At 49.4% G+C, this 140,318-nt stretch overlaps 6 protein-coding genes and 2 long non-coding RNA genes across 16 annotated transcripts in view; 3 read left to right on the top strand and 5 right to left on the bottom strand.

The window, feature by feature from the left end:
- Nucleotides 1-2,032, bottom strand: part of LOC138414203 (uncharacterized) — an 8,773-nt gene extending 6,741 nt beyond the window's left edge. Inside the window, exon 1 of the long non-coding RNA XR_011246653.1 lies at nt 1,601-2,032. This is a non-coding gene — a long non-coding RNA (uncharacterized lncRNA). The remainder of the gene's footprint in view (nt 1-1,600) is intronic.
- Nucleotides 2,033-20,821: 18,789 nt separating this feature from the next.
- PEX5 (peroxisomal biogenesis factor 5) lies at nt 20,822-38,961 on the bottom strand. 5 transcript variants are annotated; one of them, XM_060024252.1, is made up of 16 exons: nt 38,855-38,961; nt 37,208-37,370; nt 36,856-36,891; nt 36,459-36,591; nt 36,108-36,239; nt 30,312-30,417; nt 29,710-29,800; nt 29,198-29,308; nt 28,843-28,935; nt 28,358-28,477; nt 24,230-24,373; nt 23,957-24,027; nt 23,350-23,562; nt 22,938-23,103; nt 22,426-22,583; nt 20,822-22,233 (listed from the first exon to the last, which is right to left on the bottom strand). In XM_060024252.1, exons 2-16 carry the CDS (start codon nt 37,352-37,354, stop codon nt 22,032-22,034), a joined length of 1,923 nt encoding a protein of 640 aa, XP_059880235.1. In that variant the 5' UTR covers nt 37,355-37,370; nt 38,855-38,961; the 3' UTR covers nt 20,822-22,031. The 5 variants fall into 5 exon arrangements, with proteins under 5 accessions (XP_059880235.1, XP_059880234.1, XP_059880237.1 ...); XM_060024251.1 differs by lacking the exon at nt 38,855-38,961 and adding an exon at nt 37,964-38,099; XM_060024254.1 differs by lacking the exon at nt 38,855-38,961 and adding an exon at nt 37,964-38,099 and having other exon boundaries at nt 36,459-36,570.
- Nucleotides 38,962-55,639: 16,678 nt separating this feature from the next.
- CLSTN3 (calsyntenin 3) lies at nt 55,640-82,208 on the bottom strand. Its single transcript, XM_060024250.1, has 18 exons — nt 81,907-82,208; nt 79,496-79,618; nt 78,860-79,055; nt 77,056-77,264; nt 76,653-76,802; nt 76,210-76,395; nt 75,345-75,626; nt 74,476-74,588; nt 71,137-71,299; nt 70,286-70,342; nt 69,417-69,574; nt 69,137-69,285; nt 63,520-63,746; nt 63,047-63,217; nt 61,727-61,872; nt 61,373-61,508; nt 56,129-56,331; nt 55,640-56,019 (listed from the first exon to the last, which is right to left on the bottom strand). The coding sequence occupies exons 1-18, from the start codon at nt 81,968-81,970 to the stop codon at nt 55,879-55,881; spliced, it is 2,874 nt and encodes a 957-aa protein (XP_059880233.1). The 5' UTR covers nt 81,971-82,208; the 3' UTR covers nt 55,640-55,878.
- Nucleotides 82,209-83,938: 1,730 nt separating this feature from the next.
- On the top strand, nt 83,939-87,552 carry RBP5 (retinol binding protein 5). Its single transcript, XM_060026066.1, is given in 4 exon segments — nt 83,939-84,011; nt 84,298-84,476; nt 86,957-87,058; nt 87,499-87,552. Coding segments are annotated over 4 exon segments (408 nt in total).
- A 10,347-nt stretch (nt 87,553-97,899) lies between these two features.
- Nucleotides 97,900-104,148, bottom strand: LOC132433471 (uncharacterized). The gene is made up of 3 exons (XR_009521147.1): nt 103,987-104,148; nt 102,274-102,453; nt 97,900-101,524 (listed from the first exon to the last, which is right to left on the bottom strand). It is a non-coding gene; the product is annotated as an uncharacterized lncRNA (long non-coding RNA).
- Nucleotides 103,450-114,310, top strand: C1RL (complement C1r subcomponent like). The gene is made up of 6 exons (XM_060024249.2): nt 103,450-103,574; nt 104,155-104,431; nt 109,375-109,561; nt 110,989-111,114; nt 111,240-111,314; nt 113,472-114,310. The coding sequence occupies exons 1-6, from the start codon at nt 103,507-103,509 to the stop codon at nt 114,308-114,310; spliced, it is 1,572 nt and encodes a 523-aa protein (XP_059880232.1). The 5' UTR covers nt 103,450-103,506.
- Nucleotides 114,311-117,809: 3,499 nt separating this feature from the next.
- On the top strand, nt 117,810-127,221 carry C1R (complement C1r). Of its 2 annotated transcripts, none has more exons than XM_060024248.1 (11): nt 117,810-117,921; nt 118,653-118,881; nt 120,133-120,325; nt 120,641-120,787; nt 120,883-121,079; nt 121,369-121,516; nt 121,624-121,745; nt 123,530-123,608; nt 123,955-124,110; nt 125,603-125,677; nt 126,335-127,221. In XM_060024248.1, coding segments are annotated over exons 1-11 (2,118 nt in total). In that variant the 5' UTR covers nt 117,810-117,919; the 3' UTR covers nt 127,105-127,221. The 2 variants fall into 2 exon arrangements, with proteins under 2 accessions (XP_059880231.1, XP_059880230.1); XM_060024247.2 differs by lacking the exon at nt 117,810-117,921 and adding an exon at nt 118,430-118,557.
- Nucleotides 127,222-130,488: 3,267 nt separating this feature from the next.
- Nucleotides 130,489-140,040, bottom strand: C1S (complement C1s). Of its 4 annotated transcripts, none has more exons than XM_060024245.1 (12): nt 139,876-140,040; nt 138,856-139,013; nt 138,412-138,619; nt 138,037-138,214; nt 137,049-137,174; nt 136,047-136,246; nt 135,480-135,633; nt 134,862-134,977; nt 134,373-134,451; nt 133,719-133,847; nt 133,080-133,154; nt 130,489-131,718 (listed from the first exon to the last, which is right to left on the bottom strand). In XM_060024245.1, the coding sequence occupies exons 2-12, from the start codon at nt 138,876-138,878 to the stop codon at nt 130,919-130,921; spliced, it is 2,088 nt and encodes a 695-aa protein (XP_059880228.1). In that variant the 5' UTR covers nt 138,879-139,013; nt 139,876-140,040; the 3' UTR covers nt 130,489-130,918. The 4 variants fall into 4 exon arrangements, with proteins under 4 accessions (XP_059880228.1, XP_059880226.1, XP_059880227.1 ...); XM_060024243.1 differs by having other exon boundaries at nt 138,856-138,987; XM_060024244.1 differs by having other exon boundaries at nt 138,856-138,984.
- Nucleotides 140,041-140,318: the final 278 nt, after the last annotated feature.

Here is a 140,318-nt window from a genome sequence, read left to right as displayed (position 1 = left end):
CTAACACCTCTTGGCCAGTTGTATGTCTTCTTTGGAAAAATGACAATTCAACTCCTTTGCCCATTTTTTAATTGGATTTTTTTTTGGCTATTAAATTGTACGAGTTTTTAGTATAATTTAGATTCTAACCCCTTATCAGATAGATGATTTGCAAATATTTTCTCCCACTCCATAGGTTGCCTTTTCAAGACCAGAGTCTATGAACATTTTCACTATGTTTTCCTCAAGGATTTTTACAGTTTCAGGTCTTATATGTAAGCCTTTAATCCATTTGTAGTTAATTTTAGTATAACGATATAATATAGGGGTCCTGTTTTATTCATTTGCTTGTGAATATCAAGTTTTACCAACAGCATTTATCGAAGAGACAATTGCTTCCTAATTGAGTGTTCATGGCACCCTTGTCAAAAATTAGTTGGACACTTGTAAGAGAACAATTTCCAATAGAATGAACATAAATGACCCAACAATAGCATGCCAGTGGCTGTAGAAATTGGTAAGCCACTTAAAAAAAAATCATTTGTTGAAACCTACAAAATATACACATATTATACCCTATAACCCAGAATATTCCAAAGAGTATACTCCTAAGAAAAACTTTCATCAATTTTGGGTAATAGTGGCTGATATGAATATCTTTTTATATGTATATCGGTAGATAAACTCATTTTTTCTTTCCTATTATATAGCTCTGACACCAGTTCTACTTATAACAGCAAAAAACTAGAAATAATTCAATGTCCAAAATGCAAATAAGTAGCGATAGAGACTTGCATTAGAATACTAGATAGCAATTTTTTAAAAAACTGCTACATGTAGTAACTTATTTGAATTTCACAGACATACTATTTTGTAAAAGAAGCCAGGCCAAAAGAAATTCTCACTGTTCAAACTGCTCAACCACAGGAAGAGCTAATCTATGTTGATAAAAGGTCGGTACATATAGTGGTAGGCAGGGAAAGCAGGCATGAGAGTGCCTTCTCTGGCGTAGAAAATATTCTTTATCTAGCAAATACATATATGGGTATATAGTTATGTATCCGTTCTTTAGTTGTACACTTAACATTTGTGAAATTTACTCTATGCAAGTTTATAACTCCATTAAAAAGTAAAATTAATATTGTACTAGGCTTTTTAAATGAGCTGGGGATTTTTTCCCTCTATTTTCTGCTGCTTCTCTTTTTTAAATTTAGGGGGGAGTTGAGGAAGATGGCGGAAGAGTAAGACACGGAGATCACCTTCTTCCCCACAGATACATCAGAAATACATCTACACGTGGAACTGCTCCTATAGAACACCTACTGAACGCTGGCAGAAGACCTCAGCCCTCCCAAAAGGCAAGAAACTCCCCATGTACCTGGGTAGGGCAAAAGAAAAAAGGAAAAACAGAGACAAAAGGATAGGGACGGTACCTGCACCTCTGGGAGGGAGCTGTGAAGGAGGAAAAGTTTCCACACACTAGGAAGCCCCTTCGCGGGCGGAGACTGCGGGTGGCGGAGGGAGGAACCTTCGGAGCCGCGGAGGAGAGCACAGCAACAGGGGTGCGGAGGGCAAAGCGGGGAGATTCCCGCACAGAGAATCAGGGCCGAGAGGCACTCACCTGCCCGAGAGGCTTGTCTGCTCCCCCGCCGGGGCGGGCGGGGCTGGGAGCTGAGGCTCGGGCTTCGGTCGGAGCGCAGGGAGAGGACTGGGGTTGGCTGCATGAACACAGCCTGCAGGGGGTTAGTGCGCCACGGCTGGCCGGGAGGGAGTCCGGGGAAAAGTCTGGACCTGCCGAAGAGGCAAGAGACTTTGTCTTGCCTCTTTGTTTCCTGGTGCACGAGGAGAGGGGATTCAGGGCGCCGCTTAAAGGAGCTCCAGAGACGGGCGCGAGCCGCGGCTACAAGCGCGGACCCCAGAGACAGGCATGAGAGGCTAAGGCTGCTGCCGCCGCCACCAAGAAGCCTGTGTGCGAGCACAGGTCACTCTCCACACCCCCCTTCCGGGGACCCTGTGCAGCCCGCCACTGCCAGGGTCCCGGGATCCAGGGACAACTTACCCGGATGAACGCGGCGCGCCTCAGGCTGGTGCAACGTCACGCCTGCGCAACGTCACGCCGGCCTCTGCCGCCGCAGGCTCGCCCCGCCCTCCATGCCCCTCCCTCCCCGCCGGCCTCAGTGAGCCAGAGCCCCCGAATCAGCCGCTCCTTTAACCCCGTCTTGTCTGAGCAAAGAACAGACACTCTCCGGCGACCCACACGCAGAGGCGGGTCCAGATCCAAAGCTAACCCCGGGAGCTGTGCTAACAAAGAAAAGAAAGGGAAATCTCTCCCAGCAGCCTCAGGAGCAGAGGATTAAATCTCCACAATCAACTTGATGTACCTGCATCTGTGGAATACCTGAATGAATAGACAAGGAATCATCCCAAATTGAGGAGGTGGGCTTTGAGAGCAAGATATATTATTTTTTCCCCTTTTCCTCTTTTTGTGAGTATGTGTATGCTTCTGTGTGAGATTTTCTCTGTATAGTTTTGCTTTCGCCATTTGTCCTAGGGTTCTGTCTGTCCGTTTTTGTTTGTTTGTTGTTGTTTTTTACTTTTTAAAAAAACTTTTTTCTTAATAATTATTTTTTATAATAACTTTATTCTACTTTATCTTACTTTATTTTATTTTATACTCTTTCTTTCTTTCTTTCTACTTTCTCCCTTTTATTCTGAGCGGTGTGGATGAAAGGCTCTTGGTGCTGCAGCCAGGCGTCAGTGCTGTGCCTCTGACGTGGGAGAGCCAACTTCAGGACATTGGTCCACCAGAGATCTCCCAGCTCCACCGTAATACCAAACGGCGAAAATTTCCCAGAGATCTCCATCTCAACACCAACACCCAGCTTCACTCACCGACCAGCAAGCTACAGTGCTGGACACCCTATGCCAAACAACTAGCAAGACAGGAACACAACCCCACCCATTAGCAGAGAGGCTCCCTAAAATCATAATAAGGCCACAGACACCCCAAAACACACCACCAGACTTGGACCTGCCCACTAGAGAGACAAGATCCAGCCTCAACCACCAGAACACAGGCATTAGTCCCCTCCACCAGGAAGCCTACACAACTCACTGAACCAACTTTAGCCACTGGGGACAGACACCAAAAACAATGGTAACTATGAACCTGCAGCCTGCGAAAAAGAGACCCCAAACACAGTAAGATAAGCAAAATGAGAAGACAGAAAAACACACAGCAGATGAAGGAGCAAGGTAAAAACCCACCAGACCTAACAAATGAAGAGGAAAAGGAATTCAGAATAATGATAGTAAAGATGATCCAAAATCTTGGAAGTAGAATAGAGAAAATGCAAGAAACATTTAACAAGGACCTAGAAGAACTAAAGAGGAAACAAGCAACGATGAACAACACAATAAATGAAATTAAAAATTCTCTAGAAGGGATCAATAGCAGAATAACTGAGGCAGAAGAACGGATAAGTGACCTGGAAGATAAAATAGTGGAAATAACTACTGCAGAGCAGAATAAAGAAAAAAGAATGAAAAGAACTGAGGACAGTCTCAGAGACCACTGGGACAACATTAAATGCACCAACATTCGAATTATAGGGGTCCCAGAAGAAGAAGAGAGAAAAAAAGGGACTGAGAAAATATTTGAAGAGATTATAGTTGAAAACTTCCCTAATATGGGAAAGTAAATAGTTAATCAAGTCCAGGAAGCACAGAGTCCCATACAGGATAAATCTTTATGTATTTTGGATGTTAACCCTTATCAGAAAGATAGTTTGTAAATATTTTCTCCAATTCCATAGGCTGACTTTTCATATTGTTGATGGTTTCCTTTACTGTGCAGAGGCTTTTTAGTTTTATGTAGCCCTACCTGCTTATTTTTGCTCTTGTTGCCTTTGCTTTTGGCATCAAATCCAAAAAATCATCACGAAGACTGATGTCAAGGCCTTTTTTTTTTTCTATTTTTTCTTCTAGGATTTTTATGGCTTCAGAACTTATGATCAAGTCTTTTATCTATTTTGAGTTAATTTTTGTGAATAGTGTAAGATAGTAGTCCAGTTTCATTCTTTTGCATGTAACTGTCCAGTTTTCTCAACACCATTAATTGAAAAGACTGTCCTTTCCCCATTGTATATTCTTGGCTCCTTTGTCAAAAACTAATTGACCATACAAATTTAGGTTTATTTCTGGGTTGTCTATTCTGTTCCATTGATCTCTGTGTCCATTTTTATATTAATACCATACTGTTTTTATTAATATGGCTCTGTAATATAGTTTGAAATCAGGAAGCATGACACCTCCAGCTTTGTTATTCTTCCTCAAGATTGCTTTGGTTATTCAGGGTCTTTTGTGGTTCCGTGCAAATTTTAGGATTGTTTGTTCTGTATCTGTGAAAATTTCCATTGGAGTTTTCATAAGGATTGCAGTGAATCTGCAACTGCTTTGGGTAGTATTGACATGTTAATAATATTAGATCTTCCAATCCATGAGCACCAAATATCTTTCCATTTATTTGTGTTTTCTTCAATATCTTAGAGTTTTCAATGTACAGGTCTTTCATCTCCTTGGTTAAATTTATTCCTAGATATTTTATTCTTTTGGTGCAATTGTAAATAGATTTGTTTTCTTAATTTCTCCTTATGGCAGTTTGTTGTCAGTGTATAGAAATGCAACTGATTTTTGTATATAGATTTTACGTCCTGCAACTTTACTGAGTTTATTATTCTAACAATTTTTTGGTAAAGTCTTTAGGGTTTTATGTAGTGTCAGTTTTGCCTCTTCCTTTCACATTTGGATGCCCTTATTTTCTTTCCCATCGCAAACCATCCTCACACGTTTACTGGAGTTGAATCAAAAGAGAGAGACAGCTGGGGAGACAGGGGCAGGTAAGCCAAACAATGCCATTCTCCTGCATAAAAAACATTACTGGTTCATAATTAGCTATAGTAAAATTTCCAAAATTCAGTTATTTGCATTACTGCATAATGAACATCTCCACACCTGTATTCTAACTGTATAATCATTTAACCAATATTTTCTTTACATTTACTACCTTTTTAACTTATTTTGTTCAAAAATAAAACATACATTGCTACCAAAGATATCCATGAAAAAATGGAAAATTTTCTAAACAATCTGTACAGTTATTTTTTAAAACTGCCCATGCTCTACCTTAAATCAAAATTTGGGAAACAATAAGCTACATTAGGAAGCTCAAAGCCCTTAACTCAGTTTATGAAGCTCCATGTTTGGAATTTTAAATACTTTCATTTTTAAGCCTCACTAACTATTTCCTTACAGTCTTTTTAGGAACAAGCAATATTGATCTGACCAGCATTCCCTAAACACATCAGATTCTTTTGCAATTTTGTGCTTTATACATGGTTCTTATCTCTGTAATGGCCCTCCTTACTCCCCAGTTCTTACCTTTTCTCCCTCACTTCTCTCAATGTTGAATAAGTTGTAGTATTTCCATTCACATCAATTATCAATTCAATAAGTTAAACTTGGTTGGTGTACTTATCAGATACTTAATGAGGTAGAATCCTACTAATATCTATCCTAATATCTATGTATTATTGACTTTGCACTGCTTAAAATAATTAAATTTAAAAATGAATAAATTTCTTATTTGAAAGAGTATATTTGCTTTTACTACATCTTTCAATAGGTGCATGTCTTGAATGAATGTTATCTGACCTTGCTATCACAATTACTTTTTCCAGAAATGGTAAAACTAGAGTTGATTCTGTCCTTGCGCACCACATATATCAAATACAAGAGAGAGACAGAAGCAACATTCTCTCCAGCTAACCAACACAAAGCTTTTGGAATCTCTAATGTCATTCAACCATCAAATGAGCATTAAGACAAATTCATTAATTGATGAGCCCAGTCTTTTTGCACATCAATTTTTTTTTTTTTTTTTGTGGTACACGGGCCTCTCACTGTTGTGGCCTCTCCCGTTGCAGAGCACAGGCTCCGGACGCGCAGGCTCAGCGGCCACGGCTCACGGGCCCAGCCGCTCCGTGGCATGTGGGATCCTCCCGGACCGGGGCATGAACCCGTGTCCCCTGCATCGGCAGGCGGACTCTCAACCACTGCGCCACCAGGGAAGCCCTTGCACATCAATTTTTACCTTTTTGTGTATCCTGCCAGAAAAGTTTGCCTGGATCTCTCCAAGTGGTAATAATTCTCTGGACCAGATCTAAGTTTTATTCCCTTGGCAGTGGCCCTAATTACATTATATAGAAAAGTTACCCAGGTTAGAGAACACTCAGTTGCCAATGAAAGGCAATAAGATTAAATGAGAAGGAAGACCTATTTACTAAATAAGGATCAGACTCTCTGCAGCATAATAGCAGCATAAAGCAAAGAGAAACCGTTTGATTGTGATCCAGAAGATCCTTTTGCTCTGAAGAGAGTTTGAAAGAATAACTTTGCACCACCTTCTGTGTGAGGACTCTTTTCCTGTCACTATCTCCTCCAACCTAAGTCTAAACCAAACCATTGATCCCATAGTCATCTCTGTGCCACAGTCAGGTAGATCAGTCTAGGACAATGGGAAACATAGAGAAAACCACATCCATTTTCTCTATTTAGATATAAGGTAAAATAGATAATTTGCAAATCTAAATCAATATCCAAACTAAATCAAAGAAAATGAAGTGGAGATCTGTAGGATAAAATTCTTGCCCCTCTACCCTCTATCAGTCAAGAAAAGAACAATGCAGGAATAAACGTCTAGCAGTTTTCACAAGAGGCTATGAAAATTATGTGACAGAACCAGGGTAAAAAGAGTAGAAAGACTAAAGAAATGTACCTTGTTAAACTGAGTGTTGATTTGGGTTTCTTATTGACTACAAATGGGTTAATTATTTGTGGGTGCCCAAAAGTTAGGATAAATAACTCATATCCATTGAGAAATGAGAAAGATTGTGTAAATAGGGTAGAAAGTCTACTCACCACTATGGAATCAGTATGTGGTTGAAGAAACAAGCAAAGAAGAAAGAAATGTTTATGTACATTTCTAGATATAAACAATAGGGAAGTTTAATTTTATGTTTTACTACCAAGTCATCTCCTCTATTAATAAAAGCAAAGTACTGGGCTTCCCTGGTGGCGCAGTGGTTGAGAGTCCGCCTGCCAATGCAGGGGACACGGGTTCGTGCCCCGGTCCGGGAAGATCCCACATACCGCGGAGTGGCTGGGCCCGTGAGCCATGGCCGCTGAGCCTGCGCGTCCGGAGCCTGTGCTCTGCAACGGGAGAGGCCACAACAGTGAGAGGCCCGCGTACCGCAAAAAAAAAAAAAGCAAATTACCCTGCCTTTTCCAGATTTCCCAACAATGATTTAAAATTGATGATCCTGAAGATTAAATTGCTCTCTCAAAACTTCAACACCAAACGATTAAAAGCGTTAGCATTCAGTAAAGTCTGGAGGTTCCCACTTACTTATATCCTGAACATTTAAATAAAGGTGACAACAGTTGCGTCCTTCAGCTTCACAAAAACTGGATTCATCCTTCTAAAAAACTGAGAGGAAAAATTATGCAAAACTGAGATTCCCAATTCTGGACACACTAAAGAGATCAATCTGTTAAATCAAAACCCTCTACTTAATGACCATTAACATTGCTGCACAGAGAACACTAAGACCCACTGAGAATCACTGAACAGTTAAATGAAGACTATGGTTAACAGTAACTCATCAGCCACATACCAATGTCTATACTGAGAACATGACTCTTCTTCTAAAGACAAGTTTTAAACAAATTTTACACTTTCTGATAAAAGACTATGCTTATTAAACTCAATATATTCCATCCTTCATATAAGAAGGGGGTCTTATGTCCAGATAGACACGCTAGTTGAGCCAGACCACAAAGGTTACTCCAAATTTAAATATGACCCTCACTCTATTGCATTAAAAACTCAGAAACTAAGAGTATTAAGGGTATAGATCAGATCAAGGACATTGGATGAACAAGCATAAAAGAATCCCAGAATGACAGCTGTGCATGATATTATAGTAGGGTCTGGGAAAGATTTCTTAAAGATCAAATTGATAGAACATATAAGTGTCTGAATAGCTTGTAAAGTAACTTAAAGAATTAACACAGATTTGGGGGTAAAATCAGTGTTTAAGGTATCAAATCAAATAGAAAACAAAATAATATTTAAAAGGAAATTAAAACTGCAGGAAAAGAATTCATTATATACTACTTGAAAACTGGAAATAGAGTGTATAATCATAATAATGTAAATGATGAATATGAATCCACCAAAATTATAACTATTTTGGAGACTGGGAATATGGGAAGGGTTTAATGTGCAGGTAGAGAAGGTATTGGGAGTTAGAGAAGGTGAAAGTTGAAAGAAAGTGTGTTAAATCCTCATTTTCCGTAGTGGAAAGGCAAAAAATAAACGGACTAAAATAGAAAAAAAAAAGATATCATATAAATACATTGAGGAACATAACAAAAAACCAACAAAATGTGTTTTAAAGTGTTTGACATTCTTGGTGAGTGTTCAGAGAAGGCAGAAGAGAATACTAGCGATTTTGGCAAGAAGCCGTATTCAGCTTTTGACTCCTTAATAAAATTAACATATAAATATGATAAAAATACAAAACAATAAATGAAAAACCACGATTGTGTGCTTCAGCTCCATAGTATATCCGTTATTTCTTTAGGCATCATTGACCTAAATCCATATGCCTCTGGCAAGGAAAGAGTTAATGACAGGTCTGTAAATTGTCTGATTCCCTGTTCCAGGACATCAGGGCAGTGTTAACCTCAAATAGACCTCCTTAAAAATTTTCTGATGGGATTCGCTAGCTGGAAAATACACAAGGAAATTTTTATCTAAAAATATTTTAACAGCCTATAAACACTCAATTAAGATCAGTGATAAAAAATAAGCCTGGATTGATTTATGGAATATGGCTGACCAGACAATGGAAGTTAATCACTCTAACTGCCTACTAATTAACAATGTGTAAAAACTAAGAAACCTCAAATCTAAATGAATTCTTTTGACCTAATTTGTACCACCCACATAAAGTTCATCTGAATCCCAACGTGAGAAAGGGTTATAAGGGAGCTATATCTACCTGTTTGACGTCCCTCTAAAGACAGATTCTCCATTTGTGCCTGCCTTTTCAGTAAATCTTGGTGTTGTTAAGTTCTATGATTCATTTGATTCATTTGACCCTTGTTTAATACTTCAAGCTCTGTGGTACTACTGTCTTAGAAGTTCACATGAAGTCAGGAATGCACTAAGCCTGAAGACTCAACAACTGCAGATTTACCACTTTGGGTCAAGAAATCATTCCCAGGAGACTCAGTGACCCAAGAAGTCTGGTCCTCCCTGATTTGTAACTTATAGCTGCTGTCCCAAAGTAGAAAGAAATTAGTCATTAAAAATGACATTAAATTGTCATCCACAAACATGTTACTACATTAGCTCAGGTAGTGTAGCAGGATGTAGCCTTAACTGTGAGAAGGGAAGAAATCAGAAGAAAGTATGAAAGAGGACCAAGAAACAGGGGCTTTTAGGCATCCATCCAAGTAAGACTGCAGAGACAAAGGCAACCTTATAGAAAAGTTAATAATTGATTTTCTCCATCCTCTGGATTTCACAGATGCTTATGATCAAATATAGGAAGTTTGGGTTCTTTTTGACAATGAATTTGCATGGCTTTCCAAATTTTAGAATGCAGAGCGGCTTTTAACTCTTTTCTATATAGACTTTTCCAAGATTGGTAAACTGTAATATATATATATAGTAACAAGAAACCAGCTTAGCCTAGCCAAAGCATTCAGTAAAAATTACCAAGAATATACCACCATGCTGTCCACACTGTTAGCAGAATGGTACTTGAGAGGGTTGGGGAGGGCAGTCAGAAAGATGCAGCACAAAAAATTATGGTGCTAAATATAACGTCTCAGAGTGAAGGAATGCATGGAGGAAGAAAGGATTAAGATACTGAAACCCAGAGAAGAGTCGTTTGTAGAATCCAACTAGAAATCCAGAACCATTCTTTATTATATGAATTTACCAGAACGATTCCTTCAAGAACTTTTCCCATAAGAGACAGTGGAGGAGAAAGCCCGTGGAAATCCTCGCATCACAAAACATACATTTTTTTTAAAGAAAGTGGTATTCTTCAAGTAGAAGGAAGGCAGATCCATGAATGGGATGGTTAATATCGTGGATAGACTATAGCTAAAACTGAATCTTCTCCTTCCTACCATAGGCTGCAGCCTGGGTAAACAACACAACCAATGAAACACCTGTACCAAATGGCACCAATACCAAAAGCTCGAGATGTTTTAGAAGAGGGTAGAAAAAGTGTCAAGTGAGAAATAAGAAGAATATAAACTGTGTGTTACAGAAATGGGGTGTTTCCATCCCTGCAACACAAGTTAATTGTGAAGAATAGAGAGCTCTGCCCTAAGAGTACTTCACTGGATGAAAGTGAGGAAGTTTGGGGGAGGCTAGGGTGAGGAATCTAGGCTGTAGCTTTCTGAAACCGACATGGCTTTGGACCAAATCCATTTCCTGATGCCCCAAGGATTTCTGAATATTTTTCGGTGAAATTTCCAGGATGCAGTCCACCCTGGTCCCCATGCTAAGAAGATTTACAATTTTAATACCTTTAAGGAGAAGGCCAACACCTCACCTTACAGTTCTTCAATGACTTTGTCTCACCCACGAAGAGAGGGTCTCTGACCCTACATGTCCCTTCAGCCACTGTCTCTATCCCCTGATTCTTTTATTTTAATTGAAATACAATTGGCATATAACATTATATGAGTTTCAGGTGTACAACATAATAATTCAGTATACAGTAGTCTCCTCTTATTCTCAGGAGATACATTCTAAGACCCCCAGAGAATACCTGACACCATGGATAGTACCAAATCCTAAATAAACTGTTTTTTCCTATACATACGTACCTATGATAAAGTTTAATTTACAAACTAGGCACAGTAAGAGAATATCTGAATTGCAAGCATCATTACTCTTGTGTTTGGAGCCATTATTAAGTAACATAAGCATTACTTAAACACATGCACGGTAATGCCAGGACAGTCCATTTGATACCTGAGATGGCTACTAAGTGACTAATGGGTGGGTAGCACATACCGCTGGATACACTGCACACAGGGTTGATTCACATCCCGGGGTTGGATGAAGCAGGAAGGTGCAAGATTTCATCACCCTACTCAGGATGGTACACAATTTGGGAATTCCCTGGAGGTCCAGCGGTTGAGGCTCCACGCTTCCACTGCAGGGGGCGTAGGTTCCATCCTTGGTAGGGGTACTAAGGATCCCACAAACCATGTAGCATGGCCAAAAAAAAAAAAAAAAAAAAAGAATAGCACACAATTTAAAACTTAAGAATTATTTATTTATGGAATTTTCCATTTAGTATTTTCAGACCAAAGCTGACCATGGGTAACTGAAACTCGGGAAAGCAAGACTGCAGATAACAGGGGACTACTGAATGTATATGTTGCAAAAGGATCACCATGAGTCTAGTTAACATCCATCACACTGTAGTTACAATTTTTTTTTCTTGTTTGTTTATTTAATTCGTTGGCCGAACTGCGAGGCATGTGGGATCTTAGTTCCCCTACCAGGGATTGAACCATTGTCCCCTGCATTGGAAGCGCAGAGTCCTAAACACTGGACTGCCAGGGAAGTCCCCAGTTTTTTTTCTTGTGATGAGAACTTTTAAGATCTACTCTCTTAGCAACTGTCCAAATACACAATACAGTATCATTAACTATAGTCACCGAATCCATGGGGTCCTCAGCCCTCTTGAGCAGCCTGACTTAGCCCAGCGAAGCCTCAATACCCAGGCTCTCCATACCCAGAAGCTTCTGCTCCTCCCAATATAACATTTCCCCATCCTAAAAAAAACCAGGAACTCTTTTTTTCCAGCTTTTTAGACATATAATTGACATACTTGTAAGTTTAAGGTATAAAATATGATAACTTGAAACATGTAAATATTGCAAAACGATTAGTACAATAACTACCATTTTTCATTTTGTGGTTATAACTTTCAAGATCTACTCTATTAGAGCAGCTTTCAAGTGTATAATACAGTATTGTTACTATAGTCACCATACTGTCCGCTGGATTCCCAGAACTTATTCATCTTATAAAGGGAAGCTTCTATCCTTTTACCAACATCTCCACATTTCCCCCAACCCCAGCTCCTGTCAGCTAATATTCTCCTCTCTGTTTCTACAAGTTTGGCTTTTTCAGATTCCACATATAAGTGAGATCGTACAGTATTTGTCTTTCTCTATCTGACTTATTGCATTAGCACAACGCCCTCAAAGTCCCACCATGTTGTCTCAAATAGCAGGATTTCCTTTTTTATGGCTGAGTAATATTCCACTCTGTGTGTATACACATATACATATACATATATATATATATATACACACATATGTGTATATATAGTCCTTACAATCCTTCCAACGATGGACACTCAGGTTGTTTCCATGTCTTGGCTATTATGAATTATGCTGCAATGAACATGGAGTTACAGATGTCGCTGCAAAATAATAATTTCGTTTCCTTTGAACATATACCCAGAAGTGAGATTACTGGATATGATCATTCTATTTTTATTTTTTTGAGGAACCGCCATACCGTTTTCCACAGTGACTGCAACAGATTACTTTCCCACCAAAAGTGCTTAAGGGTTCCCTGTCTCCAAATCCTCAACAACACTTATCTCTTACCTTTTTTTCCTGTGTTTTTGATGATAGCTATTCTAACAATGTGAGATGATATCTCATTGTGATTTAACGTACATTTCCCTGATGATTAGTGATGTTGAGCATCTTTTCATGTACCTGTTGGTTATTTGTATGTCTTTTTCTGGAAAAATGTCTATTCAGGTCCTCTGACTCAGTTTTTTTATTTTTTGGTGTTTTTTTTTTTTTTTTTTTTTTTGACTATGTTGGGTCTTCGTTGCTGCGCACAGGCTTTCTCTAGTTGTGGTGAGCGGGGGCTACTCTTCGTTGCGGTGCGCGGGCTTCCCATTGTGGTGGCTTTTCTTGTTGCGGAGCACAGGCTCTAGGTGCACAGGCTTCAGTAGTTGTGGCTCGCAGGTTCTAGAGTGCAGGCTCAGTAGTTGTGGTGCACGGGCTTAGTTGCTCTGTGGCATGTGTGATCTTCCAGGACCAGGGCTCGAACCTGTGTCCCCTGTATTGGCAGGCGGATTCCCAACCACTGTGCCACCAGGGAGGCCATTTGCCTGTTTTTTTTTTTTTTTTTTCCTCCGGTACGCGGGCCTCTCACTGTTGTGGCCTCTCCCGTTGCGGAGCACAGGCTCCGGACGCTCAGGCTCAGCCGCCATGGCTCACGGGCCCAGCCGCTCCGCGGCATGTGGGATCCTCCCGGACCGGGGCACGAACCCGTGTCCCCTGCATCGGCAGGCGGACTCTCAACCACTGCGCCACCAGGGAAGCCCCCTTTGCCTATTTTTTAATCAGGTTTTTTGTTTTTGCCATTCAGTTGTATTAGCTCCTTATATATTTTGGATATTTACCTGTTGTCAGATATATGGTCTGAAAATATACTCCTCCATCACAGAAGTTGCCTTTTCATTTTGTTAATAGCTCTTTTGCTGTGCAGAAGCTTTTTAGTTGGATGCAGTCCCACTTGATTTATGCTTTTGTGCTTCTGCTTTTGTATCACTTCCAGAAAATCATTGCCAAGACCAATGCTATAGCGTTTTCCCGTTTTCTTTTAGGATTTTACAGTTTCAGGCCTTACATTTAAGTCTTTAATACATTTCAAGTCAATGTGTGTGGATTAAGATAGGGGTACAATTTCATTCTTTTACATGTGATTATCCAGTTTTCCCAACGACATTTGTTGAAGAGACTATCCTTTCCCCATTGACAATTCTTGGCCTCCTGATTATAGTGTAGTCTATTTCTCCCTTTAGAGGTGCGAGTACTTGCTTTTATATTTACGTGCTCTGATGTTGGGTGCATATATATTGATTATTGTTACATCCTCTTGATAAACTGAACCCTTTATCATTATACAATGACCATCTCTGTCTCTTTTTACAGCTTTTGAAATAAAGCCTATTTTGTCTGATATAAATATAAGACCCCTGCTCTCTTTTGGTTTCTATTTCCACGGAATATCATTTTCCATCTATTTAATGAGCCTATATGTATCCTTAAAGCTGAAATGAATCTCTTGTAGCCAACATATAGCTGGGTTTTATTTTTTTTATTCATTCAGCCGCTCTGCTTTTTTTGTTATAGAATTGAATCCATTCACATTTAAAATAATTATTGACAGGTAAGGAATTACTAACGCCGTCCTATTGGTTTCTTGCCTTTTTCTTTCTTTTTAGTTCCCTTGTTTCTTTCTTCCTCTCTTGTGATCTTCCTTTGTGAATTGATAATTCTGGATAATGGTGTGCTTTGATTTCCTCATTACCTTTTGTGTATCTACTGTAGGTTGTTACTTTTTGGTTATCATGAGGCTTACAAAAGACACTTATAACAGTCAATTTTATTCTGATAACAACTTAATTTCAATCCTATAAAAAGCTTAACCTTTTGCTCTCCCTCCTAAATATTATGCTTTTGATGTCACAGCAGTACTTCTTTTTATATTATGTATTCACTAACAAATAACACTCTGAAAGATTATTATGTACAAGAAACTATTGCCTGTGATTACATGTAAGAATTCATGTAATCTTCACAACAATCCTGTGAGATAAGAGTCTTTATTAACATCCTTATTCTACAAAGAGGAAAACCAAGTTCAAAACTCATTCAAGGGGGCTTCCCTGGTGGCGCAGTGGTTGAGGGTCCGCCTGCCGGTGCAGGGGACACGGGTTCGTGCCCTGGTCCGGGAAGATCCCACATGCCGCGGAGCGCCTGGGCCCGTGAGCCATGGCTGCTGAGCCTGCGCGTCCGGAGCCTGTGCTCCGCAGGGGGAGAGGCTGCAACAGTGAGAGGCCCGCATACCGCAAAAAAAAAAAAAAACTCATTCAAGGTCACCCAGCGAGCAAATGCAGTATTGTGAAGACAGGCAGTCTGACTCTGGAGTCTGTGCTCTTAACCTCCACTCCTTAGCAATCCTGGGTGAATGGTGTGGGAAGCAGAAGGCAACCTTGGAGCTGGTAGCAGAGCTGTTACTAAGGTTCTTTGGCGCCATCTGCTGTTGATCCAGGGTTGGCAGTAGCAAATGGTCTGGATTCTCTCTAGCAGTTTTTTATTCCTCTTACTGGATTATCTGCATATGATGTTTTCTTCTTCTGTTGGATCATTTATTCAAACAAAGAGACTGAGATTAATTGGTTCTCACTTAAACTATCATCCCTTGAACTGGCTGATTAAACTGGGAAGAATAAAAAGGCAGAGGATGATGACTCCAAAATGAGTTCACCTTTGAGTTTTGGAGCTGGTCTGACATGTGCTTACCTTTAACCTGATCCAAAAAATTTGGAATTACTTTGGCTTTGACAACCATCAGCAAGTAAGAGAACTTCAAATATATAACAGTGGTGGTAGTCATAGTTTCTTCTGCACAGTGGCGGTTCCCAGATGTTGTCAGTGGCATCAGCACATGTATTTTTTGAACCGATGAAGACTGTGTAGTCAAATTTAGAGGAAAAGTGATCTAAGCTCTGTCCTCTTCAAATTTTTCAAAATTATTTGAAGATGTTATCAAGTTAGATACACATTAATTCAACTTGAAACAAACAGTTTCTTTCTTTGTGACATTTGAGATTAAGCCAGCCAGCAGGCATCAGGCGTAGGTGTTCTCAAACTGCTAGGAAACTTTTACTAGAATAGAACTTAGAGGAGAACAAAACATACAGCCCTACGTGGCAGCCTTTCCTCAAGACAAGGGGCCCACTGCCTTAAGGTGTAGGATAAATGTGTGATTTGCTAGAAATCCTAGGACAAGCTGTTTAAGTGTTTTATCCTGAGATTGTGGGTGGGGATTTTCCCCCTGACTGAACTATTTCTTTTCTTTTCTTTGAAACACAAGGCTGCCTGTAATGGCTAATGTGACCAAACTTTAATTATTTTCATCTATTGTTTGAACAACTGGGATTTTGTTTCCCTATATGAGGGCCCAAGAACATTGAAAGAAATGAGTGAGTAGAGAATCTATGATTTCAGGACCCCAAGGGAACTCCAGCCTTTGGATTCAGAAGCAGCATCTGCAGCGACTATATATTTCTGGAGAAAAGAAATGGGTAAATTGAAAATAGAAACTGAATCACAGGTATCAAAAACAAGATAAGGGTACCAGATTAAGAGATAAAACTACTAGGTATAAAATAGATAAGCAACAAGGATATATTGTACAACACAGGGAAATATAGCTATTATTTTGTAATAACTTTAAATGGAGTATAATCTATAAAAATATTGAATCACTATGTTGTACACCTGAAACTGATATTGTAAAGCAACTACACTTCAATTTAAATTTTGTTTCTAATTTTAAAAAAAGAAATGATAAATTGAACAAAACCCATTTGTGCAATTACCACTAGAGGAAACTTTGATCTAGGTTAGTTTGCCTGTCTCTAGAATATTCTTAAATTTAAAGGCCGGAAACTGTCTCAATTGCTATGGATTCCTATTTAAGTTGATGTAAGAAAGACCATTAAGCAGTCTACATAAATCCTGGAAGAAATCTCAAAGGCTACTGTGGTAGATCACTGTAATATTGTCCTCAAAGAAATCATACTTCCTATATCCACATCTCTGTAATGTGTCACTTCTTCTCATCAAGAGACAAAGTCTATTTCTTCACACGCTTGAATGTGCATTTTCACTTATAAGTTTGTAAAATAAATGATTTGCCTTGACCAATAAAATGTGGCAAAAGTGAGATTGTGTGAGCCCCAGAGACTGGGTCATAAAAGGTCCTATAACTCCTGTTGGTTCTCTTTTGACACCCTGACACCACCAAGCTGTGAAGCCCAGTCTAGTCTACTGGAGAACACGAAACCACCTGGAGGAGAATTGAGGACGTGTAGCCAACAGCCAGACATGTTATGCAGACATCTGGGACACTGCAGTCCTAGATGGACCATCAGATGACAGCTGGCAGTCCCAAGAGGGGGCCCAGGTAAGTACAGCAGAATCACTCAGACTGCCAACTCCCAGAACCATGAGAAAGAATCAAGCATTGTTGTTGTTTTAAGCCACTGAGTTTTGGGGTGTTTTTTTTGCAGCCAAAGAAAATTAATACATCTCCCAAGAAAATCCAAATATCCAACCAAACTCTGAATGCTTTAAGTACACTAGCTCTTTAAGAAAAACTTTCCTATTTGGAAAACAAAAGTATAATCTTCATTGTCACCACTCTAATTTGCCCAAATATATTAAATATATTAATATCTCCTATGAACTAATAGTTCATAGGACTAGATCTTAAAATGATGAGATTTTCTACTTGCAAAGGATTTTTCAAATGAAACATTGAATTGCTTTGAATTACAAATCCCTTGGTTTAAAGTAAATGCCACACTGACAAAAGGGAAAAAAAATTAAATACATATGGATGAGTGTGTATAAAATAATAAATTCTTAATAAAAAATTAAACATTCTTATTCTCTAAAAAAAATTTTATCTAAAGTTTTTTGGATGAGAATAAAAGAAATATTCCTTTGGTTTAATAACCTCAGGGTCCCTGCACTGTTACCAGAAAAACTACAAAAGAAATGCAAATGGACAATAAGCTAATGATTAGGGATCATGAAAAGGTTGAAGAGAAACTAAAAATAAATACAAAAGATTCCAGGTCTAAATTCCTTTCAAATATATTGTTGCAAATTGAAAGATATTTTAAAACCTTCTTGTCCTAAAATTTAAAAACCAAAAAAATAGAAGTTATGATGGTAAAAATAAATATGAGAATTAAATTTTAATCCAAGTTCACTCTAATCAAAGTAAATTGATATGTGAATTTTAGACATACAGGATTTCTACATAGGTCTTTTTTTTTTTTTTTTTTTTTTGCGGTACACGGGCCTCTCCCGTTGCAGAGCACAGGCTCCGGACGCGCAGGCTCAGCGGCCATGGCTCACGGGCCCAGCCGCTCCGCAGCATGTGGGATCTTCCCAGACTGGGGCACGAACCCGTGTCCCCTGCATCGGCAGGTGGACTCTCAACCACTGCGCCACCAGGGAAGCCCTGTTTTTTATGTATTATTTGTGTGAAAACTATTAAAACCTATTACAGTACAGTACTATATAGCCAACTGTGTTAGTTGGGTACCTAGGCTAACTTTGTTGGACTTAACGAACAAATTGGACTTATGAACACACTCTCAGAATGGGACTCATTCATATGCAGGGGACTTACAGTATTTGGTTCATTCAACAGGCATTGATTGAACTTTCATCTATTGTGCAAACTGTGAGAAGTCAGAGGGAAGAGACAGCATGTCATGTCTAAGGAAGTGTATCAGTTTCATGATGAGGAGTTGGGGGTAAATGAAATGAGAAAAAAACAAGAAGCTATCGCAGTAATTCACGAGAGGATAAACCCCTAAACAGAAGTAATAGCAAAAGTACAAAAACCAGAAGATACTTGTGGGCTTTACTGAGGGGGCAGACCCTGAAGAACTGGGTGACTAAGGAGTGTTACAGGAAAATGAGGAGGAGGAATCCAGACCCACTCACAGCTTTCTCCTAGTAAGTCTCCAGGAGCGCACAAAATGAGAAGCCATGTTGGGGATGAAGTTCCTGTTTTGAATTTGTTGAATTTAGGGTAGCAGGGAAACATCCAAGCAGAGGAGAAAGAAGATAAGTGTGCGATGTATCCAAAGCTGGGGCAGAGATCTAGGCTGGTCTGTTATCACCATTTAAATGGTAGTTACAGCCACAGGTGTGGATCAGGTCGTCAAAGAACCATGCAAAGCAAGGAAAGGCCAAGAACAGAGCCTCAGGAACATCAGCACCTCAGGAGCAGGTAGACAGAGAGACACTTAAAGGAGACTGGGAAGCAGCTTAGGAGAGAAAATATCACAGAAGCAGGGGAGAGGATTTAAAGAAGAGAGTGGGAGACTTCTCTGGTGACGCAGTGGTTAAGAATCTGCCTGCCAATTCAGGGGACATGGGTTCGAGCCCTGCTCCGGGAAGATGCCACCTGCCGCAGAGCAACTAAGCCCGCGAGCCACAACTACCGAGCCTGCGCTCTAGAGCCCGCGAGCCACAACTACCGAGCCTGCGCTCTAGAGCCCGCGAGCCACAACTACCGAGCCTGCGCTCTAGAGCCCGCGAGCCACAACTACCGAGCCTGCGCTCTAGAGCCCACGAGCCACAACTACTGAGCCTGCGCTCTAGAGCCCGCGAGCCACAACTACTGAACCCACATGCCACAACCACTGACGCCCATGCGCCTAGAGCCCATGCTCTGCAACGAGAAGCCACCGCACCACAACGAAAAGTAGCCCCCGCTGGCCCCTCCCACTCTGACCAGCTCAGGACAAAGGCCTTTCCTGACCACACTAACTGAAGGTGCTTATTTACTTATTTATTCCGTTGTTCCTTCAACTAGTACATCAACCGTGAGAGCAGGGACCTTGTCTGCCTTCTGAACTGCATCCCTGGTACCCAACAGCACCTGGCACGTGATAGGGGCTCAGTAAATACTGGCTGAATTTGATGTGGATTCAAGAGGCACTTGGACCTGACCATGCAAGGAAAGCATCCTCCTGGAACCTTGACGCCACCAAACACAGACAAAGCAGATCAACCTGGAGATTTTGCTTAAACCAGAAGTTAGCTCAACTCCTAAGCCATTTACCCAGCCAGACTTTTTTCCTTCTTGTATCTCCACTCCAGAAACTGCTGCATCAGCCTGCCCAGCCCACTCCCAGGCCCGCGGGCCCCGCACCACTGGCCTTCAGAGCCCCAGGTGGTGGCAACGGATGCCCTCCTCCCCGTGACGTTTTCTTTTCTCTTCTTTTCTATGAAAGTATTACACACAAAGAAAATTTGTAAATTACAGAGAAGTATGACAAAGAAGGGGGGACATAATCCTGATACATTTAACATACTGGGAATTTCCTTATTCTCTTTTCAAGGCACTTTCTTCTTGAGATAAAAACTGTAAAAAGTTTGCTAAACTTTTCTTCTCATTATATTGTTAGCATTCATTGTCATTGGAAATTGTTCCATAAATATAATTAAATAGCTTAATAATATTTCACTGTCTGGGTAATTACTGAACCAGTTCTCCTTTAGACATTTTAAATTCTAACATGACCATGGACATTTATCTCCAAACATAAATATTCATATTTTAAAATTTTTCCCCAGGGTAGAGACCCATCTTGATATGTCTCTCGAGAGCTCCTGATAGAAACCAGGTAGAGCCAGCACTGAAATGCTGGCATCTCAATGCCCTAAGCATTGAAGAAACTACAAAAGTCCTCCCATGTAATAATTCGTAATAAAAAATAGCAAACAATTACATCACACCCCATAGTTTCCTGTATAGAAGTAACACAAATGTAAAAAATGCATGATTGTCAAACACCCATCTCCTGCTAAACCATCAGTCCCATGAACACAGGGACCTTGACCACCTTATTCATGTACCTCGCATATAGTAGGTGCTGAGTAATTACTTGGGAGACAGATAGGTAATCAATGTACCAATGAGAATGTGAAAGATAAATCGAGAAAAACTGTTGAACACCAACCTCCAAACAGCAATTCCCCTCCCACCATCCCAACTGCACACCCAGTAGCAGGACTCAAAGCCATGTCTGTTCCATTTATTCCTCATACAAATATTTTACAGTTTTATTTTTTAAATCATTTACACATATTCATACAAAGAAAAATAAATTTTAGGATGGAAACTTGGGACCACGGTAGTTTTAAAAAAAATCTGACCATTAGCTACCTAAGACAAGGCAAGAGGCTTCCCGGCCGCTTCAGTCGTTTCTGGGCTCGGGGCATCTCCCCGGCAGAACCCAAGCTGCTCACTCACTTCCTCTCAGCCTTCGCCTTGTGGAGGTGATATGGGGGAAGGGGATTTTCCGACCCTCCCCGCTACAAACATTTCAAGGACAGCAAAGGCTCAAGGTAACACTGAACCCTCTCTCTGCCAGGAATTTGGCAAGACTGCAATTTCTGAACCAACTTTCCAGAAGAGCTAGCTCAATTCCTACTCGCAGGTCTTTCTAAGAGGAGGGGGATGGCTGCACTCAGGACATTCCTCGTCCCACCTGCTCTGTCCTCCCTCCACAGGCCCCCAAGCCAGAGCCCTTGACCTGAGCCTACGTGGTCCCTTCGAGGCTCATTCCACAATGAGGTTTCCTCTCCCCACACCCAAACACTCTGTAGCAACTTAACCCCGGCAGCCCCTGAGGACCCCTATGGTAATGACGCCCATTACTGCGCACAGCATTATCCAGGGACTCTGAGCTATAGCCAGGAGAGGTCCAAGAATGACAGAACTACGAGCACCCCTAAAACCTCAGCTCTGCTGAGCCAAATCAACATTCAAATCACACAGGCCAACTCCTAACACGTCCCACCCTACAGTCATCACAGAGGCGCTTGACAGAACCTGCCACACACCACTGCGCGAGGAGGCTGGACTATCATCAAGTCCCAGTAAAAGGAGAAAGGAGGGGGAGGACAGACGCTACAAATGTGGTAGACCCAATCAGAAATGGCAGCAGATGACAACCTGTATCCTTGGGTCCTTCCCAAAAAGCAGCACCAAGAAAGGGCGTGATGAGCAGAGAGATCTGGAGCTGCACGGACAGCCCTTGAATTACCAAGGGACTCCGACAACACAGCTCATCTTCCTACAATTATGCAGGAACTAGAACCCAGACTACCCACCCCTACACTGAGGCAGCTCCTGAGAGGCAGTACCGCTTGTGGCCATCAGCCCACCCCCTTGGTAGGCCCGTTTGGGGAGAGGGGATCACATCCAGAGCAGGCACCCCTCCAGGCAAACACTCGCAGGGCAGCCCATCCCACTGTCATTGGGGCAGGCCGAACATCGCTAGGAGGGTGGACAGATCCCGGGCATCAGCCGCCCCGTAGGCGTTGCTCTGGCCTAACATAGACAAGGCTAAACGCAGGGTGCTCCAGATGTTCTCCGACATGGCACCCCCTTCGCCCCGAGGGCCCCGGCTTTTCCTCTGCATGTTCAGGGCCTCCAAAAAGTGTTCCACCGCCTCACTGCAAGGGAGAAGAATGAGAGCTGGTGAGCAGAACCAGTGGAAGGAGGTAGGTCAGCTGGCATGGGGAGAAAGAAAGCTGGAGCTCGAGGTCAAATAACAGGATCAGAGAATGAGGAGCCAGGGCCAAAGGCAGGGAGTTCGTTCATTCATTCATTCATTCATTCATTCACTCCTCAGTAGATACTCTCACCGGTGGGCCCCAAGGTTGATGCAGCTGATGCCCAGGTTGTAGCGGGACCGTATATAGCCAGGCTGGAGCTCGAGGGCCCGACGGTACGCAGCTACTGCTTCTTCACTCTGGTTTCCATTGGCCAGGGTGGCCCCTAGCTTATTCCACAGCAAATAGTCCTAAGATAGGGATGGACAAGGGTTAGAAACAGGGGCCAGGCTCAGATCAAATTCTGCCCGATCTCCCCCTGGCTCCCCACTCTGTTTCTCTAACGCATGTTACGATTCCACTCCTGTCTCCACAGGTCACTGTGTGGCCACGACGTTGTGACCACGACGTAACCACTCACCCCCTGCAGACTCCCCTAAGTCCAGACGACCCTAGACTCCCGCTCTTCTTTTCCCAATTCTCCCAAGGCAACCAGTACATGGAACACTGGAATGAAATATCCCATGACTCCGAAGGTCCCAACAAACGATTCCTCCGTAAGGTATAGAGTCCTGTCCTATCTCCCTTCCTCCCCTGAGGCTCACATTGGGACGAACGCTGAGGGCGGCTGTGAAACAGTCCACCGCCTTGTCATACTCCCCACTCAGGTTGAAGAGGACTCCCAAGCCACACTGCACATCAGGGTCAATGGATGTCGGGTCCAGGCGCACAGCTGCCAGGAAGAGCTCTTTCACTTCGAGAAACAGGGAACTGGACATGGAAGAAAAAAAAATGCAAAAAAGCAGGTGGATGAATACGTCTATATTCCTACCCCTCCCAAATAATCCTTTCACTAACCAATCATACCCCCAAGATGCGTCTATCTATCCTCCTTCCAATCCTTTGTCTTCCATCCCACTCTCAGACCCTGAGCCTCAATCTATCCAAAATTCCACAAGCCAGGTCCTCCTTCTACTCGGGTTGCCACTCGTCATCCCAGGAGGTCCCCACACTCACTCGGACAACAGAGAGCCCAGGATGCGCTTGCTGGGGCCCAGTCCTGCCCCGCTGGCCCCTTCTTCCCCGGCTGCCACCAGGTGGGCATAGGCTGGCGTGTAGCGCAGCCAGTCTCGCAGGGTCTCGCAGGCCTGCCGCTGCAGGGACTCGTTGGTGAAGCTTACAGCCAGCGCCATCAGTGCCGTCCGGTTGTCTGGCTTTAGCTCTAGGCACCTGTTTGGACAGAGATGGACAGAGCTGGGCTCTGAGGCTGACACTGCACCTATCAGCACCCTGGGAGCCGAGCCAAGCTTCAGAACGCAGCGGTACCTGCCAACTCCCGCAGTTAAGGTACAGAGGAATCCTCTACGGGTGGGTTATTAATAAAGTTAAAGTCCTGAGAAACGGAACATTTCAGCAGCCAAGGAACCAGCCAGGGTCCCACAAATAAAACCAAAAGCCGAGGAACAAATGGAGCCAGTCATCTCCAGACTCCCCAAACCTTAGAGTTTCATCATGAGAAAACACTCGTGTTAGTAGCCAGAAAGAAGAGTAGGCTCTGTCATTCTAAAGGTTATTTGTAGAGCCCTGGGACCACCCTGCCCCCCCACCCTTTCAGTGTACTCACCTCCGCAGCGCGCTGATGGCTAAGAGTTCTTGCTCATTCTCCGCCTGGGTGGTCCCCAGGTACTGCCAGGCCTAGAGGGAAGTTGCCAGATTTCATCACCCCGGTATTCACCTTCCCACCACTGCTTCCTCTGCTCGCCCCACCCACCACCTCACTCTCAGAACCCGACCAGGCTGTCGCCCGGGCCCTAATCCATCGGCACCACCCTCAGGGGCCTCCCTCAAAACTGGAGGGAGCGTCTCTCATCTGAAGTCAGAAGAACGAGCTGCTCACTTCCATGTGCTTGGGGTCCTGCTGCACAGCCGCCTCGAAGAGCAGGACAGCGTTCGGCAGGTCACCCTCCTCAAGTCGCCGCAGCCCTTCCTCAAAAGGCTGGGGGTGGTCACGCAGGGGGTTCTCCTCCTCAAAGTGGTACCCCTACGAGGAAGGGAAGCCAAGTGAGACCCCATCCCGGAGGGGGCCATCACAGAGCAGCAGGAATGGGAGCTGACAACCAAGACTGACGTGGAAAAGAAGCTGAAGGCCTCCAAAAAGGTATCCGGATAAATGCTGGCAAGTTCTCCATGTCATAAAGGAGATCACCTACGACCACAGTGAAGAAATTCCGGGTCATGCCCACAGCAACTGGAAAGCCAGGCAAACTCTGATCCTAAAATGAGCTGGGATTAAGCTCATTTTAGGAAGTTTTTATTAGCCGGTGTTTCCACATCCTTGATCTCTCATTACTGGACAGAGCACATTTCTTAACAGGATCTGCTTACAGTAATGAGATGAGTTCTCTTCAGCTATTCAAGGGGCATTTCTTGTTATCCTGCAATAGTGTGATAATCTATAAAGGAAATGCAATTTGGAGTCAGAGGCCCTGCTATTCAAATGCAACTCTTACCCAGCTCACGGAGTCCTGTGCACACTGACTGGACAGCATGTGTTCAAGCACTTTGAAAATTTTAATTTATTCCCCAATTTCATTCTTAAAAGTTATTAATATTAATCTGTATCTGATAGTAAATTAAAGCTAGATTCCAAAATCCTGAGGGCAGAAAACGCTTCAGAAAGACCAGTCCTCTTCTAGCTGAGGCTTTCTCATTTGAGGGAAGTTATGATGCTCTGTGCAGAGCTCTGTCCCCAGGGCTTCCACGAAGGCAGAGACCTAGTAAGCGTGTGACTTGGGACAGGGGAATAAAATGCTCCTTTTTGGAGAGCAGTGGTTATCGTCACAAAACAATACCCCAGAATGAACACAAGATGCAAAATACAGGGCAGGGCCCTTTCTAAACGCAGTTAAGGACAAATCAGAATGAAACTGTACGAAACAAAGACATGAGTGAGGCCCTTCTTCACTGCCATTGTGAAACTGCTCAAGAACCTGAAACGCTTAAATCTTGCCAGCAAAGTTCTAAACCATTATAAGTAATCTGCAAATTATTTGTAACAAATAAAAATTAAATAATTACAATGGGGATTTAAGAAGAGAGACATACAGGAGATGGATTTGGGATAAATGTATAAAAAGTATATTCATGTTGAGAATAGGTAATGTTCCTGGGACACCTCCGTGCAACAGGAAAACTCAGAAGATAGGAAACGACCCTAGAACAAGGATCAGCAAGGGGCAGAGGATAAATATTTTGTCACAACTACTCATCTCCACCAGAGCAGTGAGAAACTAGCCACAGATGATATGTAAACAAGCATGGCTGTGTTCCAATAAAAGTCTATTTATGGACACTGAAGTTTGAATTTTATCAATATATAATTTTCACGTTTCACAAATTATTACTTTTCATTTTTTTAAAACCATTTAAAAATGTTAAAACCATTCTCAGCTCACGGGCCATAAAAAAAAAAGAAAAAGGTGGAAGGATAGATTTCCCATGGGCCACAGTTTGCCAGCCCCACCTAGACTATTAGAGTTCCACAAGATAAAGCCTTCTGCATTCACCCTCCCATGTTTTAAGCCACCCCGTAGGAAACAGATCATTGTCACCGATAACACAATTTCCTAATGAAAGTAATTCCTGCCTCTCAGAGTTACTGAGAGCATCAAATGAGAATATCTGCCACAGCCTTACCAGAAAGGTTAAAATACTATGCTGAATAGGTATTATCCTCAGCAGACAATGCAACAAATCAATTCCATCATGTTGCAACCACAGGGTTCTCTAAGTATGCTCTTGGTCTGTGTTATCTATCCTCCTTGAGATTTTATCAATTGCTGATCAGAGAGGAATTTTTCAAAAGTAGAATATTTGTATAGATGAAAAAAAAAAAAAAGAGTCCTCTGGAGGAACCTTTAACAACCCACAGGATGCAGGATAAGCTTGGGACCACTGTTGCATCTTAAAAAGTCTAATCCAAGCCATTCATCAGGTCTGATCCATCGTCTGGTCTGCTCAAAATTTCATAGGATCATACTGCAAAAATAGGATCACTACTAAGTAGAGTGTGTCCCATCACAGAAATTTCTCCTTCACACTAACAGCATGCAGTATCATATCTGCTCCAGCTGTAGGTGTAGCCTTGAAAATTTAAGGATCATGAATAAAAAATACGACATTCAGATACCCATGAATTTACCTGATAGAGTCAGAAACACTTGAAAAATAAAAAACAAGTACTATTGACATATAATTTATTAACAGTTTAACAAAAGGCAGACAAAATCTGGAACCTTAATGCAAATGTTTCTAATCCTAATTTTGCAATATCCCAAGGTATCAATGATACCAAAATAGGGTTCAAAGATCTAAAAACATAATTATGTTTTTAGGTTTTGAATTAAAGAATTTATTCCAACTATCATGTCATTAATACAGAAGTAAAAAATGCTAAGAGGAGGTGCTGCTCATATGAAGTTAGAGCTATGTCTATACTTATCAAAAACCGGGAAAAATTTTTTTTAATTATTTTTATTTATTTTTTGGCTGTGTTGCATCTTCATTGCTGTGCACGGGCTTTCTCTATTTGTAGCGAGCGGGGCTACTCTTCGTTGCAGTGCACGGGCTTCTCATTGCGGTGGCTTCTCTTTTCGCGGAGCACGGGCTCCAGGTGCATGGGCCTCAGTAGTTGTGGCACATAGGTCAGTAGTTATGGCTCACAGGCTCTAGAGTGCAGGCTCAGTAGTTGTGGTGCACAGGCATAGTTGCTCCATGGCATGTGGGATCTTCCCAGACCAGGGATTGAACCTGTGTCCCCTGCATTGGCAGGCGGAGTCTTAACCACTGCGCCACCAGGGAAGCCCCAGGAAATTTTTATCTAAACTTTATACCTTGCCATTTGTAAGTCGACAGGGCCTGTGCAACTTATCAAGTGTCTATTATAAATTAATAAAAGTATTATCTCCAGGTATTTCCTTCAGTTCTTCCTCATCACAAGTCTATAGAAGAAACTCTTACTATGGAAAAACCAGAGGATGGGGTCCCAAAAGGTAAGCTCCCTTTTCTATTATATCACAGAACAACTCTCAGAAAGTCAGGCTGGGATAATAAACAAAATCATCTTTTTCCTAGTACTAAGATTTTCATTGGCTTTTAAATCCTAGCCTTTTCTAAGTTATCTTGAACTCTGTTCTTCTCTAGCTTCGCAAGATCTACCTCCAGAATCCTGGCCCTCTAGTTCTAGCCCCAACCAGGTCTGAGCTGAGAAAAAGACACCACTGATCACCTCCCCAGTTCCTGTTTTGCCTTTTTCAAAACCAAGCAATCTCTCCCTCCCCAGTCATGCTTCAACTCACAGCTCAATTATTACCCACATGTCCGAATGCCCCGCAACCCGCAAGCAGATTTTTTTCACAGTGATACCCCGATATAACATATGCTTCTAAGGCAACAGTATATACTACATGCAAAATTCAATCATTCTTCACCACCGACTTCTGGGAAATTTTCTTAGCATTTGAATTATTTAATGTAATTCTTTGAAAATACCCTAAACTGGGGGCAAGTGGTTAGTACCTACAGGAAGAGATCAGAATTTAAAATAAACTTGTGAGTTAAAAAAGTAAATAGATACTAAGGTGGAGGGCAGAGAGATGGCCTACCACCTACCACTCTCTACCAAAGGAGCTATGAATCTTCTTAAAATGTTTTCAACCAACCTCCAAAGCAAGGCCCCTTCCTCTGTGCTCTTACTGCATCGTGTGCAAACCTCTACTCTAGGTATTTTGTCGCTTACTGTTGTTATTTGACGAGGGTGGTCCATTATCGTTAACCTCTATATCCCAAGAATAAAGCATACTCTCAATAACTGGAGGAGCGCAGGGGCAAGGGAATAATTCAGGCTGCCTTTCACGGAAAGGGGCTCAAGAAAATAATTACTTAAGAGTGGGTACCCTTCAGATTCAGGATTAAAGGAGAGACAATAAAACAAGGAAATCCTGCAGTCTGAAAAACTAGTTCTTACCTTATCGTAGGAAGCAGCCGTGAGGTCGTCATAGTCAGAAAGCCAGGGGTGGGCCTCAGCATCCCGTTTGGCCATCTCCTCCAACTCCGCCTGCAACTTGTCCCAGAAATCGACCTCAGACTGTAAGGAAGGCCAGGCAGAGAGAAACAGAAGATTCATCATGAGCACCCCGCCCCACCCTTAGTTCCACCAAGATGGGGTCCCTATGGCAGTAGTTGTTTAACGTCAGTGTGTTTAAGATCACCTGAAGAGCTTCTTTTCATGCAGGTTCCTAGATCCTACCCCCAGATTCTGACTCAGTAGTCTGTGATGCCCAGGAATTTGCATTTCTGATAGGCAACCACCCCATCCCAAGCAATTCTGACAGAGAGACTCCAAGAACACTATGAAATACAATGTTCACCCGTCTCTGATGTTAAGACACCCACTCTCTCCAAAGAAGTGTTCTCTCTTGGACTGGTTACACCTGTACTAGCTGCTCTCACCTCTATAGCTGACTTGGCTCGTTCAAACTCCATATCAAGAGCAGATGTGTTTACTGGTCTTGTGAACTGGTCAACCCAGGCCTCTGAAGTACCCTGTGACAAAGAAGGATGGTCATACCACCAACAACAACTTTCCACCCACTAAATGTCAACTAAATACCCATTAGACACCACCAACCTGGGCATTTCTGAGAAGAACGTTCTCAGAATCTCTTTCCCACCCACTCAGGACCTGGATGCTACCAAACAAGCTGGCAATAAGATCCCTTCCCCATCTGGGACCACTGAACACTGAACCCACGGCCGGGGGCACCAGCCGGCTCTGAGGTAGGACTGGGAGGTGACAGTGTCCTACCTGCTGCTGAATAAACTCTGCTGCCCACTGCTCTGCCTGAGCTCGGCCCGACCCTGCGCCGGACTCCAGGGACACCTGCCCCTCGCCAATCTGCCGCACGAATTTCAGGAACTGGGGCACAGAGACACACACAGGCCACTTGGGAGAGGACTTCCGGGTGTGCCCTCTCAACCACGCCCAGAGAAGCCTGCACTTACCCCTCCCCCTGACCATCTCTAGCTACAGACAAGATAGGCTAAAGACGCTGGAAAAAGCAGAGAGCAAAAAGAAAGGGATTTCTGGCTCGAGAGATCTGAGAAGGCACAGAAAAGACAAAGGGTTAGTAGGCAAGGAAATGAGGGCAAGAATACTGGAAGAAGAGGCAGGGTCGTAAGTCTCTGTTCTCCAGACAGGAAGGAGTGGACCTCGGATCTCATCTCTTTCGCCTTAAACTAAACTGGGGTCAGAGAAGCAGGACTCCTGAGTTCTCAGACCAGCTCTGCTGGGCAAAGTAGCAGCGGGACGTGGCTCACCTCAGAGTTAGCCAGCTTTGGGTCATCCACCTTGGCCACAAAGTCGCTGGCCGTGTGCTGCAGGTCCTCCTCAGGCTGGTATTCATCATACCTGGGACAGGTGAGGACTCGCTCATTTTACACGTTAGTCTGCCACATCCTTCCCCACTCCCAGCCCGTGGCAGTTACAGTTCTCATCAGGGTACAGAGAGGGTGACATTACTCCTCTCTCTGGTTGAGGACCTACTAATTTCAATTTACATTAAAGACGGACATTTGGGCAGGAGTGGCAAAGCACTAGCTACATGCTTTCACCTCTCTCTTTCCTAAACGCGTCTTTCCAGAGAGAAGGAATAGACAGTGGCAGGCTCCAAATTAAAAGGGGAACAGGGTGCATAAGATAAAGTTACAAACTTTTGGTAGGACAGTTAGGATTCTCGACTCGATTATACTTGAGATATAAATGAATCGGGGTAATAATACAAGTGGAAACCTTAGAGCAGAAAATGAAGGGATTGCAACTTGGTTTAAGAATGTGGATAGAGGAGCTTGGTGGAGGGGAGCGGGAAAACTGTCCCACTCCTTCCACAGGGAGCCGTCCCGAGCGAAGCGGCTGGACTCACCAGCGAGCAGTGGCGGCCGTCCCCTCTGGTTCTCCCAGCCACAGCTTCTCCTCTGACTGCTCCAGGTACTCCTCAGCCCAGCGGGCCGGGGACACAGACAAAGGGTCTGCAAGGAGCAGACAGGTGGGGAAATCAGTGAGGGATCAGGAAAGGGAGAATATTAACTTAACCAAGTCAAAGCAGAATCCCTGAGACCACTGGTCAAAAGAAAATACTACTAAACTTTCAACATCCAACCTGCTCCCAAGGGGCCTAGGGCAGGTGTTTACTGAACTGGGAACAGAGACCAAATAAGGAGGCTCAGGAGAGAAGTAGGGACCAAACCCTTTTGTTCGAAGTGCAAGAGCCCTCAGTAAGAAATAGTGGGCACTGGGCCTCCACCTTCCTCAAAGGTACTGCAGGGACCCGGCAGGGAACCAGGGTAGAACACAGGAGCTCCCATTCTTTAACCAAACCTTGGTCTGTCCTCCATTTACACAGTTCACACCCTCCCAACAAAAGGAGCCTCATAATTGGGAGACTGGGATCCACATATATACACTATTGATACTATGTGTAAAATAGATAACTAATGAGAACCTACTGTATTGCACAGGGAACTCTACTCAATGCTCTGTGGTGACCTAAATGGGAAGGAAATCCAAAAAAGAGGGGGTATATGTATATGTACTGCTGATCCACTTTGCAGTACAGTAGAAACTAACACAATATTGTAAAGCAACTATACTCCAATGAAAAATTAAAAAAAAAAAAAGGAACCTCATATTTCATCCTAATATACCTACCAAGAGAATCTGAGAAGCAGAATGCTGGGCTAGAACTAAAGATACATGAGTCCACTCTTCCCACTGGATTTTTTTCATTATTCGAGATGTAACATACAAACATGAAGGTACGTAAAGTGGACCAAACTTAGGTGAGCTGCTTCATTAATTTCTACCCATGAGCACACTCAAGCCACCACCACCCGGATCACGACATGGACCGTCTACAGTTCCCTCACAGGCTCCCGCAGGCCCGCACCCCCCGGGTAAACATTATTCTGAATTCTGTCACTTTTGACTGCTTTTGAGGGCTATGTTTTTAAGTCTAATTCCAGAAATTATCTTAGCAGCTCTCATGAAAAAGGGCACTGCTGCAACAACAGAATAAACATATCAAATGAGGGTGCTGAACTTCTCTCAACCTCCAGGACTTTGCTCTTTACTATTCTAGGGCCAGGAAAACAAAAAAGTAATGACACAGATTAGTTAAAGGATTTAAAGGGACCCTAAAGAGTGAGTGCACGCAGAGAAGGATGGGTCGGCGTGTTCTTTCCTTCTGCTCTGCACCCATATCCTCAAAAATGGTCATCCTGCCTCTGTCCCTAATTTGAAGATCTGTTACTGCTTTGAACACCAAGAAGGCAGGTTTACCTCCTCGGGATTCATATGCAACAGAACTTTCTATTCCATTTAACTGAGACTCTGCCTGAATAATTTCAACAAACTCATCTCAACATCTGAGAAAATAATGTTAAAATCTGAAAAAGAAAGGAAAAAAAAGATCAAGACTCACAGATTTCACCTGATCATAAATAATAAGTGATTTATTACTAATAAAATAAAAGATACGGTTGACAATATTTTTGATCACAGACTTGGTCTCTTAATTTCGAGAACTCCTAACATTTATATCAAGATTTCCCTCACTAGCTTTTACAAGCAACATTTCTCTTTCCTTTGCCCCAGCTAGACTGTTAGCTCAAGTCTGGAGACCTAATAAGGAAATGCTTAATACTCCGTCCCATTCTGCTGAAAAATACCCAGCCCCCCTCCTCACTCTCCAGTCACTCCCTCTCAGCTAGAGTGTTTCACAAAAGCATATTCTGGCCAAAGGTACTCCACAAATTGCAGAGAACACCATTTCTGTGAAATGCTCCTCTGAAGGACAAGCAGCAACAGAAAAAGTACAAAGCACCTGGACTTTAAAACAGACAAGAGGTCGTTTAGAGAAAAGAATCGCAGAGATGAGTCATCCTCATACAGCTGTAATTTGGTATTTAGCCATATTGGCCACAAGACTCAGGATTTTCTGGCATTGGGAACCTGCTCCAACAAAGAAGTCAAAATAAAATAACCAAAAGAATACTACCTGGCCTGCAAAATACTTTTTGAGAAATTCTCACAGAAAATCAGATTCATCTGGATCCCTGTGAGATGGAGGCAACTAAGTCCTGCTGAGTGGGAGGGACTGTCCTAGGGCACAGAGATCAGAGAGTGACAACCAACAACCTAGACACCAAACCTCTGATTCACAGTGTTCACCTGGCCTAGGTTCTCACTGTGTGCTCACTTCATCTGGGCACATCTACCCCAAGCTCAACAGTCAAAAACTCAGAACTTCCCACCTTTACCCATGAAAGTTTCCACATCCACTAAGTAACACAGTGATCAAGAATGCAGGTTCTAGGGTCAGGCTACCTGCACTCACATCCCAACTCCACCACTTATTCACTGTGAGTCTCCAGACAAGTTATCAACCCTCTAAGTTTCCAATTCCTTATCTATGAAGTGGATATAATAGCTACCTCACAGGGATGCTTGTGAAGACCAGATGAGATAATGCCTATGCAAAGCACAGAGTAACAAATATTAGCTATTATTATCATTACTGTCTGCTCAAGGAAAATCCATACAAAAGTGGAAAACATCACAATGAGATTATTATTCCTTTTATTCCATAGCCTCTTCCTCTGCCATCCAGGGGAGAGCTACTGCCAATCATCATCTGCTACTGCTGGCCATTGCCCTTCCTATCAAAGTACAGGCTTATCTCTCATAATTGTCATATGAACCCCACACACCATTTTAGCTGAGGCTGTCTAAACTCAAAACCCCTTAAAGATGCGTTTCTTCCCCAGAGCTGAGCAATCACAAGATGGACGCTTATTTGGCGCAGAAGACTGGGGTGAGAGGGAGAAGCGGAATTCCATCAAGAAATATTTTAGACTAAAAAATGAGCTTTATGTGGTAATGGAATAATTCTGTATCTTGATTGCAGTAATGGTTATGCAAATCTACATATGTGATAAAACTATAAACATACAAATAAAAGCATGTAAAACTGGTGAAATCTAATAAGATCTGTGGATTGTACCAGTGGCAATTTTCTGTTGATATTGTACATAACTAACAAATGCAAAATGTCACTACCGGCAAAAACAGAGGGAAAGACACACAGAACCTTTCTGTACATTTTTTTGCAACTTCCAGTGAAACTATATTTCCAAATACAACATTCAAACAAGAAAAAAACTAAGCTTCAAGGTTCCTTTTAAACTAGATTCTAGAATCCTAACAATGGGGAGTTAAAAATAATGAAGATTTAAAGAATATAACCTTCTCTCAACTTGCAGTCTACTTATCCACAAAGAAATAGGTAACCTATATCACTACTGTAGTAATATCAGCCACAAATGCTATGAGGCTAGTATCCACGGGTTCCACATCCACAGATTCAACCAACTGTGGATGGAAAATATTCAGAGGGAGAGGGGCAGGGAAATTCTAGAAAGTTCCAAAAAGCAAAACTTTGAATTTGCCCCATGCTGGCGACTATTTACAAAGCATTTACATTGTATTAGATATTATAATAATCTAGAGATTTAAAGCATACGAGAGGGTAGGTTATATGCAAATATTATGCAATTTTATATAATTTTATATAAAGGACTTGAGCAATTTTATATATAAAATTGCAATTTTATATAAAGGACTTGAGCATCCAGGATTTTGGTAACCACAGGGGTCCTGGAACCAATCCCCTGCAGATACCAAGGGATAACTGTACTAGAAAATCAATCCCCGTTAGCTCTTTCTCCCAGATCTCAATTCTCTCATTCAGTAAATTCTGAAGGGCCGCTACATACAAAGCAATATACTACTGTAATAGGACATTTATATGAAGGCAGATCCCACATAGCTCAATATCCCTTTCCAGCTTTCCATATCCCTGCCTCTGTGAAGCAGGCACAGTTCCACAAAAATGTACAAAACAGAGGAAGCGAGAGATCTCCCAAAGACCATTTAACAGGTCAGACAGGTCCAACATGTTTTTCTAAAGTAGTTTTTCATTTACAGGTTAAGGAAGATTTCAATGGCTCCAAGTATTCATCTAATTTTAACAAAAATCTCATCAATCTCAATGCTTATAGTAGTGATGATTTTTTCCTGAATTATCAAAAATGACTGATGCCCATACATTATAACAGAAGTCTCCCTGCGATAAGAAACAGCACTTAAATCTAAGGTTTGTACAAAAAGCTGACTTTCAGTCTGGTGGCGGGTCTTTATTGCAGCTCAGATTTTCCAATTGGGGCAATTCCACACAGAAGATTCTCCATGATAGGGTAATGATTCTAAGTATGGAGCCTGGAGTCAAACAGACATGAGTTTGCATGTAATCTCTGTTACTGAATGATTTCAGACAAAGTATTAACCCTTCCAAATCTCAGTTTCCTTGTCTATAAAATGGGGAAGGAATACCTACCTTGTGTTTCTGTGAAGTTCAACTGGCTCTGAGAATATAAAGTGCATAGAAACCAAGAACACCCATTGTTCTTCCTTAAACTCCAACTTAAAGGAGGGAAAGGGAGTCATGATAAAAGAGACCAACAGCTTTTATTAAAGGTGAGTTTTAGTTGGTACGATTTGGGGGTTTTTCTCTTGTGTGTGGAGGAAGCCCTGTCTTTAGGAGAATAAAAATGATTGGGGGCAGGGGGTACCAATTAGGTCCCATCAATCATGTCATGAAAATTCAGGAACTATGATGATGTGAGCACTCTGAGAGGCCAGAATCTTTGCAACTTTCTCCCTTTATCTCTTTTGTGATTCTTGATTTCTTAAATTGGAAATAGGCTAACAGTGCTCTCTTTGAGAGCAATCAGGAAGAGCAAAGAGGAAGAGAATGCCCTTGCCCAGGCCTGTAATCAGAAAGGCCTGGGGGAGAAGAATCAGTCCCCCAGGATGCAGTGAGCACAGACAACTCAAAGAGGAAAAATTAGGCTGGGACCCTGAAGAGCTTAAGTTGCAGGCCTGGCAGTATAGCATAACGGGTAAGCCCACAGACTCTGAAATCATTCAAACCCAGAGTCAAATCCCATCTCCACCACTTACAAAGCTATGACTCCTTGGGCAAATTATTTAACCTCTCAGCCTCAGTTTTCTTATCTATATACTAGGAATAATAACTACCTCAAGGGTTCTCAGGGGGATTAAACGGACAATGCATTTAAAGCACTAAAACAAAGCCTAGAACATGGTTAAGTAAACATTAGCTCTTGTTATTAATTTTTATTATTATCATCAAGACCATATACTTCAGGCCTTTGAACTCCAGAATTCCACTTTCCAAGGCTCTAACCCTGTTCAAGATGACTTAATGCCAGAATCCCAAGGGATGTGTTAAACATTTCTCTCTTCCTGGGCAACACTGCCATCCACCCAATCTGCGGATCCTCCCCACCAAACTACAGTACTAAAGTTCCAGATAGCAAAGAAGAAACCCGAACTCCTCGTGTTCTCTCTCTCCTCAAAATCTCTTATCCAGTTCAAACGCACGCCTCTGTTTAATATAAGCTTCAATTCCCTGTTACCACCTAAGAGAAATCAGGCTCAGTGCCCTATAGAAAAGAGTCAAGAGTCCAGAAAGGTCCTAAGCAGTTGAAATCACTCTATATCCTAAAATGAATGAGGGTAACAGCGTAGAACTTTGCATCACAGGCGCCACTGTAGATCTTCCCATAAGAAGCCTCACCCGTAACTTCCGAGATGAACTCTTGGGACCAGTCAGTCTCATTGTAATCCTGAGTTACATCCACAGCGTCTCCAGCTGCAAGGAACTCCTGGGCCCAGTTCTCCGACAGGGCCAAGTCGGCCACACCAGGGGCTTAAGGGGGAGACAGAGAGAGAACTAAGGAAAATACCTATCATTCTATCATGCCTAAGGAACCCTGAGTGCACATGAAGACACTCTGTTCCTTTTGTCTCCTTCTGCATCTCAGTTCCTCAATACCAGCAGCATCTAAATACGGAATCCCCTTGTCCCTACCTGCACAGAAAATGGTGACCCCCGCCCCCCCAACCCAGAACCAGACTCTGGACCCACCTCTCTGGGGTGCCTGGCGGAAGTTTGACTGTTCAATCTCCTGCATCTCTGCCAGGAGGTCATCCATCTTGAAGGTCTGAGGGGCACGGGATACAAGTGGCGCATTCTGGTCCTGGAGGAATTCGGCCACCAACTGTCAGAAGAGAGGTGGTGAAAGGAACCCAGCAAGAGACAGGGGCCCATTGGATGAGGGATACTAACATCAAACACAAGGAAAGGGAAACACAGAAACTATAGATTTGGAAACGCTCGAAGAATACTTAAAAACAAGCAGGAGAGCTGAGGCAAATCTCATTTGATCAGGGAAGTCTACAGACTGAAGTACGGATGAGCCCAGTTTAAAGGAAAAATACAATGGGCGAACGAAAAATGCGACAGAAAAGACGGGCATATTTACCTCATCTTCAGAGGCTACCCCCAAAGGCTTAGAGACCTAAGACAAAAGAAAGGGAGACAATATGGTACAGTGGTGAAGACCACAGCCACACAACTCAGTTAACCCTGGGTTAAAATTTCAGTTCTTCCATCCATAAGGCAAGCCACAAAACTTCTCAAAGCCTCAGTTTCCTCATCTATAAAATGGTTGTCTTCGTCTATATAAAGACGTTCAATGTTTAATATAGTAAACACCTGTTGCGTGGCAACTATTATCATTTCCAACACAATAGAGACAGCAGTTATCCCAAAGTGTGCATCCGGACCCTCCATCCCAGGTCACAACTCGAGCTCTCCGCCTGAAGAACACTCACCGCCTCCGAGGCTGGGGCTCCTGGGGGCCAGGGGCCAGGCCTCAACCCCTCCTGCCGAAAGGCCTTGTCCTGGGTGAAGTGCCCGGCCAGCTTCATGAGCGGGTTGGCACCCCCGCATTCCGCCTCCACCAGCTCCCGCATCGCCATGGTGACCGCCGGCTCTCTGATGGGCAGAGGTTTGGAACTGAGGTCCCGGAGCCAAACCCTTCCCCAACCCACAACTCAGCCCGGACCTGGGGGAGGCGGTTTTTGGCCGCTGGCCACTCTCCACCCCTGCGCCTTCTGCTGCGGCCCCCACCTCTGCCAGGAGTCGGGGGGTCGCTGCCCTCCTGCCGCCCCCCTGGGCCTCTCCAGCGGCCTCCACGACTGCGGTCTCTGGCGGCGGGACAGGCGGCAGCCGCCCCCCACAAACGGGCCTGAACCCCAGGAGAGCGGGAGGACAATTCCGCAACTGAGCTGTACGGGAGCACTGGCCGGGCAAGGGAGAGGGAACACGCCGCGGGACCGTTAAGCCCAGTCCCCTACACCCGCAGTCACCAGGCAAGCACTGCTGGGGGCCATGCCCTCTCCGTAAATCACCTGAGCCCCTCCCCCTGCTCGGCCGGTCCCGGCCCACCCATTCCGCGCTCAGAGCACCCAGTCTCCCCCACCAGGGTCGCTGCTCAAGCTCCGCCCCCCGCGACCCGCGAGGACACCGCAAGGGCTGCTGGAAGACCAGGAAGGTGTCCTCGCGCCCCCTCGGGGCCCGGCACTCACCACCGCGCGCGAAGCCGCACGACCTGCCGGGGTACCTGGTGCGGGCTGGAGGGGGAGCGGAGAAAAGGGGTTGGGGAGCCAGGGGCGGGGCTCAGGCTTAAAGGGGCCGTGACCGCCGCGCGACGGTCGCGGCCCTGCGGAAGCTGTTTGGAGGGGCGGAGCCTTAAGTCTGCGACGCAGCGTGATGGGAGGAGTCGTGGGTCTTAAAGGAGAAGTCTTGGAGCCTCGACTCTGCGAGCACTCGAAAGGATCGCGGACGCTACGACTTGTTTGAGGGAAAGCTCAAAGAAGAATGGAGCTAGGAGGGGCTTCCTGACCTTTGGGGGAAAGCCGAGCACGCAGATCCTGGGCTCAAATCATTCTGCCTCTTCCTGGGGGCGTATTGTGACCCAAGGGGATTCCCTCCCTTTCTGGGCCTCGGTTTTAGAGAAAGGTCCTAATGCGGGAGTGGTGGGGGTCAAATCCGGGGCCTTCCCCAGCCTTCTAGGCCTGCCCGCTTCCAAACTGCCCCTAGCAGGACAGCGTCACGGTCTCCATAGTGACAGAGGCCTGCCCCCAATCCCTCTGCCACATCTGCGTATTGGGGGAAATAGCACTGGATGACGACAAATTCCGGTTACTAAATTAGGGTCCAACGCATCCTGAGACCTCAAGCCGATAACCTACTGGGAAGGTGCACAGTGAGTCACTCCTCTCCCCTCCTTCCTCCCTCACCGCTGGTCAAGGTCACTGTGGTGGCCTTATTCCCACTGCCTCAGACAGGGAATGCACAAATATGATGCAAGAAGTGATCTCTAATCACGAAATAAGCCTCAGGCCCCACCATCTGCTACAGAATTGGCTCTGGTGTCAAACCTCAAGGACACTGGGAAACAAACCCTGAAATCTCACCTGCCTCCAAGTCCAAGGGTGTCCCGATGTCATGAAGAAGGAAGGGCAGGAGGTGCTCAGGGCTGCTGGTAGATGGGCAAGGACAGGTCTGTGCCAAAAGGACAGAAGTACCGTCCCAGCCTAGGATACAGGAGAGGAGGCAGGTAGTCAGCAGGTGGCACCCTGGGCCAGGCTGGCTTCCTGGCTGTCCTGCAGATTTCACAGGTGGAGGCCCCAGGGGACCAGAGGGGCATGGCTGTGTAAGCTCCTCCCTGAAATGGTAGAGAAGCTGTTCTGACACCTCAGGGGAACAGAACAGCAGGGAAAACCTGAGACTGTGCAAAATTTCTCTTTTTCCTTACCTTTTCACCATGGATCCCAGCCCTTGCCTGTTTTCTGGTCTCAGGCTGACATTGTAAAGCAAATACCTAGTACCTAGTAAACTAAACCAAGCCAGTGAGGAAAGGATGCGCTCTGGAAAGTGCATACTTTAAAAAAGAGGATCCCTGGAGAGAGCAATGTTTACCTGAAAGCATATGATACAGCAAAATGTCAGAAAATCAAGGCAACCAGATCCCAGCACCATTCAAACCATAACACACATAGAACCTTCAGCTCTGCTAGGCGTTTAGTAACTTATTAACAATAACTCACTATGTATGCCGCTTGTAGGAGAATCGTAACAATGATAATAACAGATGTTTATTGAATGCTTACTTAAATCCAGGCATTGTACTAAACATTTTATGTGCATTAACACTTTTAATCTTCATAATACCCCTGTGAAATAGGTATTGCTAATCCCAGTTCACAATTAAGACTTAGCCAAAAGTCACACAGCTAGGAAGTCAAAGTTCAATCCAGACATAACTCCAAATACCTATCCATTACAACACTGCCTCCCAGTCTTCCTTATAAGCCCTGGAGAGCTTTGGTCTCCTAGGCCATAGGTCTTCACAGAACCTGGCTCACAAGTCCAAGAGGGACTCTGGCACTGGGAAAGGACCACTAGATTTACTTGGGTATTTAATATTTATTGAAGTTCCAGATTTAAAACCTTAGAGTTTGTTACTCCAGATTCAACTTTAAAGTCTTATTCTATTCATAACAAATATTTTTATTAAATGGATATAATTATTTTTTACCTTTTCTGTAATTAATATTTTATTTTACTTATTCTTTAATTAATGTTTGATAAATTCAAGTTTAAGAAGTTAAATTCCTCCAATTTTTAAACACTTACACTGTATTTACTATGTGCCAGGCATTGTTCTAAAGCATTTTTCAAATACTGATTTATTTAATTCTCACAGTAACTTAATAACAACCATTAGCATCCCCATTTTATAGATGGGGAAACTGACGCACAGAGAGATTAAGTGACTTGCCCAAGCTTATACTAGTAAGTTGCAAAGCTGTGACTTTAACCTACACCAGGGGCATCAAATTTTATCTGTAAATGGCCAAACAGAAAATATTTTTGTCTTTGCAGGCATACGTCTCTGTCACAACCACTCAACTCTGCCGTTGTAGCATGAAAGCAGCCATGGGTGGTATGTAAAGGAATGATTATGTCTGTGATTCGATAAAAATTTTTATGGACACTGAAGTTTGAATTTTATATCTTTTTGTGTGTGTGTGTGTGGTACGCGGGCCTCTCACTGTTGTGGCCTCTCCTGTCGTGGAGCACAGGCTCCAGATGCGCAGGCTCAGCGGCCATGGCTCACGGGCCCAGCCACTCTGCGGCATTTGGGATCTTCCCGGACCAGGGCACGAACCCGTGTCCCCTGCATCGGCAGGCAGACTCTCAACCACTGCGCCACCAGGGAAGCCCCTTATCTAGTTTTTATTATCTCATTTAGGTGCAGCTAATTTCTTTCACAGCTTCACTTGGGTAAATGAATGTCTTTACTTCCTAAGTGTTAAGTTACTTTGTAGCTTTTTGTTGGGAGAAAAGTTGGAAATGAGGAATTGCCTCATCTGATCTGATTCTTTAGGGTTTTTTGATGATGTTAAGATGCAGTGTAATGGAAATATCCATGCTCTGGAAATTGCAAATCAAGGTACAGTCTTCACACATGTACACTTAGGGGGGCTTGTTGGTTATGATTGCCCATCCTCCTTTCACCCTCAGTTGACATCATTGGCAGAGACAGCTTGACAAGGGAGGAAAGCTGTACGTGAAGTGAGACACAGCAAATCCCAAAGCTAGGCTCATCTAAAAACACATGGACAAAACTCACTTTTCTTTAAAAGTGTTCAGAGTAGTGAAATCTAGATTTACCCAGGTGTATCAAGAACTACCAGCGTAGGTTTGGGTAAAACCCAACATACGTTTGGGTACCTAACTCCATCCCCTGGACACATAGCAGGGAATTCCCCCCAGATAGCAACAAGGACCATCATGCATATTGCCTTTATCCCTGCTTGGAGCGGAACCTTACCACTTTTAGCAATACAGGGAAGATTCAGTCTATGTCACCCTTACCAAAATCCAACTGGGAAATCTTTGATCCTTTCTCCCCGCAAAGTATGGACGGAAGGAAGGAAAAAAGAAATCAAGTTTATTGACTTGGGAGTATTTTTCCCAATGAATGGTTTTGCTCCCTTTTCAGGATTTTTCACAAAACATCTATAGCATACACAGCTATACAATGTGTTTGTATGTTGATTTGTTTGTTGGGGGAAGACTTCTGCTTTGGGAAAGATGGCGTAGACTTGATTTTCTCTATTGCTCCCATTAAATACAACTGAAAGCCCTGGACATTATATGTAAAACAAACATAAGAAGATTCTGAAAGGTGGAAAAAAGAAAGTGGACTGGCTAGGACCTTAGGACCCAGGACACAGCATGGTAGTGAGTTCTGTGGGTTTCTTTTTCCCTCATACATCCCAGACTGGATGCTAGAGAGGTCAGCAACCTGGAAATACCAGCATGCACAGACCAAAAAAAACCTCCAACAAAAGTCGGCTCTCTAGGGACTTCCCTGATGGTGCAGTGGTTAAGAATCCACCTGCCAATGCAGGGGACACGGGTTCGAGCCCTGGTCTGGGAAGATCCCGCATGCCACAGAACAACTAAACCCATGCGCCACAACTACTGAGCCTGTGCTCAAGAGCCCACGAGCCACAACTACTGAGCCTGCATGCCACAGCTACTCAAGCCCACACGCCTAGAGCCCGTGCTCCACAGCAAGAGAAGCCACCGCAATGAGAAGCTTGTGCACCGCAACGAAGAGTAGCCCCTGCTCGCCACACCTAGAGAAAGCCCGCACACAGCAACGAAGACCCAACACAACCAAAAATAAATAAAGAATAAATAAATTTATTTTTTTAAAAAGTCTGCTCTTAGCCAAAAGACCAGAAAGGGGTAGCCTACAAAAACAGAAACTTCCAGACAATAACCACTCTTCTCCAGCCAAACACCAACTAAAAAACTGTGGCCCCCCACCAGCAAAGGCCAAGAAGGGAGCCTAGACTACCAACCTCAAGAAGCTATAATGAGACACCCCACCCTGAGGTGGTGTCAGAGAAGGCCAGGTAAGGAGCCCATCCCCACAGACCAGTAATGAGGCTCTCCCCCATTCCTGGCAGTGTTAGTGGAGACCACGTGGGATGCTGAAACTAACCCCCCTGCCCAGCCCAGCAGTAAGGAGAAGTTCCAGCCCCTCAAGTGTCAGTGGAGGCCAAACGGGGAACCTGGACTTCTTCCTCCACATGGTGGTAATGAGGTAGTGCCCCTTCCTTCCCTGCAGGACTGGTGTACAAAATAAGCCATTCAAAACGGAAGGCTTAAATAAGAGCCAGAGTCTATAACAAAATGCAAAAATGTCCAGGTTTCAGTAGGAAATCACTCATCATACCCAGAACCAGGAAGATCTCAAACTGAATAAAAAAATGTCAACCAATAATCTCCAAAATTTACAAACAGTTCATGCAGCTCTATATCAAAAAAACAAACAACCCAATCAAAGAATGGGCAGAAGACCTAAATAGATATCTCTCCAAAGAAGACATACAAATGGCCGAGAGACACATGAAAAGATGCTCAACACTGCTAATTATTAGAGAAATGCAAATCAAAACTACAATGAGGTATCACCTCACACTGTCAGAATGGCCATCATCAAAAAGTCCACAAACAATAAATGCCGGAGAGGGTGTGTAGAAAAGGGAACCCTCCTTCACTGTTGGTGGGAATGTAAATTGGTACAGTCACTAGGGAGAACAGTATGGAGGTTCCTTAAAAAAACTAAAAGTGGAGCTACCATATAATCCAGCAATCCCACTCCTGGGCATATATCAGGAGAAAACCTTGGTTCAAAAGGATACATGTTCACTGCAGCGCTGTTTACAATAGCCAAGAAGTGGAAGCAACCTAAATGTCCATCAACAGATGAATGGATAAAGAAGATGTACATATATACAATGGAATATTACTCAGCCATTAAAAAGAATGAAATAATGCCATTTGCAGCAATAGGGATGGACCTGGAGATTATCATACTAAGTGAAGTAAGTCAGACAGAGAAAGACAAATATCATATGATATTGCTTATATGTGGAATTTAAAAAAAAATGATACCTCTGAACTTATTTACAAAACAAACTCAAAGACTTAGAAAAAATCTTATGGTTACCAAAGGGAAAAGGTGGGGGGATAACCTAGGAGTCTGAGATCGACATGTACACACGGCTATATTTAAAATAGAAAATCCACAAGGACCTACTGTATAGCACAGGGAACTCTGCTCAATATTCTGTAATAACCTAAATGGGAAAAGAATTTTAAAAAGAATAGATACATGTATATGTATAACTGAATCACTTTGCTGTACACCTGAAACTAACACAATGTGAATCAACTCTACTCCAATATAAAATAAAAATATTTTTTAAATGTCAACCAATAGATGCCAACACCAAGATGATAGAGATACTAGAATTATTTCCAGGTAGCCATGATAAATATGCTTCAAGAAGCAATTACAAACCCACTGAAACAAATGACATAGAGAACCTCAGCAAACAGATAGAAGCTATCAAGAAGAACCAAATGAAAACTCTAGAACTGAAAAATGGAATAACTAAATTAAAAGCCCAGTGATGAGCTCAAAGGTAGAATGGATAGGGCAGAGGAAAAACAATCCGTGAACTGGAAGATAGGACAATAGAAATTACCCAATTTGAACAATGGAGAAAAACTAGACCAAAAAAAAAAGGAAGAAGAAGAAGACAGAAGGAAAAACAAAAACAGAGCTTCCCCGGTGGCGCAGTGGTTGAAAGTCCGCCTGCCGATGCAGGGGACACGGGTTCGTGCCCCGGTCCGGGAAGATCCCACATGCCGTGGAGAGGCTGGGCCCGTGAGCCATGGCCGCTGAGCCTGCGCGTCCAGAGCCTGTGCTCCGCAACGAGAGAGGCCACAACAGTGAGAGGCCCACGTACCGAAAAAAAAAAGTGATTGTCCCAAGCAAACTAGTGTTCCCAGAATCTGGAACAACGCATTATACAATCCAAACCCATATTTGCTCAGGTCCGTATTCCCTCATCTTAAACTTTTGGGACCAGTCGTGTTTCAGTATCCAGAACTTGGGGATTTTCCTGAGGTAAATGCAGTACATGCATTAAGCAGCGTATATGATCACACACACCTTCCCCAGCCAGGCCTGCGGCAGCCCCCGAGAATCAAGCACATTAATACTTCTTCTGAAAAAATATGAATACTTACTTTGAGATAAAGTCTATAAACAGTTTCACCTGTTCAGGGCAGGATGAATTTTGGCATCAGACTCATTAAAAACACTTTTGGTTTTCAAAATTTTGTGGACTTCAGAGATGGCTGGTGAGAGATTGTGTGACTATGCAGCCAAAGCCCATAGTAAAGACTTAGAAGTCACTAGAGAAAATGAATAATAGGAGAAATATTGGTTTCAGGGTCCGGCTATGCGAGTGACTATGAAATTAAACTCTGTTGAAGGGATTCTCCAATCAGGAGGCTGATGTGGTGTAATGCTCACGTTCCATTGACTCAGCCTTTCGGCCACCTTAATAGAGAAGGAACCTGAGAAACGTAGTTTAGACTAAGGCCCCGAATGGGCTGGACTAAGGTCTGGTGAGCAGCTGGCGATCTCTGCACCAGTCCACCCTTCTGGTCACCAGTGTCAGGCTATACCAGAGACTATGATATTAAACTCCATAGAAAGGATTTTCCAACACAGAAGTTGGTGTAGCTGTTTCAATCTTCCAGTTTTTAGCTGTTCCCTCATGGACTCTACTGCAGCTGACTCCGGGCTCCATAATTAGAATCTTTACACCATCATTGAGAATCCTCTCTGTGGAATTGCCCCAGTTGGAAAAATCTGAGCTGTAATAAAGACCCGCCACCAGACTGAAACTCAGCTTTCTATACAAACCTTCGATTTAAGTGCTAGCTCTTCTGCAGAGAGACTTCTGTTGTAATGTATGGGTGTTGCCAAATCTGGCTCCCTATGCATCGATGCCGAATAAAAATACGGAGACAGAGAACTGGAAGATAAGAAACAGAGAGGCTTTTTATTTTCTTTGCCAGGCAAAGGGAAGGCACAGTAGGCTAACGCCTCAGGAACTGTGCTACCCTCCTAGGGGGATCAGGGAAGAATTCATACACGGGGCTCTCAGTCCGGGGTATGTGATAAGGATCAAAAGTGGCGAAGGTCTTGCATTTCTTTTCTTCTGCAAACTTATGGCCAAAGCTGGCATCAGGTGGCTCAGCAACCCGGTCTGGTGTCCCTGAAGTTATCAGCCCATGACCTTCTTTCTGAAATGAAGAGTGCTACACGGGAGTGTAGGGGGAGAAGAAATGCCAGGTGCAAAGGGTAATTTGTATGGAGTCAGAGAGTAATCAGCTTGGTGAAGGACAAGTCTAGCCTCGAGTGTTTGTTAGTAGTAACAGCTAAAGAATAACCAAGATTAATTAACTCTTTCAGGCCTGTTTACGTTGCTTCCCCAGACGATTCATTGTTTCCTTATTTTCCTTGTTTATCAGAAAAGTCTCATTTCTATTTTTGCTGCAACATGGGCATCAGTCATTTTTGATAATTCAGGGAAAAAATCATCACTACTATAAGCATTGAGATCGATGAGATTTTTGTTAAAATTACTTGAATACTTGGAGCCATTGAAATCTTCCTTAACCTGTAAATGAAAAACTACTTTAGAAAAACATGTTGGACCTGTCTGACCTGTTAAATGGTCTTTGGGAGATCTCTCTCTTCCTCTCGGTTGTGTCCTGGACAGGAGCTCCCTCTTGGCACCCCCTGTCTTGTCTGGGCCATGCCTTCTCCCTCTCAGGTTTCTTTAGATCCCATCACTCTTTCTGATCCAAAAACTGATACCAGCTCCACAAACACCCCATCATTGTGAGTATTCGCGATGTCTAATGCGTGTAGAAAAGACTATTTCCAGTTACCTGGGGTTTAAATTAATATTTAATTTATTAAAATTGTAAGTATAAAACATGGTTTTGCTTAAACCTTGAAATTCAACTTAAAATCCTGAAATTCTATTTATAAATGTACTACATTTTAAAAAATTACTTCCACTTGTTCTTTGATTGATGTTTAACTCAACTCGAACAGATTTAAATTTCCTTAGCAATTAGTCTCATCTACAAAGTTGGTAAAATTTCCATGACTGTTTTACACCATATTCATACACTTAATATATCTGATTTGTTCCCCCTCATGTACTTCAGTTGCCTGACAAGGTAGTATTTAAAATACTCACAAAATCTTTCTTACAACGTAAGCAACTCTTGTAAGTCTAATTACTTAATTGACCATGTTCTGCTGTTTGATTTCTCTTGAATGTTCTAATACTGTTTATAAGCTTTCGACTAAAAATCATAACTCTAAAATCAACAGATATTTCAAGTTGGAAACAACAAAGTTTAACTTAAATTCATACAGATTTTTAAAAATAAATTTATTTATTTTACTTATTTATTTTTGGCTGTGCTGGGTCTTCGTTGCTGCGCACAGGCTTTCTCTAGTTGTGGCGAGCGGGGGCTACTCTTCGTTGCGGTGCGCAGGCTTCTCCTTGTGGTGGCTTCTCTTGTTGCGGAGCATGGGCTCTAGGCACACGGGCTCAGTAGTTGTGACACACAGGCTCAGTAGCTGTGGCTCACAGGCTCTACAGCACAGGCTCAGTAGTTGTGGCGCTGGGCTTAGTTGCTCTGCAGCATGTGGGATCTTCCCGGACCAGGGCTCGAACATGTGTCCCCTGCATTGGCAGGTGGATTCTCAACCGCTGCGCCACCAGGGAAGCCCCATACAGATTTCTAAACTTAAAGTTAACATCAAAATATTATGATTTACTTCACTGTCTCTATTCTAAATTCTACCCTTTCCCAGAAGAGTCAGTTTGACCATCGGGAAGGCTGAGGTTATTAGGTCAAAAAATTAGTGCCGTAGACCAGTTAGCTGTCAGATTGAAGAGCAGAGTGGGAGAGCTCAGGGCTTCAGGGCTGCATGCTGCAAAGTAATCCTCCTGTGAACTCCCTGAGCGCTCCCCAGGTGGAGTTACCTCTGCTGACCGCAGGGCGGGTTTTCAGCTGGACCGGCTCACAATTCACATGAGCAGGGCATCTTTTGCATTGTACCTTATCCCGCCTTGGGTAGATGATCTGCTGCTGTATCCCCACCTAGATGTCAGCAAATTTCCTTCACTTATTAAGTCCTTTTGTATTTTTCTTTCTTACCTGATCCTCTAGCCCTGTCGATGACCTCTCTTTTCTAAGCCTCTAATTAAGTGTCATCAGACCCACATAAACTTGCTTTTCCCTTTCATATCTGCCTGGCCTCCCAGACCTTGCACTCCTTCCACATGTATCTAGCCTGTCTTCAAAGACCATAGACCTTTCTTCCAGTGGAATCTACCTCTTCCTCCAGCTTAATCAGCCTTGTATTTTTCCTTCAATTTTCACCTCTTTTATTCCAGAAGAAAGACCAAACTTTATGTTGTTATTTTGTTGTTGTTGTTGTTTTTAAGCAGTTCTTTCTTGACTCCTTGAACAAACATGCTTGTTAGAATCAGAATGTTCCAGACACTGACCTTCTGGATTGCCCTGTTGAGCCCTTGGGTTTGCAGTAAGTTCAATTTTTTCTCTATCTTCACAGGAAAATGATACATCCCCTATTAAATAAGGGATCCTCACTCCTTTTGATCTCTTCACTGGAAAAAATATACCATCCTTGGTAGCTAAAACCACAGTCCAAAATTCAAATTCTTGGCCAAGGATTGTATAATTGACTAAAGGATTATAAAGGTGACAATTCCAGAGCCACCTTGAGATGGGTGTTGGTAAGTCCTGGGAGCTTGTGGACTGACACAGTTCACAAGGACAGGTAGAGGCTGGTCACGCATGGCCTACTTGGGCCTACACAAAGTTCACGGACACATGCTCAGGAGTGAACCTCAGCTCCTTTTGAGGTTTGAGGGTCAGCCTAAAACTCTGGCTGAAAACATGGCAGAACAGAAAGTTATTCCATCCACCAGGGCCTTACCTGGAAAGCCTTTGTAGCTAATATTCTGCCCATTTTGAGGTAAGACCAAAAGACCATATATTTGGTGAACTAACCTCTATTTTTGCCTTACCTGTAGTGCCAGGTCACCTTTGCCCATGAAATCGGCACCCGAAAGCCTGTGAGCTCTTGTTACCAAGACCCTGTGGTGCTCCAAGGACAATGGTGCTTTAAGGACAAAGGATGACCCTGCCTGAAAATGTTTCAGCTGTTACACCCCCTACCGGACTCTTACTCGCCCTCCCACCACGTTGCAATGGTTACAAGATTCCTGAGCCCACCTGGGCGATGCCCACCTGGGCAACCGGACCTGTCCCAAGTAAGGAAAAGCATCTGCCCTGTCCCACTCCCACCTATAGAAGGAAGGTATATGTTCCTCGACCAATCAGTAAATGACATTTTCACCTCGGACCATTCCTTTGTTTTCTGGCTGTAAAAACTGATCAATAGCACATGTTCAGGCCCGACTCTCCCAGACGACTAGGAAGTCAGCCCGCTGTTCTGGCAGCGACCCTTTCCTCTAATAAATTCTATCTTCTTTACATTCTGCCTTATATCTGGAAATTCTTTTCCAACCCACGTTCAGAGCACGACAGACCCTAGCAGCTCCTGTTGGTAAGGCCCCGACTTATTAAAAAAATAACCTGGGGCTTCCCTGGTGGCGCAGTGGTTGAGAGTCCGCCTGCCGATGCAGGGGACGCGGGTTCGTGCCCCGGTCTGGGAAGATCCCACATGCCGCGGAGCGGCTGGGCCCGTGAGCCATGGCCGCTGAGCCTGCGCGTCCGGAGCCTATGCTCCGCAACGCGAGAGGCCACAGCAGTGAGAGGCCCGCGTACCGCAAAAAAAAAAAAAAAGCCTGGTGCTTAAAAATAACCTGTGCTTGTCTAAATCAGCCTGGTAACTATAAAAATAGCCAATCTCCTATGGACATGAGCCACGGTAAGCTTCCGTAAGCTGCCAAAAGGTAAAGAAAAACCCAGGCATGTCTGGCTCCAAAGCGTGTGTTCAAAACCACAAGCCCGCGCTGCCTGGGCTTCAGGGGGAAGGAGCTTTAGGGATCCTGCCATCCCCGAGTCTCTGTGCTTTTCAAGACCCCATTGTCACCAGGCTAGGGATGGCTCTGTGCATCTCCCAATAATTAATGATAATGATAGCTCACGTGTAGTAAGCCGATTCTGAGTTGCTTCAGAAAACGTGATCTTACTGAAGCCTCACCCAAGCCTTGGAGTAAACAATTCCTTCTGATACCCGGCGAGCCAACACTTAGAGGAGCTAAAGACCACAGCCGAACACTGAGTGCTGGGATTTGAACGCAGGCGGAACTGATAGCAAAGGCCTCCTGAACCCCTCCTCCCTCCTCCCCACCACCTCACAGTAGGAGGTGCCCTCTGTGCTTTGGGATTTCCTCCAAGCAGCAAGATGGTATATGAAGAGTAGGGCCCCGAGGTGGCCTGGTGGCCTGTGGGGGGACAAGGCAGCGGAGCAGCTAAGTCACCTGGGCCTGGTACCCTGGGGCTTCGCTCTGTGGTCGTCTGCAAATTGTATCACCCTCTGTTCACCGTTCTGTGCCCTTTGGACTTATTCTCCCTCTCTGTGGCACCCAGAGCACAGAAAGACTCCTCTCCCTTCAGCAGCCTGACTGAAAATCAGGGCTTTTCTCAACTGCTGCTTTTTCCCTTTGACAGCCTCTCCGCAGCCAATGGAGAGAAAGGGCAGGATAATCCCAACTCACCTGTTTAAGGGAAAAGACCACATCTCATGGGGATAGGGGAGGGGCTGCAGAGTGGGGATGAGAACTTCAGCCATTTGGGTCAGGTCTTTGAGAATGGATATTCGGGGCGGACGTTCCTTTATCCTGTGGATCAGAATCCTCCTCGAGGTGATAAATGGAATATTTATAAGTGGAACGGAATATGTACAAATGGAATATTTCCTGCCATATCAACAAACAAAGGATGTCACAGTCACCAATGACTGCAGCCCTCCAGCGTGAGCTGGTGAGCCCTGAGGAAACTCAGGGTGTGAAAATACGGGCCCCAGGGAGCTAAGGTGCCTATCAAAGGAATGATTTCAGTTAGCCCAGACTCTTGCATCTTCCCATCCATAGAAAAGTGCTAAATTCCTTAACTTGAGATGTCTGGTTTTCTTTGTTTAACAATAATCTTTTGACGTTCCCAATCACCGGCTCTTTGTTGCAAAACTCCTATATATCCTGGTTCCCCCCTCGCCTACCCGGAGCAGTTTATCACAGTTACCTGAAACGCTGTCTCCCCGGCTGCAGTCCTCTTTTTGCCCCAAATAAAACTTAACTCGCAACTCTCACGTGTGCCTTTGTTTAAGTCAACTGAGGCATCATGGGGTTCCAATTCCGTTTCTGACAAATCCAGCTCCACCGCATCCCAAAGTCCCCATGCCCCACCCCCTCCCACCCACTGTTGCTAAATTTAAACCCTCATCTGTCCTTTTCCTGTAGGACCGGGGTATTTTAGGGAGCGACAGCGTGGTGCCGCAGTTGATGCCGTGACACCAGCGCTGTGAAAATAAGCGTGCCAGCTCCCCTCGTGGGTCAGAGGCGCCCGCCCGCCCCGGACTCGCAGATCTCCTTCCGCACCGTCTCCCTTCCTCCTGTTCCTCGTCTCTCCGAGAGGGGGCGCCCTTTGAGGGAAGCCTCGGCAGGACGCTGGGTGAGAAGAGGACTCGCAGGGAGGCGAGGTCCAGGACCCCAGAACCCACAGCGCACCGAGGAACACTGTGGATGCAATCTCAGTTCATTCTACAGACACCCGGGAACATCCCAGGGTCTGGGGATTTCACCCATCAACGCAGTCCAGAGGAGCCCTGAGGGGGCCCAGGGGACATGCCTTGGGGGCCAAGGTGGAGATTAAAATCTAAGGGGAATAGGAGATCTTCCCCGCCCCCAGGGCAGGGGCTGGCGGCTGGGGAAATGCGAGTTTCAGGATTGTTGCTGATGGTACATCAGCCTGAAGGTTGCAGGGTGGTATACTCCTGAACCGGGCAGAGACCTGGTGTGTGAGCGCGTCTGTGTGTGTGTGTGTGTGCGTGTCCGCCGACCCGCCCGGAAGACACAAAAGTGAGCTTTCAGGTCTCCGGTCTGGTAACAGGAAGCAGAACGCATTTGGTTCTTGAGCTCTAGGTTACCGTCTCTGCCTCTACAGCCCGGCTTCTCCCAAGGCCTAGTTTCTCCATCGTGCACTTTTCAGGAAGCTCGTTAATTTCCACTGCAGAGAGTGGACTGCAGAGGAAAACAGCCTTTCAGTGCAAAAGAAAAGACTTGAGTGAGGCCAAAGGAGATGTTTGCTGTTTCAAATTAAACGGGAATAGGGAAATTGGAAACCCTGCCCAAGGCCTGGCACCCTGGGCCTTTGGCATCTTCTGTGAGGGATGTTGGGGAAGAACTTTCCAGGAGACCTTGAGCAACAAAATAAAAACCCATTTGGACTCCTGCCTGCTGCCCTTTCTCTGCACGATGGGGGAATGGCATTCCTGTTGCCTATTTCCAGTGTGTGGTGTGCGTGTGTGTGTGTGTGTGTGTGTGTGTGTGTGTGTGTGTGACAGAGACAGTGAGAGAGGAAGGTGGGCCCACAAGCAAGAGCAGTAATTTGGGGCATGTGTGGCTGCAGGGGCACAAGGGCTTCAAAGTCTTCTCCAGGCACCCACACTCCTGCTGACACTGACCCCATCACGACACGACCCCCCAGCTGTCATGCAGGGAGGGGTTGGCAACCATGGGCTGGCCTCTGGAGTGTCAACACTGACGGTGAAAAGGACGGACAGGAGGGACTTCCCTGGTGGTCCAGTGGTAAAGCCTCTGTGCTTCCACTGCAGGAGGCATGGGATCGATCCCTGGTCAGGGAAGTTCTGCATGCCTCACGCTTCAACCAAAAACAAAAGGGGAGGGACAGGAAACGTTACACCTATAAGACACAGTCAGTGCTCGGTGGTTCTGACCCTGGAGAGTGTCTGGAAAATGAATGCAGAACGGCGCATTTCAGAAGAAACCCCCGCGTGGTCCCAGAGACAGATGATCCAGGAAGGCTGGGAGCTGGGCAGATGCTAAGAGATGGACTCTGTGCTGCTGATACGTGTGTACTCAAGAGAGGGACAGAGGGCCCTGCAAGCTCGCCCTCTTCCCCACCCGAAAGCTGGGGCTTGAACTTGAATGGAGACCCCAGCTCCCGAGTCTCAGCTACAGTGTAGGGGCTCCAAGGGCAAACACTTGGCTTTGGCTCCCCTTCATGGGAAGCTGTGGTCCCTGAGGCCAGGGGTGCGTAAGGACTAGAGGGGACGGTAAGGTGGGAGGGTGGTGAGCACCCTGAAATTTAAGACCGTAAATTAAAAGCTCTCTCTCACACCCCATCAGTGCTGAGGCTCCGGATGTCTGAAGGCTTTGCCCGTTGAGCCATCACTCTGAGCCTCTGAGCAACTCCGGGTAGAACAGGCAGGGCTGCCCCCCATGTGTTATTGCCACAGACATGGAAACGTGACCTTGGCATCTGCGGGGGCCCCTCCAGGAGAGGCTGCTGCAGGCATCTGCTGGGCCACCGCTGTCCTCTGTGCACTGGCCCCCGGGCCAGAGGGCCATCAGGGCATCGCCATTCTCCCCTCCTACCAATACGTCTTTTCTCTATTTTTTTTTTTTTTTTTTTTTTTTTTTTTTTTTTTTTTGCGGTACGCGGGCCTCTTACTGTTGTGGCCTCTCCCGTTGCGGAGCACAGGCTCCGGACGCGCAGACTCAGCGGCCACGGCTCACGGGCCCAGCTGCTCCGCAGCATGTGGGATCCTCCCGGACTGGGGCACGAACCCATGTCCCCTGCATCGGCAGGTGGACTCTCAACCACTGCGCCACCAGGGAAGCCCCCGTCTTTTCTATTATAATCAGTCTGAGAGCTACACACGTCACCTCATTCATCATTTATGGAGCCCCTACTGCACGCCAGGCCCTGTGTGAGTTCTGAGAATACAGCGAATCCGGTGGTGGAGACAGACGTGCACCACGACGTAGTAAGGAGGGCTGTGATGGAGGCGTGAACAAGAGGTGCCAGGGCACAGAAGACTTCCTGGAAGAGGCAACGCTGGAACGAGGTCTTCAGTGATAAGGAGAAGATTGCTAGGCACACGGGGGGAAGGGCCATGCTAGACAGAGGGAACGGGACATGCGAAGACAGAGGCGGGAAGGAGTAGGACAAGTTTGGTGAAGGACTAGTGGTTTGTGTGACTAACACCCAGGTGGGCAGGGGTGGTGGCAGAGAGGGGCAGGGAGGGGGTTTGAGGGGCCTCTCAAGGTGTCGGGACTTGACCCTGGCAATGATATGGAAGGTTCTAGAAGGAGAGCTACACTTTATAGAAGTCACTCGGACCCAGAGGCAGGTGGAGTGGAGCAAAACACGGGAGGCAAGGAGAAGAGGTAGCAGGCAGCAGGGAAGCTCCTGCAATAGACCAGGCAGGCATCGAAGACAGTATGATCAAGGCAGTGGCAGCAGTAGGGGAAGAGAAAGAAAAGACACATGTGAGAGATTTTAAGGGGTAAAAATGAGAAGGTTTAGTCATCATTTGGACATGAGGTTAAGGGAGAGGGAGAAATCCAGACTGGCTCCCAGGTTTCTGTTTAGGTAACTGGGAGAAAGGTGAAAGGGACAGGTAACAGAAGAGAGCAGAACCCGGGACAAGGTTGCGTTTAGGCACAGGATGTCCTAGGGGAACTGCCAATAGTAGTTGGGTGGGAGGTCTGGGTGGGAGATTAAGTATGGACATCAATACATGGCTAGTGGCTGAAGCCAGGGGAAAGAATGGGCGCCTGGCAGAAGTAAGACCAGGCACAGGTGGTGCACGCAGCGGGCCAGTAAGCTCCACTTCCACCCCACTGTGTCCATGAGAACCGCAGAGAAGTAGGGGAAACATTCCTGATACTCAAACACCCCATCCCACAGAAAGGAATTAAGACCTGGATCTCTAATCTTTCCTGGGGCCGGGACAGCACAGGAAGGATGCTCCCCTACAGCACACTCTTCTGAAATAACCCCATCTGGTTCCCGCCCCTTACAGCCTGGGGGACATGTCTCAGAGCCCATTCTCTCTTATTACAAACAGCAGGGTTGGGCTTCCCTGGTGGCGCAGTGGTTAAGAAACCACCTGCCAATGCAGGGGACACGGGTTCGAGCCCTGGTCCGGGAAGATCCCACATGCTGCGGAGCAACTAGGCCCATGCGCCACAACTACTGAAGCCCGCGCGCCTAGAGCCCGTGCTCCGCAACAAGAGAAGCCACCGCAATGAGAAGCCCGTGCACCGCAATGAAGAGTAGCCCCCGCTCGCCGCAACTAGAGAAAGCCCGCGCACAGCAACGAAGACCCAACGCAGCCATAAATAAATAAATAAATTTATAAAAAACAAATAGCAGGGCTGCCTGCACTCTCTCCCTAGACTCCGCGGGCAGGGCGCCCCAGCACCCCAGGCTGAAAATTCCAAGAGATGGGGAGCTGCCCCAGCCCCCCAGGCGGAAACTTCCAAGAGATGGGGAGGGGTTGACAATGTCCCCCACAAAGATCCAGAGTCTGCGGCATTCCCTCAGTTGTCTATACTCTTCCCACAGGTGCTGAGGGAAGGAGACAGTGGGAAACAACCAGCCCTGCCCCTTACTTCAGCTCAGAGGCCGAAGGGGCCCGAGACCCCAGAGCTGCCACCCGCACAGCGCCCACCGGGGATCAGCCAGGCCAGAGGCAGCTCACCGAGCTTTTTTCTGGTTGTTTTATTTGAAAACCCTAGGGTGTGTCCCCTTCCTCAGCACACCCATCCCTACCCTAACCCCAAGACGTGACGATGCCACACGCACACGAGGCTGTGAGCTGCACACGGAACACAGGGGCTGCGCTCACGACGACATGAAAAAATATACATTATATATAATACACCCGGGGCCCCTACAAGCCAGCCACAGCTGGGTCCTGTAGGAAGGGCAGGGGCCGTAGGACCTCAGGCAAGGAGAGGAGGGAAGGGGGCCAGGAGGAGAAGCAGGGATCCCCAGAAGGAAATGGAGAGAGGCGGGCTCATAAGAGAAGCAGGGAAGGCCCGGCTGAGGGTCTGGTGGGGGTCTCCGTGGACAGGAGAGTAGGCAAGGGCAGGGTACAGGGTTTCCTTCAGTCCGCCCTACAACCTATACAGCGCGTGGCCGGCATGGGGAGAGACAGACAGCGGTGAGCGAAGGGGCCGGCTGCCTGCCAGTCTCCCACCCCGGGGGTGGGGGGGGGGACGGGGGGGAGGAGCCCAGAGGCTCGTAGGGGGGTGGGCTAGGGGAGAGGGGGAGGGGGTGGGCTCCGGTAGGGCCACGGGGTTCTGAGATTAAAGGATGACTCTTCCAAGAGCTGCTCCCTCTGGGTCTCTCTTCTCTCAGCGTGTCCTCCTCTCTCTTCGGGGGGGTGTCTGTCTCACCAGGGCGGAATCCTCTCTCTGTCTGGGGAGGGGTGGAGGCCTTAGTAGCGGTGAGGGGGGGTCTCGATGATGCGTCTCTCGTCGCTGCTGGGCGAGTCGGCTGCCTCGGAGTCGCTGCTGTCCTCGTCCTCCTGCTGGCTGCCCGCAGCGCCTGCCATGGAGGCCTGCCGGCCCTGGTAGGACTGGGGACGGCAGGGAGAGGGAGAGCTCAGTGGGAGTCCGCATGCTGGCAGTGCGCCCCAGCTGTGCCCCGACGCTGCCGACACGCCCCACCCCCCCGCCCCCGCGCACCTCCATGGGGTTCACGATAATGGTGAGAGCTGAGTCATCCCAGAAGAGGTCGGGATCCTTGGGGTCACTGGAGCCCCCCGGGGGCCCGCCGGCCCCCGAGACGCGGCGGTGCAGCGAGTGGATGCGCACGAGGCCCAGGACGACCATGAGCACCAGGAAGCCCACGCACACCACGATGATGAGGGTCGCAGCACTCGGGACCACTGCGGGGAGAGCCAGGCGCACCTGAGCACACTCCGCTCAGGGGCGGAGTCGGGGGCCTGGGCAGAGGGAGTCCCCGAGCAGAAGGCAGGGTCCATGATGGCCCAGAAGAGGGGTCTGCCCTGCAGAAGCTGGAGGAAAAGTAGAGCTCCCCCGGGGAAGGGCGGAGACGGGGAGGGACAGAGAGCCTGAGGGAGGGAGATCTGCAGAGGAGGCGAGGGCAGGGGGAAGAGAAGGGCTCCCAGCCCAACGCTGTCCTGAGCAGCCCTGTTCTCAGCGCACAGAGGGCAAGGCCTGGGCCCTGCCAGGTCCTTCTGCCTGTGCCTTCCCCAGGGACCACATAGTCCAGGAAGGAGGTCCCCAGAGCCCAGCGGGGAAAGGAGAGAGGCGGCCACACAGGCTTGACAGTGCAAGAGGAGAGAATGTTCTTTCTCCTGCATCGTAATAGGAGGAGCAAGCTCCAAGCGTGGCCTGGCACCCAAGCTGGGCACAGGTCCAGGGCACAGAGAGCAGCCCCTTCACGCGCCCACCTGGACAGAGCTCACCCCTGCTCAGTAACACCTCCCATCTCCCTGTGGGCTCGAGCCTCCTGGACACCTGGGGCCTCTGCTCCCCTTGGGGTACACCCACGTCCCCCTCGGCCCTGTCAAGCCTCTGGGCCCGCAGCCTCACTTTGAAGCCCGGGCTCAGGGGGCCGTGGACTCTGAAGGGCAGTGAGACGCAGAAGGGCGCGTGGACCCTCACTCGGACCTTAGAGCTGATGGCAGCAAAGCAGACGTACAGGCGCAGGTACGCGCCCAGGAAGAGCGTGTGGGCACCCAGCTGGACCGGGCTCACCGTGCCCCACACCTGCACCGGGCCTCTGCCGGCCTGCACAGCTGCCCACACCAGCCACCTGGAGACCTGCTCGCACGGCAGCATCAAAGGGACGCGCCTGAGGGTCTCCACCAAGGCACAGGAGAGCCACACGTGCAGTGCCACCCAGCTCCCCACCAGCTGGGCAGACCAGGAGAACCCCTGCAGGAAGGTGTAAACACCACAGACCTGGGCCCTGAGGGCCACAGAGCCAACAGCCGTGAGCACAGCCTTGCCCACCTCCTGTACACACACACACATGCACACACGCACACGAATTTACCCACAGCCTCTAAGACTCACATGCTGAAAGACAGAGCAGAGCGCAGGGAGCTCCCCACCCCTGCGGCACACCCATCCTCCGGCAGCACACACACGCTGCCACGCGCTCCAGAGCCACCCAGGTGTGGGAGCACCCCCTGCCTGAGTAGCCATACTACCCTCACCCCTCCCTGAGGCCGCCCTGACGGCGCTCCGCCAGGTCGGTCCCCAGCCTGACCTGACCCATAGCCCACCTGGGGCCAACGAGAGCTGACTCTGCTGAGCAGGCCAGGTGGGCTCCCGGGCACTGGCTCCGGGGAGAGACAGGCCTGGCTGGATGAGAATTTCTCAACTGTCTGGGGATGGGGGAAGAGACGGGGGAGGCAGAGTTGCCCTTTCTGCTCCTCTGTAGGCAACAGAACCCTCCCGCGTCTTCGTGTCAGTGGGCAAGATCCGAGGGCAGTGACCCCACCAGCAGAATGCCCCTGTAGCTAAGCCCAGGCTCTAGAAGGAGCAGAAACCCCTCCTCAGAGTGGAGGCCATAGCAGGGGGCACATAGCTCTAGGGGCACAGTGATGACGAGCCAAAGCTGCTGTTTTGTGTCTTAATCAAATGCATTTGCTCCTCTGAGCCCCTGGCCTGGTGAAGGAAGTGACAGGTTGACTGCCTGGAATAAGAAATGACCACAAGAAAGACAAAAGGCAGACCCTCTATCTGCAGGCAGACAAGTATGGCTAGTTTCTAATCAGCCAGGAGGCCAGGGAGATGGGAGGATTTTTAAATTAGTTACAGACAAAAATCAAGAGTTTAGGAAGTACCGTCAACCTTTCTTTCTACATTAGACCCAAGCAGTTGATTCTGGCCTTGAATGACCTCCAAGGACAACACAAAGGGGTGTTTCAGTTTTAGCCGGTGGCCCGTGTGAAACTCCTGGTTCCGTGTGATTGTGAGACAGGGTTGAAGCCCTGTCCACAGCCCCACGTGGAGCCCCCTTTCTGAAGAGCCTAGAGAGAAACGTCCTTCTGCTCTGGGTCCCCGGGCTGCTCCTGAAGCACTGGTTGGTCCCATCATAGGACTTTCCTAACTGCTCAGCTTCCCTTCTGCTTCAGCTACAAGGAAGCTCAGAGTCCAAATGCTGGCCATTCTAGCAACGTCACAGCATCTCACAGCAGGTATTTTATGAACTGACTTATCCCTTGGCTTCATCGTCTTCCTTCCTCATTGTCCTTTCCTCCTCGCTTCCAATTTCATTTTCTATTTGTATCCTATTGCACTGCAGGTCTTTCCGCAAAGTCTCGGATACATGTAGGTAACAAACCGGGAAATGGTTCCAAACTTGGCTGCACGTTGGAATCACCTGCGGATCTTTAAACTCCCCTGATACCTGGCCCCCGACCCCAGACCTTCTGATTGAACTGGTCTGGGTATGGCCTAGGCACCAAGCGTTTTTACTGTTCCCCAGGCGATTGTGATGTGCACCAACATTTGGGAAGACTGGATAAATGTTGTCTTCATCGCTCATCTTACCCTTCTCAGACAGCCTCATTCTCCCTAAACACAGCTCCCCCATACCACCCACCCACCCTCAGTTCTCAAACTCTCATTCTCCCTCACGTCCATCTACGCTTCTACCCTTCAAGGTCCAAGCTCAAGGTCTGAATGCACCACCGGACCTTCCCCGGCTGACTGTCCTGGTTCCCACTGATCTCTCTTTCCTCATGCACTTGGGAGCTTCAGAGAAATGAAGCCCCTGTCTCGTTGGAGGGAATTCTATCTCTTACTCTTTTGCATGGTCAGAGTAATTTGAAATTGCAAAACCACAATCCTGTAACTCCACTCTTGGGGCTGGGAGGGAGGGGAAAGGGAGAGAACACCTTGAAGAGTCAGGAAGGGCACATAGAACAGGTTTGATGAAATGGATCTCCTGATAAGCTCAGGAGATGTCAATCACCAGGGCCCTCAGGTGAACTATGAACTCTGTGTCCTACTCAGGCCAAAGTCAGGGGAAAAGGCAAAAGCAGGCTGCCGCTCTCAGGTGGGATCTCAGAGCAAGCAGAGAAAACAAGGGTGAGAGACTTACCGAGCCCAGCAGCAACGCCAACCTGGACGCGCCTTGAGCCTAATCTGAGTGGCAGAACCCAGTATCCAGCCCCGAAGAGGCTGAGTGGGATGATTCCCAGTGAAAGAACTGGAGGAAGAGCTAGGGAGTTGTGGCCCCAAAAGTCTATTTAACAAAAACAGGTTTAGTTCACTCACACACCTCGAAAGCTTCCTAGAACCTTTGCAACTTGGTTACGCCTTATACTCCCTCCTCACACCTACTTCCATCTGCTTTGCTGTAGGAATCACAGGAAGAACACTTAAAAAGGCGTCTGCAGTTGTTTTCAGAAAGAGCAAGGATGAAGGGAGCCAGCCCCAGGGAAAGGGAAACACAAAGTAACGAGACTTTTTTTTTTAAAGCATCAAACATAAATGGACAGGGTATAGAGGGTGATGGTTAGAGCACGGGCTCTGGAATCCTGCTGCCTGGATTCGAATCCTGGCTCCACCGTGTTTTAGCTGTGTGACCTTGGATAAGGTACTTAACCTCTCTGGGCCTCCATTTCTTTGCCTTCAGAGGGGATAATTCTAGTACCTATTCCATCTTTCGTCTGTAATGATTCACTGGGTTAATAGGTGTAAAGCCCACGGGCAGGGTGCCTGGCACACCGATGTGTTCATTATTCTTCCGATTACATGGTTGATGTGCGAGCCATCCTTTCAGGGTAGGGTTCAGTGACCATGACCTCCCAAGAAAGCATTTTTGGAACTCTTTAGGGAATTGCCTTCAGAGCCTGAGATACGCCTTTTGACTTTTTAAAAAAGTGACAAATCTCTGCCCTTTGAGAGTTGGTTTTATGTGTACAAACACAGAGCCAACTCTGACAAAAGTGGATGCTGAAGTTGGGTAATACTGAACTGGGCCAAAGGCAAGGTGTGTACCAAAAGGAACAAAAAAAATGCATCTCATAAATTGACTTTGAAAGCAATTCTCAAAAGGGATTCCAAAAATCACTTCCAGCAACATCAGAATCCTTGCCGTCTTTAACAATGGGGGAGAAGACTCATTTTATAATATTAGGTGTAAATATTAGGTTACAAAATAGTTTGATCCCAAGTTTGTTAAAAGAAAAAAAAATTACAGGCACAGACAAAAGTTGGCACATAATAATAACACCATATTAACAATGGCCAATTGTGGTGGAATTATGGCTGACTTTTCTCCCTTATACTTACAGTTTCCAGTTTTTCCATAATTAAGTAACTCTTAAATTGTGAATTAAAAACGGCATCACTAGTAAACAATCATGGCCAGGGAATGAGATTGCTTTGAAGGGCAGCGCTCCGGCTGGATGTAACACTTGGCGTGTTTGCATATTTTGTTTTAGAAACAGTCTTACATAGTTAGCACATAATTACACACGCAATAGCACCAACTTTCTCCTTGAGGATAGGAACTGTATCTATCCTATAAATTTTGTATTCTTCATTGTATTGTGGACAGTGCTAGTACACAGTAGGTGCTTAATACATACTTGGTAGCTTCACTATTGAGGATCCCTAGGTCCAGGGCTAACTTGATATTGTTGGGGGAGGGCAGCAGGAACAACAAAGGCTAAACCCACACTGACCATGATCCCAGGCATGAGTGCCCCTGTGATGACCCAAGGCTCGGACTCTCCACTAGGCAAAGTGAATGATCTGGGGGATAAAGGGATTGGATCACAGCCGTCAACTAAGTCAAGTTCCACAGGGAACAGAATCCATGGCTCGACCCCGTTCCTCCTCCCACCCCACCCCCACGGCCCAGTGGTGGAGGGGAGGACGCTCGTGCCCACCCACTCCTTCCACCCACCCGCCCGGCTGGACCCACGCAGCCTTACATACTGGAGTTCCGGTGGGAGCTGGCCAGACTGTGTCCAGCCATCTCAGGTGGGGGCTGGTGACCTCGGTGCAGGAACTGCTGGGAGCTGAGCATGTGGCTGGGGTGAGTGACCCGGTTCACGCTGTGCAGGACGCTGACCTGGAGCGAGGGCAGGCTCAGTGGGCACGCTCGCTTCTCCCCGCCCCTCCTCCAGCCCCCGAGGGCCCAGCTCTCCCCCACTGCCCCCCAGCTTCCCCACCGGGGCCAGGAGTCCCCTGGGCTGCAATTTCCATCCCCACGCACCAGCAGGTTCAGTCCACCCCACCCCGGCTCCTCGCCAGCGGGGTTGGCTGTGGAAGGAAGGGGACTCTGGGTACCTCCACGACGAATTCATTGCTGGAGTAACGCCCATTCATTTCTGAGCAGGAAAGCCGGAACTTCCTGGCATAGAGGGCAGCCCCGCGTCGCAGCCGGTAACGAGCCAGTCTCAGGATCTCTTCGTACACAGTGATGCCCTCCACCCCTGGCGACCAGGAGGCAGCTCAGGGCAGGAGCCAGCAAAGAGGCCTGGAGTCTCTCTCCCAGACTCCCACCAGCTGCCACCCCTCAACAGGGGTGCGACCCGAGTTCTCAGATGGAGAGACGCTCCCCTGCATCCCCACCAGCTCCGACTGACTGGGATAGAGTAACCGAGGCTCCATTTCTGCCTCCGCCCTCCCCTGAGAGCTGGGAGGAGGGATGGAGAGAAGGAAATAGGAACACCCTGCAGGACAGAGGGAGGTGGCAGCAGGGGGGAAACGGAGAGAGGATAACACAGAAGTTCTCGGTGAGGCTCTGGAAGGGAACGGAAACAGGAAGGAACTGACCGCCTCATCTTCTATTCTCCCTGATGGAGCGTCCTTCAGAGAGGATGAGGCTTCCCTGGGAAGCTACCAACAAATCATTACCACCAGACGGTAAGAGATGAGCACTTGACTTAAAGCTGTGCTGTGTCCATGAGATTAGTGAGACGCAAGACAGAGAAGAGGGCGAGTACCAAATGGCTAGAGGATTAGAAAGCTACTCAGAGGACTTCCCTGGTGGCACAGTGGTTAAGAATCCGCCTGCCAATGCCGGGGACACGCTTCGATCCCTGGTCCGGGAAGATGCCACATGCCGCGGAGCAACTAAGCCTGTGCGCCACAACTACTGAGCCTGCGCTCTAGAGCCCGCGAGCCACAGCTACTGAGCCTGTGTGCCACAACTACCAAAGCCCATGTGCCTACAGCCCGTGCTCCACAACAAGAGAAGCCACCGCAGTGAGAAGCCTGCGCACCGCAACAAAGAGTAGCCCCCGCTCGCCGCAACTAGAGAAAGCCCGTGCGCAGCAACGAAGACCCAATGCAGCCAAAAATAAATAAATAACTTTAAAAAAAAAGAAAGCTATTCAGAGACTGAGCCAAAGAAGAGTGGAGACCAAAGTGGAGGTGAGCTGGGATGGAGAGAGAAGCTGGGAAAGAACCATCAGGAGCCGGAACCCCAGCCACCACCTCTAGGGACAATCTGAAAGCCAGAGGACATTCCAGGCAGGGAAGGTGCAAGGGGGCACTTGGCCACATCCCTGAGCCTGGAAGGAGGACCCTCTGAGTTTCCCAGAGACTTGACCATGGGGAGGGGCGCACCCAAGGAAAGAGGACAGGTTCTTGGGCCCCACTGACCGGCAATGGTGAGGTAGGCAGACGTGTTGGTGAGCTCCAAGCCTCGCTGCTGCAAGGACGCCACGTCCAAGAGCAGGCTTTCCCGCTCAGGGTCCAGGTCATCCCCCACCAGAGAAATCTCACAGCCATCCAGGTTGTGCACGATCTCATCCGACATGCGTGTGTCTGTCACTGGACAGGAGGCAGTCAGGATGTGGGTCAGAGCTGAAGGGCCCACCTCATGGCCACGCTTCCTCCCCTTCCGGGCTCATCCCCTGAGAGCTGCCAGCATCATTGTCAAAAACGTCACTACCCATCAACCTTCTGACACCCGGGGGTCTCCCGCTGGCTCTCGTTCCTAACAGTCAGTGGTTCTAGAAAAGTGAATGAGGGATGTTGTCGCTCTCATGGCCAGCCCCAGAGCTTCTCCTTCACTCTGGTTCCAGACACGGACCCCTTCTCTGGACACTATCACTCCTTGAGGTCACCCTTACCTGTGCCCTGCCAACTCTCGTCCTTTTTGGCCTCCACCTGGTGAGAAATGGAGCAAGTGATTTGAAGATCAGGGAACAAAGGGACCCCCTCGGGTCCCTCGAAGTCCACAGCTGGGAGGGCAAAATGAGCAGTGCCACTCAGCAGGATCTGAGGGGCATCAGGCTGGAGCACCACCACGTAGCCCTCCACGTCGGGGATGGAGACACAGGATTCTTCGCTGAAGCACCTATATGAGAAGAGGGAGAGAGGCAGCCTGTGACCCCATCATCCCCTCCCTTATAATCTATATTCTGACCACCACTCTGGGCCTCCACCTCTACAGAGAGCACCCCGTGTCAGGGAGGGAAAGGGGAAGAAAGGGGGGATAGTGTCTCTGCACGACCATCACCCCCATAGCAAAGCTGGAGGGGGAGATACCCTTTCCAGGGAGGATACCACTGCAGGGAAGGGCCAGGGACAGAAGGTTAGGCAGCCCTGACCTATGGGGATGATGACATCACCAATGCCCTACCCCCAAGACCATGGAACATCTATCAAACAGTATTTTACAAACTGAACTTACAGAAATATATATACATACATAGTTCTTCACCCAAGATGTTAAAAAAAAAAAGTGTGTTTCAGTACAATATCTGGTAGATATGTGTCAAAAAATATTCAACAACAGGGCTTCCCTGGTGGCGCAGTGGTTGAGAGTCTGCCTGCCGATGCAGGGGACACGGGTTCGTGTCCTGGTCCGGGAAGATCCCACATGCCACGGAGCAGCTGGGCCCGTGAGCCATGGCCACTGGGCCTGTGCATCCGGAGCCTGTGCTCCGCAATGAGAGAGGCCACAACAGTGAGAAGCCCGCGTACCGAAAAAAAAAGAAAAAAAAAAAAGAAAAAATATCCAACAACAAAAGTGGGGTGGGAGTGGGGAGCATATCAAAGAATGCCCTCCAAACTATAATTCAAAAAGGTACATATATCCCTATGCTCATAGCAGCACTACTCACAATAGCCAAGACATGGAAACAACCTGTCCATTGACAAATGAATGGATAAAGGAGATGTGGTACATATATACGATGGAATATTACTCAGCCATCAAAAAGAACAAAATAATGCCATTTGCAGCAACATGGCTACAACTAGAGATTATCCTACTAAGTGAAATAAGTCAGAAAGAGGAAGACGAATATCATATGATATCACTTATATGTGGACTCTAAAATACGACACGAACCTCTCTATGAAACAGAAACAGAATCACGGACGTAGAGCACAGACTGGTGGTTCCCAAGGGGGAGGGGGTTGGGGGAGGGATGGAGTGGGAGGCTGGGGTGAGCAGATGTAGGCTTTTATACATAGAATGGATAAACAACAAGGTCCTACTGTATAGCACAGGGAACTATATTCAATGTCCTATGATAAGTCATAATGGAAAAGAATATTAAAAAAGCACATATATGTATGTATAACTGAATCATGCTGTACAGCAGAAATTACAACAACACAGTGAACCAACTATACATGAATTAAAAAAAAAAAAAAAAGGATGTCCTCCTGCTTGGAGTGTCTCCAATTCATCCTCTCTAGTATCAGAGAAACACATTTCAGTAGGTGAGCTAATCTGACCATCTTGGACCTGCATCCACCATCCCGTGAAGCCTCGCTGATCCTGGTACCAGACAAACCCTCCCTAGAGGACTGAGCCGGCTCAAACCAACAACAGCACAGCAGCTCGGGGAACACATTCCCAGGATTGCCTCCAGCCAATCAGTAATTCTCAGAGTGCTTGCTGCTCTGTGAAGCATTTTGTCCACATTGTTTCATTTAACCTTCCGTGGCTGCTGTTGCAATAGGGATAAGAAACCAAAGCTCTCGGGTCAAGCATCTTGGCCACATAAGAAATATGTGTCCCGGGCCAGGCTTGAACCCATTCTTCTCATTCCAAGTCCACGATTCTTCCACTAAACCACAGCCACCACGTGGGTTTGCATTAGTCATATTTATTTGTAAACAAGTGCCCCCTTGGAAGTCCCTGCTGGTCCAGTGGTTAGGACGTGGCACTTTCACTGCCCTGGACCCAGGTTCAAACCCTGGTCAAGGAACTAAGATCCTGCGAGGTGCACGGCATGGCCGAAAAAAAAAGGAAGTGGCCCTTGAACAAGCAGTCTTCACAGGGGAGGTGGTAATTCCAGAGCAGGGCCTGTGGTCCATACACCCGGGCTAACAGAAATGATTCTGTTGAAAGGACTATCACACACACTACCGAGCAGGCCCAGCTTGACTACTGTAGCCAGAGGGAGAAGGTGTAACCTCAGCGGATACCATGAACGCAGAGCCCCTGAAGGTACCAGACCCACAGTCTGCTGAGCTCCTGTGCCAGAAGGAGCAGGACCTGAGACAGTCTGCACAGTCATCCAGCAAGACCCGGATCAAAGCCTCCTGGAAAACAACCCCAGCTAACTCTGGAAGCACAGACTCCAACAGACACTCCCACTGTGATGGGTGATCCAAAGGGGACCCAAAAGGTACTAGGGGGCTGGTCCAGACCCGAAGGACACTAATGAACTGGTCAAGACATTAGAAATGGCACGCAAACCTTAAAACAAGAGCCAACGTGGTCACCATCACACAAACCCACGAGAGTTCGGAGTGGGAGAGGTTGTTTCTGGCTAAGGATGGGAGTGGGGCATTTGGCAAGGGAGGGTAGGAATAATCAAGAGAAGTAGCAAGTGAGCTAGCCTTTGGAGGAGGGCAGAAAGTTGACCCTAGAGTGGAGGGTGAGGAATACACGAAGGGGAGTAGAGGAACGTGAGGCAGGAAACGCTGGGCCAGATGGTCATGGGCTTTGAGCGCAAGTTTTGTGCAGTGGGCAGGAGGGAACCATGGACGTCTTCTTCAGCAGGGAAGTGTGAGGGTGGACATTCTGATTTCAGATCACTAACCTAGCCTCTGGGTAGAAACTGAACTGAAGTTAGAATACTAGAGATAGTCCACTAGTTAGGAGGCTAGAGCAATAGGCCCGATGAGAGGTAATGAGAGCTGCTGGAGATGGAAAAAGAGGAGACAGATGCCAGACATGGGCGCAGAGCGGGATCTAGGTGACCTGGTAACCAATGGGGTGTGGAGGATAAAGACGGAGGAATCAAAGGCGATTCAGAAGCTGCAAGCCGGGGTAACTGCAAGGACAGAGACACCATTACAGAAGCAGAGAATTCAGGGGGAGGGGCTAGTTCAGGCATCGAAGTTCATTATTAAGCTTTAGCTCGTTTGTCTGAGGTGCTGGCAGAACTTCTAGATGGAACTTACAACAAGCAGGAAGAAATTCAAGAGCTACGGAAAGAGAACAAAGCTAGAGAAAAGGATGTGGTAGCCAGATGAGCTTTCCAAGAATCCAAGAGATTAAGAAACAACAACAACTTAGGGGAAACCTGCATTGACTGAATGGCTGCATAAATCTGGCTTTAAATGGACAGAGGTCCAAGCACTGAACACTGGAGGCTGGGGAAGCCACATGGACCAGGGCAAGGATGTGCATCACAGGAAGGAAGGCGCCGCTGGGTATCGGTCTCTCCCTGTTTCTCACACACACACACACACACACACACACACACACACACACACACACACACCCCTCTATATTTTCTCCTTCAACCTCAAGGAAGTGTTAGGGTAGCGCTAACCACATGGTAGCCCTAAAATGGAGAAATGAGACTTCTCTCTTTCTTAACCTCATAAAGGAAAAAGGCCCCTTCCCTCTACTGAAGGAGCAACGTCAGGTTCCCAGTCCTTGGATAAGCCTCTTCCCTGGGCGGGAAAGAGGTTGGAGGAATTCAAATAAGACAGTCAACAGAGAGGGTGTCAACTCCCCCCTTGTGGGGTTGCCCCATGCAGAGCTCCACCATAAGCCAGAAGACAGAGCCCTCCCTCTGCCGTGACTCCTGAGCCTACGAAGGGGATGAAGCCATTCCTTGGTCCCTGAGGGATGAAGCCCCTTCATACCTTCGTAGCTGGGTGAGAGCCCTCTAACAGCTAGAGTTCTGACTAGAACACGGTGGGGCGCATCCTCAGCGCAGATCTGCACCCACGTGACCTCATCTGCCGTGGCCTTCAGCTCCCCACCAGGACCACACCGTGGACCAGCAGCCCAATTCCCCAAAGCCCTGCCCCTGCCTTCCAAAGCTCTGGGAGGCCTGACAGTCACGCCCAGTCACTGTCCAGGGCTCAGAGCCCTCTCCTCTCCAAACCCACCCATGCCAGGATAGGGACAAGTCAGAGATGTTTCTCTTCAGATAGCTTTTGGAGAAACTGAGGCAGAGCAGGGGAGAAGGGAACACAGGAATCCTGACCCTTACATTATGTGATCCACCCACTGGATGGCAGTAGCTCCTAAAAACTGCCCCATCAACATAATACGGGGTGAAAATGCCTTCGTATAACAGTAGCCAGTGTTGACAGAACAGGCACTCCTCTGGGCATTTGATCTGGATGCTATCATTTACCCTCACAACACTTCCATGAGTTAGATTCTATTGTTATCCCTGCTCTATGGCATTTTCTCAGTGCTAAAAAGCTAGTAAGGGGCTTCCCTGGTGGCGGAGTGGTTAAGAATCCGCCTGCCAATGCCCGGGACACGGGTTCGAGCCCTGGTCTGGGAAGATCCCACATACCGCAGAACAACTAAGCCCGTGTACCACAACTACTGAGCCCACGAGCTACAGCTACTGAGCCCGCATGCCACAACTACTGAAGCCCACGCACCACAACTACTGAAGCCTGCGCGCCTAGAGCCCATGCTCCACAACAAGAGAAGCCACTGCAATGAGAAGGCCGCGCACACCAACGAAGACCCAATGCGGCCAAAAATAAATAAATAAATTTATTTTTAAAAAGCTAGTAAGTAAAAGACTCTGTGTCCATAACTCTTAGGCTTTCATGACCTCTCAGTCTGTATTTTTAAATACCTAATATACTTAAACCTTGAAGTAATGCACAGTTTTTCATTTAAAGAATTCAGAATCCTTCACTTAGAACTCAAAAGTCAGCAAACTTTTTCTAGGAAGGGCCAGACGGTAAATATTTTCGACTTTTTGTACCAGTCTCTGTCCCAGCTACTCAGCCCTGCCATCATAGGGTGAAAGCAGCTCATTTCCATAAACAATATGCAAATGAGCAGCAGGCCAGATTTGCTCCTGGGGCCATCGGCTGCCAATCCCCAGACTTAGATCATCCTGTTTGATCTTGCAAGAGGTTGATTAATCAAGCAACTAGAGGTCTTTGCCCAAGGTCATCCAGAGAATTAGTACTGAGTCAGAATTAGTGTCAGGTCTCCCGGCTCCCAGTCCAGTACCCTCTTCTGTCCCACTTTACATATCAGCACAGAGACGCAGAGATTAAAACCCCCCAAATCCTGGCGGTGTGCTTCAGTGGGAAGAGTCATGAACCCTTTTTTGGAAAATCTGAGTCTGGTCCAGGCTCTTCTCCCGGCATTGCTGTGTCAATTGGGCAGGTCAGTTTTTCATCCCTGAAACGAGGGAGGTGTGCCTAGCCGTCGGTGGTGCCTAAGGCCAAGGAGTTCTGACACTGTCTGGCTCTGTTCCGTGACTTGCCCGCCCACCCAACACTCACTTGACGGCAGTAGTGAGGCGCAGGGGTCTGACGCCGGGCGTGGCAAAGCGCAGAGTGTTCATGTAAGCCACATGCTGCAGGGCATGGTTGAAGGTCTCCACATCGTCCCCCTCCAGGGTGAGCAGGGACTGCGAGGGGTTCACGTGGACCTGGGCCCCAGACACAGACAGGGCTGAGAGCACGACCAGAGGCGGGAGAGGAAGGGAGCAGAGGTGGGGGTGGGGAAGGGCGGGGTCAGGGGCCATGCCTGGAGGGAGGGGGCTAGAGGAAGGGGCGATACCTTCATGCCTTTGCCCAGGCTCTCGAAATCCCTATAGTCCAGCCCCTCCCGACATGCATAGAGGCACTCGATGACCTCACGGCTCTCCAGGCGACCTGAGCGCACGCTGAAACCAGCCAGGTAGCCGTGGAAGTAGTGGTGGATCGGCAAGGGGTCTCCTAGGGCAGGAACACAGGGGCGGACCAGAGGTGAGAGGAGGCGTAAGAAGAGGGGGCTGAGAGAAAGAGCAGCAGGCTGGAGAAGGGAGACGGGAAGGAGCCAGGTGGAAGCCAAAAGAAGAAAAGATTGATGAGCGGCAAGGGAGGCTAAGGGAAGATGGGACAAGGCAGAGCGAGAAGACAGAATAAAACCGGGGGTGGGCGGGGAGGGGCGGGGGGAGACGGAGGGCGAAAAATAGAAGCCACGGAAATGAGAAAAGCTTCCGGCAGAGGCAGAAAGAGAAGGAAAGCAGGACCAAAGGGAGGAAAGAGGAGACTCAAGGCAGAAAACGAGGAGAGTGCGCGAGGGGGTCTTCACGGTGCATGCGGGGAGCACCGGGAAGGATGCGCGTGAGCTTCAGGGATGCCCAGCTCTCCCGGCCGCGTGGCTGCCTCCTGCCCTCTGCGCTCTGCCACGCGGAAAGCCAGCACGAGAACCCTCGACTTCACTCCGTGGGCAGGAAAGGACACCGGCGCCCAGCCCGGCTCCATCTGGCCGCCCTCTCCCGGGCGAGCCCGCCTGGCTGCGATGCTCGGAGGCTCTGCCCCCTGGTGGTGGGCGAGGCGGTGAACGGTGAGGCCGGGTAGGGCCATGCGGACGCGGGAGAGCCGGAGCCGGACCCCTAAACTGAGATGCTAGCTCTCCGGCCTCCAGATCTCACACGCAAGTACCTGCTGTGGCGTCCGTACTGTTGTCGCCTCCCTTTTCCTTCTCTTTGTTCTTCTCCTCTGGGGGAGAAAAATTGCCAGTGAGCTCAGGGATGTGTGGCCAGATTGACAGAGAGGACGGGGAGGTCTTCCAGGCGTTGCCCCTGCCCGTGTAGGACTTGAACCTCTCTGCTGAATCCCAACCCTCCTTTTGTCATGTCTGAGATTATCTCAGGCCTCTGTTATAGACAAACTCCAAATATGCTGCTGAGGAAACACAAGGGCTCTGGTACAACACACACACACACACACACACACACACACACACACACACACACACACACACACACATACAGAGATACACTATACACACAAACCAGATACACCACATACATACACCCACCACATATGCAAATACACCACACACACACACAAACACACCACATACACACCACACACACACACACACACACACACACACACACACACACACCCTCCCAGAAGGAAAAAATGAAAGAAACAGCTTAAAAGTTAGAAGGTTGCTGACTCTCTGCAGGGTTACTGTCCTCCAGCAGGAGAATGGGCTGTGGAATCATCATCACTGGGATGGAACAAAGTGGGAAGTGACTGAAGTTACAGAAAGAAAGATGCTGGTGTTGCCTGAGCAGGAAACTCCTCCAAGTCAGAGGTGATGACCAGTCCAACAGGAAGGACACCTGAGGGGCTGTGGTCTCCTCCCCAAGAGATCTTTCCCGGCCTCCCTGCCCAACTGCAGGGCGATGAGCTCATGAGGTCAGGCTGCCCTTTTGCTCCTCCATCAGCCGTGGGAGGCCCCAACCATTAGCGCCTCCATGGAGAAGCTCGGCGGGACTTACCAGCCCAGCAGGCCCCAATCATGAGCGCGGGCTCCCGTCGGGGCGGGTGGATGAGACCGTTGTCGTGGATGAGGGCAGGGTCGAAAGAGATGCCATCAGCATAGAGTGTGACCGTGGGGAACTCGAGGTTCAAAGCATAGTGGTGCCACTCGTCATCGCAGACCTGGGGGTGGGGAAGGGCAGGAACCTGTCAGTCACACCATCCCCAGGGAACGAACGCAAGGCACCGCCCCACCTCCTGGGAGGCAGGGCACAGTCCCTCGTAGTGCCTGTCCTATCAACAGGTCCTTCTGGTGAATTGCTGCCCACCCAGCTAAAGGAGTAAGATCCTTGCCCAGAATCTATCAGGCTCCAACCTCGTACCTAAAATTCCACTCTGCAGGTAAACCTTTATAAGCATCAACATTCCTAAGAGGAGTCCGTCAGCAGGTGCTGTCCATCCCGAGGCCAAACAGAACTAAAAGCTGTGGGTTTCTGTGCCGTCTTCTCCATCTCCATTGCCACCCAATCATTCAAGTCCCCAGTCTCTCTCTGTTACAACAGTCTCGTCTGAGCACTTACACTCTTAGGTGTCTCCGAGACCTTCCTCCCATAGCTGCCAAAGGGATCTTCTTCTTTTTTTTTTTAATCTTTAAATCACTACTGAATTTAATGTTGTCAAACTTAGTATTCATTAACAACTCATCACATTTGAAAAGATTGGATTCTCCTCACTTCACAAATGTTCCCAAATATAAATGACAATTGTTGAAAAATCATAGCTAATTGCAAATTAAATAAATTACTTGTAACCAAATCTTTTCTGAAGCAAAATTAGAAAAATCCTTCCTATTTTTGCAACAGAAAAAAAAATTTTTTTTTTTTTTGGCTGCGTTGGGTCTTTGTTGCTGCGTGCAGGCTTTCTCTAGTTGCGGCGAGCGGGGGCTACTTTTCGTTGTAGTGCGTGGGCTTATTGCAGTGGCTTCTCTTGTTGCGGAGCACCGGCTCTAGGCGCGTGAGCTTCACTCGTTGCAGCTCGCGGACTCAGTAGGTGTGGCTCGCGGGCTCTAGAGCACAGGCTCAGTAGTTGTGGCACACGGGCTTAATTGCTCTGCGGCATGTGGGATCTTCCCAGACCAGGGATCGAACCCTTAGTCCCCTGCATTGGCAGGCAGATTCTTAACCACCACGCCACCAGGGAAATCCCAAAAATTTATAGTTAATTTGAGAAATACATCCCAAATTTGGTGGAGGAGCACCTTCAAAATTTAAGATTTTTTTTTTAATTGGAGTGTAGTTGATTTACAATGTTGTGTTAGTTTCAGGTGTACAGCGAAGTGAATCAGTTATACATATACATATACAAAGGGATCTTCTTACAATGTAAATCTGATCAGGTCACGTCCCTGCTGTAAACCCTTCAAAAGACTTATAGGACAAAATCCAAATGACCCCAACTAACAAAGTCCACCGTATACCTGATTACTGTCCAGCTCTCCAACCTCAAATCCAGTCTCTGCCCTTGTTCACTGTGCTCTAACTCCCTGGTCCTCTTTCCGTGCTTGCAACATGTTGATCCCTTTCCTGCCTCAGGGCCTTTGCATCTGCTCTTCCCTCTGCCTGGAACTCTCTCTCACAGCTCTGTCTCATCCTTCAGGATGAGCTTACATTTCACTTCTATCAGACCTTCCCTGAGCAACCAATCTAAAGTGAGTTCCCTTCTCCTTGCCTCCTATTCTCTACCTCAGTCCCTTGCTTCTTCTTTCACAGCATTTATCACAATTTATCATGTTTATATGTCTGCTTACTTTTTAAAAATCTATCTCCTCAACTAAAATGTAAGCTCCATGAAGGCAGAGATTTTGTTCCATCTTAGACCCCATTGTATCCCCAGAACCTAGTAGAATGGCAGGGAATTGGTATTTACTAAATCTTTGTTGAATAAATAAGGGTAAATAAAAGAAAACTAGAAAGAGGAATGTCACCAGTATTAGCAACGTGGGAGAAAGATCCAGAAGAAGCAAATGGCAGAATATCTCTTTAGAAGAGTGCCACAACAGGACAGGAATAAAGATGCAGCCATAGAGAAGAGACTTGAAGACACAGGGAGGGGGAAGTGTAAGCTGGGACAAAGTGAGAGAGGGACATGGACATATATCCACTACCATATGTAAAATAGATAGCTAGCGGGCAGCAGTCACATAGCACAGGGAGATCAGCTCGGTGCTTTGTGACCACCTAGAGGGGTGAGATAGGGAGGGTGGGAGGGAGGGAGACGCAAGAGGGAGGAGATATGGGGACATATGTATATGTATAGCTGATTCACTTTGTTATAAAGCAGAAACTAACACACCATTGTAAAGCAATTATACTCCAATAAAGATGTTAAAAAAGATAAAAAATAAATTAAAAAATAAAAAAAGAGTGCCACAGAAAGCAGCCTTTGGAGGCAGCCCTCAATTATCCAGTTTGTGGGTTTTCGTTCCCCTTTTTCTCTCTCTTCCACTTCCTGCCTTTTTTCAGCCATTTGCTTACTCAGCCACTCCACCGGGGCTTACAAGAAAAACAGAAGGAGATGGAAACACAGCTCATCCCCACGGTCCCTGTGGTCAGCTTGGGGAACGAATAAAGAAGAGGCTGCAACTCTTGGCTCAAGAGACTTTTCTTTTCTTTTTTTTTTTCTTTTTTGCCCATTTTTACTTATCCCTCATAACCATGAAATAGTGAGATTTATATACATATATATATATGTGCATGGATATATAAATATACAAACACACACACACACATATATATATACTGCTTTTTAGTCTATAAAGGTCTATTACATCATTTAATCCTACAACAACCCTGGGATATAGAATTCTTATTATCCTCAACTCATAGGTAAAAAAAAAACTGAGTTGTAAACATATTAACCAAGATTTCATGGCTAGGAAGTTCCCCTAGCGGGACTCAAACCTAATCTATGTACCTCAGATTACTTATTTCCTCAATTACAGCATGCTAACTGCTTGAGAGTCAGGCATCTGCACTGGTAAGGTTCTAGATAAGAAACAGATGAAAGAAAACAAGAGGGGAAAGATGGTTGGTCGGGTTTGGTGTTCGAAGTAATTTGTTCCCTACTTCCTTTTAATCCAGGAGTGCTTTCTGCAAGAGACAAGCCTTGGAAAAAGAGAACAAGAAAACGGAGCCAGGGCGGGGGGCAGGGAGGTGTAAAAATAGTCAGGAACTGAAAGTGGAGATTGAAAGAAGGGACACAGGGCAACCCAGAAAATGCCCACCCCTGCCCTAGGACCTCCTCGCCTGAAAGCAAGTTACATCCACCCAGCTTTCCCAGGAGCCTGGCTCCGGCCTCACCTGCTCCAGCTTCCAGAGGAACTTGACTGGCCGGGCACTCTCCAGCAGAGGCCAGTAGAGGAAGGCAATTCTGCAGCCGTGGACGGTCAGCGAGTAGTGAGAGAAGCCGTCCTCTGAGGGCAGAGGATGGGGACAGAGGTCAAACACAAAGCATGGGCAAAAACAGCTTCAAAGCACCAGGAGGGAGGGGATGCCGGATTCTCTTCATCCCTTCATTTTCTCTCTCTCTCTCTCTCTCTGTCACACACACACACACACACACACACAGAGTCCAGTGTCGGGCTTCTCTTGGGCACTCTGACTGGCTGAGGGGGGACACTGGCCAGCCTGCCCCCACTCAGATCTTTACCGGTCCTTTGGTTAATACAAACTTCATGGGCAACACTCCTTTTCAGGTCAAGAGAGATGAGCTCCGAGAAGAGGCAGAAATGAAAGAGGATGTGAAGGCTGAGCCCCTCAAGAGGGCTTGCTGCTGCCACAGAGGGCAGAGGGGTCCTGGGGGCTGGAGCCCACTAGCCCTTCAAGAAGGAGGATGGGGTGGTGGAAGAGGAAGAATGGGTACAGCATTACTCAGGCTGGGACGGGGGCTTTAAGGGGAGCAGGTCTGGGGGGCAGTCTGCTACACGTGGATGCAGCGTGATGAGGCAGCTGCAGATGAGAAGGGCGATGAGGGTTCCATCACTCTGAGAGCAGTAGGATCCCAGCTTGTCACGCTGGGAGTAAATCACAGCAATACAAAACCTAGCACTGCTCTCTGACAGATGAAGAGAGAGGAGTGACGCGTCCACAGTCACAGACTGGACGGTGACAGAGGCAGGACAAGAAGCCAGTCTCGCCACACGCAGACGGGTGCCCTAGGGAAGGCTCACCGTTTGGGACAGTGTTACACACGATGGTTTCCTCTTCCTTCTTGCCCTTGCTGGGGGTTACACCGTGCTTCATCCACAAGGACAGGGTAAAATGGTCACTGAGGCTGTCCTGGGGCCCGGAGCCCAGCCCAGCGGTGCCACCCAGTGGCACCTGCACAGCTTGGGTGCCGTTGAACCAGTAGATAAGGCTGCTGTCCTGGCTGTAGTGCACCGAGAGGCCTGCCGTCCAGTTGGCATTGGGGCCGGGCATGGGCAGCAGATCCACCTCCCCAGGGGCCGCGCCTGCCGGAGCCCCAAAAGGCACAGGTGTCAGAGCGGAGAGGCAGCAGATGGGGAACAGGATATGCAGGCAGGGAGAGAGGGACAAGGAAAGATTTCCCACAGCTACGCTCACCGCCTCTTCTGGGCTTTCAGAGATGAGAAAGGAATGGCTAGGAATAGCTCTCCAGTGACCTCAACTCCAACTCGTCATCTCTCCCTGCCATTGTCCCATAATGTATCTGGTGCCTCTCTTGGGCCACAATTATGCATCTTTGCCACCCACATATTTATGTGCTCTTTGGACCACAAGAGATAGCCGCATGCCGGCAGATATATACATCTATGGATGGGCAAAGGAAGATGTAAGACAGATTCAGTATTTCTGTTTTTGGTTTTGGCCATAACGCACGGCTTGCAGGACCTTAGTTCCCGGATCAGGGATGGAACCTGCCCCCTCTGCAATGCAAGCGCAGCGTCCTACCCACTGGACCGCCAGGGAATTCCCAAGACAGATTATTAAGAAAGAGGCAGAGGAGTTTCAGGCAGAGGCTGGGGGTAGGGGGCACAGGGGACAGGCCCGGGGAGCCAAGGGGAGCACACCCACCACAGAGTTTCCTCAGTGCCCGCTCTGAGTAGTTGTCACGGTCACAGCCCTTGGCCACATGGTTGGTCTGCAGCTCTATGGTGGCCTGAATGTTCCAGAGAGGTTCATCACAGGTCTCCAGGCGGATACCAGGGAACAAAGCCAAGCTCCCAGCGCCTGGTGCATATTCAATCCTTTTGTTCCAGCCTGCAGGGGTGAGAGGGAGCTGGCAGTGGAGATGGAGATGGGCAAGGCAGCCCCTCCTATCCATTCTGCTCCGGCCACATCCACGGACAGTCTCGGGCTCCTACGAAAATAGCCAGCCAGGGTAGGCAGCTACAAGCCTTCCCCAAATATCCCTCCCCTGACTCCTAGCCTAACCCCTGTGGTTGTCAGAAGGGATGCAAAGGGACACCAAGGTGAAAGATGGGTTACAAGACAGGTACCAGAGCAGAGCTCCTCACCTTGCCAGCTGGGCTTACAGGTGGGCTTCACCTGGATCTCCACCTCAGCGTCATCCACCGCCCGCTTCTTCCCGCAGTCATAAGCCGTCACGGTAAACTTGTAGAGCTTCTCGCCACTGTACTGCAGCTTCTCCGTGTTCTCAATGTTCCCTGGGGTGGGGGTGGGGGATGGAGAGGGTCAGGCGCACTAGAGAAAGTCTGGGGAGGACTTGTGAGCCAATAGGGCAGCAGGTGAATTAGACAGCGGGAAGCTGGGAGGAAGGAATCTAGGGAAGGAGGCTCCACATCTGGGAAGGAGGGTGAGGAATGAGGATGTGAGGGACAGAAGTGGAGGGCACAGCCCCGAGATGTCCTGAGGGACGCGGGCGCCCAGGGCGGAGCAGCTGGGGTGGCAGGCGCTCACCGTCGTTGTCGATGAGGAAGGGGGTGTTGGGTGTGAGAATCTCGTAGTAGCAGATCTGGCTGTACTGGGGGGAGCAGTCGCCATCGATGGCCTCCACCCGCAGGATGCGGTCATACAGCTTCCCCTCGGTCACGGCCGCGCGGTACAGCCGCTCCACAAACACTGGGGCAAACTCATTCACGTCATTGACCCGCACGTGCACGGTGGCCCTGCAGGTGCCAGAGCGGGAGGAGGACGAGGAAAAGTCAGCCACAACTAGGAGTTCAGACAGGGAAGCAGAGCAGGCAGGACCAGCAGGTCCTGGAGCCCGGGGCAGTGGGCACGCTCATCCCCCCAGCCAGGGCACCAGGCACAGCGAGGGACAGGCACCACCGGGGAAAGGGTGACTGATGTACGGGGTGAGGAACGACCCCAGGGGATACCAGCGGCCGATTTTGATGACTTCCATACAGAATGCTATAGGTTGGGGACAGCCACGCAAGACAGAGGATTCTGTGTCCAGCCGGTTGTTCCTTCATGAGAGTCAAATCCAATGGGATAATCAAGGAAGATGCAGGGGCTTCCCTGGTGGCGCAGTGGTTAAGAATCCGACTGCCAATGCAGGGGACACGGGTTCGAGCCCTGGTCCGGGAAGATCCCACGTGCCGCGGAGCAACTAAGCCCGTGTGCCACAACTACTGAGCCTGTGCTCTAGAGCCTGGGCGCCACAACTACTGAAGCCCAGGTGCCTAGACCCCATGCTCCACAACGAGAAGCCACCGTGATGAGAAGCCAGCGCACCACAACGAAGAGTAGACCCCGCTCGCCGCAACTAGAGAAAGCCCGCGCGCAGCAAACAAGACCCAACGCAGCCAAAAAATAAATAAATAAATAAACCTTCTTAAAGAAAGAAAGGAAGATGCAGAATAAAAACCAAATTAAAAGCAAACACATTCAGGGAAGTGGCATTTGTACCAGAGTCACAAGTCATCTGACGTGTGCAGTGAGCAAGCCGGCCCCCTCCCCCGCCCAGGCCCCCCGCGGGGCAAGCAGAGGTTGGGGAGGGGCTAAGCCCTTCATGCGGAGCCCTGCCCCCAGCCCAGATCCTGGCACCCAGGGCCCAGAGGCAAGGGTTCTGTCTCTAAATGGGAAACTGAGTCATCACAAGGAGTGGTTTATCTCTAGTGCCTCGTAGTGGCCCAGGAGTCCTGACTGCCCATCTTGCTCCCATTCTCGAAGGAGAAGTGAGCTGGGAACAGGTGTCGGAGCCCTGGGCCCCGCCTTCTGCCCGCCGCAGCCATCTCCTGCCCACCCTCGCCCGCTGCCGTGTGTGCGCATGCTCTGTGTGTGGGTGTGGCACACGCTGCAGGCGGCTGGACGGTCGGAAGGCAGGTGGGTGTGCGCTGACTGTACCGTCCTCTTCCTCGGTCTCTCAGCATCCTGACTCCGGGTACTGAGCCCTTTCAGTGTCAGGCACTGCAGCGCCTGCTTTTTACACAAACCATCTCCTTTCATCTCCACAGTAACCTGAAGAAGTAGGCATCACCATCACCCCATTTTACAGACAAGGGAAAGCAAACCCAGAAAGGCTAAGAAGTTGCCCAAGGTCACAAGAGGCAGAGCCAAGATTAGATCCCACTAGTTCTACCACGTGCTTCTGTCCCCTTGGCTGAAGGCTCCTGGACGACAAGGCCCCGTCCCTAAACCCCAGGAGCAGAGAGGGGAGGGGGCAGATAGTCAGTGACGGCGAGGACAGAGGATGGTGAGGGGCCTGGGAGGAGGTGGGGGGCCTGCAGCAGAGGGCAGGAGACAGGAGCGTCCTCACTTGTGGGACTTCTTGGTGTTAGCCCCGTCGGGGCCCTCGCCGCAGTCATAGGCCTGGATGGTGAAGGTGTGTTCCTTCTGGGCCTCGCAGTCCACGGGTTCCTTAGCCCGGATCAGCCCTTCTCCTGTCGCCTTGTCCAGGATCACGGCCTCAAAGGGCACCCCAGACCCATGGAGCCGGAAGCCACAGATCTCGCCTGGCCAGAGGGGGAGGGAAGGACGCAGCTCCTGCACCACCTCCAGGGTCTCCTTCCCACACTCGCCAACCCCCCTCAGGCTCCCACTTCACCTCTCCTTCCAAACCCCTGTCCCTTCTCTTGCACATGGAAAAGCATTCATTATCAGACAATCAGCTCCGACACCAGCTTCCCTGAGCGGCAACCTCTCAGAGCGCCCAGGTCTGAGACCTGGCAAAGTCTGACTGCGTTGACCCCCACCTGCCCACGTCCTCCTCTCTGGCCCCCTTTATTTTACCACCGTTCCTCGCTGTGGCCCGTTTCCTCCTAGTCTACTTCTTCCTCTTCCCCCACGTCCTCACTGCTCTCCCTCCCAGGACCTCCCCTCTCCTCCCTTGCCCCTGCCCTCCCACCCACTTCTCTCTATCCTACCCGCCCTCCTCTGCCCCAACCCCACTTACCTGCATAGCGCAGGGGGGCGTCCTTGTCCAAAGCAAAGAGTGGTGGGTTCAGCAGAACAGTGTTGTCGTTCTCCATGACGATGCCCTGGTATTCCGCCTCGATCCATGGCTTGTGCTTGTTGGCTGCCCCGCCCCCAGGGAGAGGAAAGGAAGCACCTGTGAGCTGGCCCTCCACCTCCAGACAACACACTCCAGCATCACCACCCTGTCCAGCCCCTGCAGAAGCACCTGCAGGAGAAAGGACTGAGGACAAGAAATCAGCCATGAAGGGAGTCAGAGGGTCTGCGGGAGGTCCCAAGATAGACAGTTTCCATGGCCACAGCCTGCCCTGGGGGGAGGGGGACTGCCATGTCCCCTGGGAAACCTGGTCAGAAGGTGGAGACTTTCTTTAGGGATTTCAAGAGCTAGAGTGTGGACACCGGGCCTTCAGGGAGCAGTGGTGGGCCATCAGAAGGCCCTGGAAAAGGGAAGAGATAGATTAAGGGCAGAGTTGAGGTTAGGAAAAGCAGACTAGAAGCTTCCTGAGATCCTGATTGTTTATCATCTCCACCACCACCACCCCATTTCAATCTTGATCCCTTCTTCTCCCGGCCAAGCCCCATCTTAAGGCCATTCTCCCAGAGGAGAGGGAAGAGGAGAAAAGAGAGAAGGGAAAATATATAGGACAGAGGGAGGAGGACAGAGAGAGGCAGGGATGGAGCAGAGGAATCAATGCTGAACGGCTGGGCCCAGCAGAGCCGACATCCTCAGGGATTATCGAAATGGCCTAGAAACACGACAAATCCTCTCCCTGCTTCTCACCCTCACACCCAGAGAACACACTCATAACCAACACGGTCCTATGTCCCCCAGAAGGCCACCCAACCCCACACTCCCTGAGCCCCACTCTTATACAGACTCATGGCTGAGTCCTAATTCTCGCCTACCCCACCCCTCTTCCCTTCAGCCACCAGCCGATCCACAATGGATGTGGGACTCACTCAGCCTCCAGATCTCCCCATCTGCTACCAGACTCAACTCAATCACGTCTCCTCCCCAGGACCAATCTCCCACCAGCCTGGTGAGGGGCTCCCTTCCCCTCACCAACGCCAACCTCCACGGCCTGCTCTATTGGATCCCATCAAGCCAACCCCTAAGCTCCCAGAGCACATCCACGATGGCCCATCAGCGAGAGGAAGAGGAAGACATATCATCAGAGGGAAACTGAGTCTCCAAAAGGAAAGTCATCCCCAGTATGTCATGGTGAGCAAGCAATCCTGATTTCCATTCTTTCTTCCAGTGACATCCCCCAAAGCCTTCTGGTATCTGAATGCCGGCCCCTTCCTCGCGGAGGACCCACCATGACCCCCTTCTCTAGTGGCAGAGGAGAAAGCCACAAGATGGTGCCCAGAAGCCAACACAGGAAGTGGCAGGAGGCTCGGAAGCCGGCTGAGGTCAGAGACTGAGCCGAGGATGGAGGGGCTGCGCACAGCTCACGCCCCACCCCACCCTTCTGCTGCCTTCCTCTCGGCCCCCGACTCTCTCCTTGTGTCCATCTCCTCTCACTGACTCCTGGGCTCCCTGTCTTTTCCCTCCTGGACTCTCCCCTCCCCCTCTCCTCACCTGTTCTTCCTGATGTCCCTTTCATTCCTCTCTCTCTCTCTTTTTTTTTTTTTTGGCCTCCACCTTGACCCTGGTCCACCCCCTTCTCATCCCCTCCCACACCTCATCTCCCTTCTCCTTCTCCCTTCCCCTCTCACCACTCAATTAACACTCCCAGACACCCACCTCTGCCCTTCCCTGCCCATCTCCACCTACTTGAGCCCTCGGCCCCCACCCCCTCCCTCCCTCCTGGTCCCTCGGACGGCCTCACCCAGCTGAATTTATCTGCTGTCTGCAGAGAGGGCAGCTCTGGTAACCCTCGGCCCAGCTGCATGCAGACGGAAGGTTACGGATGCAGAGGAACACGCCAAAACATACGTGCTCCGAATCGCTGAGCTGCAGGGAACAGTTTCTCCCCAGGATGGATGGAGAGGAACCACATGGATGTGCTACACACCCTCAGCCCCGGCACACCCCGGCGAAAACGGAGAGCCGCCCAGAGATGTGTATCGCCCCTCAGGGGCAAGTCCTTCGGAGACCTGACATAGCTCCAGGAGGGAGAAATTGGGGGAGGGGGAGAGAGAGAGCCCAGGATGGGAATGGGGACCAAATGGGAGCAAGAGAAGCACATGGGTAGAGATGGACCAGAGAGGAGGATGTGGGAAGGGGGATGCGAGGGAGAAGAGAAGGGGGCAGGTCTGAGAAAACAGATGGGAAGGGAGCTGGTCTGAAGAACCACCTGTCATGGGCCAGGGAGCCTTAAGGGCTCCTGCCCACCCCGCCCTGCCTGAGACCCCTCCTTCAGTGCCCCCGCCCCCCGCCTCACTCACCTTTGTTGCAGGAGCTGGAGGGGAGCCGGGAGCCGAGCAAGAGGAACAACAGCAGGAGGGTCATGGTGTGGCGCGGGCAGCGCCGGGCCCCGATCGCTCTCCCCCGGGAGCCTCAAGCCCGCGTATTCCACCTTGGGGGAGGGATGCAGGGGCTCTCCAAGGAGGGGAGGGAAGAGAGCAGGCAGCAGGGCAGAGACGGAAGGGAGCCTGCCGCCCACCCTAGTCCATAGAGCAGACCTGAGCAGCCCCCCAACCTGGGCGGCTGAGGTGGGGGACTGGCAGTGGCTTCTTCTCCTTCGCTCTGGAGCCCCGCGTCCTGGCTCTTTCTCTCATGCCCACCCCATCCCCGCTACTGCAGGATGACGTCAGCACGGCCAGGCGAGGATTGATGGGGCCGCTGGCCAATCGGGTGACTGGTGGGGGGGCAGGTGCTGCGGGGGGGTGGGGGTGGGAACCAATGGGACCGGAGAGCAGGGTTGGGAGAAGGTGTTAGGGCTTTTTCCCCTGACTGCAATCTGGGGGGGCAAGGGAACTGCGGGGGCTGGGGAGGAAGCTGGAAAGCCGTAGAGGGGGTGGGAAAAAAGAAGGCCATGGGGAGAATGAAGAAGCGAGATGCCCGGGGGTGGGGAGAGGAGACGTCAACGGAGACCTGAGGGAGGCGAGGAGGGACAGCATCCACGTCACCCCACCACCACCATCACCAACTCTGCATTAACCTCTTTTCACAGCTCATTCCATCAGCAAGTCCCTGCTGGGTGCCTCCTGGGACCTCGCAGTCAAACCCACCACCTGACCCCGACCTATGCCAGCATTTCGTTTCCCAGCCCCAGGTCTCTGAGGAAGCCACGGGGTGGGCAGCCGGGCCGTGGACCCGGCTCTGGGACCGGAGGAAGAGTGAGATATTTGCGCTCACCCTCCCTCACCCGCTCGCCCCAAATTTCCCACCTTAAACCCTGATGAACCAGCCCAGTTGGTTCTGAAGCCAGGGAGGCTGGTGGGTTCGAGAGGCAAAGAAGAGTGCGCGTCGGGGGGAGGGGGCAGGGAGTGCGGGGCGGGGCACACAGTAATTGAGGCGCACCGCCCCCCGCAATGGGAGTACATCTGGTAAGCGTGGGCTGGCCAACGGCTGGGGACGCGGGTGGCTGACGGTACCATCAGTGACTCCAAAAGGAGAGGGGAACCTCTGGGTCCCAAGCCAAAGCGCGTAGAATTCTCCCGAACAGCCAAGCGACTCCTCCCTCACCTTCTGCTCCAGCCAGACTTTGTCAGGCCGCTGACGGCCCCCTCCGCAGTTTCTCTGCCCCCCTCTTAATGCTCCTATAGGACAGAGTCTGGAAAGCCAGTGTCGGGGGCCCCAGCTCAGCGACGCTGTCTGAGGGAGCTGTAGGGGCCAGCGCTAGAGGATTTTCCTCACTGGCGCTCCCGGCCAGCTGGCTGTCCCCCCTTCTTTCCCCACCTCCTCCCCCTCATACCTTTTGGGATCCCCGACTCACTCCAAGATCTCAGGATATTGTTAGAACTCACCCTTGGGTGAGTCTGAAAGGGCGCGCCCCTCCACCCAGCAAGACCAGCTCCCTCCCAGGAGAGGCTGACTCTGGAGTCTCAGGACGGTTCCCAAACCTGCCAGAAATGGGCTGAAAGCCAAAACTGACCTTCGGGAAGGCTCAAGTGTAGCCTGACCGACAGCCCCAGATCCTGTTCCAGGTTCCTTCCTCAGGAAAAGCCGAGGTCAGGCAAAAACTTGCCAAGTCCCTGCCCCTCTGTGGAGCTGCAGACACCAGCCTCACACTCATCACGGGGGGGGGGGGGGGGGGGGGGGGAGAAGGAGGGAGTCTGGCAGGAGCTCTTACTGCAACAGGGCCTCACCTCTATAAAAACCCTGGTAGCACAGACCTTACACAAGCTGCCTCTGTGTGTGCAGAGGCTGGCCAGGAGTCTCCCAGCCCCACCTGTCGGATGACACCCCCTCCCTCCTTGCCCTGCCCCCTCTATTCTCCTGAAATCTTGACCTCCACCTTGGCCAGCCTGGACCATGCCTCCCAACCTCACCGGCTACTACTGCTTTGTCTCGCAGAAGAACTTGGAGAGCTACCTGCAAGCTCTAAGTAACCGCCTCACCCCTCCCGAGCCCTTTCACTCCCGTTCTCCCCTCTCCCTTCCTGCCTCCAGTCCCATTGAGGAGGGGGGATGCGAGGGTCCGACATCGTGGAAAGGCTGGGGGTCGGGGGGCTGGGCTCCTCTTCTAGCCAGGGGCATTGCTAGGAAGGAGTAAATCCACAGTCCCAGACCCAGCCCAGGGGATGCTCCCAGCTCCAGGCTGCTGCTGCGGGTGGAGGAGGCCCTGGCCAGCTGGCTAAAAGGACCCTGGTCCTCAGAGGACAGCCTCCGTAGACATCAACATGGCTCTGCGGAAGATCGCGCCGCTGCTCAAGTCAGACGAGGAGACTGACCATCGGGGCAACCACGTGACAGTGAAGGCCCTCAGCACCTTCCGAAACTAAGCTCTGGAATTCGAGGTGGGAGTGGAGCTTGAGGAGGACTTGAGGATCACGGAGGGACGGAAGCTCCAGGTACCTTTTCTCAGGCTGGCGGGGAGGGGGTGTGGATGGGCAGGGGGCACTTAACAGAGTGGGGCAAAATAAAGTGACCTTTCCCATCCAGAGCCGGGAAGTGATGCCCACAGCAGGCTACGAAGTCCCTGGGATAGCAGGCTCCTGATGTCACCCACGCTGCCCCCTCTTAGCACCAGCCAACAGGGCAAAAGGGGCAGGTCACCCTCAGGCCAATGAGCAAACATGTGCTCACCCTCTAGCCTGGGACCCTGCGGACACCACAGTCTCTCTTCCCTCAGCCTCTTTAACTCCCCTCTGGTGCAGTCCTTTCTGCTTCCTACGTGTTCCTTTTGGCCTCCTTTGCAGACCCTAGTTCCCCTATTAATCCCTTAAACTGGGAATTTCCCCCCAGTATTTTATTCTTGACCTTCTCTCTCTTGTCTGTATACTATCCATGGGCTAAATCATCTACACCCATGTGTTCGGTTACCATCTATAAACTGCCTTGGACACAGATTCTCCCGCCAGAGGCACCACTTGAGCTCCAGGGCGGAGTTTCAACTGCCTGCAAAATGTTTCCATCTGCATGCCCCAAGGTCAAACCCAAAGTTCTGATCTTCCTACACAAACCTATTCCTGCTTTTATATTTGCCGTCTCCATCAATGTCAACAACCAGCAGGACCAAGTCATTACCTTGTGTTGGTCCTGCCGGCTGTTGTCACAGTCATTACCTTGTGTTGGTCCTGCCGGCTGTTGTCACAGTCATTATCTTGTGTTCCCTTACCTCCATGCTCCCAACACGTGCACGTGTGTGCACACACACACGCCTGCACACGTGCACCACATGTAATTGGTCAGGAAGCCTGTGTAACTTTTCTGTGCTGTCCAGTATGGTAGCTACTAGCCATATACAGATATTGAACATTTGAAATGTGCTATCGGTGTGAAATACACGCTGAATTTTAAAGACAATACCAAAAAAGAGTGCAAAACATCTCAGAAATTTTATATTGATTACATGCTGAAATTATAATATTTTGGATATTTTAGGCTGAATAAAATATATTATTAAAATTAATTTCACCTGTTTCTTTTTGCTTTTCTAATGTGGTTACTAGAAATTTTTAAAATTATATATGTGGCTTGCATTTAAGACCTACTGTACTTCCATTGAGCATCACTTGTTTACATGGCTCTTATCTGTTCCTTCCTAACCCTTCTCTTTGTCACCACCTTATTTCAGGCCCTCATTTCTCATCTGGTGCCCAGTCTTGACCCTCCTCTAATCCACTCTGCCTACTGTAGCCTCAAGGATCTATCTAAAATATAAAAGTGGGGTTTCCCTGGTGGCGCAGTGGTTGGGAGTCCGCCTGCCGATGCAGGGGACACGGGTTCGTGCCCCGGTCCGGGAAGATCCCACATGCCGCGGAGCGGCTGGGCCCGTGAGCCATGGCCGCTGAGCCTGCGCGTCCGGAGCCTGTGCTCCGCAACGGGAGAGGCCACAGCAGTGAGAGGCCCGCGTACCGCAAAACAAACAAACAAACAACAAAAATTAAAATAAAATAAAATGTAAAAGTGACCACGACACTCCCTGACTTAAACCCTTTCAGTGACATTTTGTTACATTCCAGGTAAGGGCCGTACACTCCACATTGCATCCAAGGGCCTCCACACAAACATACGGGGTTAGAGCCCCTCACAGCTACCTACTCTTCTTTCTTACCTCTACACTGTTTCTATCCTTGCTAGAAAGTTCCCATCATCTCCAACCTAATTCACTGCCTTGAAGACGCACTGCCTCGCCACTCCCACCGTCAACAGTCTTGCCTGGTATCACAGATACCTACCAACTGTTCCTCTATCTGATCAAGATTCTGAGCTCCCTGGGAATTCGCTGGTGGCCCAGTGGTTAGGACTCGCACTTTCACTGCCAGGGCCCTGGGTTCGATCCCTGGTGGGGGAACTAAGATCCCATAAGCCGCGTGGCACGGCCACAAGAACAATCCGTAAGATTCTGAGCTCCTTGTTTAGGGGGGCCTGTCCTATTGGGGGGCCTAACAATGGTGATTGGAAGGTCCAGGCCCACCCAGCTCTGATTTAGGGGGTTGATCCTTCATTCTCAGGGACACTGCAGCTGCCCTTGAGACTGAGAAAAAGGAGAAAGGAGATTCCCTGGTTGGCTCCCAACCAACCCCCCTTCTTTCCCCAAATCTCCTCCAGGTCAGCCAGAAGTGACAGGGAACAAATTCTCCGCGCTTCGTCCCCTAACCCCCAATTTCACGCCCCCCCTATGATCCTGCCTCATCCCTGCTCTGCCCAAATGGTCACTGTCACAAACAGTGACCTTTAGGAGTGGGGGACGGGAGTCCTGGAAGGAAGGGACTGGAGCAAGACAGTGTCTGCTGGAGGCAAAGCAGGCAGCCCAGCCAGAGTGAGCTGGATGCATTTGGGGTGTCCTGCCCCCCAAGTCTTCCTTTATTCCCGCCTTCCCCCATAGACCACTGTCACCTGGGAAGAGGAGCAGCTGGTATGTGTAGAGAAAGGGGAGGTCCCTGACTGGGGCTGGAGACACTGGCTGGAGGGAGACACATCGTATCTGGTGAGCAGGGTGAGGGCTGGGAGAGGAGACGCAAGTGGGTGTGTCTGAGAGGGGGCCCTCCAGCTAGGATGCATGCCCTTACTCAAATCAAGTCCGTCTGCTACTCCAGCCTCGCCTCCCTTCAAGGAAGGCAACTAAGGAGGGAAAACAGAAGCCCTGGAAAGAGTGGAGAGAGGGAGAAGTGGAGTGGCCAAGGTGGGCCCTGGTTGTAAGTCAGACGCATGTCTGTAAATCATGACCAGAGACGTGGAGACTTAGCCACTTCAGTTCCCTGACCCAGCTACCTTCCTTCCTCTGGGGTGGAAAGCTGAGGGTTTGCAACACGATACAATTCCCCATACATCGAGTGCTCTAGCTGATGTATCCTGAAGGATTCAATGGAGGTCAAGGACCTTGAGAAAAAACCTTCTCTGTCCTCATCATTCCTACTCTATCCCCAGGAGATGACTGCAAGGGATGCGGTGCACGAGCAGGTCTTCAGGAAGGTCAAGTAGCTGGAGAGGAGCTGAGGACCCCCCTGGACCACGGCAGTCCCCAGACTCCTCTTGTCTGTGTCCCCTTCAAGCCCAGATGGTCCCAGGTCAGCAGTCCCTTTCTCAGGCCACTGACCCTCCCTCTGCATCCCCCCTCCCTCCACCCCACGTTAATCTATAACTTGCAGCCCCCAGGCCAAAGCCCTTTCTTTCTCACACTCCACTGCACAATAGCGACCTCATACCCAGTTCAAGATCTGGCCTCCTGGATGAGAGAAACAGGCAAAGGGGAAAGGAGCCCAGAGAATAGCGGATCCCCACCCTCTTTCATTCATCTGGCCTCTTATTTTCCATCTAAGAACTCAGCTTTGAGCATTTGAGCATTAGTGGAAACCATACTGGTGGACCTTCTGGAAAAGTGTGACTGGATTGAAGAATTTAAACAGGAGCTACTGGGAGAGGTTTTTGGTCCATTTCCTTGTCCTTCTTCTCGAGAAACCTCATGGGCTCAACAGAACCAGGCCCAAGTCATGGCCCCAGCCACACAGAGTTCAACAGACCACGTTGACCGACATCTAACGAGCCCTGGCCATTGTATGCTTGCATCCTACACGTTGGGGAAGAGGGACGGGTCAGGGCGAGACCTCTGTCCAGTGCTGGGGGAGGCTGGGAGCTTCTAAATAGTGACCTGGCCTCCACGTCTGCTTTGGGAAGGACAGGCGGCAAGAGCGCCAGAAGAGACTGAAAAGGGAAGCAGATGAAGGATACAAGGCTAAGGGCTAGAAAGATGAGGGCATGAAGGTGACAGTAGGTGTGAAGGCAACAGGCCTCTAGGACCCTCTGCCTACAGTCCAGCAAGGCTGCGGACAGAAGGTAAGGGGGACAACTGAAGACAGCACAGTCCCTCCCTTAGGGTCCCAGAATCGCTGCCCTGGAAAACAGCCCAGATGGGTAGGGCCTGTTCAGATTCAGGGCCAGCTCCAGCCTCTGGTCACCTCCCTACCTCCAAGGGCCTTGGCTCTTTCAGAATAGAAGTCCTTCCTGTAGGGCAAGAGCAGAGAGAAGAGGGCTCAAGGTGGGGTGGGGACAGAGCCTGGCTGGGGGGGATGAGGGGAATGCTGGAATATCCCTGGCCTGTGCTCACTAGATGAACACCCCTGCTGCCTCTTCCTGCAATGGCCAGGCCCCTGCACATCCGAGATGGTCTCTGGGGCTCTGTCCAAGAACCAGGATTGCAGCACTCATCCCACCACAAGCCTGGAATGAATTTGGAACAGAATTTGGACAAGAATGCAGAGTGGGGCTTCCCTGGTGGCGCAGTGGTTAAGAATCCGCCTGCTAATGCAGGGGACACGGGTTCAAGCCCTGGTCTGGCAGGATCCCACATGCCGCAGAGCAACTAAGCCCGGGCACCACAACTACTGAGACTGTGCTCTAGAGCCCGAGAGCCACAACTACTGAGCTTGGGAGCCACAACTACTGAAGCTCGCGTGCCTAGAGCCCGTGCTCTGCAACAAGAGAAGCTAATGCAATGAAAAGCCTGCGCACCGCAACTAGAGAAATCCCGCTTGCAGCAACGAAGACCCAGCACGGCCAAAAATAACTAAATAAAATTTTTTTTAAAAAAAGAAAAAGAAAGAATGCAGAGTGGACCTGAGCAACTTCATCCCTGCCCAACCTCTCCGCAGGGTCCCCAGCAACGTCGGGAGGGCAGAGCAGCAGAAGCTCAGAGGAAGTGGGGGACTCCTACCTTTTCCATTCCCAGGTGCGGTAAAGGCACTGGAAGATGCTCCGTGTGTATTCACCAGGTCCCGGCCACTCCGAGTTCACAGTGCATATCCAGGCCTCTCCCCATAGGACTGCTGTCTGTGCTCTGCATGTCGGCCCCTCGCTGGGATCTTGCCGGGAGCACATAGGCCTCCATGGTGACTGTTGGACCCAAGTGGAAGCAGCCTCAGTCCCCCAAGACTCCTGTGACATGAACACCCACACCTTCCCACCTGCGGGTCCACATCCTCCACTGGACCACTCCCCTCCAGGAGCCAAAATCCAACAAGAGGCCTGGAGACCCCAAAGGAGCACAAGCAACCAGAGGAGGACTGAGCTGCTCCTGGGCACCTCCAAGGGGGTGGGAGCGGGATCCACCCAGATGCAGGAAGCCAGGGCTGCCATTTCCCCCGTGGGCAGCAGGGGGCAGTGCTCGCTGCAGTGGGAGCCAGAGACCCACCAAGTTCAGTCCTCGCTCCTCCAACACCCTGTTGGATATTTCGTCCCTGCCCCCACTAGACAGACAGACAGACAGACACACACACACACACACACACACACCCCAATCCCAGCCCACATGCTCACCCTGCGAAGACCCTACCCCTCATTCCAATCTGGCTGCACCACTGACTGTCAGATGGAAGAGATGGTCACCAAGGGCACCGACGTGTGGGTGATGAAAGGGCGGGGGGTGGGGGGGAGCTACGGCCACGGATGGGTGGTCCCACCCCAGCCCTTCTAGGGACACACAAAGCTATACCTCCCAGGACCGTCTTTGACCTCATTGACCAGAGTCTGAGACCCCAGGGAGATGATCAAGAATCAAATACGTTTATTTCCACGTGAGACAGAGTGACTGCACCCTTCTAACGCAGCTCCACGCCAGGCCCCTGCCCCCTCCCCGTCCGCCAGGCCCAGAGAGCACCAAATGGTCACAAACAACCTTCCAGCCTGAACTCCAAATGATCCTTTAGCCTTGATTCTTTAGGTCGGTCCAGAGCCCTCTGCTCAGAAGAAACTGACCAACATGGACCCGAGGTCAGGATCGGTGTGTGCCCTGAAGCGGAGGACCCCGTGCTGCCCGAGGACTCAGGCCCCACGTCCTGGTAGGGGCCCCAGAGGAGGCAGGAGTAACAAAGTCTAGCTGCGTATCCCCCTGCAACTGCCCCCTCACCTCAGCCGCCGTCTCCCGCACGCCCCCACCCCACGTGCCCAGACCTGCAGGATGAAAGGGGAGCAGGAAATTCCTCACCTGCAGAGCACAAAGGCATCCCAGGCAGGAGCTGATCCTGTAACACTGTGGGATCCCATTGCAGCAGGGGACCCTTAGAGGCCACTGCAAATCCTAGGACGCCAAGAGAGAGCAGAGTTCTGGCCTCCTCCCCACACCCAAATCTTATCCCCTAAGGAGAAAGAACCACATCTGGGCTCTAGGCTTAATTACCCAACAATCAGTGCGAGGCCTGCAGCCCCCGATGTGGCTGAGGATCTGCTAGCTGTGTCTGGCCCTCCCTTCCCACCTCTCCCTGCCCTTCCTCAGGCTTTTCTTCCTCCTCTGGAGACCGATGCTTCTGCCCGGCCTGGGGACCACCTCCAGTACCCCCAGCCAGCTCTCTGGGATGTCTCCCCCAACCCCTCCCACCATAACACCCTCAATCATAACAGCACCTGTGCCATCAGGGTCCCCAAAGACTGACCTGGAGCTATCCCAGAGCTGCGACCATGATCGTGGACAGGCCAGGATGGGGGAGACCTTGCAGGTCCAGCAGGAGGTGAAAGGTAGTGGGTGAGGAGACTTGATGGGAAAGTCACAGGGTTATGTGAAGGACTGTGACATAGCCAACCTGGGTCTGCGAGGAGGGCAGAAAGAAAGAAACAGAGATGGTAGCCCAGGCCTCTGAGGCCAGGGGCGTGAGCAGTGGCCTGACCTGACCAGGGGCCAGACCTGCACCCATCAGGCCGTCCTCATCCTCCCTGAGACCTCAGCCCACAGGACGGCTCTGGGTCAGCTCTGCAGGCACCTGGGCTCCATGCTGAACACCCACCCTCACCAGAGGCCATTTAGGTTCCAGGGGCCTGAGACGGAGCTGACCTGTCACACTCCCCCTTCCAGCAGCAACAGGGGGCCTCTGTCTTCTCGAGCACTTGCCAGCCCACCGTCTGTCTGTGGGTGAGCCTCCTGCCTTCCCCGACCCAGTCAGGCCCGAGTCTCACTGCCCTCTGCCCTCACTCTTGTTCTGGCCACCAGGAGAGGGTGCAACCCTTAGGAGCCTCTGCTCTGTCCCCCGTGGGCAGTGCCCAAGCAGAGGGCTGCCAGCATAGCCAGGCCACCGTGTTCACGCATAAACCACTTGCCTCAGAGGCTCTAGATGAGCCTGAAATGGCATCCAAAATTGGGAGGGAATAATACACAGTGGGCAGGGGAGCAGGCTCCGTGCCAAACAGCTACCTCTCGTTCACTGTGTGAACATACACAAGCCACTAACCCTCAGTAAATGAGCCCGTTTGCTGACCACCCAAGGCAGTACCAAGAGTACTCGCTTCCTGCAAGGAATTTTGGGAAGTTTCTACGTAAAATCACTCAGCGTAGTACCTGGAATAGAGGAAGCACTAATGAACGTTCGCTGTCATTGCTTTTATCATCCCTACCTCTTCACTTGACTGAACTTCTCTTAACTGGACACAAAGCCTTGTTTTCTACAGTTAAGGATGAGAACTCACTGCCCATGCCCTGGGGTCACACAGTTCTGATGTTTTTTTAATTTCCCATCTTTTTTTTTCATTTATTTATTTTATTCATTTATTTTTGACTGCCTTGGGTCTTCGTTGCTGCACGCAGGCTTTCTCTAGTTGCGGCGAGCGGGGGCTACTCTTCGTTGCGGTGCGCGGGCTTCTCATCACAGTGGCTTCTCTTGCTGCGGAGCGTGGGCTCCAGTAGAGGCGCTCGCGCTTCAGTAGTTGTGGCTCATGGGCTCTAGAGGGCAGGCTCAGTAATTGTGGCGTGTGGGCTTAGTTGCTCCGCGGCATGTGGGATCTTCCTGGACCAGCGTGTCCCCTGCATTGGCAGGCGGATTCTTAACCACTGCGCCACCAGGGAAGCCCGGTTCTGATATTTATAACAAAGTGTAATGACTGACAACAGAGATTTAGAGACAGTAAAGGCAGGTAAACATCTGGGGGTGATGGATGTAGGAGAACTGTTGCCCCCACTGGGGCTCCACAACCAGAATCTCACTGCATTCCGTAGTGCCCCCATGCCCATGAGGACAAGAATGCATCCCAGACAGGGCGCCCCTGCCGAGCCCTGCACCAGCATCTGGGCGAGACCTCTACTCCTGTCCAAGGGCTGCAAACCCCAGAGCAGCAGCCGCTGTTTACCACCACTCTCCCACCAGCCGAGAGGAGGCTTCAGTGCAGGAGAGAGGGAACTGATGGGTGGACAGGGGCCAGGCCCCAGTGCGCTGTGGTGGCAGCTGTTCACGGAGCCACGAGGCTCCACCCCTGAGTCCCTGGTGGGCCTCTGCCCTGGTCAAGGGGCTGGGCCGCCAAGGCAGGGGCTCTGTCCAGGCCCAGCTTCTCCAGTCCCCAGGTGCGCGTGCAGCCACCTTCCCTTGACCCCCTGCCTCCTCACCCTTCTTCCCCACGATGCCAACACCAACCAGCGCCCTCCCGGCCTGAGGGGCCTCCACCCTCCTCCCCCTGACCCCCTGCCGCACCCCCCCTCCAGCCCGTCATCCTTCTACACTCACGAGGCTCCAGCCATTCCTCCATTCGTGCCCCAGTTTGGGCCTCCCCCGCTCTCCCTGTCCCACAGATGAGCCAGGAGGCCGAAGGGCTGCTTCACCATCACCTGCCCAGTTTTCCTTCCACCTGCGTATGTGTATCACTCATTAGTCTGTCTTGCACATCTCTTCTACGTACTGCATTGTCCGTGTGGCCTTTCATTTACGCTCTAGAGGATTGCTGAGAGTCGGCCCTTCTCTCTTTCCTCCCTGCATGGAACAGGAGTTGTTGTAGTGCATGGGTTGTCCCAGGCACACAGGCAAGACAGAGCTAAAGTCACTGCTATCAGAGCCACTGTCACGCCTCGCTGTGTGATCTTGGGCAAATTATTTCACTTCTGTGCCTTTGTCTCCTCCCAGGACCGCTCTGCTCGGCCTCAATGCTCTATAACTGATATACCATCCTGCCTTCGACACCCACCCTTCCCCCTGGCTTCCTCTCTCCTTCCCAACTGTTTGCAGAAAAACCTTGCCCATGTCCTTGACCCAGCTGTAAGGAAACTGTTGTCATTCTTAAAGGGGGAGGTTCTCTGGAATGGAGACAGAACCCCAGCTCGAGAAGGGGCAGCTAGGTCACAAAGCACTCCCCCACTCCTCAGTGGGGCTCCCCTGTCCTCTGCTGCCACTCACCTCCCCTCCTTTCTTTGTGAGCAGCACAGATGGGACAAGGGGACACTGTTCAAATAAGGGTTTGTTAAAGTCTTGGAGGAAACAAAGGGAGCTAGAACAGAGTATTACAGAAGTCGATCAGCTGAGGTCCAAGTGCACCCTCACGCATAGACTCCTTACTGTAGTAGGAAGGAACGGTGCCGGCCACAGCAGAACCAACCGCCTCGCCATTAGCAAGCCAGGCACATACACGGTATGTTTAAAGGGTCCTTTAATAAAAGCCTTTATTTCAGGCATGAGGGTCCACACAAAGCCCCCAGGGTGTGGGAGCTTTGGAACTGAGATCTCCAGCCTCTGAACTTGTCCCTTTGGACCATCTGCTGGTGGGGGACCACAGTCCTAGATTCTCGGGACTCAAGCTATGGCTACCCTCCCAAGGTTGGAAAGGGCATCCCACCTGGGGCTTCTCCTTCCTGCCCATCCCTCTCCTTTTCAACAGCTTCTTGGTCCTTTTTAACCCTTTGCTGTCCTCCTAAATCCCCACCTTCTCTTGTGTTTGGTCCCCTGTAGGTCATACTTTGATCTGAATTTGATGGGGTGGGTGAAGGCGTATTTCAGATGCTAGGGATGAGGTGGAGAGGATCAGAGCCTGACTTCATGTTACTGCATCTGAAATACAACCATACTTAGCAAAAATAACGTCCTGCTAGCTGATCTTCTGCAGTTATTGTACTAACATTATCTATCTACTACTTCTGTGATAGCCAGCCTTCAAGACAGCCCCCAAGGACCCCTGCTTCCTGGAATTCCCATCCTTGTGTTGTCTCTTCTCACATTGTATCAGGGCTGGTCTGTGTGACCAATAGAACATGGCAGTGGGGATGCTACGTTACCTCCAAAGCTAGATTATAAAAGACACTTGGGATTTTCAGTACGACATTGTGCCTGTAGTTGACACTGTACACTTACAATTTTATTAGGAGGGTAGATCTCATGTCAAGGGCTCTTACCACAATAAAAATTTTTTTTTAATTTTAAGACATTTTGGCCTCCGCTTTACTCTTTCTATCTTAGATCACTCTGGGGAAAGCCAGCTACCATGTCATGGGGACACTCAAGTGTCTTAGGAAGAGGGCCATGCAGCGAGGAACTGAGGCCCCAGCCCTCGGCCGTGTCAGGGGACCATAGTGGAAGCAGGACCACCAGCCCCGTCAGACCTTCAGGTAACTGCAGTCCTGGCCAAGACCTTGACCGTGAGAGACCCTGAGCCAAAACCACACATCGAAGCTGCTTCTGGGTTCCTGACCCTCAGAAACTATGTGAAATAATACATGTTTGTTGTTTTAAACTGCTAAGCATACAAGTGATCTATTATACAGCAGATAACACATATTCTCAAACATGAGTTTCACCATAAATGACTCTCATCCTGTCACCGTAGCCTCAATAACTGGCAAAAGGGTTGGGGACAAGTGACTTAGGGAGATAAAAACCTGTCCATCCACAAAAAGATACGGCTCTACACCCAGTGTGTCATAGGCCCTTCCATCCTAGCTCTAAGCTCAGACACCTTCTGTGCACCCAGCACGGGGGGCCCAAATCTCAGCGTCAGCCCCTCTAGAAGTCTAAAGAGAATGGAGTTCAGAAACAGACAGGTGTCGCCTGTCCCTCCTCTTTGAGGCCCACCTGCTGGACTACTGTCTGAGAACCCACCTCTTCCCAAGATAATTGTTAAAAGGAACATCCAGCATCTTCGGGTGACACCCCACCCCTTTCTGTGTGACCTTACCCTGTGGCTTCAATAGGACAGGTGCAGCAGAGTCCAGCTCAATAAGCCTCATGTCGTTCGAGAGAGTGTCCATCCGGAGGCAGGGAGGATCTCTTAGCTAGAGTCAGATCCTTGCTGGTGGGAAGCTGACAAGTTCTGCAGAGGACAGAGCAGCAGGATCTGAAGACCAGCAGCAACGAGGGGAAGGTGGTGTCCCGACATCCAAGGCAGGGGAGAGCCACACCTGGACGTGGCTTTACCTCGCAGAGTAAGGAATCTCTGGGGTCCTCCCCTACTCTCCAGGGCCAGCACAGTAATACCGGAGCCAGAGGTTTCTTTGCTGAAAAGAGGGGGATGAAATGGAGAAACATCGGTGGAAGAAAACTTGGTGTAGATGCCAGAAGGTGTAGCCAAATCTGATGACTAGAAAGGGGAAACCACCAAAGAAGTGTTTTAATGACTCTCTCTTCTGCTGTGCTCTCCCCAACAGAGACTATGGGCATCCCCCGACCCCGCCACACTGTAACTTCTGCTGTCACCCAAGAGAAGCAGACTGCTCACCAGGCCACATACACCACCACTGCCAGAAGCCCTATCTCCAAATGAAGACCAGAGGGGGTAGTAGCCAGGCCCCCAGGTAAGGACCAGCCAGGCTATCTCAAGGACACCGTCCATTTCTAAGGCTGCTCTCTCCGAAAAAAGGCAAGGTACCCAGCAGTGAGGGGCAGGGTTACTGTACTGGGGAACAGTAAAAGGGGCAGGGCTACGGTGGGAGTGAACTTCACTCCCTCCCCCCACTGGCTCAGGAGAACAGGAAGCAGGCTCAGGTACCCTCTCCTGGACCACATGGCTCCACGGCCAACCCCAGCTCCTGGACGCACCTGTCTACCATGGGCTCTCTTCCTCCCCGGGCACCGGCCTTGGAAACTCCAGTACCTGCCCGGTGCACACTCTCCCTCTCTGCCCCATAGCCTGAGCTCATGCACAGATACAGGTGGGCACCTCCGTGTGCCCCAGTAACGAATGAGCAATGTGCCCTGACAGTCAAGGAGCCTGGGCTTCCTCTTGAGGATCAGAGGGCAAAGTCATTGAAGGGCTTTAAGCTGGGGAGGGGCATGATTGGTGGATACTGTAGACAGATAGCTGACAGAGTAGGGAAGGTGGACAAGAGGGGCAAGGCTAGTGGCTGACCCGTCTTTGGGGTTGACTCAACCCCTCCCAACTATCCTTAACCTATGGAAGACAACCTGAAACCAGAGATGACTTGGGAATAGGGGAGGGAGCAGGACAGACCTAACTCCAGCAGAGTCACTCTTACCCCTAAATCCCTGGTCTGCCCACATCTCTACTGGCCATTAAGCACAGAAGCCCAGCTGACTCAGGCCTCCTCTGCCCCCTCTGCTCTCCACCCGGCTCCTGTATCTCTCCTCACCTGGTCCACACGGGAAACTGCTCTGCCCCCTCAGCCCAGGGTCCTCTGAGGTTGTTTGGATTCCGAGAGAGAGCAATCTCCTCTCTAAATGCTGGGGTCTAATGAAGGCTGCCGAAAAACCTCCCTGATCAGGAAAACCCAGCCCCGCCCCTCCCCCACACCTCCACACACACACACACACACACACACACACACACACACACACACACCCCTCCCCCGCCATCCCTGCCCGGTTGGGTCCTTCCCCATGTGGGACAGCAGGTGGCAGCACCAATATTTTTTTATTTTAAAAATAAAAGCAAAAATAAAAATCCAAACTCTGAAAATGAGTCTGTGTACTAGGTGCGCTCACGGCCATGTTCTCCCCCTGCTTTGTCTCCATTCCCCCATCACAGCTTTGAAGACTGTCCCCGTCCCTGCCTCTGCCCTTTGCCCTCTTCAGTTAATGAAAAACACAACTCAATGAACCCAGAAGCAACCTCAGAAAGTGTAAGTGAGAATTGGAGATGAGGGGCCGAGTAAAGACAGCGGGATACAGATTGGTCCTGAAACATAAGCTCCCAGGGTTGAAAGGATCCGTGTGTGGCCTGAGCTCGTATCCAAGGACCCAGAGTTCTTCTCCATTGATCACATGGATTAAAGATGCCCCCAGGGCTTTCCTGGTGGCGCAGTGGTTGAGAGTCCGCCTGCCGATGCAGAGGACACGGGTTCGTGCCCCGGTCCGGGAAGATCCCACATGCCGCAGAGCGGCTGGGCCCGTGGGCCACGGCCTCTGGGCCTGCGCGTCCTGAGCCTGTGCTCCGCAACGGGAGAGGCCACAGCAGTGAAAGGCCCGCGTACCAGGGATAAAAAAAAAAAAAAGATGCTCCCAGAGCCAAGGTCTAGCATCATCTTCAGTATCCACGGCCTCAACCTTCTAATCTCGTCTGGCTTAGAAAGGGCTGTCTGATCACAATGATCATTTTAAATACATTTATTTTGTAATTATCAAAAGGATTTAATAACATGACAAAAATTTCACTAAACAGAGAAACATTTTTGAAACCATCCATAGTGATATACTCTAATAGACAGTTATCTTAGGCTGGTCCCGTGTTTTCTGTTTTTGTGGACATAGTGTGCTTAGCATTTTGCCTCCTTTATTTCCTTTGTTCAGTCCTCTTACCTATCTTGGGGGCCTGCACGCAGGTCAGAGGTGCTTTTGCTCTTTAGGGGCTCTCATTTGGCTAAGGGAAGGGGGACAAAATAGAGGACTGAAAGGCTATAAATTACCAACTGACCCAGTTTGCCTGGGACTGAACCAGTTTTAAGATGGAAAGCTCCATGTCCCAGACAAACCAGGACAATGTCTAATAGGTCACCCTGCTAGAAGCAAGTCCCCCCAAATTAAACCGGCTTAGAGTTCAGAATTCCATGTTCACGCATATAGCGGCCTTTCAGCTCTACCTCTTTGCGTTTCTTTTCTTATTATGTTAATTTATTTTTAGTGGTTGCTCTAGGCAACTGTTCTCAAACTTTATACCCTTAAAAAGTATTGAGGGGTTTCCCTGGTGGCGCAGTGGTTGAGAGTCCGCCTGCCGATGCAGGGGACGCGGGTTCGTGCCCCGGTCCGGGAGGATCCCACATGCGGCCGAGCGGCTGGGCCCGTGAGCCATGGCCGCTGAGCCTGCGCGTCCGGAGCCTGTGCTCCGCAGCGGGAGAGGCCACGACAGTGAGAGGCCCGCGTACCGCAAAAAAAGTATTGAGATCACTTATTCTTTCTTCTGCATTATTCATTCTGCTATTCAGTACCTTTAGCTCAGCTTTCGTCTCTGCAAATGAATTTTCTAATTTTTCTTGCCTCCTTCTTAGAGTTTCTTGCTTCTTTTTACAGTAATCTGCTCTTCTGTCCATAGCCTTTCTTAACACCTCAGAGAGTGGCACAACATTGTAAATCAACTATACTTCAATAAAATAAATTTTTTTTAAGTATTGTGGACCCCAAAGAGCTTTTGCGTATGTAGGTTATATCTAGTCATATTCACTGTATTAGAAATGAAAACCAAGAAGAATTTAAAACACCAGGATACACAGCACACGTCCCGTTAGTTGTCTGGGGTGATGTCGTCACAGCTCATGTAGCCTCTGGTAACCAAGCCCAGGGTGCCCTCATGAGAAGAAAGAGAGAGAAAAAAGATGTCAAGGACACCCCCGGGGCTTCCCAGACCAGGCAGAAAACCACAGTTCTAGAGAGAAGAGCATCTAGCAATTGGAGTTAATACTGTATGAAGAAACCAGCCCCCAGGGTTTATGCTATAGTTTTCATGTATGTCACATCCACATATGTTATAAACCCCACGTTACGTTATGTCTTGCTTTAAACAGCTATGTGTATTTTAAAGACATTAAAAAGAAAAACTATGTCTTATATTTACCTACAAATGTACCATTTCCCATGATCCATTCTCCAGCTCTGCTCATCCACCTGGATTCCTGCCCCTCAGGCTAAGAACTGAAGCATTTTTTCCCAGAGCAGGTCTGCTCACGACAAAGTCTTGACGTTTTCTTTTACCTGAAAATGCTTTCACTTCATCTTCAGACTTGAAGAATATTTCCACTGGAAAAGTAATTCTGAGTTGGCAACTTTTTTTTTCTTTCAGGGTTCTAAAGACGTAGTGCCCCTGCCTCCTGGTCTATATGGTTTTGGATGGGGAAGCAGTGACGCTGAGAGTGTTGTTCTCTGCTTGCGGTGTGTCCTTTGTCTCTGGCCTCTTTCAAGATTTCCTTTTTATCTTTGGTTTTTAGCAGTTTGACTCTGATGTGCCTGGATGTGCTTTTTTGTTTACTTTCAGTTCTGCTTGGAGTGTGTGGAGTCTCTTGAACCTAAAGCTATAGGCCTTTCACAAAAGCTGGAAAGTTCCAGCCATTATTTCTTGGAACGTTTTTTCTGCCTCACTCTCTCTCTTCTCTCCTTCTGGGACAAGCAAAATGGGGCACAGTATTGTTCCACTATATTGGCTTTCTCACTCCAGAACATTGCAAATCTCTTCCACAACCCTCTTTCTGCTCTGAGGCTTCCTCCCTACCCTTCCTTCCAGCCACCCTGGCAGGGAAGAGGCAGGAGGGTTCTTTTGGGGGAGGTTCCCCAGCCTCTTTCTCACACTAAGCTCTCAGTGGCTGGTGGACAAACGTCAGAGCCTTGGGAAAAACTCATTCCCCGCCATGAGTACGTTGAGATGACATTTTTTTAGTGCTGAAGAAGAAGCGAGTCTCTGATTTCAGTGGAGAGAAGGGGGTGGATTTCAGTGGCGATTCTAGGGGAGTATCTCTGTGTAGCTCATGGGAGCTTGGTGACTGAGGCACTGAGCTCAGGGCTGCTGGAAACTGTTCCAGGTAATCAGGCCTCAGACTGGGTCATGGCCACAGAGACTGGGAGAGCGAGTGGGGCTAATGAGGAGGAAGGTCTCTTGCAGCACAGCCGCCATATTGAAATAGCTACCAGGCACCATCCACTAAGATGACCGTGTAACATTGTCCAGAGGGGAAACTATTCATAATTACAATGGAACAACCGGTGTAAACTAGGACTGTTCCAAGCAAACTGAGACATAGGCTCTCCCAAAAGACGATCCTAAAGAGTGTTCTGGAAGATTGAGTAAAGTTAGTCCACCAAAGCTACAAAGAGGGGAGAGTCTATACCCTGGTGGGTGAGGCACTAACAATCTTGCGAGACCTATCAGAGTCCCTCAGGGAGATGAGACAGTGATGCAGAGGAGGAGCCCTCCTTCCTCCAGGAATTTCTTCAAATAAAGTGAATCGGGGGGGCAAAAATAAATGCACAAGTCACCAGTATCGTGAGCATAGATAGTGGTTAGATAGGTATAGGATGGAATAGCTATAGTGAAGCTACAGTCAGAGAGACAAAGAACACAGCACGTGGCCCCCTGAGCCTTATGATGCCCCTCCTCCCGGGGCCGACTGCTGGGGGCTCACGCCACGGCCCCTCTTGTTCATTGGCAGGTCCTGGCTTTATACCCGCAGGTGTCAGTGGGAGGCTTCCTCTTCTGGGGCTCCATTTGCCTCATCCTTCTGCTGCAATTGCCCTGACCTAGACTTGTAAGGCCGTGAGGCCTCCCTCCCATGGGCCAAGCCATCCGCAGTTGGCCACCTTACGTGTTCTGACACCCAGGGAGAAAGCAGGACCTCAGACACGACTGTATCTCCAGATCTCCAACTCAAGGCAAGATGGAGCAGCGAAGACCGGGCACTGCGAAGGGGTCCACAGAGGTGAATTCCACTCCCCGTCACGGGACTGTTTCTCTCTCCACCACCTCATTTCGATGGGGTCGGGCCCTGGTGTCCCTCCCATGACCATCGTTCCTCTCCCCAGAGCACCCAGCCTGGGAAGGAAGGGCAGAGACAGAGAAAACCATGGACTAGGGGACAACTGATAGAGAGCCAGGACCATAAAGAAATGGAAATTGAGTCTCTAAAATGGAGAACTTTAAGGCTTTCCTGGTGGCGCAGTGGTTGAGAGTCCGCCTGCCGATGCAGGGAATACGGGTTCGTGCCCCAGTCCGGGAAGATCCCACATGCCGCGGAGTGACTGCGCCCGTGAGCCATGGCCGCTGAGCCTGTGCGTCCGGAGCCTGTGCTCTGCAACGGGAGAGGCCACAACAGTGAGAGGCCCGCGTACCGCAAAAAAAAAAAAAAAAAAAAAAAAAAAGTGCTTAGCAAAGTGACGGTGGGGCTGGAAGAAGGGGGGTTGGAAGGTTAGCACAGGGGAGGAAGGGAGGAAGCTGGCTAAGAGGCTTTCTACCCAGGTATTCAAGATTCAGCGACACGCACATCACCATCTCGTATCCAGGCAAGGCAGCATACCAGCCATCAGTGATGGAGAACCCAGCAGCCACAGTCCTGCCTTCATGGAGCCTGCTAGCTGGCCTGGGGGACGGTTTGGAAGGTCCCCTAGGGGTTCCCAGAGAGAATCGTTTTTTTTCACTCTATACCTTAATTTATTCTTTTTTACTTTCATTGGAGTATAGTTGATTTACAATGTTGTGTTAATTTCTGCTGTACAGCAAACTGACTCTGTTATGAATATACATATATCCACTCCTTTTTAGATTCTTTTCCCATATAGGCCATTACAAGGTATCGAGTAGAGTTCCCTGTGCTGTACAGTAGGTCCTTATTAGTTATCTATTTTATATATAGTAGTGTGTATGGGTCAATCCCAATCTTCCAATTTTTCCCTCCCACACTTTACCTACCCCCATAACCATAAGTTTATTTTCTACATCTGTAATTATTTCTGTTTTGTAGATAAGTTCATTTGTAGCCTTTTTTTAGATTCCACAAATAAGCGATAGCATATGACATTGCTCCTTCTCTGTCTGACTTACTTCACTCAGTATGGCAATCTCTAGGTCCGTCCCTGTTGCTGCAGATGGCCTTGTTTCGTCCTTTTTTATGGCTGAGTAATATTCCATTGTATACATATACCACATCTTCTTTATCCACTCCTCTGTTGACGGACTGAGAGCACTGGCGTGGGTGAGGAGCCTTTCTCAGCAAACGGCATCCTTTGTGGGTGGAGAATAGGGAGGGAAAGGGTACACAGGACTCTGCGATGAAGCCACCACAAGCTAAGACCCTGAGCCCCAGAGGTGTGCAGAACTTCTAGACCAGGCTGGAGTCCACCACAGGACATGACCCTGTGACCTCCAGGGGTGCAGAGGCCGCCCACACCTGCCTGCACCCCCTCCCCTCTCCGATCACAGTGGGTGTGCGGACTGTTGTGAGCCAGCTCTGTGGGCAGCAGGGTTCTCCAGTGGGCACTCCCCACCCCCTCGCTCATTGGTCAGAAGGAGTCTGCGTCCACAGGGAACAGTTTGTGGGTGACCTCTTAGGACAGGACTCCCAACCTCCACAAGGGCTTCCTGGTCTCCTACCAAGGTGTGGGTGAGAGTCCCCCCTGGGGGTTCAGAGAGGGCAGCCCCTGCCCACAGACACGGCCCCGGGTATCTGCCTAAAGAAGCTTCGGCCTGGGCCTGCCCCCGGCCCTGCGCCGGCCTGACCCTGCTGGACCAGCAGCGTCCAGGGGTTGTGGACAGGATTCAAAGATGACCTAAGTGAGCGCCGCCAGCCATGCTTGGTGAGGAGGGAGGGGGAAGGAGGGGCTCCAGTCCAGGCTCACAAACTTCAGTTTCTACAAGAGGCGGGCTGGTCACAGAATGAGCTGCTGAGAGGTCAGGGAGGGAGAGGTATGGCCCATTAAAGGGGACAGCCTAACTCACAAGGAGCCATCCTACCGTGTGTGATACATGCACATGGTAAAAATTAAACAGTTTTAAATAGTGCAAAAGAGTCAAGAGTCAGTGCACTCCCACCCCTGGTCTCTCCTGAGGGCCAGCGTGGTTTTCGAGATGTTTTTCCCGAGTTGCGGTGGGTGAGCTATTCCTGAATCAGACAGCAGGTGGCGCTCAAGCCAGAGAATTAGAAAAAGGGAATTGCCGAGAGTTACTCAACGCATTTCCAGTAACTGCTCCCTCCTCCCCCACAGGGCCTCCTCCAGCCCCACTTCCTGTTCCCTGGCCCGGGCCAGGTCCCCTCAGGGCTCAGATGTCGGCTTCCAGATGCCCGGACTCAGAGCAGGGGAACTGTCTCTGGGGAAGCCCCATTCCACTCGCTGCCCAGGCAACACGTGAGTGTGCCTGGAGAGGCTGGAGAGGCTGGGGAGGCTGCGGAGGAGGAGGGTGGGCATGCGGGAGGGGACCCAGGGGCGGATGAATACACACACGGCCTCCAGCAGCCCTCCCCGGGGTGCTCAGACTCAACGCTCCAGACAAGACCCCCGTCACCTTTAAATGTCCCTGGGGCTTCCCTGGCGGTCGAGCGGTTAACACTCGGTGCTCCCACTGCAGGGGGTGCCTTTGATGCCTAGTCAGGGAACTAAGACCCCACATGCCATGTGGCCAGAAAAATAAAATAAAATAAATGGCCCTCACTTGTACTCCTGTCGCTCCCTCAGACCCCAGGGGAGTCTGGCTGAAGCAGAAGGCAGCCCCTGTGGGGAGGAGACTCTCCAGGGAGGTGGGCAATGGTGGAAAACTCACCTTCCTAGCGCGGGCTGACCAGGAGGCTGAAGGAATTGGGGTGACGGGGGGGGGGCAATAAGCGAGTGGCCAGAGGTGCCCAGGCGTCAAGGGCTGAGGCCGCCGCTGCTGAGCCTTTCCCAGGCCTCTCAGCCCTCAGCACTGCCTGCTGCGTTCGTATCTCCGCAGGCTCCAGGCCACAGCCATGTGGTCCCATCCGCCCTCGCCCACTCCCAGGTGGTGGCTGTTCCTCTGGGGAGTCCTCCAGGCTTGCCCCACGCAGGGCTCCATGCTCTTGGCCCAGCCGCTGCCCCAGAAGCTGATGTCCCCCGGGTACCCGGAACCGTATGTCAAAGGCCAAGAGAGCTCCACGGACATCGAGGCTCCAGAGGGCTTTGCCGTGAGGCTCGTCTTCCAGGACTTCGACCTGGAGCCGTCCCCGGACTGTGACCGGGACTACGTCTCGGTGAGCTGGGAGGGCCTCCGTGGAGGGAGCCTCTCGGCCTGGAGCCCAGGGGCAGCCGGCCCCGAAGCGCGAGGCTTACCTGGGAGGCCAGGTGTACCCAGCGCACAGCCTCCCACCGGAGGCCCTGTGCCGACCTGTGCCCCCTGCCGTCTGGGCCCCATAGACGAGGACAGGGCAGCAGGTCTGGCCCTGCCTTTGGAAGTCTCATAAAGGGACACACAAATACTGCGAATCCCTAGAGTCAAAAGCAGGAACTCACACATCAGTCATTAAAAATCCATCATCAAGTATGTTGAGTGCCTGCTCTGTCAGGCTAGGAAGCTGGACGTAAATATAATAAAAGATTAGGTGACTATGAGTTTCCCTTGGAGGCGCTGTGGCAAAACCTCACATATGACAAGGGCATTATTCAGAATAAGGACACTTTAAAAACAGTACTTTACGTTATCTTTTTTTTTTAATTTATTTTTGGGTCTTCGTTTCCACGCGAGGGCTTTCTCTAGTTGCAGCGAGCGGGGGCTACTCCTCGTTGCGGTGCGCGGGCTTCTCGTTGCAGTGGCTTCTCTTGTTGTGAAGCACGGGCTGTAGGCGCGCGGGCTGCAGTAGTTGTGGCTCGCGGGCTCTAGAGCACAGGCTCAGTAGTTGTGGCGCACGGGCCTAGTTGCTCCACAGCGTGTGGAATCTTCCCGGACCAGGGCTCGAACCCATGTCCCCTGCATCGCAGGCGGATTCTTAACCACTGTGCCACCAGGGAAGTCCCTACATTATCTTTTGGTTTAAATTTTATTTCTATCGGGCTTCCCTGGTGGCGCAGTGGTTGAAAGTCCGCCTGCCGACGCAGGGGACACGGGTTCGTGCCCCGGTCTGGGAAGATCCCACATGCCGCGGAGCGGCTGGGCCCGTGAGCCATGGCCGCTGAGCCTGCGCGTCCGGAGCCTGTGCTCCGCAACGGGAGAGGCCACAGCAGTGAGAGGCCCGCATACCGCCAAAAAAAAAAAAAAAAAAAAAAATTTTATTTCTATCCAAATAATACATGTGCATAATTTTTAAAAAAAAAATCAGAGTACGCCAAGGCTTATCATCTCCAGCCTCCTCCCCCTGCCCCCATTGCTGCTCCCCAGGGCAGTCATTTATGATTCATGTAGCTGTTTCATCTGGTGTTTATGTTCAGAAGTATAAATAATTTCTCTATTAACTTCCAGCTCTAAAAGATGAGGACTTAGCTTTATCTCTCTTCGACCTTCGCCACCCACGTTTCCCCTCCCCCATCCTCTCAGTTTACCTCTATTATCGTTTTTAGTTAAAACTATATTCATTTTTTACATCATTATGACTTTGAAGTACTCACATCTGTGCACTTGGTGTACAATTTCCTTTCTCCAGCTTTTGGATTTCCCAGCAGTCAATAACTACATAGTGTTTTGGGGGTTTGGGGTTTTTTTGTTTGATTTTTAGTTTGCTGAGTTCTCTCTGTAACCAACCTCCCCCAAACTCTCAGCCAGGAGAGTAAATCTCTCGACATCTTCGAGTACGAATCTCAGTCTCTCGGTCCTCCTTTGCGTTGGTGACATTCCATCCCATCCCACCTGGGGTGACGTCCCCATGACTTATTTGTTCAGTCTCTTTGCTTTCTAAGCCGTCACTTGTCGAGGAGTTCCCTTTTCCCACCTTCCGGAGATTTCCTTTACTTGTCCTGTGTTGGAAGTGACTCTCATCTCCTTCTCTTTCTTGGTTTACTCTCTCCTTTTGGAGGAGCACATTCTCCTCCAGAAAGGGAATGAGGGAACACATTTTAGAGGAACTTAGATAGCCCTGAATGTCTTAGTTCTCCCCTCATACTTGGTGGATAGTTTATCTGGGTTACATTCTAGGTTAGAAGTCATTTTCTCTCAGAATTTTAATGACACGGTCTTCTAGCCCTAGTGTTGTTAGAACTCCTGAGCCTTAGTGTTTTCTCTCTAGAACTTTCAGCATATTTTCCTTATTACCAGCATTCTGAACTTTCATCAGGATGTGCCTTGATGCAGGTCAGGTCATTCTGTACTCATTGTACAGGGTTCTTTTTTTTTTTTTTTTTTTTTTTGCGGTACGCGGGCCTCTCACTGCTGTGGTCTCTCCCGTTGCGGAGCACAGGCTCCGGATGCACAGGCTCAGCGGCCATGGCTCACGGGCCCAGCCGCTCCGCGGCATGTGGGATCCTCCCGGATCGGGGCACGAACCCATGTCCCCTGCATCGGCAGGCAGACTCTCAACCACTGTGCCACCAGGGAAGCCCCTGTACAGGGTTCTTTTAATCCAGAGACTCTCTTAATCAAGACCCTTCAATTTGAGAAAGTTCTTGTATTAATTTTTAAATCATTTCCAGACATCTACTTTATTTTCTCCTTCTGGAACTTCTATAATTTCACTGTTGTTAGGTTCTGGACAGATTATCCAGTTTTGTTATCCATTCTGTTCTGTTTTCCATCTCTTTGTCTTTTTGTTCCACTTTGTGGGAGATCTCATTGTAAATCCCAACTTTTTAATGATTTTTTTTTTCTGCTAACATTTTTTCATGTCTGAAGGTTCATTCTAATTATCTAAACGTGCCTTTTTGTAGAATCTTGTTCTTGTTTCGTAGAGGCAATATCTACTCTTTTCCCTCTATTGGAATTATTTTAAAACATTTCTCAGGCTTCCCTGGTGGCGCAGTGGTGGAGAGTCCACCTGCTGATGCAGGGGACACGGGTTCTTGCCCCGGTCCGGGAAGGTCCCACATGCCGCGGAGCGGTTGGGCCCGTGAGCCATGGCCGCTGAGCCTGCGCGTCCAGAGCCTGTGCTCCGCAACGGGAGAGGCCACAACACTGAGAGGTCCACGTACCACACACAAAAAAAAGAAATTAAAAAAAAAAACATTTCTCTGCTCCCTGTATTCTGTCTTCTTCACCAAGTTCCTTTGTACCGTTCATTTGTTCTGGCCTGTGCTTTTCATGTTGGAGACTTTCCCGCAATGTGTGATAATCCTTGGCTGTCCATTCATATTTAAGAGTGACGTGCAGAACGCTCTTGGATGCTCTGTGTGGACAGCTGAAATCTGTCAGACGACAGGTTTGAAAATCGGGTTATCCACGAGGTGACCCAGATGTACTGCTGGGGGCCTCCTGCACGTCCACAGCAGAAGGGTGTTCTCTGGTGACAGCCGGTTTCTTCAGAGGAATCCTCCCGTCTCCTGCTTACGCCGGTTCTGACACCTCCCAGAGATCTGTGATCAGAACCTGCTGCTTTCTGTTGCCCCAGCCCAAGACTCAGGTTACATGTGTCCATCTCCACTCCACCTTGCAAACGTTGTGGGCATCTCTCAGCAGCTATCACCTCCCCTCACCTTTTTGTCCTTGATAACATATCCATTTTTATCCCTCTGCTGTCCTATTAGTGGGATTTGAGGTGGGAGAGGAGATAAATGCATGTATTTATTTCTTCAGATTTAGCTGACGTCGGGACTACACTTTATTCAACTCAGCCTATGTCTGTCGAACACCTACAGTGCCCTGTTCTCCTTAGCCTTGAATCATTTTAATCCCAGCCTGACTCTTCCCTTGTCACTGACGGAGTTCGAGCTCAGGGATAGGATTGTTCCCTCCTTCCTGCTTCCAGAGTAAATCACACACACACACACACACACACACACACACGCATGCACGCACGCACACACATCTCGAATGCAGAATTCAACACACTGTAACCTAGTTCATCTTTTGCCCGTCAGAACCCTCAGCCAGATTCTGGTCTCCTTGGTAGCAGAACTGTGTCTTAATTCACACAGTTGTATACACAGGTGTATCCCCAGCACCTAGCACAGCATCTCCCACACAGAACATAATAAACAGCTGTTTGTCAAAGGAATAAAGGAAAGAATGAGTGAAACCCAAGCTTGTCGTGCGTGTAGGACACACAACACAGTGGTTTCTGAATGAGCAGGTATTTGGTGTCACTTTCCCCGCTGCTTTTCTGCAGACACTGGAGAGCTGCCCTGGGACACAGGGGTGTCCTGGCTGGAAGGGGCCTCCACAGACCATTTTATAGGAGAAGAGACTAAGATCTGGGGAGAATGAAGGAATGGAGAGCCAGCAAGAACCCAGGATATGTGGATCAATATGAACATCAGCAATAAAATGAGCTGAGCAGTGAGCTGTATGCCCGGGAGAGAGATTAAACATGAAGCGGTGGCCAGGGGAACTCCTTCCAAGGTGCCCTTCCTTGGGTTGGGGACCCCATAGAAAGGCATTTGAGCAGGGTTTTGATTTAAGTTAGGCAACAGTAGACAGTGTAACCACACCGTGTACATTTTGTGTCCTTAGATCCCATACCTTGCGAGGGCTTCATTTATAGTTTGTGGGGTAAGAGGAGAGACACTCCAAAAGAAGGACAACAGGAAAGGCCAGGAACCCCAGGGGCTCAGTCTGTGCAGAGGGTCTTCTCGCTTCTCAGATGTTGGCCACAGGAAGTTACTCAGAGAAGTGAAATGTGATGGAGATGGAAGAAGCTGGACGGGAGGGACTTACGTCTGCATATTCATTGATTCAAAGCTGTGATGCTGTAGGTACCAGGTTGAGCATCAGGGACTCAGTGGGGAGCAAAATAGATGTAGTTTCTGCCTTCTGAGAACTTATAATCCAGTTATTATAAGTTTCTATTTCAATTCTTGAAATATTGTGGGCTGTATGAGATAAGCATGGCAGGCTAAAGGAATCTGCTGGGTATCTGGTCATGGACGGAAGAAACCTGGGAGCCAGTAATGGAGCAGGAAGCAACTTGAGGAAGGCTCCGTGGGGTGGTGCGGTTTCTGAGCCCCAGCGGTACGTAGACCTCCAAGGCGGGGCTGGGGGTCCAGGCTGCGGCATGACCCTGTGACCACCTGTGGTGCAGATTCACCCCACGCCTGCCTGCCCCCCCTCCCCTTTCAGATCACAGCCAGTGGAATGGATCCCAGCCGGTTCTGTGGGCAGCAGGGCTCCCTGCTGGGCAGCCCCCCTGGTCAGAGGGAATTTGTGTCCTCAGGGAACAGTTTGCGGCTGACCTTCCGTTCACCGGCCTCTGAGGACAGAACCCCGGGCCTCCACAAGGGCTTCCTGGCCCTCTACCAAGCCGTGGGTGAGTGAACCCCTTGGGGTGCAGGGAGGGAAGCCCCTGCCCATAGCCCTGGCCCCTGGTATCTTGAAGTGACAAGTGGAAGCTGAGGCTGGGGGCTCGGGACACCTGGGCTCAGCCCCTTGCTGCCCGGCCCGCCCTGCTGGTGAGCAGCCCAGTCACAGGGGCACCCAGCTCAGCTCCAGCTCTTGTCTCCCTGCATATTAACAGGCCCAGCACTTGCAGATCATCTCGTTTTTCAAGAGGAGCCAAAAATTCAGATTTTTAAGTGAAATGCCAGATTTTCAAATGGTAACCCCAGGTTTTTTGAAAGATAATACATGCCCACAGTAAAATTTTCAAAAAAATAATCTTCCTCTAACCTCTGGCCCCTAATCCCTGGCTATTCTGTCCAGAAATGACTCTGTTCTCTATTTCCTGGGTATTCTTCCAAAGACATTCCAGGCCACTCAAATGTAAATATTGTGGGCGTGTGTGTTGCTAATAGTCACAATGTTTTAAATTTGCCATTTTTCATTCAATGATTTTTTTTTTTTTTTTTTTTTTTTTGGCCGTGCTGTGCAGCTTCTGGGGTCTTAGTTCCCCAATCAGGGATCAAACCCAGGCCCCGGTGGTGAAAGCGCTGAGTCCCAACCACTGGACTGACAGGGAACTGCTTCAATGATATATCTTAAAGCTCATCCCATATACATGTGGTTAGCATTGCCTAATTCTTTTTTTTTTGTTTTGCTTTTGTTTTTGCGGTACACGGGCCTCTCACTGTTGTGGCCTCTCCCGTTGCGGAGCACAGGCTCCGGACGCGCAGGCTCAGCAGCCATGGCTCACGGGCCCAGCTGCTCCGCGGCATGTGGGATCTTCCCGGTCCGGGGCACGAACCCGTGTCCCCTGCATTGGCAGGCAGACTCACAACCACTGCGCCACCAGGGAAACCCATATATACATCTTTGAGCACATATATGAGGATAAATTCTTAGAAATAAAAAAGTGAAAAACATTCGCAATTTTAATTTTGATATTGCTAAATTTCCCTACAAAAGTTTTGCTAATTTACAGTCCCACTAACCATATATGAAAATGCCTGTTTCCCATACCCTACTTTCACAGTTACTTTTAAACTTTTATAGCATTAACAATCTGCAGTGAAAAATAATTCAAATAATAAAAAAAGAAGAAAACTGTGCTGGGAATTCCCTGATGGTCCAGTGGTTAGGACTCGGCGCGTTCACTGCCGAGGGCCCAGGTTCAGTCCCTAGTTGGGGAACTAAGGTCCTGCAAGCCATGCGGCCAAAAAAAGGTTTTTTTAATTTAAAAAATAAAATTTAAAAAAGACTGTGCAGGTCAAACTAAATATGGCCATGGACCAGAATCAGTCCCTGGGTTGCCAGTTTGCAGTTCTGTTCTCTGTCCTATTGACCTCTGTTTCCCTTTAGGTATGAATCATAGTCAGCCCATCAGCCAGGCCAGTGGGGACCCTGAGGCCATGAACACACCTGGAGACAACTCCACTGAGATCCAGAGCCACTGCCAGGAGCCCTATTATCAGGCTATGCCCATAGGTAAGTCCCCACCTGCCGAAGAACCAGCTCCTACCTGCCTCACTCCCCCCAAGAGGTCTGAAGCCTCTTTCAGCCCCTCCTCCCAATTCTGAGCCTGTTCTGTGCCTCCCTCATTTCACTCCCAGGGACACTCACCTGCACCGCCCAGGTGCCCTGGAAGCAGACACAGGAAAGGGAGGAGGTTCGTCGCTGTGTGCCTGGTAAGTGGGGACCTGTGGCACCATGACGTTGGCCACTTCCCAGACAAGCCTCAGCTGTTGCACAGGGCCTGTCTAAGGGCACAGGACAGCCGTAGAATAGGAAGGGGGAGGTGAAGGCAGAAAGTGAGGCAGAAAAGGGGAACCAAGAAGGCCCAGAAAAGGAGAAGGAAGGAGCTCATCCCTTCTCCTTCGAGGATCAAGGGATAACTGGGAAACGAAAAGCCAGAAGGAAGCTAATCAGAGGGACAGATGAGTTGAAATAAGAGAAAACCCTCTTTTGACATGGTCTGCTTTAACGATACACAGAGAGGCTCTCTGTCCCCAAAATATTTCCCTACCTTAATGCCACAGTGCCAGAAGGCCCAGCATTTTTTTAAAAAAATTTTTGGAGATAAAATTCATATAACATAAAAATCACTCTTGCAAAGTGTACAATTCAGTAACTTTTAGTGTATTCACCATGTTGTGCAACCATTACTACTTATTCTAGAGCATTTTCATCACCCCTAAAAGAAACTCCAGCTCTCCCTTCTCCCATCTCCTGGCAACCACTAACTACTTTCTATCTCTGTGGATTTTATTCTGGACATTTTATGTCAATGGAATCATATAATAGCCTTTTGCGTCTGGCTTCTTTCGTTTAGCGTAATGTTTTCAAGGTTCATCCACGTTGTAGCATGTATCAGTTCTCCATTCCTTTTCTTTTCTTTTCATTTTTTGGCCGAGCTGTCCAGCATGTTGCATCTTAGTTCCCCAAGCACGAATCAAACCTGCACCCCTTGCAGTGGAAGCAGGGAGTCTTAACCACCGTACCGCCAGGGAAGTCCCAGTACTCTATTCCTTTTCATGGCTGAATAGAATTCCACTGTACAGATAGACCACATTTTGTTTATCCATTCATAGATTGATAGACATTTAGGTTGTTTTCACTTTTTGCCTTTTATGAATATTGCCGCGGTGAGCATTCATGTACAAGTTTCTGTTTGAACACGTCTTCAGGTCTCTTGAGTATAGACCTAGGAGTGGAATTGTTGGTTCACATCCTAACTCTGTGTTTAACTTTTTGAGGAACTGCCACACTGTTTTCCACAGTGACTGCACCATTTTACATGCCCACCAGCAATAGAGGAGGGTTCAGGTCCACCATTTTGGGGTTCTTTGGGGGGAGGGTTGGTTTTCTTAATATTTTGCCCCAGCCTAGCGGCCTGTGGGACTGTAGTTCCCCCACCAGGGATGGAACCAGCACTCTCGGCAGTGAAAGCACAGAGTCCTAACCACTGGACTGCCAGGGAATTCCCTCAGGTCCACCATTTTTGAAACCCAGTTTTTTGAGTCAAACATGCCTTTCTAACCCAATCTGAGTACATTTCTCAGGTTTTACTCCTGAGTCACAGAAAGCTCTAGGGGCGGAGCCTGACATAGTGCTTTGGGAGGGGGAGATGTTAAAAATGGAGAAATGGGACTTCCCTGGTGGCTCAGTGGTTGGGAGTCTACCTGCCAATGCAGGGGACACGAGTTTTGAGCCCTGGTCCGGGAGGATCCCACGTGCTGTGGAGCAGCTAGGCCCATGTGCCACAACTACTGAGCCTGCGCTCTAGAGCCCACAAGCCACAACTACTGAGCCTGTGTGCCACAACTACTGAAGCCCACGCGCCTAGAGCCTGTGCTCCACAACAAGAGAAGCCACCGCAATGAGAAGCCTGTGCACCTCAAGGGTAGCCCCAGCTCGCCACAACTAGAGAAAAGCCTGTGCACAGCAACAAAGACCCAGTGCAGCCAAAAATAAATAAATAAACAAATTTATTTTTTAAAAAAATGGAGAAATGACCCAGAAACAAGGACAGGAGACACTGAAGACAAACTGCTTGCTGCACGATTTTGCTCAAAGAAGGTCCCACCAAGAGTCTAAAAAAGTGGCTTAGGACTTCCCTGGCAGTCCTGTGGTTAAGACTCCGCATTTCCACTGTAGGGGGCACCGGTTCCATCCCTGGTTGGGGAACTAAGATCCTGCATGCCTCGCGGTGCGGCAAAAAAAATAAATAAATAAAAATTAAAAAGTGGCTTTAAAATGGCTGAGGAGGCAGGAGAAAGCACTTCACAGAAGTAGGCTTCCAGATGCAGCGGCTGGTTTTTCACTTTACCCCTCCTGTCTCCCAGTCTGCGGACGGCCGGTCATCCCCATCGCCCAGAACAGGGAGCCCGTTGGTGCCTCCAGAGCTGAGCTGGGCAACTTCCCCTGGCAGGCCTTGACCAGCATCTACGGCCGAGGCGGCGGGGCCCTGCTGGGCGACAGGTGGATCCTCACCGCCGCCCACACCATCTACCCCAAGGACGGTATCTTCCTCGGGAAGAGCCGGCGCGCGGAGGTGTTCCTGGGCCACACGAACATCGACGAGCTGCTGGAGCTGGGCGGCCACCCGGTGCGCCGCGTGGTCGTGCACCCAGACTACCGCCCGGACCAGACCCACAACTTCCACGGGGACATCGCCCTCCTGGAGCTGCGGCACAGTGTCCCGCTGGGCCCCCACCTCCTCCCGGTCTGCCTGCCCGACCGCAAGGCCCTGTACCGCCCGGGCCTGGCGGGCTACGTCAGTGGCTTTGGCGTGGAGAACGGCTGGTTGACCACGGAGCTGAAATACTCCCAGGTGCCCGTGGCCCCGAGGGCGGCCTGCGAGGCCTGGCTCCGAGAGAAGCGGAGGACCGAGGTGTTCTCCGGCGGCATGTTCTGCGCCGGGGACAGCACGCGGCCGCAGAGTGTCTGCCAGGGGGACAGTGGTGGTGCCTACGTGGTGTGGGACGATCGTGCCCGTCGCTGGGTGGCCACGGGCATCGTATCCTGGGGCATTGGGTGTGGTGAGGGGTACGGCTTCTACACCAAAGTGCTCAACTACGTGGACTGGATCAGAGGAGTGATGGGCGGGAAGGATGACCCCGGGGTGCTGAGCAGGGGCACCCACCGTGGAGCCCAGACGGGAGAGGGTTGGGTTGAGGACTGAACCCTGGGCGTGGGGCGGTGGGAACAGAGATTCCTATTCAGGTCACAGCTGCAGCAAACCACTGAGCCAGAGAAATCCTCCGCGTCCCTCAGCCCCCTTCTCACCCTCCACTCTCCTGCGGGTTTGCGCGCTACACCCACACGTCTCCTCGCTACACCCACACGTCTCCTCGAGTTTCCGCTTTGAACTTCATCCCCCGGGACACGGCGTCTCTCTCCCGAGAGACAGTCTCCTCATCCTCCTGTTCAAGTGCAGTGTGGGAAAGTAGTCTCAGTTCATTTCTGAAACTCTTCAAAGCCCCTGTGATCGACCTTCAAAGAGTCACATAGTCTTGGCTTCACCTCGCACAACTCCTTGGCTGCAATTATAGTCACAGCTCTACGTTGTTCTGTATCTTCTTCTATCAGGCGCTTCCCGTGTGTTACTTCACCGACTCCTCACACCAGCTTTGCAAAGGATGAGTTATTATCCACGTTTTACCAAGGAGGAAACTGAAGCTCAGGGAGATGAAGGGACTCTTCCAAACCCCACAGCTGATACAGGACGGCGAAGGCATGTCCTTTCCAGTACACCTCGACGGCTCTCAGGTGTCCTCAAGACCTACTGTATCGCCCACTCCCCGATCCCCGCATCCTTTTAGATTCTCCCTCCTGGGAATTCCTGCCTCGGTGAAGCTGACAGCAGCTGGCTCACACTTTCCTGCTGGCCGCACTCCTGCAGACACCTCGGTGAGCCCAGCCCTGGGCTGGGCGGTCCTGCAGGCACCCCCAGAGCTGCTGGACACCCTGGGCCATGTCCCCAACATCAAGCACACTGCTCTCCCTGAAAAGACCAACTCTTTAATTTTTAGTAAGGACTTGATGTCACAGTAAAAGACACAAGTAAAATACAGTTGTTCAAATGGAAAACATAAAAAGACACAAATAAAAAACAATTGTTCAACTGGAAATAGAAGACAGATACATAAAACAGAAGAGAACAAATTTGCTAGACTTCAAGGTCGAGTTAGCTATATGGTTAAAGGTTACATTTATCTTTGAGAAAATAGCAGGATTCAAAGTTATACATACATGTGGTTTCTTCAATTTTTTAAACCTATACATAGTACAGAATACTCAAAATATTAATCTGAGGGTTTTTTAGTGGTATAATTTTGGCTGTGTTGTTTTCCCCTACGTTCCACTAAATTTTATTTAATGAGTATATATTAGTTTTATTTGTCTTATTTCTTTAATTTTTTAAAATTTATTTATTTATTTTTGGCTGCGTTGGGTCTTCGTTGTTGCACGCGGGCTTTCTCTAGTTGTGGCGAGTGGGGGCTACTCTTTATTGCAGTGCACGGGCTTCTCATTGAGGTGGCTTCTCTTTTTGCTAAGCACGGGCTCTAGGCGCTCGGGCTTCAGTAGTTGTGGCTCACGGGCTCAACTGCTCTGCGGCATGTGGGGTCTTCCCGGACCAGGGCTCAAACCCGTGTCTCCTGCATTGGCAGGCGGATTCTTTACCACTGCACCACCAGGGAAGCCCCTGTCTTCTTTATTTTTATTATTGAGAACATGATGAGTTTCTCCCTGCCAAGGCAAAAAATATATACCTATACATATCTATATGTCTGTATCTATCTATCTAGATCTAGACAGGTCTAGATCTAGATAGATACAGGTAGATATAGTTATAGGTACAGGTATATAGATATATAGATGTAACTATATCGGCAGAGGGAAACATACCATTATGTTAAGAGAGAAAACTTTTTTCTCCCCAGAGTCACATCTTAAAAGGAATGATCAATATAACAGTGTCTTCAATACTGGTTTGAAAACAAATGCTTGAGCAATCTTCATGTGGCTGTTTCTTCTTGCTGTCCTTGGTATGCATCAAGGGTATACCAGAACATGTAAGTCAAGGTTATTTTGTATGGTTGGGCAGAGTGGGAATCCGACTGGGACTGAGCTAATGAGGTCCAAGCTTGTCAGTTTCCAGTCATGCCACGTGGTACCAGGACAGAACTCAGAATCCCTAGGAGGAATGGGAGAGTTTCTGCCGAGACTTACCTTCTTGGACCACCTCCTCTACCTGTATATCTGCCATCCTGCCCCGTGGTAAGTGCACAGCACACACATACTGCTGTCCAGATACTAATGTGCAGTTTGCTAGACAAGATTCCCCTCCTTTCTTGCCTCCTGACCTCCTCCTTATCCTTCTTCCCTACCTTTTGTCCTTCCTCACCTGACAAGGCCACGGATCATCATGGATCAGCCCTGCCGGCAGACTCAGTCCTCGGCTCTGATGTATAAACCTGCTGGAGATCCTCCAACCCTCCAACCTGGCCTGATCTTGCCTCTCCCATGTGCCTGATCTCAAACTACATTCAGTGAGGACCTGGCCACTGCCTAACGGGAAGCTGCCACGTCTTGGCGAGCCCAGTGCCTGGGAAAGTGCCTAGCGCTTTAAATAGGTAGCTTCCAAACGGATAAGTGAGCAGGTGGGTGGGTGGAGAGATAGAGGGATTCATCTAATAGGGCAAACAAGCAGGATGGACTACAGAGGCCTGAGAACTCAGAGGCCTGTTCTGGATCTGCGTCTCCCTATGGAGCACACCGCTATAGGGTCGCTGAGCCCTGGAGAGTTGAAGAAAGTCTTCCCCAAAGAGCAAAGGTTTAAAACAGGACACGATGGCCTGGAGGACAAGAGAGACGAGAGCCCTTTCTCCCTGCCGGGGGCCTGGCCTTCTCTCAGAAAAGACTAAGTCACTAGTGGTCGGTCTTACAGCCACACTGTTTGCCCAGCCCTAGGCAGCTGGGACGCTCAGGGGCTCAAACTCTTGACCAGTTTCTGAGGATAAGAGGATGTGTCTATCCTGTCCTCAGCTGCCCCCGCTTCTCGAAGAGACAAGTTCATTGGCAGGCCTGGGTTCACTGAGGTGGGGAAGAAGGGTCTTAAAACTGAGCCTGGCGCTGCTTTCCAGGGGTCACAGCAATCCTTGCTCTTCGTGTCATTGATGAGTGAAGTAGCCCAGGGCCCCAGGGCAACCGAACTCCATTCTCCTCTGTGCCCTCCTGCACTACCCTTCTCCAGCCCTTGTTCCTGTCACATCATCCTGGGCATTGAAACCCTGGCTGCTCCCAGACCAGGTGCCAGGCGACTAAGGACAGGAAGGGTCCAGGAAAGAGAGTCACCCTCAACTGCAATCTCCACTGCCCTTTTGGTAGGAACCTTGTACAACAACATCAGACCCCAGGAAGGTCCCGGAAGAAAGAGGGAATTCCCATCAGATTTAGAAACGAAAGTCTGGGCCTCCAACCAAAGGCTTTTTTCTGTCCCTAAAAATGCAGACCCATCTCTAGACCTTCCCCATGTGGCCAGCAGGTGGCACCACCATCGGGGATTTCAAAACCAAAACTAAATTACACTGGAAACAGATTTTTTTTTTTTTTGGTTTTTGTTTATGCAAATAGTTCATTCCCTACAACATTCCTCCCGTAATGGTCCCCCCCTTTTCCCCCTCATTCCCTCCCCCTTCCCTCCTCTGCGTGACTCTGCTCTCCCTGGACACAGAGTGGATGAAGACGCTGTCAGGAGAGTCAGAGACCCAAAAACAGGCCTTGAGAAATGTGAGTAAGGCTAATGGGGACCAAGGAGGGAGGGAGAAGCCAGAGCAGAGAATCCTGGGCACGGGAGGCAGCCCTGCCCCCAGAGTTACTCAGGGAGGCGGGAACACACTTCCCCTCCGTATATACCTTACCCCTTCCAAAGTGCACATGCGTGCACTCATGCAAACACATGCCCCCCGTCCCTCCTCCTGAGGGCAAGAGGAGACCTCAGACCCAGGAGGTGATGCCACCTTGCCTTCCTCCTCCAGCTCCTAGGGAGCAGCGAGATGGGGGACCCACTCAGCCCCGGAGAGGCGGCGTTTCATGCCCGAAACCATCTTCCATAGGTGGTTTCTCCCAGAGGCCTTTGCTGAGCCTTTGGGAGCCCTTTCGGAGAGCCGTGACTGGAAACCCTCACCCCCAATTAACGGGTCCCAAGCCAGCCCTATTCCGGGAAGGGGAGGGGAGTGATGGGACAGGGCAGAGGAGGCTGGGGAGAGAGGTGGAGGGAGCGTGATGACCTCCGGACTGGACACCGCCCCGGGGAGTGTGCACCAATGCCGCAGCTGCAGAGACCAGCCTCCGCACTCCACCCGCCCCCGCCCCCCAGAACATCTCTGTGAGGTCTAGAATGGGCCGAGAGGAAAACGCCCGGCGGTATGACCATCCCCACCCCCTCCACAGCCACTGCCCAAACTGCAAGGCTGCTGCACCCCCTCCAGCCCTACAGATACCTTTTTTCTTTTTGGCAGGTGGCTCTTATACGTCCTGGTGCCAGTCCTGTTCTACAGGGTGGGAGGCTCCGTCTTCACCCCTCGGAAGCTCTATGGGGAAGTGACTTCCCCTCTGTACCCCAAGCCTTACCCCGACAACTTTGAGACCACCACTGTGATCACGGTCCCCACGGGATACAGGGTGAAGCTCGTCTTCCGGCAGTTTGACCTGGAGCCTTCGGAAGGCTGTTTCTATGATTATGTCAAGGTAGGGGCTCAGGTTGGGTGGGCGGAGGGAGAGCTGGGTGTCTCTGGAACCTGGGAACCCTGTATAGGACCCTACCTGTGGACAAAGCCCCAAGCCTGTGAAAGCTGATGGCCAGGTGGGGTTTCTGAGAGTCAAGTGATGTCGTGGATGAGTGTCCACGGGTTTGAGAGCCCCTAGGGGAGCACTGAGGGGAGAGACACAGAGGGAAGGTACGGGCCCCACTCTCAGGAAATGTACTGCCTACAGGGATCAGAAAAACCTTCCCCATCTTCTTACTTGCTAGGAGCCTTTGGGAAATCGCTGTGCCTCAGTTTCCCTGTTTCCATGGAGAGTATCACCTTGGCTGCCACCTCACCAGGAACGCAGGGACGTGGGGAGGGGAGACGTTCATGGTGGTGGCTCAGGCATAGGCTTCAGCAAGGACAGGGAGCTGTCTCCTCACCTCTGTCATGACCAAGGGCACCGTCCCAGTCCCATCTTTCTACATCCAATAAAAATGAGATTCTTGACTCAGGATTCGGGTAGAGCACGCACACAGCCCATAAATACGATTCCAAGGAGACCTCCTGGAGGTTATAAGAGAATAACGTGAAAATGAAACATCTTCCTAGCCCAGAGGACTTGAGACGGCAGTGTTGGAGGCGAGGGGTCTTGGTGGTAAGGGATGGTGAAGAATGAGGTGGGGGGAGGGATGCCTTCTGCTCTGGAGGGGTTAAGGAATCTGTGAAGAAAGAGGTAAGGGAAGTTTGGCCATGCTTGCTAAGGCTACCAGGCCCCGGGGGCTCACGTTCAGCTGAGTCCATCACGAGGCATGGCTGGACGTGAGTGGTTTGACTAAGGCGAGGTGGAAGGACAGGGCAGAAGGTGAAGCAGACCATCCAGGCTCTAGGGATGAAGGAATGATAGAGGCCAGGTAGAGGCCACCAGGATTCCAGTGGGAGGCGGGCACAGGAGGAGATGGGAGTGAAGAAAGGTCTGAAACATGCTGGGGGTCATAAAAGGGGAAGGACGATGTTTGCGGGACAGGATAACGTGCAGAGTTAGCGGATGGAGATGCAGGGGACAGAGGAAAGGCACCTGGGGAAGCTTGCAACAGCCAGAACGCAGCAGGCAGAGAGCAGCTGGAGGCCGTCCAGCAAGGAAGCATGATCCGCTCGTCGGGACAAGAGAAGGATGACCTTCACTGACCCTCCACGTGGGACGTGTCCCCTCAACAACTGTCTCCCTACCCCACTGTCCTTCTTCCATCAGATCTCTGCCGATAAGAAAACCCTGGGGAGGTTCTGTGGGCAGCTGGGCTCTCCACTGGGCAACCCTCCAGGAAGGAAGGAATTTATGTCCCAAGGGAACAAGATGCTGCTGACCTTCCACACGGACTTCTCCAACGAGGAGAACGGCACCATCATGTTCTACAAGGGCTTCCTGGCCTACTACCAAGCTGTGGGTGAGTGGTCCCTGTGCCCGTGTTCTAGCCCTCATGTTGCACGGGGGCCGGAAAAGGAGAACCTTGACTCCAAAGAAGCAGGAAGCCTGGCCTTCCTTGCTTTTCCCAAGAGAGCTTTTTCCAGGAGGGGGCTGTCCACCTGAGCCCTGTCCCCACTGGGCAGTTCCCAGAAGGCGTTAGAGGGGCCGGGAGGCCCAGGCGGCCAGGAGCCGGCTTTGTCTGTTTAGGCCTCTGGTGAGTGACCTCGCTGAGACCAGCGCCACCACAGAAGTCCCCCGGCAGGAACTGAATGCTTCCTTCCGGAATCTCTTCCAGACCTGGACGAATGTGCCTCCCAGCTCAACTTGGTGGAGCAGAGTCCCCAGCCCCTGTGCCAGCACCTGTGTCACAACTACGTTGGTGGCTACTTCTGTTCCTGCCGTCCAGGCTACGAGCTTCAGAAGGACAGGCATTCCTGCCAGGGTGAGGTCAGGGTTGGGAGGAAGGGACCGAGCAAGGGCTCACCGGGCCAGCCCGAGTCTCCGGGTGACCCCCCCCTCCCGGCTTTGCTCTCACAGCCGAGTGCAGCAGCGAGCTGTTCACAGAGCCGTCGGGCTACATCTCCAGCCTGGAGTACCCCCGGCCCTACCCGCCCGACCTACGCTGCAACTACAGCATCCGGGTAGAGCGGGGCCTCACCCTCCAACTCAAGTTCCTGGAGCCTTTCGAAATCGATGACCACGAGCAAGTACCCTGTCCCTACGACCAGCTACAGGTGCAGCAGACCTCCCCACCCCCAGACGCCCTGTCCTCTCCTCCCATCGCCACGTGGCTCTCTTACCCCTCCTTCCTGCTGGACCCTCTGGCCAATCGGTACAGCAACGGCCAACATCACACATGAGTTGGGCAAGTTCCTACACAGCGGGCAGCTGGGTACTGGGGATCCCTTTTACCCTCCAGCTGAAAACATACAGAAAGCAGGATCCCCACCACCAGCACCACCGCCCCAGCCCTGGGGAAAAGTCTCTGAACTGGAGAGGTGACCCTCCCTCCTCCCCCATCAGATCTATGCCAACAAGAGGAACGTTGGTGAGTTCTGTGGGAAGCAAAGGCCAGAGCCCATTGACACCAGGAGCAACTCCGTGGACCTGCTGTTCTTCACGGACGAGTCAGGGGACAGCCAGGGCTGGAAGTTGCACTACACCAGCAAAAGTAAGGCTGCCCGGGGCCCCTCGCTGGCCAGCAAGGGGGCAGGATGTAGTGGGTAGAAAGAAGGCCAGTGGCTCTGCAATAAATGCGCCCTCTGCTTTCCCTGACAGTCATCAAGTGTCCCCAGCCCAAGGCCCTAGACTCGTTCACCATCATCCAGGACCTGCAGCCTCAGTACGAGTTCCGGGACTACTTCATCGCCACCTGCAAACAAGGCTACCAGCTCATGGAGGTAAGAGCCACAGCTGAGGGGAAGGAACTGGCCCAGCATCAGGAATAATTCGCATAGCCAGGCCCACAGCAGACTGAGGCTCAGCCCCAAGTGGAATCATACGTGTTTGAGCTGGAAGGGCCACCTGGCCTGTTCCAACTTGACTGCTCATTGGAAACACTTAGGATTTTAAAATACTGATGTCCAGGTCCCCCGCTAGAGCCTAGTCTATAGGTCTGGAGTGCAACCTGGGCATCAGGATTACTAAAAGCTACTCAGGTGGTACTACTGCCCAGCCAAGTTTAAGAGCTACTGGCCTTGCCCAATAACTCACTGTAGAATTAGGAACCAAAGAGGCGGGGGCGGAGGTGAAGTACAAGGAGCAACTCAACAGTACCGGGATTGTGTGCAGCAAGGATTACCACCAAACCCCCTGCCTCTTGCTCCAGGGCTCTGGGTTTGGGGATTTTGGTGTTTTTTTTTAAGACCTAACTGACTTTGTTCAATGATTCATGAATCGGGCAGCATCCCACCTAACAACAAGAAGGGGCTTCTTTTCTGTACATTGGTGGTCTTACCCCAGGTCCACCACCCTGTCCTCAGCTTTGCAGACTCAGGAAAATACGTGGTTTTCTCCACTGCTCAATCTCACAAAAGCTGGTAAATTAAAATGCTATTTTTGAAAAGCATGCAGTTGGAGTTACCCCTGGCCAGGGACCTGGGACTGGACATCCCGTCTTTGTTCAATAGAGCCACTTGGAAGACCTACTGTGAAACAGAGAAGAGACCTTTGGTTTGTCCTTCAGTTGTAGCAAAGTCACCGAACAAACCTTCTAAGTGTTACTGAGTGTCAGGCAGTGTTCTGGATGTGGGAAGTACAGTAAAAAGAAACACATATTCATGCAGGCTTCGTGGAGCTTACCTTTGAATGTTGCATCAAGCTGAGTTAGCCAGGTAACTGCTCCTCGCTCCAGGAAGGACTCAGTGTCCTAGACCCCTCCTCTCTGCTCAGGTGACAACTCACCACGTCCTACGTCCCCCGCACCCTTACCTTGGCATTTGTCATTCACATCATAGAGTTTTAAACAAGTCACACGGTTTCTCTCACATTATTCACATTTCACTGGGACATCCTAATCCTCGTACACATTCTCTTGCAATCAGTTCCAGAGCGAATTATCTGGGATGACTGTTGATCTTAATAAAACTCATTCATTTTGTCCAATTACTTTTCATTTCAGAGGGGGCCATCTCCTGCCCTGGTCCCTGCCATCTGCTCACCTACGACAGCACTTAGCATACGTCAGCATCCTCAAGCACCCTTGAAAGTGGCTGGGCTGCGCTAGTATTTTAGGAAAGGCCCTTGCCCTTAAGAAGACTACAGTCTAGGGGCGATGAGGTGACGACAGGTGTTCCAGAGGAAGAGAAACATGGTTCTACTTCAGGGCAGAAACTTTTGTTTCAATGCAGAGAACACACAACTGGGCTTGTTGTTTTTTTAATTTAAAATTGTGGGGTTCAATTGGACCTCAGTGGAAACAGGCAAGAATCTAGAGAGAGGATTATTGGGTCTAACAACCAGCCCTAGGTCTGACTTCCTGCTGTGTGGCTCACGTGCGCCCATGTGTAAGTCTGGTCTGAAAGGACCGGCTAGGAAGAAGGACCAAGGAGCCACGTCCATGGCTGCTAAGGTCTGAGGGCTTGAGAGATGACTTTGCATCCCTACTGCTCCCGTGTGGGCGAGGACAGGAAGGGAGCTGCGGCACCTCCTTGTACTAACAGCACCTCTATCTCTGATCAAACAGGGCAAACAGGCGCTCCTGTCCTTCACAGCTGTCTGCCAGGATGATGGTACATGGCATCGCGCCATGCCCAGGTGCAAGAGTAAGTTGCAACTCAGGGACGTGTCTCCCCCGAGGAGAAGGGAAGAGGGGTCTGGCCTAAGCATCTCCCCAAAAAGACCCTCCCCTGACTTATCCTTTGAAGCCTCTGGCCCATCCAGGAACCAGTCAGCCCTCATCTCAGCAGGACTGACAGGCTGTACCCAGGGCTGAATTTCGTTGTATCCAGTTCCCGTACATCACGAGAGCCCCCCACTCACCATAGCCCCCCACTCACCATAGCTTCTGCGGGTCCACTCCTGCTCTGTGGGCAGACTGCTCACCTTCCTCCCACTGAAGTTCCGGTACAATCCTTACCAGCTCTCAGACGGCCCTGTGTTCTCTCCAAGTCAAGGACTGCGGGCAGCCCCGAAGCTTGCCTAACGGAGCCTTCAATTATACCACCACGACGGGGGTGAACACCTACCAGGCCCGTATCCAGTACTACTGCCACGAGCCGTATTACAAAATGCAAACCAGAGATGGCAGAAGCAAGTCTGAGCGAGGTAGGGACCCATGCAAATGGCAGTCTGCTCCCTCTTGTTGGGACATCTTCTGCAATTTCTTCCAATAGAATCCCTACAGAGTGAATATTAAGATATTTATCCAGGGCACTGGCTTCAGAGGTACCAAGAGGCATCTAATAAAGCTGAAGAAGGAAACACCTGAACTGATACAAAGAAAGACTTGAATCTCATAAGCAGCTTCTTCTCACCACCATCACCACCACCACCATCACCACTACCACCACCACCACCACCACCACCACCACCACCACCATCACCATCACCACCACCATCACCACTACCATCACCACCACCACCATCACTACCACCATCACCACCGCCACCATCACCACCACCATCACCACCGCCACCATCACCACCACCATCACTACCACCACCATCACCAACACCATCACCACCACCACCACCATAACCACTACTACCACCACCATAACCACCACTACTGCCACCACCACCACCACCACCACCACCATCACCACCACCACCACCACTACTGCCACCACCATCACTACCACCATCACCACCACCATCACCACCACCACCACTACAGCTTTATCAGTGAGACTTCCTCAACCTTCTCCCCACATACCCTCTCAGGCTGCTATGTTGTGAATTTCTGCATTGAGGTTTACTAAATTACTCTCAAGTTCATCTGTGGGTATCTTTAAAACTTTTTTTTTTTTTTTTGCGGTACGTGGGCCTCTCACTGCTGTGGCCTCTCCCGTTGCGGAGCACAGGCTCCAGACGCGCAGGCTCAGCGGCCATGGCTCACCGGCCCAGCCGCTCAGCGGCATGTGGGATCTTCCCGGACCGGGGCACGAACCCGTGTCCCCTGCATCGGCAGGCGGACTCTCAACCACTGCGCCACCAGGGAAGCCCGACCTTGTGCAAATTATTTAAACTCAGTTTCCTCGTCTATAAGGTGGGGATAATGGTGCATATCTGAAAGCCTCACGGTGGTGCTTAAATGAGATAATGCAGATAAAGTTCTGAGCAATGAGCACCGGCACACTGTCTGTGATCAGAAAACATAGCTACCAGGAATTCCCTGGAGGTCCAGTGGTTAGGACTCCACTCTTTCACTGCCAAGGGTGTGAGTTCAATCCCTGGTTGGGGAACTAAGATCCACCCAGCACCGCCAAAAAAAAAAAAAAAAAAACCATAGCTACCATTAACATCTACGACCCAGCACCAAGATGCAATCACTGATGGAAGTTTGATAAGTTCCTTGCAGGTTTTGTGTCTACTTTCACAAATGGGGATCATGTCGAATATAATAGTTAAGCATTCTGATTTTTCCACTTAGCATTAAAACAAAAATATACGTATGGAGCCTCTTAACACTTTCAATAGCCCATCCACATATATTTGAACCTTTCCCTTTGATCCTTGACCTCTCCCTCCCGCACTTTGGTGCTCACTGGCCCCTGCCCACGACCTCCCAGCCTGAGCACAGCCCCTCTCCCCTCAGGGCAGTACATCTGCACAGCTCAGGGCACGTGGAAGAATGAGCTGGCAGGAGAGAAGATGCCTCGGTGTTTGCCAGGTGAGTGGAAACCCTCCACCGTCCTCTGTGGCCCTGGCAGCCCTGGCAGCCCTGCAGGGCCTCAGAGGAGGCATGGCACAGAGAAGGGAGAGACGCTCCAGCTTGAAGCTGAAGGTAGACAGGGGGTGAGGGAGGAATCAGGAAAAAGGCGAGGAGACGCCCCAGCAGAAGGGCAGAGGGACCCAGAGAGCTGGACCTGCCCCGACATTCCTGGACTTTTCACTGAGCAGGTGGGAGATGAGGAATAAAAATAAAAAGAGCAAAAGGGACTTCCCTGGCGGTCCAGTGGTTAAGACGCCATGTCCCACTGCAGGGGGCACGGGTCCGCGGCGCGGCCAAAAAAAGAAAAAGGAAAAAAAGAGCGAGAAAAGCCCCAGGAAGAATAAACAAGAACGAGGAGAAGAGGCTGACCGTACAACAAAGACGGAAGGGAGGGAGGAGAGAGAAGAAAGGGCCCTGAGCTAAAAAGAGGGGGCGAAGGGGAGGGAACAGACCGCGGTGCCGGGCGCTGACTTCTTCCCCCTCCCCCCCGCCCCCTTCTCCCCCACCCGCCCCCTTCTCCCCCCCATCCGCCCCCTTCTCCCCACACCCGCCCCCTTCTCTCCCCCCTCCCGCCCCCTTCTCTCCCCCCCCCCCCGGCCCCCTTCTCCTCCCCAGTGTGCGGGAAACCCGTCAACCCTGTGGAGCAGAAGCAGCGCATCGTTGGAGGCCAGAAGGCAAAGCTGGGCAACTTCCCCTGGCAGGCCTTCACCAACATCCACGGCCGAGGGGGCGGCGCGCTGCTGGGCGACCGCTGGATCCTCACGGCCGCGCACACGCTCTACCCCAAGGAGTACGAAGCGCAGGGCAACGCCACCGTGGACGTGTTCCTGGGCCACGTCAACGTGGAAGAGATCACCAAGCTGGCCAACCACCCCGTCCGCAGGGTCAGCATCCACCCCGACTACCGCCAGGAAGAGTCCCACAACTTCGAGGGGGACATCGCCCTCCTGGAGCTGGAAAACAGTGTCACCCTGGGCCCCAACCTCCTCCCCATCTGCCTCCCCGACAACGAGACCTTCTATGACCAGGGTCTCATGGGCTATGTCAGTGGCTTTGGGATCACGGAGGAGAGACTTTCTCACAACCTCAGGTTTGTCCGTCTGCCCGTAGCTAAGCGAGAGGATTGTGAGAGATGGCTCCGGAAAAAAAATAGGAAAGATGTGTTTTCTGAAAACATGTTCTGCTCTGGGGACCCGACTCTAAAGCAAGATGCCTGTCAGGGGGATAGCGGAGGGGTCTTTGCAGTGAGGGATGAGAAAAATGATCGCTGGGTGGCGACAGGCATCATATCCTGGGGCATCGGCTGCAGCAGGGGGTACGGGTTCTACACCAAACTGCTCAACTACGTTGACTGGATCAAGAAAGAGATGGAGGAGGAGGACTGAGCCCGGAATTCACTAGGTCAGAATCCAAAGAGCAGGGTGTAAAAAAAAAAAAAAAAGATTATCTAACCGGCTGTTGACAACCACTAAGAATCCATATTAAAATCACTGATGCAGAAAGACACTGTGTGAAATAAATTCTCTTTTCTATAATCCCATCCACACTCTTCACCTAAAATAACCCAAAGGTCACCTTTATTCCCCGCACCCCTCCCCAGGGTTGCAGAAGATATATTCCACAATCTCTAGTTATCATTGTTCTCTTCCATTTTTTTGTTTTGTTTTGTTTTTCTTTTTGTTTTTGCGGTACGCGGGCCTCTCACTGTCGTGGCCTCTCCCGTTGCGGAGCACAGGCTCCAGACGCGCAGGCTCAGCGGCCATGGCTCACGGGCCCAGCCGCTCCGCGGCATGTGGGATCTTCCCGGACCGGCACACGAACCCATGTCCCCTGAATCGGCAGGTGGACTCTCAACCACTGCGCCACCAGGGAAGCCCCTCTTCCATTTTTATAACCATCGGGTAATTGAATAGAACTCCTTCCAAATAAAATTTTATGAGAAAGCCCATTGTGTAAAATGAATTAAAAGGAATAAATGAATAAATAATAAATGAATGAATAAAACATCAGGATAATTGTAGTTTGCCAAGTTTATTTCAGTTCATATCATAAGGTGTTTCAAATAAATTCTTGATTATGTTGCATGGAAAATTGAAAAACAAGAAGAACAGTTATGCAGAAAGTAAAAAGTCACATTTTCATAGAATATTTTTCTGATTATAGAAATCATGGTAAAAGCAACTTTTGAGAATCCCAAAATCCCTCAAGCCCCTTCTGGGCTAGTGCTGTTTCAACTAGGGTCCTTCCCATAAAGTCCTCCTGGCTGCATTTTTTTCCCCCAGCATGAGGAGCTGATCCACCAGTCCATTTTCTTCTGACCAAAGAAATGTGACAATTCACTTGCTTTTTTAAAAGTTAAGTCTTTTCCTGAGTTTCAGGTGAAGCACACATGTTATTCCCAAGCGACTTGCAACGCCGTACGATTGATGTCTTTTAAGCCACAATGAATGATTTTCTAGCCCTTCTAGGCCTTGGTGATGAGCCTTTCCAGCTCCAAAGTCTCTGATGATGATTCACTTAAAACCCCTCCCTGCCCCTCACCCAGGGAAATGATCTGGTACTACAGCTAATGATGCAAAAAAACAGACCCATCCTACTGTCCAAGGCAGCAGCAACAAGCGAATCCTTTCACCAATACCTCGGCCTGTCCGCAAGGGCAGAACCCAAATAGACTAAAGATTCTCTCTGGCAGGGATGGACTTCCTTTTTCTGTTATTTGTCAGATTCCAGGTTGATTTTTTTTCTACTCCCCCAATTATTAAAAAGAAGGAAAATTTCCACATCACAAGCATGTTTCTTAATATTTTTCCAATTTTTTTTTTCTCTAGAGGAATCCCCCTTCTCCTGCCCAAAACTCTGTAGTCCAGGGTACACTGTCAACTCCATGGCACATGTGACGACAGGCAGGTAGGGGAAGGTAGTTGGCAGGTGTCGAGTTAAGGAATAAATAAATGGCTTTATGCTGCTGGGTTGATTTGACATGATACTTCCAGTAGCTTCCTATTGTTGGGTTTTTTGGGGGGTTTTTTGGCTGCGTTGGGTCTTCATTGCTACACACGGGCTTTCTCTAGTTGCGGCGAGCGGGGGCTACTCTTCGTTGCTGTGCGCGGGCTTCTTATTGCGGTGGCTCCTCTTGTTGCAGAGCACGGGCTCTAGGCATGCGGGTTCAGTAGTTGAGGCACGTGGGCTCAGTAGTTGTGGCTTGCATGCTCTAGAGCACAGGCTCAGTAGTTGTGGCGCACGGGTTTAGTTGCTCCGCGACATGTGGGATCTTCCTGGATCAGGGCTCGAACCCGTGTCCACTGCCTTGGCACACAGATTCTTAACCACTGCGCCACCAGAGAAGTCCCATTTGGTTCTTCAGACCTTTTGATTAGAGTTCTGGTTACTTCATCATGTGTTAACCACCAGCCTAATGTCAGCTGTTGAATTTTGCCCTTTCGGTCCATGGAAGATCAAAGTTCTTTCTTCATGGGCCACAAATATACCCCTTTTGGCTTCTGATAAAAACTGTTTTCCTGAAAGCCACGTGTCACATCAAACAGACCAGAGTGTCCCTGAACTCTTAATCTCAGGCCATGGCTTTCGTAAGACACCTTGTTAGGGCAATGGCCACCCTAAGATAGCTCTTCTGTCCTCAGTTTAAAAAATACTAATCTCTGCATAGAAAACAAACTTATGGTTACCAAAGGGGAAAGCAGGGGGAGGGATAAATTATGAGTTTGGGATTAGCAGATTCCAAACTACTCTATATAACATAGATGAAAAACAAGGTGCCACTATACAGCACAGGGAATTATATTCAATATCCTGTAATAAACCCTAATGGAAAAGAATATGAAAAAGAATATATGTATATTCACAAAATTGTAAATCAACTATACGTCAATTAAAAAAAAAATACTAGTCTCGGGCTTCCCTGGTGGCGCAGCGGTTGAGAGTCCGCCTGCCGATGCAGCGGACGCGGGTTCGTGCCCCGGTCCGGGAAGATCCCACGTGCCACGGAGCAGCTGGGCCCGTGAGCCATGGCCGCTGAGCCTGTGCGTCTGGAGCCTGTGCTCCGCAACGGGAGAGGCCACGACAGTGAGAGGCCCGCGTATCGCAAAAAAAAAAAAAAAAAAAAATACTAGTCTCTATTGTCTGGTCCTTTTTCACCACTAATCATTTTGTGGGGATGAGGAGTTGTTTGTTTGCTCACTTGTTTGTTTTTCTGTTCCCTTGGAAAAAAGTAGAAGGGAGTCTTTGGGTCCCTCCTCACCAAGACGAGCTATAACATCTCGGTGCACAGTTCAATCCAGAGAAGACGTTGTTGCCTGACTGACAAATTAACCAAAACCACCAGGAAAGCAGATGAGCACATGCTGAATTTCTTTTGTTTTTCTTTCTCATTGAGTCATAATACTGTATTATACCAATGCACACGAAAGGAAAAGTCATCTTCAGGAGACATATTGAAACAATTTATACCACAAAATTTTAGACTGAAAGATCTTAAACAGCCAATTCTAACTGTTGTATGTGGATGTCTGAGTGAGGTTCAAGTACATTTGATGAATTTCAAAAACAGAACACGGTACCTTGTGTTGACGTTACGCTAATCCACGATACTCAGTAAACGTCAATTGGAAGAGAGGAGAGAAACTGAGTTCCCTGTTTTCATGACAATTAAATATTAGCCGCTAGGGGCCCGAATTTCCAGGACACAACAGCCCATCGCACTCCCTTTCTATGGTGCTGAAGTCTTGATGTGGAATAACCAAGTCAGCGAGAACTGGGTTATAAACATGCTTTATTACCGGTAGATAGTAGACACTGATAATGATAAACTGCAAACAGGTAAAGGGGAACCAAAAATCAAGGGTGTGCCCCACAATGAATTGCAGAGTCAGAACTGGAACAGGAGGCAATCATCAGGAAAGAGGGCTCCCGGTGGAACAGGACAAGATAAGCGTCCCTTCCCACACTGTTGTCCACCGGACAGATTCAGGGGAGAGGACCCAGGGACTCCAACTACACTGAATGACCGACACAACGACATGATCAAACCCCACCTCCAACCAGGTATCCCAACAATCAAGTTCTAGTTAAATCATACTCCCATGTCTTCTCTCAGTCATGGTGAAATAATGGGATTATCGTGAGGAACAGAAAGCAACAGATGGGTCACAGCCTGTAGACAGGCTGGTGGGATCTGTGCGGTTAGCCTCCACCGGGGGCACTATTTTCCTGCATCGTCTTCATGATCCAGTCAACATAGTTCTTGACACGTGTGTAGATCCCATAGGTACCGCACTGGGGGCCCCAGGACACCAAGCCAGCGACATAGAATTTGGTATTCTCCTCATTAGGGACCTGTAGAGCAAAGGCCCCACCGCTGTCCCCTTCACAGCTATCAACACCCTTCTCACCTCCAGCACAGATCATGTTCTCAGTGAAAACAAAGGAATTTATATCTATTCCGGAACTTAGCCCCTTCAGCTCCCGGCACTTTGCTAAGGGAGCAATAGGTAATTTTGCCCCTCTGAGCTTAATAACATGATCTTTGGTATTTGTTCGGCCCCAGCCTGAGATCAGCCCCAGATCTCCCACTGAGGGGTTGTATTCTGAGGAGGTGCCTGGCAGGCAGATAGGGGAGACAGTGGGTCCCATTTTCACCGGGTCTTGCAGCCGCACCAGCGCAATGTCATTGTCAAAATTCTTCCGTGCTTCTGAGGCATCCAGGACCTTCCAACCGGGATGAATAAACACTTTCTCAGCAGTGAGCATCTGGGCCTTTGCCAATTGCGAAGTGACCACTGAGGTAGAGCCAACGTACATCACTGGGTCACGGTTTCCCTCCACGGTGTGGGCAGCTGTCAGCACCCAGTACTCGTCAATGAGAGCCCCGCCGGCCCGGGGGTTCGAGAAGAAGACTTGCCAGGGGAAATTTTCAATCTTTGCCATGGAGCCTCCAAATATCCTCTGTTTTTCTGTAAAGGGTTCACCAGGGACGCCACAGACTAGGGAGGAACAAAAACAAGATGGGAAGGGAGCAGGGCAGATTGCTGGCCCCCTGCAAATCCTACAGCCACTCAAACACCTGCTGGGCCTCAGCGTTCTCAGCACAACATAGCCAAATATTTGGTCAACGATCTCAGCGCCTGACTCATCCTGAACTGACCTAAGGACCAAACATCCCACTTTGCCAGTGCCAAAAGCCGGCTTGTGGGAAAGACTGGTTTAAACGGAGGCCGTGTGCGAATTACTGAACCCAAACGAGCCTCACACCATGGACAGCTTAACTCACAGTGTGGGGAGGACACTTCACCCCAGGCTTGGCACATGGGGCCGGGGGCCCAGCTGGGAGCCAGAGCTGGGCAACCCTGTCCTCATACAGGTGTTAGGGGAGGCAAGCATTCTACCCTCCTCTGATGCCCAGATCAAACACTTATCACCTTCTTCTCTCAAGTCCTAATTGCAGCGAGTCCCTCCTAGTGACCTGTGGACGGTTCTCTTTTTCCATCTTTCATCTCATCCCCCACTGACTGGATCCAGGTTTGATTGCTTTGCCATTACTGAATATAACTAAAACGGAATTTTATTTCAGATAAAGTTGCCTTTCCTAAATCCCTCACTAGTCAGCCTGAATGGACTCTGAGTTGAACATAACAGACAGACCTGGGTTCAAAGCCTAACCATGCCCCTTCCTAACTCTGAACTTGCACTGAATTCCCTCAACTGTAAAACGGGACCAATAACACCTACCCCAGAGCGTTGTTGCAAAGACTTAATTGAATGAGATAATAAATGCAATTGTTTGATTGCATTTGATTATTTGACTGAGAGCCAGCTCGGTCCCTAGCTCTCAATCACACTGTTGTTACTAAGAGGATGATTATTATTATTCTGGCTTTGCCTGGGAGCCTTCTCTACTCAACTCTGATTTCTACGCAACCCCTTATTCCTTTTATTCCTCTATATCTTGTTGTCAGATAGTCTTTTAATATAATAACTAGGCTTTTCGAGTAGTCTTGTTTCTGAATGTTGAATCCTCACTCTCTTATTTCAGGCCCTGTTTTTAGCAATCCTAGACGCCCTTACTACACCTACATTACCAAACCTAACTGGCCCAGACTCTGACACCAACTGTCACCAGCTGACTTTTCTCTTTCCCGTCCATCGGCCTGACAGTGTGGTTGATGAATTCCCCAAGGCCCTGGCAGGTCCACGGCCCAGCTTTGTCTCCACCTCACTGAGCTAGACTCTGGCAGCCCAGACGGTCAAGTCCCTTCCCAAGAGGATTACAGCTTCTTTTAGAAGGTGGGACCCATGCAACCACACCTGTGGCCGTGCTCCCTACACAAGCCTGAGCCCGGATTACCTGGAATGCATTTTGGCAGCTCTGCGCCCAGCAGCTCGTTCACCCAGCTCCCGTTGCCAGCGCAGCGATACTCCTCTGGAACAGCACAAGGGACAGGGGACACACTCACCATCACATCTTCTGGAGTCTGTCCCCCCCCCCCCACCCTTTTCGTTCAGAGCCTTAGCACCTCTGGGATTTGAGGAGGCAAAATCAGATCAAACCAACTAGAAAAGAATCCTGAGAACATCCTCCAAACAATCTCTCTGGCCCCTATCCTGCCAAGGGAGGGGAAGGAACAGTCTCCAAAGCAGAGGGAAGAGGGTTACCGCAGAGGCTGGGAAAGTGCTTCAAGTGGGAAAAGAAATTAAATTAAATTAAAAGCAATGAAGTGGGACATAGTGTGAGCCAACCAGACCTTCATCCAGCACCACCAAGGCCTCCCCATCGAGAAAGTCAGGCATCGTAGAATAATGACTTGAAGCTGGAAGCATCACTCCTGTTCTACATTAAATAGCTGGTCAGGGGGCTTCCCTGGTGGCTCAGTGGTTAGGACTCCATGCTTCCACCACAGGGAGCACCCCACCCAGGAAGGCTGTGCTATTCACCCTCCAACACTCTCATTCTTTCTTTCTCTTTTCTTTAATCAAAGAAACCTACCGCTTCTTTCATTTTCCATGTAGTAATATGGCTGCTCACAAGTGTAGCGAGTGACGGAACCAAACAGAGTGTTTTCTGGATCTTCGACTCTACCGTGCCGAATGGATTCGGGAGCGCCACAGTCCACGGCTACGAGAGGAAGGCAGGAGAGAGATGGTCAGGACGGCCACTTCCTCCCAGGAAGAGTCACTGGGCCAGTCCATCCTCCCAGCCGTGTTCCTCACTCCTTCCCCACTCCCCACATCCATAAGCACACCTGGAATGAATCCCCCATGTCAGCCTCTCTGTGGCCATGGTCTCCGACTGGCATCCCTCAACACCCTAGAGCACTGAGTCCCGCCAGGTCTGATAGCCGCTTGAAAGCTACAAGGACGAACCTGGTTCTCAGTGGTTGGTGAGGCCTCTGAAGGAATGGACCCACGTAATGCTATTAACTCTACCAATCTCATAGCCTCTTTCTTTGGAAGAAACCTGCTAGTCTGGCTGGGATCAGATCAGGGCTGGGACTCCATGACAGACTTCCCTTCAAAAACTCAATCTACTCTCTCATAAGCCTAAGAGGAAACCATGCATTTGTATCTTAATGCACTCATCTTTCCATTCCCTTTGGGAGGAAACAAAAAAAAAAGAGTCCCATTTTAAAGAGGTACATACGTTGACACCGCAGTTTGGAATTACTCCACTTTCCATTGCTTTGGCAAGTAGAATAGAAAGATGTCAAGCCAACACTTCCCTGGACAATAATAAACATCACCATTAATTTATAAGGAGAGATATAGGGAATCAAAATCCAGAAATGGAATCGATCTCTGGCCTTGGATCAATGAGGAGTCCTCACCACAAGAAGCTTGGGGACATCGTAGCAGAATGAACCAAGGCACCCAGGAGTTGGGGCTAAAAGACAACTTTGTCCCAGCATGTCAGCACCCCCCTGCCCCAGGAAGACCAAAGTCAAAAAGGGAATGTCAAGCTGTCCAAGGATCTTCATGACTGACAAGGAAAGACTAAAGATCCTGAACGGTTCTCTTTATGGAGAAGGTGTTAGACGTTTGCTGGAGCGAGAACGCTCGGTAAATGATTAGACAATTCCAGTACGATCATCCCGACCTAGGGACAAGAGAGAAGCCTCTAACGGTGCTTTACCTGTACAACTTCAAACCCATCCACGCAGGTTATCTTCACCACATCTTTGAACACATATTTTGCTCTATCAGGCTCCCAAAAAGAATTGGCAGTGACTTCTTTAGGACAAGGGATTGCTTGGAAAGGATAGGAAAAAACTTTTTACCAAATAGGAGAATCTCTATGATATTTACATCATTCTCACACTTTCTACAGTTGTTCAGTCATCCTCAATCCTGACGCCCAGCATTCCAATACGGAGGTGTCTAAAATAATACGACAGGGAATGCCCTGGCGGTCCAGTGGTTAGGGCTTGGCGCTTTCACTGCCGAGGGCACCTGTTCGACCCCTGGTTGGGGAACTAAGATCCCACATGCCACATGGTGTGGTGAAAAAAATTATTAATTGATTAATATGGCATTACTAATGAACCACCCCCAAGCTGTCTGCATTCACAGGTCCAGTTGAAAGATTCCTGGAAGTTGAGGCATTTCTCGCAACTACTGACAAGTTTAGATCCTGCTGAGGAAGTGAAGTATTCTCAGGATACCTGTCCATACAACAATCTACCTGTTTGGATTTTACATTGTGCAAGGACTTTGGTACCACCAACCAAAGAGCAACTTCTAAGTTACTCACGATCTCCATGGTAACGAAATTTCCATCCCTTTTTTTGCTCTGTTTCATCAGTTTGGAAGATGATATTGAGAGCATTACTCTTGGTTTCAATAGTTAGTGGCCCAGGGAATCCATTACCGCAGTAAGGACCAAATTGCTGGTTTCCTGCAACAAACTGAAGAGAAACAAAATGATGAAATCAGAAGAGAGAAAGAACTGAAATAAAAAGGCAAAGTGGAAGGGACAAAAGTAAAAATTAGGGCTTCCCTGGTGGCACAGTGGTTGAGAGTCCGCCTGCTGATGCAGGGGACACGGGTTCGTGCCCCAGTCTGGGAAGATCCCACATGCCGCGGAGCGGCTGGGCCCATGAGCCATGGCCACTGAGCCTGCACGTCTGGAGCCTGTGCTCCGCAACGGGAGAGGCCACAGCAGTGGGAGGCCCGCGTACCGCAAAAAAAAAAAAAAAAGTAAAATAAAATAAGAAGGAGGGGAAAAAAAGAAAAGAAGGGGCAGAAAGCTATGTAATTTGTCTTCAAGGAGAAATCTCTCTGTGTGAGTTGGGAGAGAAGTTCATCGTCCATCACGCACAAGTAAACTGTCAGCGCAGCGGCCCTCAGAGTCAGCTGGTTCCACATCAAAATCTTCTCTCTGCATAGTCACCACCACTTGGAACCCCTCCTCCAACAGGATCTGATAGTCACACCTCGAGTTCTCTGGGTATAGACTGGGATAATTGGGACTTGTGAGCTCCCCAATCGGTGTGGTGAATACATCCCCACTGCAGTTGACTAAGGGAGAAAAAGAGAAAAGGAGAATCAAATATAGAGTCAAGCAAAGGAGTCCCTGCCTTTTGCTATGATCCTTCTCATGAACTGACAGTCCACAGTGATTGACTGTCACATTGATTGATTGAAGCCCACATGTCACAATTTCATACCCAACACATATCAGCAGAGATACCCAATACCTACTGGGTTTCCATCACTTTGCTGATGATAGAGCCTTTCACGGTTATGGAGAGCCCCGGGTTGACACAGGCACCTATCTCTCTTCTCCAATTAATTAACTTGACCCTGTAGGTTTGTCTTCCTCCACCCTTGTAGCTCCCCTTCAGTTTACGGGTAACTAAAAATTGATGCCAGACTTCCCTGGTGGCGCAGTGGTTAAGAATCCACCTGCCAATGCAGGGGACACAGGTTCGAGCCCTGGTCCGGGAAGATCCCACATGCCGCGGAGCAACTAAGCCCGTGCGCCACAGCTACTGAGCCTGCGCACCTAGAGCCCGTGCTCCACAACAGGAGAAGCCACCACAATGAGAAGGCCGCGCAGTGCAACGAAGAAGAGTAGTCCCCGCTCGCCGCAACTAGAGAAAGCCTGCGTGGAGCAGCAAAGACCCAATGCAGCCAAAAATAAATAAATAAATTTTAAAAAAGAAAGAAAGAAATCAGCTTGTAAACTATTAAAAAATGAAAATCGATGCCAAGTCAAGGCTGAGGTTAATCAAGATCGAAGGGTAGACAAGCCCCCTACCGAAGCCTCAAGCCATTCCAAATCCCAGGGAACGCGCACCCTTCCTGATGCCAAGCTCACCTCCGCAATTCCTCATATCATCATGGAGGAAGTATTCTGGCGGGCAGGAGCAGAAGTAACCACCAATGAAGTTGTTGCAGAAGTGGCTGCAAGGGGAATCTGCAAAGTCTGTGCACTCATTTACATCTACAAAGAGTAGAGAAAGATTGAGGTCAAGGACAGAGACCTAGAAGGAAGAATGAGGTTAAGCGCCACACTGCAAGGATAAGAAAAGTAGGAAGGGTCTGTTGCTTAAAGACATTCAATGAATCACATTTCAGGATGGTATTATTCTATACTACTCTTGTGAACTATGATTCCGGAGTTGCGCTCTACCATTGCACAGCTGTAGGGGAGCTCTCAGTGCCAGAGACCCTTGATCTTTCTCACAAACAGAGCGTTTCAGCTCCAGAGACAACACTCTGCAAGCTGAACTTGATAATGTCTTCTGCAGGAAGGAACAATTAGTACATGTATTACTTTATATGCTGTTGGTACTTCTGTCAAGTCTAAACAATACTGTGGCTTTATGAGATGTCCTGATTTCATTTTACCCTGGAGATAGCTGGAGACGCACACAGAATTTGAAAGTTTGTTTGCCATATGTTAAATGGGTTTGAATACCATACATTCCTTGTGTGAGTCTTAACAACTTATTTAACTTCCTTAGTCCTTACTTCCCCTGTCTTTAAGTAGATCTAATAACACCTAGTTAAAGAATTGAGGTGAAGATTAAATTAATATAGGTAAAGTTCTTAACACAGTGCCCAGTTCATAGTGGTTCTCAATAAATTACTGCTTATTAACTCTTTTTTATCATTACTATCATCATCACCAGGATATGATTATGCATTTGAATTTCACAAAAGCAATTCATGGAGGGATCCAAGCCAAGTCAACACTTCATAAGAGTTATAAACAGAACCCTCCCTCCCTGCATTGCTCAATGTTTGTCCGGCTTCTAATCATGTGGTTGGATCAATGAGGCACACAGAGGGGTGAGCCTTACCTACAGCAACATAGTATGCAGCAAACCCAGTGAAACGCTCTTCGTTGGAGAAGTCTGACTTGAAGATCACCTGGAGTTTGTTGTATGGGACTTGGAACTCTTCCACCACTGGGGAGTTGGGATTCTTGCTGGTCCTCTGTCCACAGAGTTTCCCTTCTTCAAGACCTCCTGACATTATCTAAGAGAAGAGTCAAAAGAAACTAGGAAAGGGTAATATTTTGGTATGGAGGTCAGAGAAAAAGGGACAGAGAGACTGGACCATTTCCCATCTTAGGACTATGTGAGCACAGCTCACTGTATGCCGGTGGCACCCCCTCCTGCATCCTCTCAGCTCACCAGCCCAGCCCCATCCTTCACGTGCTTATTACAGTATACCTGCACTGAGTCATATGCGCAGTTCTCGGACAGCTCTATGTCCAGATGGGTAAAGTAAAGGTGGATCCCGTACCCCTCAGGAACTTCTATATCCCAAGACTTCTTTACTTCATTGGGGTATGCCTGAGGATAGTTGGGGGACAGGATCTCCCCATACATAGCAGGCTCAGCATAAACCCATGCCAAAAGGGAAAACAGGACAATGCACCTGAAAAAATAAAAAAGGCATATGGAGAGGTGGGTGACCCAGGTGCCAGCAGACAAGGGCAGGGAGAAGGGATGGGAAAGGCGAAGGGCACCAGCACATGGAGGAGAATCTTGGGTTGGAACGAAGCAAAAAGGCCTAGGTCAAAGCAAAACCCAGGCTTCAGATCTGAGCCATTTTCTTGAGAAGATGAAGGGAATGGGGTCCACATACATCTCCGTAGACCCGTGATCACTCACCACATCTCTGGCAATTGGTCCATCCCTGGTGAGCAGCTCGTCTCTTGGTCCTGGCTCTCTGCACCTCTGGACTTTGGACCTAAAGCGGTGGCAGACCTGGCTGTATTTGTCTAACAAGCACACACGCACCTGCTTGGGTGGTAAGGGGCCAATGTCACCTTGGTAAGAATAACACAGAGGTTCAACAGAGCCATATCATTAATCATCACTGGACGACACCCATCCTCTCACACTCGCCCTGGTTCTGGATTGAAACTACATCTTATCCTTCTCCCCTGGCTTCTCAGGACCTTCTCCCAGTTTTTCTCCAAAATAATGAGTAATTTCTCCCAGTTTTCTGCTTCCTCTGTTCTCCTCCCTCACCCTCAACACCCACCCCAGCCCCGACTCGTTCAGTCTCCCTCCTGCCCTAACAGAACAATATATATCCCCTTTTCCGCTCAGGATTTCAGGAGTCTTTCCCCATCATGACCATCCACCTATGACATGTCTCCCTCTTCTTTTGACAAGGATCCCCCTTATCACCTCGAACCAGCTCTCCTGACTGTGTATTATTGCATGTATTTCTCCCAATGACCACTGATGGAGGAATGAGCTCCTTTTCCTAGGGGAAGGCAGTGACCTTGGGAGAAGTGGTCTGAGACAGGGTTGGATGTGGAAGGAGAAAAGGGACAGCTGAATGACAAGAAACATGAAAGGAAAGGAAAGGTATTCCCTCAATTTCCTACCTTAATTTTCCAGTTTTTTTTTTTTTTTAACCTTTACTAAAAAGACAAGCCATCTCCCCACAGTTCTTAGAAACGTGTTGCCAAATATGCTTCTAACCCTGAAAACAGTGGTAGGTGGTGGGGTGACATGGGGGTGGATGGGGTCAACCTAAGAGAAATAAGTGGCCTATATTCTCCCTCTGGGTTCTGCTCTTTCCGGCCCTCCATCTTTGCCCAGAACCTTCCTATGTAAAGTTTTCTGCCTTCCTTTTTCCTCCATCAAAGCTCTGCTCTTTGATTTTAAGGTTTTTACCTTCAGAAGCTGATGGGAACAAGTGGGTCAGTCCTGTCTCTCTTGCCAGTGGGCGTGCCGGGCAACCCTGCCGGCTCCCAGGAAGAGCAGCATAGGGCCTGGGTGCAGGAACCTCCGCCTCCCTGTCCTGGTTCCGTTCCTGTGATTCTCTACCCCAGTGTGCATATCTGAAATTCCCTGATCCCCGCAAAGAGGGGGCTGGGAGACCATGACTTAGGGAAAGGGGAACTCAGCCTTGATCTTGGAGCTCCCTCTGCTTTTGAAACAAGAACTGCATACTGAGGCCTGAGATTCCTCTTTCCCAGGCCACAGGGGGAGAAAGGAGGGATTGGGGAATTTCACCAGTTGCCTAATGCTCTTTTTCAGCCAAAGGGTGTGTTACAGAGTTTTCGGGGAAGTCAGGTGATTTGTGGGAAAAGGAGGGCATTAATACTGTAGAGAAA

The sequence above is a fragment of the Delphinus delphis genome, chromosome 11 (assembly GCF_949987515.2).
Source record: "Delphinus delphis chromosome 11, mDelDel1.2, whole genome shotgun sequence".
NCBI classification, from domain to species: Eukaryota; Metazoa; Chordata; class Mammalia; order Artiodactyla; family Delphinidae; genus Delphinus; species Delphinus delphis.
The sequence above is the reverse complement of the archived record's forward strand: the minus strand, read 5'-3'. Positions and strand labels throughout refer to the sequence as shown.

Excerpts from the sequence above, each read along its gene's own strand:
- C1S (XM_060024245.1), bottom strand. The coding sequence starts at position 138,878 with ATGGACCAATTGCCAGAGATGTG. Across the intron at positions 135,634-136,046 it reads GCTGCGCTGACAGTTTACTT|TTTGTTGCAGGAAACCAGCA; the intron begins GTGCGTGATGGA and ends GTTTCTCTTCAG. Across the intron at positions 133,848-134,372 it reads TTCCAAACTGCGGTGTCAAC|CCGTGGACTGTGGCGCTCCC; the intron begins GTATGTACCTCT and ends TTCCTCTCGTAG.
- C1RL (XM_060024249.2), top strand. The coding sequence starts at position 103,507 with ATGCCCGGACTCAGAGCAGGGGAACTGTCTCTGGGGAAGCCCCATTCC. Across the intron at positions 104,432-109,374 it reads GTGACCGGGACTACGTCTCG|ATCACAGCCAGTGGAATGGA; the intron begins GTGAGCTGGGAG and ends CTCCCCTTTCAG. Across the intron at positions 109,562-110,988 it reads GGCCCTCTACCAAGCCGTGG|GTATGAATCATAGTCAGCCC; the intron begins GTGAGTGAACCC and ends GTTTCCCTTTAG.
- CLSTN3 (XM_060024250.1), bottom strand. The coding sequence starts at position 81,970 with ATGACCCTCCTGCTGTTGTTCCTCTTGCTCGGCTCCCGGCTCCCCTCC. Across the intron at positions 63,218-63,519 it reads CGAGAGTTGGCAGGGCACAG|TGACAGACACACGCATGTCG; the intron begins GTAAGGGTGACC and ends CCTCCTGTCCAG. Across the intron at positions 61,873-63,046 it reads TGCCTACCTCACCATTGCCG|GGGTGGAGGGCATCACTGTG; the intron begins GTCAGTGGGGCC and ends CCTGGTCGCCAG.
- C1R (XM_060024247.2), top strand. The coding sequence starts at position 118,532 with ATGGGCCGAGAGGAAAACGCCCGGCG. Across the intron at positions 118,558-118,652 it reads CGAGAGGAAAACGCCCGGCG|GTGGCTCTTATACGTCCTGG; the intron begins GTATGACCATCC and ends TCTTTTTGGCAG. Across the intron at positions 120,788-120,882 it reads GGACAGGCATTCCTGCCAGG|CCGAGTGCAGCAGCGAGCTG; the intron begins GTGAGGTCAGGG and ends TTGCTCTCACAG.
- PEX5 (XM_060024252.1), bottom strand. The coding sequence starts at position 37,354 with ATGGCGATGCGGGAGCTGGTGGAGGCGGAATGCGGGGGTGCCAACCCG. Across the intron at positions 36,240-36,458 it reads CCGCCAGGCACCCCAGAGAG|CCCCTGGTGTGGCCGACTTG; the intron begins GTGGGTCCAGAG and ends CTCCCCCTTAAG. Across the intron at positions 28,936-29,197 it reads CAGAGTTTATTCAGCAGCAG|GGTACTTCAGAGGCCTGGGT; the intron begins GTAGGACACTGT and ends TCTTTGTCACAG.